The sequence below is a fragment of the Zootoca vivipara genome, chromosome 2 (genome assembly GCF_963506605.1).
Source record: "Zootoca vivipara chromosome 2, rZooViv1.1, whole genome shotgun sequence".
Taxonomy (NCBI): domain Eukaryota; kingdom Metazoa; phylum Chordata; class Lepidosauria; order Squamata; family Lacertidae; genus Zootoca; species Zootoca vivipara.
Genome location: NC_083277.1, coordinates 109941574 through 110055781, shown reverse-complemented (window position 1 = coordinate 110055781; position 114208 = coordinate 109941574). Strand labels below are relative to the sequence as shown.

General features: G+C 43.8%; 2 protein-coding genes across 7 annotated transcripts; both read right to left on the bottom strand.

Annotated features, from left to right (window-relative positions):
- Positions 1-1709: 1709 nt before the first annotated feature.
- Positions 1710-34425, bottom strand: CERS5 (ceramide synthase 5). The gene is made up of 10 exons (XM_035108087.2): positions 34208-34425; positions 22435-22540; positions 20821-20951; positions 19374-19431; positions 18926-18976; positions 16147-16239; positions 12977-13105; positions 12675-12781; positions 10818-10974; positions 1710-4006 (listed from the first exon to the last, which is right to left on the bottom strand). Exons 1-10 carry the CDS (start codon positions 34408-34410, stop codon positions 3854-3856), a joined length of 1188 nt encoding a protein of 395 aa, XP_034963978.2. The 5' UTR covers positions 34411-34425; the 3' UTR covers positions 1710-3853.
- A 6856-nt stretch (positions 34426-41281) lies between these two features.
- On the bottom strand, positions 41282-109909 carry LIMA1 (LIM domain and actin binding 1). Of its 6 annotated transcripts, none has more exons than XM_035103789.2 (11): positions 109770-109909; positions 92088-92224; positions 84580-84625; positions 76906-77358; positions 65195-65306; positions 62297-62451; positions 57879-57986; positions 52392-52440; positions 51171-51286; positions 45518-45651; positions 41282-43616 (listed from the first exon to the last, which is right to left on the bottom strand). In XM_035103789.2, the coding sequence occupies exons 2-11, from the start codon at positions 92204-92206 to the stop codon at positions 42614-42616; spliced, it is 2295 nt and encodes a 764-aa protein (XP_034959680.1). In that variant the 5' UTR covers positions 92207-92224; positions 109770-109909; the 3' UTR covers positions 41282-42613. The 6 variants fall into 6 exon arrangements, with proteins under 6 accessions (XP_034959680.1, XP_034959682.1, XP_034959683.1 ...); XM_035103791.2 differs by having other exon boundaries at positions 65195-65303; XM_035103792.2 differs by having other exon boundaries at positions 77245-77358.
- Positions 109910-114208: the final 4299 nt, after the last annotated feature.

Here is a 114208-nt window from a genome sequence, read left to right as displayed (position 1 = left end):
CTAAATAATAAACAAAAGCAAGAAAGAGTTCACAAAGAACAAATTAGGCAAGAAATAAAAATCTCATTACAGCAGGCTGGATTAGGATGGCTTCATTCCACCTGCTGTAAAGATTGTATCAAGGTAAGGTGAAATGTGTGTCAAACAGCATGGCTCCAGGGTAGCTTTAGTTTAGCAGACTATACTAATCACAAAGCATATATAGGGCCGGAGGCGGAGGGGGAGGAATAGTGTTCAGAACTGTCAAGGCCAGGGTGTTGGTTTTTTTGGTATGTCACATGTAGATTGTCTGCTAGATAGTGAAGTTATCTCATGCCTTGAGTAAGCTGTTAATGTCTTTCTACCAGTTACTGCTAATTCCACTTTGTGAAATAATGATTTAGGCCAAAATAGTTTAGAAATGCTCATTCATCCTTTGCTGTTACCCTTCCCACTAAAAAGTCATGGAAATGGCTAGAAGCGTCTCATTTAGGAAGTCAACATGATGACAGCAAAGGCTAACCTTTCACCAATAGGGTTTCTGTACCCTAAGAGTTTTGTACATGAAAAAAACAAACTTTCATTATTCCTAATCTCTTTTCCTTTTGTGTTGTATCCTTTAGATGGAATAGAAAGCCTGAGAATAGAAACTGATTTATCACTGATTGCAGTAAGCTGCTCTGGGAGCCTTCTTTTGGCTGAAAAGTGGAATATTCTGTATAAAAATACTTTCAATAAAATATAAAAATATTTTAAATAGCATATAAAAATACTTTCAATAAAATAGATGATACAGAGGAGGTAAGAATTAGGATGTGTGGCAGCCAAAAACTTATTGTAACAACTAGCTTGGCCCTAAAGGCTGTGAAACTTAATACAGTGGAACCTCGGTTTATGAACACTTCGGTTTATGAATTTTCGGTTTATGAACACCGTGGACCCATCTGGAACGGATTAATTCATTTTCCATTACTTTCAATGGGAAAGTTCGCTTCAGTTTATGAACGCTTCAGTTTATGAACAGACTTCCGGAACCAATTATACCCATGCTTTAGTTTATGAACGTTTCAGTTCTCCGCGGACCCGTCTGGAACGGATTAATCCACTTTCCATTACTTTCGATGGGAAAGTTCGCTTCAGTTTATGAACGCTTCAGTTTATGAACAGACTTCCGGAACCAATTATGTTCATAAACCGAGGTACCACTGTAACTGATTCAGAGGGTCATTGTATTACCGTAGTTTTTAAACCATGATATCTATTAACTACCGCTCTGTAAAACTCCCAGTTCCTATACACATGTTCAGTATGCATAAGCATTATGAAAGATAGCTCAAACCAGAAATAAAGGAAGCTTCCTACTTAAACTGGCAATAAACAAGGAACCAGGCAGAGGGCCTTCTTGGTAGTGGTGCCCTCCCTGTGGAACGCCGTCCCTTCAGATGTCAAGAAAATAAACAATTACCTGACTTTTAGAAGACACCTGAAGGCAGCCCTGTTTAGGGAAGCTTTTAATGTTTGATGTTTTATTGTGTTTTTACTTTTCTGCTGGGAGCCGTCCAGAGTGGCTTGGGAAACCCAGCCAGGTGGGTGGGATATATATAGAGAGAGAGGGTAATATTCTGTGTGGCGGTGATGGGGCAAAATGGGCTGTTCGCATTGGGTGGCAGGGAGGCTATGGAACTACAGGATCCTAAGTCCTCTCCTTATCCCATAAACTATGCCAGACCTGGTATCTACATAGTTTTAATATCCCCATTGAAGTCAATAGGAGGGAAATGGGAGGAAATCATGGCAAGAAAAAGTTGCATCTTTACTTCCTGCTTGTGACAACAGGTCACAAGAAGCGGCAACAGTACCACCTCTGATTTCCTCTGTCCTTCACCCATGATATGACTGTTACATACATACATAGATACATGAATGTCAGAGAGGTCAAACAGAAAAAAGCAACGTTCTTTAGACTATCTAGGGCAGCAGCTGTTTTCTTCTAAATTGGACTCTGACCCAGAATCATTTGGTGGCCCTGTAACAATACTATAAAATGATAATTAGCAGTTTTGGGCTCCATTTCTTGGTTGTAGAGCTTGTAAAAGATCATCACACCTTAACAGAGTTCAGAAAGAATCTAGCAGGCATAAAGGTGACTGCTAAACTGTAAGAAACATGGAATGTTACTCTAGGGCAGAGCTTTCCAAACTTTTCATGTTGGTGACACACTTTTTAGACATGCATCATTTCGTAACACAGTAATTCAGTTTTAATACCAAACCCAGGAGGAGAGCAGGGAGCATTCCCGTGGCACACCTACACAATACGGCCAACACACTAACGTGTCGTGACACACCGTTTGGAAAGCTCTACTCTAAGGCCAATTTGCACATACAAGTAGACCCCACATGCTGCGTGGAAGTACACCTGGCTGTTCCTAGATTGAAAAAAGGGCCATTTGGGAGAATCGGCAACTCTTTGGGTGCTGAACATCTTCCAGACCAGCATAAGGCCCTGGATGGGTTTAGCTCAGCTAACAGTACCCACAGAATTAATACTACTAATGTGCTACTTGCTTTGCAGCCTTCAAATTTCCAGCACCATCTCCTGCTTCTGTGTAATTTGGCAATGTTAGCACGTTAGCAGATTATCTAAAATCAGAATGCACACAACCTTCCTCAGTAAAGCAAAATTCACAGACCCAACTCTTCAAGCAAATTTCTTTTTATTCAGAGTAAACAATAGTATAAAATGATAATAACTCAGGGCATTTTCAAAGTCCTGCTCATGACAACACTTTGCTGCCTTTCATCTCCCCTGAAGTACCATTTAGTAAAAGGGAGGGAGGGACTCAAAGCCCTTGTGCGGCAACCTCTTTATCCCACTGACACCTCACCAAAAGATTCTGAAGCAGGTACGGGCGGCATGCTTGCTTCTCTTCTTAAAGTAGAACTGTCTATGGAAAAGTCGGCAACAGAACCAGATCATCCATGCCTATTATCCTGGTACACAAATTTATCCACCTCTTTCTTGTAATTCCTATGTGACTCAAAACCCATAGCATTTGTAGGAAAAACAGGTGATTTTAGGAAGTCAAAATGAAGACTTTGGAGACACTACTCCACTTGGCGGGGGGGGGGGGGGAAGCAATGAACACCAGCCTTGTCTTCCCACCCACCCAAACAAGCAGACATAAAACTTTATTAGCAAATGGAATTCCAACAACAAATAAGTTGGCCTGTCTCTACCACCACCACCACCAGGTTGCTATGCCTAGCTGTGGCACATCCCAGACTCCTCAGGACACAGCTTTAGTCCTTGCTGCTAGGAGCATGGAATATCAATTTAGACCAGGCCAGTGTATTAAAAAACAAACAAACCCCTGGAGTGCAATTAAAAAGTGAGAGGCAGAACCTGTTTGAGATCCGAACCTTCAGAGTTGTTGCAAGAATACTTTCTCTCAAAGCTTCAGTTGATCTTTAAAATAAAACAGCTTCCCCACCCACCTCTCTCTCTCTCTCTCTCTCTCTCTCTCTCTCTCTCTCTCTCTCTCTCTCTCTCTCTCTCTCTCTCTCTCTCTCTCTCACACACACACACACACACACACACACACACACACACACACACACTTCAGCAAACATAGGATACCATTAAATGCAAAATGGCTTAATTTCTTTAAAATGTGAAACTGGAAATAGCTTTTGCACTAGCAATCAACTAGATTCCTTTAGTACAAAACTGTGATGTGCCTGTTTCAGAACTGCTGGAGGATTTGGGGGGCAAAGCGCCGGCATGAGTAAAGATTTCTTGGGGATATGGAGTTAAGACATATCTAGTCATTTGAACACAAGTCTATGTTTTCTTGAGGTCTCCCTGCCGGTTCTTACTCCTCTTCTGCCCACTGCCCACTAGTTATGTGGCCGTTAATCCGACTGGTGTCATTGCTTGAAGAGCTAAGGACTCCTTTCCTGTTGCTTGAAGTCACATCTTCCTCTTCAGAGCTACTTTCGACATCACTGCGTTCATCTTTTGACACCTGACAGGAAGAAGCAGAGTAAGTTTACCACAAATATAAGGGCTAATTTGAAAATCAGTTAAGCACTCAGTGTAGCATTCACCACACTATACTTAGCTATTAGTTGTTTAGATGGTATAGTTTTCAAATTTAGTCATGAAGTTTGCGAAGAACAACCAAGAAAGAACAGAGTACCAAAAGCAAAGAAGCAGTTTTTCTACACAGCCACAAAAATAAGGAAATTTATGTGAAAGCTTCCTTTCACATAAGGACAGATTTCCACCAAGGGCAGAAATGCTATTTTGCAGGAGTTGTGGCTGCTACTTTTGGACCTCTAAATATTGCAGGGGAGGAAATGGAATATATTATTTCTAATGCATTTCCATTCTCCACAAAAAAATTTAAAAAATAAATGATTTGCTTCTTTGCCTTCCAATTTCTGAAAAGTGTTCAAGGGGCCAAGAATCTACATTTTAAAGCAAAAAAATTAGTAACTTAACACATTCAAATATAACTAACCAGGTGCCAGAATGAAAATATATCAAGGATATTATAAAATGTATGCGAAATATTTAAAGGAAACAGCAAAATGACATTAAAGAGGAAGCCAGATGGATCTTCCAGGGCAGGAAATTCGACTGCTTGGTCACTAAATATACCTGAGCTACAAGGGAACATCATAAAGCTGAGGGGAAGAGGTTCACCTTACAAAGAGAACGCATCTCAGCTCTTCAAGAAAAAGGCCACATAGCCTTACAAACATTACTCATTCTAACGGATAACAATTTAAACAGAGAATACCATTCTTTCAAGGATAGCCCAGGAACACAAGAGGAGTATCTCCTGAAATGTAAGTACTACAAGTACACTTTTCATATGACCAGAATTAACCCAAGTCTAATTTTGCCATCAGGCATATTAGTTGACCAGGTAAACATATATTAAAACAAAAACAACAGACAAGTGGTGAAGAGGTCAGGCTTTCCCTCAATGACAGGGATGGGGAATTCAGCCACGGGTCACATGGCAGTGGTAGGTGGGACCAGAAGCAAAAGCACAACAGATCCGACTCTTACCTTCTGCATCAGAAGCTACTTCCAGCCTCATTGTGGCTAGAGGTTTACACATATCAAGGCATGCCAGTAAGAGACATTATAATAGTTCAAGGGTACATTCCGGCCATGCGAAAGCACCTGAGGAAGGCAGGCACTGAGCAGGCCCAGTAGAGGGGGGGAGGGAGATGTGAGCCCCAGAGAGTCCTGAGGGGTGAAGAGAGAACTCTAGAGCTGCATTCAACCTGTGGGGCAGGCTGAATTGTGATTGTGGTCTACGTAAGTATATTCCTTATATATTCATAACTGAATATATATATACATAGTTATAATAGAGATAAGAACATATTTCAATAAGTGGTTCCTGGGTGACGTGATGCTATGCAAAACAGGTACAATAATATATCTTGAACCCACTCCTGCTATATTACACATGTAGACTTTATATAAACAAAGAATTATGTAACACTCAAAAGCTTGCATATACTTACACTAACAAAAATATGCCCTAGACAGCTTTTCACTGTTGGAACTTTCTTTCTTTCTTTCTTTTTATTATTAATTATTATTATTATCATTATTATTATTATTTCGGCCTTCATCGCAAGATCTCAAGGTGGTTCACAGAGTAAAACACAAGATAAAATCACAAGTGAATAATTAAAAGAGAAACAACAAAACGATAACTTCCCCTTCCCACAGACACATTTAAAAGGCTGCAGAATATTAATCGGCCAAAAGCCTGGTTGAAGAGAAATGTTTCGCCTTGTGCCTAAAAATATATATAAGTGCCAGGCGAACCTCCCTGGGGAGAGCATTCCACAAACGGAGCCACTATAAAAAAAGACCCGTTCTCGTGTTGCCACCCTCCAGACCTCACGTGGAAAAGGCACATGAAGAGGGGCCTCAGATGATGAACCCAGAAGTCTGGGGCGATTTCTATGGGGAGGTGTAGTCCTTGAGGCATAGTGGTGACAGCACATTGTGGCACTGTGCACTTCTTCCTCTAAAAGTAATCCCATGTCGCTGATTACAGTGGGAAGTAGCTTATTAGTGTCTGGTGGCATTGGGGGGCCCTCATATGGCTTTTTATTTTTAACCTTGTAAACACTGGCACAATAGTGCAGGTGAACATTCAGGGAGCTAAAGTGGGGGAGGGAAATACAGTACAGTACTACTTTACAGAGCTTCATTTATGGTAGAAAATGTGTGTCTGTGTGTGTGTTTGTCTCTCACGGCTACACTGTGACAAAGGACTGCCTTCTCTATTGCTTGCTAATGGCTGTGAAATGCAGGATTGTACATGAAAATGGCAGATAATTTTCTGCCCACTTCCGCCAACCAAAGGTTAAGATAAAGGTGAGGTGTAAAAGCTGGGGGGTGGGGAATGTTTTTAAAGTTTTAAGACACTCCCACTGAAAATATAATAGTGTGATGCTACAACACACCACAAGCACTAGCATATAGAGAGAAGGACCACCACCACCCGTAAAAGAACAGCTCTGAAAACACACAGAACCAACAGAAAGAAACTGCAGGAAGGGTACAGATTAACTAGTGCATCATGCGGCATGTGTTTTAGAACCCATGCGCAGCAGGAAAAAAATCCTCATGCAGACTGACACCCAGGCCCTATAAAGTCCACAGTCCATTTCGTATTTATTGTTTACATGACTTGCCACAAGGTGGCAATATATTACTACTGAACAGTAAAGGCACCAGGTGTTGCTGCAAACAAGGCTGAAATGCTCACATCATAGTTATATACAGATTTTTCTATCTCTGCTGTAGCAGCTGTCAAGCGTAGGTCCTCCACTTGTGAGCCTGCAATCAATAGCACTGATTTACATAACACTGAGGATTTTTACCTGTGCACCAGGTGTGCTCAAGCTATCCACACCCCTGATTAGTTAGGCATATGGACTTTGAACAGCCCTATGGAAAGGATGGCAGGGCACCTACCAATGACAAGTTAATGATTGACAGCGTCAACTGTAGGTGCCCACTTCTCAAGAGCTGCAAATATATATTGCCTGATATCTACCAAATGCTTTTAAAATCATAATATAAATGGGAGGCAAGAATAATTAACACAAATTGTGTTATATTTCATAGCCATTTGTGGCAATGGTTTTCCTCATGTGAAGATTAGGAATACTATGTGGCAGGCTTTTTTATCCCAGGTTCCAAGCTATATCCCCTTATAAATGGTGCTGATTTTAACTTTGAATACTGTAAATGACCCGGATCCATAAGGACTGACCATGTAGGTTTTCATGAAGTCTGGCTTCATGATGCTAAATTCCATCAGCATCCACAGTAGGGACAAGCAGATATTTTATTGGTGGTTGCTCAGGCCTTATGCAACACTTTTCCAACAGAAACCTACCTACCTATCTAATATTATTTCATTATTATTATTATTATTAATATTATTAATAATAATATATCACCCTATACCCAGAGGTCTCAGATCGGGTTGCGCTGTGAGTTAAACCACAGAGCCTAGGGCTTGCCGATCAGAAGGTCAGCATTTCGAATCGCCACGATGGGGTGAGCTCCTGTTGTTCAGTCCCAGCTCCTGCCCACCTAGCAGTTCAAAAGCACATCAAAGTGCAAGTAGATAAACAGGTACCGCTACAGCGGGAAGGTAAACGGTGTTCCTGTGTGCTGCTCTGGTTCGCCAAAAATGGCTTTGTCATGCTGGCCACATGACCTGGAAGCTGTATGCCGGCTCCCTTGGCCATTAACGCGAGATGAGCGCCACAACCCCAGAGTTGGTCACGACTGGACCTAATGGTCAGGGGGTCCCTTTACCTTTATACCCAGAGGTCTCAGGGCGGTTCAAGGAACAAAATCAAAATATAAAACCACAAAATATATAAAATCTACCAATGTCATTTTCATAACATTTCAGAGAGAAACAATCTCATTTTAGCAACTGATGAACTGAACTAAGTTTTCAAATTTTACATGCTGTTTTATTCAGCATTTTTTTAAAAAATGTGTTTTTAGAGCGAATTTTCATTACCTGATGCATTCTGACATTCTTAATTTTCTATTCTCTATTTTCAGTTCAAAAGAAAGGAAGATTTAAGTGAAAAAATACTACCAAGATGAACCACAGAGCTGAAGGTCCACAGATGAAGGTCGTATACAAAGATTATAGCCACCTAATTATAGCCACCTACGTCAATATCAGAGACCTGACTTTCTTGTGAGCTGTTTTCAGATTAACTAACAACTGTTTGAAAAAAACCTGCAAAGTACAGCTGATTTGAGGCTAAACAGTGTTCAGACTCGTTTTAGACACAGGTAGTCCCCCCTCTCACAGCCACAATAGCAGATTGCACTTACATACAAGAAGAGGAAGAGATCCAGCTTCAGTCTGGCACAGAGAAAGGAGTGAGAGAGAATGGAGAATACAGAGGAGAGTCCTTCCCTGACTAGGTCACCTGATCAGGAAAGAAAAGCAACGAGAGGAGAGATGCAGGTCTCCTGCAAGATACCCCAGCTTGAAAATCAGCTATAGCCACTCAGCAGATAAATGAACGAAACAAACATGGGTGAGATCCAGACTTCCCCTTCCGTTCATGGAAGGGACCGAGATCCAGCTGAAGAGCCTGTTTAAAGAAAAGTGGAATGGGCAAATTTTACTGATTCCCCAGCATTCTTCAGCACTACTTCCCAGGTTATTCTGGAAGGCTCCCCTCAACCCGGCTTATTTGCTCCCCAGCTCTACTCATGGCAAGTCTAGATTCAATCCACAAATATATATGTAATTAAGATACAAATACGTGTAAAGAAAAGAAGCAGTATCTAAGCTGCAAGGCAGAGAAGAAATTGGGGTTCTTTGAATACGCAGAAAGAAAAGTACTCAGGCATCATTAAAATGCTCTACTGGAAAGCAAATGCCCAGTACTATAGAACGGTTTATTTTTGTAAATATATAGTATTTAGCTAAGATTCTGAATCTGAATTGTTCTCTCTCTCTCTCTCTCTCTCTCTCTCTCTCTCTCTCTCTCTCTCTCAAATCTGCTTCCATGGCCACTTTCATAAGAACAAGTAGTCTTCACTTCTTTCCTACATAAAACTATAGCCTCTCCTTCTCCCACAAAGCCCTGCAGACACAATAGCAGGCTAAACACAAGCCCTACTTTGAGAGCCAGAGGTCTTAATAAACTTAGCTACCTGTCCTCCTTCATGCCAATGTCCTCCTCAGAAAGACGTGAAGGCAAGCTAAGTTCTGGCAATGTAGTGGCTTCCATTGCTTCTTAAAGAAGCAGCTTCTAAGAGTCAGTTCTAGCACCTATGCTCAGCAACACTGAAGGTAAGGGCCTGGAGCACTCACTAGTACAAAGCAAAGAGGAGTTCAGCAGCAAGGCCCTTTCGGCCTTTCATTATCACCTTTCCTTCTCCTGGGTGTATTTGACACACTGATCAGCTCCTAGAATTAAATATTTCCATTTTTGGTAACTAGAACAGTGAAGTGGAATCAATGGAGAAATGATCCAGAAGGTTACACTGGAGAGCAATATGCACAAAGGATAGGCAAACCTCCTGTATTATGATCAGTATGATCTGCATCGGTGCAACATCAATTCTCATTTCAGAATATTCCTTCTATGCTACTGCATTAAAAACAAAACAAAACAAAACAAAACAGAGCCCTCCAGCCTTTCAGTGCAGTGTTCCTATGTCCACTAACAAGGGTTGGTATATGATAATACAGAATCCAGCAACTCAATATCTGTTTTTACAATTTACATCTTTAAAAAGTGCTTAGGATTGAGAAGACAGATTTGAAAGTGTGTGGAAATCCTAGAAGAGGGAGCCAAGAATGTCAAGCATTATTCCAGTTTGTGCTTTGTACAGGCTCTGCCTAGCTTTGTGCCACTCCCTATGACTATTAAAACGTATTGTGCACACTTTGTGCATTATTGTTTATATGAACACATTTTACATGGTGATGTTTCAAGCTTTTCTTGGTGCCTACTTGTATTTTTTAGCAATTGTTTACCCCTAGCACTGTTACATAGGCCAGGTTTATCTGGCAGCAATAAAATGTTGGTACCAGAATTCAGAGTACAAAAGAACGTTAAGAGCAGCCTTGCCGGATCTGACCAAAGGTCCATCTAGTTATCATAGTGGCCAACCAGATGTGCTGGGGTGGCATTTCCTACTTCAGTCAAACATAAGCCTCTGATGTTGTCTGGTGGGGAGCATTTGATATGTAACATGAAGTACAGCTCATCAGGGAATTCTGAGCAAAATTGCGATTCGCTCTACAATTGCACATTTACAAGTGTGTAACATTCATCAATGTAAGAGAACTACTTGGGTGGTCTGGATAAATATGGGCAGTCTGGAGAAGGATCAAGAGCTATGGCCGGTGGGTTTGTGTGTGCGATTACTAATGGGAGGAAGTAAGAGTGGTGTGAAGAGAGACAAATCCTTTTCTCATTCTAGCAGCTACTTAACTCCATGCTCTATTTTCCTTCCCATTCAGCAAATCCTGATTTCTCTCAAAGCCTCAAGTTTGGAAGGCATGTAAATTACACAAAGGAGAAGTGCGAATTGATTTGATTTGCACAGCATACTCTGCGTATAAAGCCTGAATTTCACTTGTGTAGAACGAACATATAAGTTAAACTGAAATCGAAGTAAAAAGTTATTGTCTCAGGCAGCAGTCCTCCTACTTCTTTTCAAAGCCACAGGTTGTGAAATATGCAAAAAGGTAGCAAGTATCTGGGAGTTCCCAGTGCTTAAGGAATTTGTACCTTCCCTCGTGCCAGGGCCTTGTAGGCAATGCGAATGATGAAATACGACCAGATGACATTTAGAACTTGTAAAATTAGAAGAAGCCCATTAAATAGCCACCATGATGGATAAGGGCCAATTATTTCCTTGCTTTCAAACAAAGTTGTGTTCAGTAACCTGCAAGACAAAGAAGTAAGTTGTTACATTGGCACTTTGCTTATCTTTCACAACTCCCAGCTTCTAGATAGAAACCAAGCTGACTGGACTACAAAAACATCTGCTCCATTAAAAATTTCCTTTACAGAATGTTAATGCCTCCAATCTTAAGAGATCTCAGTATATGAGTGGGCATCTCAGAGGCACAAGTTTCTTCTCCATTCAGTTTTTGTTATTGCTTTGATTGAGTCAAGAGCTGAAATGCTTACCAATTTATCTATTTCCAGAAAAATTAAAAAAAACGGTCTGTTGGTTTTACATGTTTAATGGATTTAGGAAGCCTTACACTGACAGAAAATGTGTGATTTACCCCACTGCACCTTGCTACAGCAGGAAAATATCAGATATATTACGGACTTTAAAAAGGGAGAAAGCCAATGAAATCTGAGGCCTCTGGTTGCTTGAACTCAAAGAGAGCCTGAAACTCTCCTCCCGCAGGTCTTCATTAGTCAAACCTGCCTTCTGACTCTCAGAGGAGGGACCTTCCCACCTCTAAAGGGAAAAACAGTTTCTACATGAGCCACCACATGCTATTTGATAAGTGCAGTATGGCATTACATAGTATGCAACCATCGAGACAGCAAAGTCGCTTCCCGTTGCAATCTGAGATAAGCAGGCATACCCAGGAAACAGGGGGATTACAATAAGACCAATGGAAACAGCATTAAAGATTCACTGGCTCCCTACCACACGCCAAGGGCTTGCTGAGTGATGTAGCAACAATACGTACAGATTGCCACGACGTAATCACAAACAGTAGGGCCAGTAGTAAGAAGATTTGTTTACTTGCACAGACCTGTACCAGTGCAAGAAGACATTTCAAGTCATTTAATACTCTGAAATCTCTCCTTGGTTGAGGGAGTACTCTACTGTCATAGCTGAAAATGATAGCTAGGGTAGAAAGTTGACATGAGTAGATGCTCAGAGGGACATCTGCTGACCACACCTCAAATGCAGATGTGCTGGGCAGCCTAAGTCCTCTTCCCAAATCACTCAGCACAAAGGAGCAACCCTGGGTTGCAGGACTCCTCCTGGATTCTCATGCGTTGATAGTACCATAATTCCTGAAGAGCGCTTTCTACCTGTGTAGGCTCCCTGTGTAATCCAGAAATCTGGACAATCCAAGTTCTTAATCTTTCAAGGGCCTACACAGATATAACATTAAAGCAGGGCACCTTTTCTGAGTGGCTAGCAGGAACTGTTCAACAATCTCCACAGATTCAAACTGGGCCCTTCTGCAACAGGGGGAGAGGACCTCTGGCATTATGACTGCATAGAGACCGGGGACCACATTCCCTATCTTGCCTCTCAAGCGCTAGCTGCAAGGGCACTGTGCAACCTGAGGAGCTCGAAACCCAACTCAGGGCCCACCTTAAGTATTTTGCCATTGTAAATAAAATAGTAAAACAGCACAACCAAAACCTGGAGCTCCTGATGCCACTTCACGCATTCTGCCAGGCTCTTTTGTTTATGGAGCCCCCAAATCAATCAAGTCCTTCAGGGGATATGCTGCCTATCACACATCTGTGGAGGGGTCCTGTTACAGAGGTTACCTTTGTGCTACAGCTGTTTAATCATCTGTACCAGACTCTTGGCACAGTGAACTCCTAAAGTTATCCCTTGACTTGCTCTCCCCCACCTCAATCCCAATAAATACTTACCAGAAAGGATAAATCCCCAAACGAGTAACAATGAACACCACACAAAACAGTACAAAGGTGGCATCACAGACTCGCTGGTATTTGGCATAGTTGGTCAGTTTTGCTACCTGGGGGGGGAAAGGGAGAAGCTCTAAGAAAACTCCTCCAGACTTCAATGCAATAATCCCATCATTTAAGAAATGGTTTAAGAAATGGTTATTACTTTGTTCCGTTGTACGCAACAAAAAATAAAAAGCATCTAACACAAATAAGCCATTTGAATACAGTGGTAAAAACTCAATAGAATAGTGTGAGGTACTTACTTCTAGGATGCCATCTGATGCATCATGAATCAACAAAACCAAACTTCCTACCCGCACCATGTTGTTCATATAGGAGAAACTAAGGAGTATAATTGCTGACAAGTGATGAATAAACATGATCAGGAAATCCTGAAAAAAACAAGTACCAGCATGATATCACTACGGAGTGCAAGGAACACAACAATATACAGATTGGGAAATCTTTAGTTTAGCACCTACAAACTTCTTTCTGACACAAAGGTGAGCCGTTTTCAAGATCACAATTATTTATTATAGAATAGTGGTCTAGTAATCTGTACAGCCATCACTTCACCACAAATCAAACTGGTGTGTCGTGTTCTTGAAAGTGAGAAAGTTTCCTAATCCTCAACAGAAATGACAACATGGGATTTGCACCCTGGCCAACATCTTCATCATCTACTCTGGTTCCTGGTCTGTCACCTGCAGTTCAGACCCTGTGACCATGTACGTGAAGTTAAGATTATTATTCTTTTGCATCATTTTACACTTGTTTACAGTGGATTACACTTGCCATTTCACTGCCCATTTACTCAGTTTGGAGAGGCCAATTTGGAGCTCTTTGCAATCTCTTTTTGTTTTAACAACCTTGGACAATTTAGCATTATCAGCAAATTTGGCCATCTCACTGCTCACTCCTAAATCCAAATCATTTATTAGCAAGTCAAAAGACAAAGACCCCACTACTTCTCTCTATTTGGAGAACTGACTGTTTATTCCTACACTTTGCTTCCTGCGTCTTAACCAATTCTTGATCTGAAAGAGGATCTCTCTTATTCCTTGACTACTAAGCTTTCTCAGGAGTCTTTGGTGAGGTACTTAGTCAAAAGTAATTTGAAAGTCCAAGCCAACTGGATCACTGCTATCTAGTCGTACCTTGGATGTCTAACGGCTTAGTTGCCGAACGTTTTGGTTCCTGAACGATTGAAAACCGGAAGTGATTGTTCTGGTTTTCGAATGATTTTCAGAAGCCGAACGACCAGCGCAGCTTCCATGGCTTCCGATTTGAATGCAGGAAGCTCCTGCAGCCAATCAAAAGCCATGCCTTGGTTTTCGAACGTTTCCGGGAGTTGAACAGACTCCCGGAACGAATAAATTCGAGAACCTAGGTACGACTGTGTATGCTTATTGACATTCTCAAAGAATTTCAATAGGTTTGTGAGACAAGACTTTCCCTTGTTCTTCTATATAGTTGGTTATTTTATCTTTAACATTATTTTGCATCAGTTTTCCAGGGACAGACGTTAAGCTAACCAGCCTGTAATTTTCAGGATCCCTGCTGGAACCCTTAAAAAAAACACCACTGTGACACTTTGGCTACTTTCCAGTCCTCCGCTATGGAGGCTGATCTGAGGGACATTGCAGAACAGGGTTGTTTGCTATATAGGAGTGTCTCTCAATGTAGTCAGTTTGAATAAGATAAAATTAGGAGTTTTTTGTAATCTGAAATGTTATCAGTAAAGGTATTGCTTTGGGGGAAAATCACTGGTGCCAGAATAAGACAATAGACTTTAATTTTTCTTTCAGCAAGCTCCCATTCTGGGTGTAGAATCTGTACAGATTGGGTAGCCTATTCTAGGAACCAAGCCTCATGATAAGCAGCCAATGCTGGGCACTCCTTCTGAGAAAACAGAGTATGCATTTATTTATTTATTTATCTATTATACTGCCCGATGCCCAGAGGTTTCAGGGCAGTTCCCGGAATAAATGAGTACCTTGGGTCAGGGACTCAAGGTTTAATAAGCATATATAAGAACAACAATTGCATTCAACAATACTCAAACTGCCAGTTCCTTTGTTTTGCAATGATGGGGGTAGACAATCATGATCACTCCAGGACACATCAACAGCTTTACAAAAGAGTTCCCAGGTCTGTAACACAACTATTCAACTCCTGTTTGTGCCTTGGGCTCTCCTATATGTATACATTAATGCAACTGATTTTTATCTGTCATATTTATTCTTGATGTCTGTTTCTTACAGAAATGCAAAACAATGTCTGTGGCTTTGGGATTCCATACTTTTCTTTTATACTCTTGGATTCCAGTTTGCTCACTGTATTCAACAGAACCTTATTCAGGAAACACAAGACCACTTTTTGTAAATTGGATTTCTCATGGAATGATGTTTTCAACTAGCTGATCTATATCTTTTTTTAAAAAAAAAGCTTTTAAAATTAATTTTTTATTATTAGTTTTAATTTTCTCTCTCCGTAAGCTCCTTTGAACATATGCCTTAAGAATGCTACTGCTTTCAACAATCAAAGGAAAAATGATAAATTCCTTCCTTAATCAAATTGGGAAAGCATCTAAATCACAACTTACTGAGCATTTCTCTGTTGAACACTATCTAAGCCAGGCATCCCCAAACTCAGCCCTCCAGATGTTTTGGGACTACAATTCCCATCATCCCTGACCACTGGATCCTGTTAGCTAGGGATGATGGGAGTTGTAGTCCCAAAACATCTGGAGGGCCGAGTTTGGGGATACCTGATCTAAGCAGAGAAATCTTAGAGATACTGGCATGAAAACATTCAGGTTTAAGGAACCTAAAACACAACAAGGATTAATAGCATGCCTAGGTAAAGCAATACTGTGGAGCAGGGGGAAAGAGGAAAGGATACAAACCCATGAAACTAGTGACATTTATTTGCCTGGACAGTCCAATGCCACACGTCTAAATGCACATTTGTACCGGATTCACATTGGACCTGACTACAACACGGTGTAGAAAAGGGCAACCTCTAACAGCAGTGCCCTTAAGATGCAGGTCAGCACAGCCTCAATATACATTTTCTAGCTGAGAGCACCTGTCTGCTTTTGTTCTAAACCCATGCTTTCAGCATGGCCCCCAAAAAACCAAGCTAGGAAATGTAGAAAACCACACATAGGAGTCCTTAGTTTCCCCCCTCTCCTAGAAAAGGATAAAAGGCTCAACCAGTCTCACATGAGTCATCATAATACATTCACACAGACATATACACATACTTCACTCATCACAAGTTTGCATTTGATAGAAGTCTTCTAATCAAAGTAGTTTTTATTATAAGATACAAATCAGTCATTCTATTACTTGGTACTGAATGATTCTTCCCCTCATTCATAAAGGTTAATGGGATTGTTTAAGGCTCCTGGAAACAGCTAGTTAGTTACCTTTCGCTGGACATCTATAAACTGGGAAAACATAAGAGACCAGTAGAAGGCCAGTTCCACAATATAATAGTAGTAAAGGCTAGATGATAGGGGCTGAAAAACAGAAAGAAAGTCTTGTTTAGGAACAGCATGCAACATATGTATTAAGAGCTACTTAAAGCAGGAATGGTTAACCTGTGGCCATCCAAATGCTGCTGGATTCCAATGCCCATCAGCTCCCAAGGGTCAGGGAAGATGGGAGCTGTAATCCATCAACATCTGGTTCCCCACCCCAATTTAAATACTTAAAACCACTGATAGGGAACTGAATCCAGCCAGAGAGCCAGATCCTGATGTCCCCCAACCCCAAGGATGTAATTGACTTATAGCTGGGGTCACTCACCTATCAATCTCCAGGTGTCATCATGACCTCAGGTGAAGCATCCCTTTGCCTATGCAATTTTATTTCAAAAAGTGCAAGCGAATGGAATGTTTCTCTGCAGGGCTTGTAAACTGATAGGCATGCCTTGCTTTGGCAAGGGATTGGGTGCTCAACCCTGCCTGGGGGCTCCAAAGTGCAGCCCATCTCAGCAGGGTTTGCTATCGCTGTCCATCAACTGATTGAAGCTGACAACAAGGCTTGCTTGCCAAAAAGCAATTGGGAGCACACTTTTCGGTTCTCTATTGCTCCTTTGCAGGACAATCTGCGATCACTTTCTAGCCTAATTTGACCTGCAGGAGAATTAGAGGTTCTCTACTGCTCACTTAAACAGGTAAGTGTTTATGTCCTTCCATCCTGTAAAATGACCTAAGCATTCAATATTGTAATTACAAAGACACCTATCCTCCCTTCTCTCGGTTCTTCCCGCTTCCTCCCCCAGAGCTGCTATTATGTATGGCTTTTTAAGTGAGATCTGATGCAGATCTCCCAAAATCACACCCAACTGTACCCTTATATAAACAGCTGTCATTTGCACTTGAGGATAACATTAAGGTGGCAGCAAAAACTCCCACCACACTTGAAACCTGGTGGCCTGACTGCACCAAAATGTCCATCACCTTCTCCTGGGCATAGTTTTCAGTTTTCAGGGAAAGGGCAATATTTCTGATGCCCCACTCCCAAAATCTCAATGAGGGGTGACAAGCTAAGGACTGGGGGGAGACAAGTAGATTGGTAGAAATCTCTATTCCCCAGGCTGCAAAACTTGACAGCCTTTAGCTAACTTTTAAGAAGTGTGTCTTCCATTTAATAGGGGTCCATTTAATAGGGGACACAGATTACTTGCTGTGTGTGCTTTTGAAATACATGTTACTGTACTTAGAAACAGCAATTTTAAAAGAGGAGGATCAGAGAAGAATTCAGCATTACCATTCAAGTAAGGTAAAGGTAAAGGGGCCCCTGACCATCAGGTCCAGTCGTGCCCGACTCTGGGGTTGCGGCGCTCATCTCGCTCTATAGGCCGAGGGAGCCAGCGTTTGTCCGCAGACAGCTTCCGGGTCATGTGGCCAGCATGACAAAGCTGCTTCTGGCGAACCAGAGCAGCGCACGGAAACGCCCTTTACCTTCCCTATTTATCTACTTGCACTTTGACGTGCTTTCAAACTGCTAGGTGGGCAGGAGCTGGGACCGAGCAATGGGAGCTCACCCCGTTGCAGGGATTTGAACTGCCGACCTTCCGATCAGCAAGCCCTAGACTCTGTGGTTTAACCCACAGCGCCATCTGGGTCCCTACCATTCAAGTATCATGTAAAAAAAAACACCTAGAGAGCAATCAGCCTGTACTGTTTGGAGCCTCAAACCCATAAAAAAAGCACTTTTTTGATAGATCAGCAACAAGACAAAAACTTGAGTTCAGATGCAGTTGCAGTGTGTGTTTATTTAGTGACTGGACGGTTTTCAGCACACACAGTTTTTCTCACTAGTTTTAAATCTATCTACATAATGACTGCAGGACTAAAATGTCTACACCACACAGAGAACTGTCACTATATAATCTCTCCCTATTGCATCATTCCAGCTATTTTGTGTTCCCTCATCCCTTACGTTTAACACTAAAGCATCAAACACATTCTAAGTAAAGTACAGTATGCCCATTACCTCCTACACAGGCCAGATCATCAAAAGGCACACTAGTAGAATGTGTAGCAAAGCATAATATGCCCATTTGCTCTAAGATTTACCTTTTTCTTGAGATACAGTGGTGCCTCACTTAACGAATGCCCTGCTTAACGAAATTTCCACTTAACGAAAGGATTTTTCGAGCAGAGGTTGCCTCGCTAGACGAATTCATTTCATGAAAAATTCATCTAGCGAATCGCGGTTTCCCACAGGAATGCATTGAAATTCAATTAATGCGTTCCTATGGGCAAAAAAAATTTCAATGCATTCCTATGGGATTCGCTAGACGAATTTTTCGTTATAAGAAAAGACCCGTGGAACGAATTAAATTCGTCTAGCGAGGCACCACTGTATCTACAAATTCACTTTGAAAAACAACCAGGCACATGTCCTACAATCCATCACCTTTGATTTACCAGAGCTCCAAGTTAAGCTCTAACATGTGAAAATATATTTGCAAGGTCAGGATGCACCACTTATTTTGACAGACACAGCTGTTCCACAGGTTACTTCCCTCAAGGTTGACAGATAAGCTGTATCAAATGAGGGAGCTTTGTGTATATATCAGTACTTCCAGTGGCAAACTGGTTCAAGAAGAAAATGATTAGTCAAAAGCTGAAGGACTTAAGGAAATTATACCTAACACTGTTACAAGCTTCTATTAGTAAAGACAACACATACCTGAAAAGGGTAGTTGTACCAGCATTGTCGAGTATCCCAAAACCAGGGTGACTAGATTAAAATAATAATAATGAATGAATGAAAGATACTAGAAAACACTACAACTAGAAAGTGTTGATATGGGATCCCTTATATTGAGGGGGAGCGGTTTCCCCCTCAATACAAGCAACCACAGATTGTAAGATAGGGATCAACACCCTTTTCAAGAAACAACAAACAAAAGGCATCACAAATCATGGACTGGTATTTCTGGTTCTGGAGTCAAAAAGAGAAAGTTGCAGCATTCCTGAGATGAAGAGTGATATAAAGGCTACGTTTCCTGTTCTGCCAGGATAGAATTGAAGGAATAACTGACAACGCAAATAATAATGTCAAGGAAATCCCCAAGGACCAATTGAATCTCTCAATTTAATTCCACCGAATATATATTATTATGCAACATACTCACCAACCAAAGAATTCTGAGTCCATACGTAAATATAGAGAAATAAAATGTAAGCCTCCACCTGGAAGTGAAAAAGTAAGAATCAAATATCTGGCACAAATATCTTGATGTTGTAAAGCACCAACCAGGGAAAAATCCAAAATTAACTCAAAATAAAGGTTAATTAGAGCCCTCTGTGACTTCCTTCATTAAAATGAACATGTTTTAGAGACTTAACATAATGTAATTTAGATCTATAAAATATCCATAGGAGACTTTGATATACAGTGGTACCTCAGGTTGCGGACCCAATCCGTTCTGGGTGCCATTCGCACCCCGAAAAGTCCGCAACCCGAGCAGCGATAGAGCGCTTCTGCACACAGCGGAACCCGGAAGTAAACAAACTCGAGGTATGACTGCACACAACTATGCTAGCCCCACAATAAGAGGAAAAAGCATATGCATGGACACTAAGGTTGTCTGGTAAAACCTCAAAATGTGAGTTCCTGCATGTATCTTGATCTCACAAGAATTCTTCTATGTTGGGCATTCACTTCAGACAACTGCAGACACTTCAGACAAACTTCTTCTGAAGGAGGAGATGCTACAACAGGGACAGGATCGCATGAATCACAGCAATGCCCTACTCACGAGTAACATGGGAATGGGGCTTACGATTAAGCAGCTTCCAATTTAGAGTATAAACCAAAGACAGACAGATGTCAAATGAGACTCCCACTCACCTAAAGCAAATATCTTGGGGAAGAAGCCACTGAGGAAGAGAGGCAGAAGTCACAGAAGTAGCAGGCAGGAAGGCAAAGATGCTCAGATACTATAGTGATAGAGGTCATGCAGAAAAGGGTAAGAAAATAAATTTAAGTGGGAATGAAAAGAAATGAGAGCCCAGGAAAAATTCAAGTGCATGCAATGGAAAATAACTTCAAAGGATAAAATATAGCTTGCATAAAGATTAAAAGATTATAGCTATTTGCTGTACACTCCAAACTAAAGGTGAAAGAGCTATTTTACCACACTGAAACACAAATGGTGGTGAAACATCCAAATGTATCTCCTGGTACAAATAAAAAAATAAGTGTTGTATCCAGCTGAATCATTGTGCACATGGAACGACTTCCACAAGTGCAATGGAACTTCCCTTCTCTGTCCTTCCCCATGCACCCCCCCAAATCTGCTCTGGGGATTCCTTCTAGCCCTCTAGAGCAGATTTGAGGGTCATACTGGAGGCACACAAGGAGAAGAGGGAGCAGCTGCAACTGCACTTGTAGTTGTTGTTCCATGCAATGATTTAGTTGGATATAACCTTAAAAGAATTTTCAGTAATGCCTACTGGTGAATAGCCACCTGTTTTACAAAAATGCCTTTCTTCAAAATTTCAGAGACCACAAGATGTCAACTTTAAAACAAAACAAAACAATTGGACCTGTAAGAGGTGAACTACACACAAACCTACATGCTCTCACAGAATTTCACATGAGTGCTTGGTTTATCTTGGTTCCTTCGATGACGAAACCAGCGCTGGATTTTTCGGACATCCCAATCTAGTTGTTTTGACAAGCCCTCTAATCTTCTTGCATCTGGACACTAGAAGGTAATCAAACACATATTCCTTAGCTACCTTCCAAAACAGACTCTTCCCATTATCACCCAATTATTCTTCGACCTGCTGCATATTATACAAAATTGTACAATATTTTGCTAGAAAAAGTATCACTGGTTAAATAATCAGTTCAAGAAGCAAATTACTAGCAGAAATATACATAAAGATCCAATATGATAATATGAAATAAAAATGTGGATGCAAGATGCCATGAACAACAAATTCCGAAGAAATAACACATACCCGCACAAAACCAAAGTGTGTAAGCTTAACACACCCGTAAGGTATTACACTGCATTTTTACATTTTGGATTATTCTACTGACTGCTTGCAGTATTTTCCTTATCTTTTTCAAAAAGATGACAATACTACTGGAGATTTATTCCCTTCAGCCACAGGCATCTGTGCAGAAAGTTCCTAGTCATCACCTGGAATTCTGCCAGCAAAACATGATTTGATGTCAAGCTAGTTTCAACAAAACTAGTTTCCATTCAAGTGCTTTCAAAACTACGCCTATATTTGCCTTACATTAGTCCTTTTGCTAACAAAAGTAGCCAAGGTGAACAGAGCATGACGGGGATATTCTTACAATAGAGTATTTGATATAAATTAAAAGCAACAGTAGGGAGTTAAAAGCATTCAACAGAAATAAGAAGTCAGCCTCCAGGATCCATCCTGTGGAGAATAAAACAGAAATAAATCCATAGTTTCTTGGAAATATGCCTGTTTCAGCATAGGTAAGGTTTAGGGGTGTATGTGAATTATTGTCAAACCTTCATTCCTAGTTCTGATAAAGGTTAGTCTTCTGTTTAATGCTGTTGCAAATAGAGCTTTTCTCTAGGGGTACGCACCACCAGCACTCCCCCCCCCCCACGTTAAAAGTGTGACACTTTCTCTAACAACTTCATGGTAGGTATCAACACCCCTTTTTCTAAAAGGAAAAAGAAAACACTGGTTGCATCCATTATAGTCTACACATCAATGTTCTGAGAAACGCAGGCCATAGGAAAATAACTCAACAGATTAGCCTACCGTAGTAGTGGCAGTAAGAAAAGAAGTAATTTTCTTCAGAGAAAAACTGAGAAGTATGGAGGAAATGATACGATCCATTATCTTCAACAGTACCTTGCCTGGTTTCTGTCCAAACCTTATAGAATTATAGTCTGAGTACTATATGTATGCACTCAACACACACATTGGAAGTGGGGAGTAGACAGCAACACATACAAAACAATGTAAAGAAGACATGTAGCCAGATTTTCTGGTTATGTGTAGCTAGATGTTTACTATAGTAGTGAAAAGTTTATTTTCCCTGGAAAACAACAGAACTGGGGGGAAATGAGCATTTTATTTATTTAATAACATTTATATCCCCCATGCCTCCAAGGAGCTCAAGGTGGTATGTATGGTTCTTATCACCACTATTCATTCTATTGGATTCAAACAAAAATTTGAAGCATCACTCACCTTAGTGATAGATGTAAACACCTTTTCTAGAATTGCATTGGGTTGAGCTCTGCGAGGTTCACATTTTTGAATGTTAAGAAGTGCAGCACATGGTCTTGCAATAAATCTGGAAAATAAAAATCCCAAAGATGTAACAAATGAACACAGAGAAAAAAGTTTATCAAGCTGACCTGATCCAGCATCTTCTTACTTCTATATAGAATTTTCAATATGGTACAAGTCACAGACAAATTTGGGCCAGCTGGATACTACTCTGTCTGGCTGTCTTCCTCATTCATAGAAACACTCTCCGAACACAATATGTAATCACATCCTGAGCATCTCAATAAGCTCATTAAGATAGGTGAAGTTTTTAGAACACAAATTTCATACCCACTCCTTCCCTTGCATAGTACCTAATGTATGGGAGGGAAAAAGGAAAATACAGTAATCTTTTGAAAAGAATTCTACAGTCTACTACAGCAAGAACTCAAAGCACAAATCCACAGCGAGAGGTACTGGAGCCCATTTCCAAAGAGAGATGTTTAAGAAAGGAATGTGAGGGCCATTTCAAACATTACATTTCTGGCAGATTAACCTATGCTAGGGTGAGGGGCGGTACATTGATAATGGGTGATTTTAAGTTCCAGTTAAACAGATCAGAAACTGCTCAGGGATCAGCTCAAACAAATCTGACACAAGCAAGAGGCAAATGCTTATTGATGTAAATGTTCCATGCTTTCCCTGACATACTTAAATGCACTTATCATGGGTACTGGCACATTTGTGTAGCACTAGCATGCCAGCATGTACCTATAGGTAGGTTGTGGAACTCCTCCCCACAGAGATGCATCTGGCAACTTCACTATACAGTTTTTGGCAGAGAGAGAGAGAGAGGGAGAGAGAGAGAGAGAGAGAGAGAGAGAGAGAGAGAGAGAGAGAGAGAGAGAGAGAGAGAGCTCTTTACCTTAGGCTTTGAAACCTGGTAAATATATTTTCAAGACCCACCCTATATTTCTGATTGTACATTTTTAATACTTTACAGTCAAACCTCGGAAGTCGAATGTAATCTGTTCTGGAAGACAGTTCGACTTCCGAGGTGCAGCTTCCGATTGGTTCTTGCACTCATCAGAAGCCGCGTCGGACGTTCGTCTTCCAAGGAATGTTTGAAAATCGGAGGATTCCAAACGTTCAGCAACGGAGCAGTTCAAGAACCGAGGTTTGACTGTATTTAGCATTGTTGTAGCCCACTCTGGACAATGGGGGTGAAGGGCAGATAATAAACTAAATTAGAAGACAAAACAGCAGCAGCTACACTGAAGATGCAGCTACATCATACACTTGGTTAATTCATTTGAATGTGAAAAGCAGTGCATGAAGGTTTCCATGGCTTTTACTATAACTCATAAGAATATACAAAGAGCCTGCTGGACCATGCCAATGACCCATCTAGTCCTATTCACAAAGCTACAAGCAGAACATAAGTACAACAGCACTCTCCTCTCCTGTAGTTTCCAGCAAATGGTATTCAGAAGCATTACTGCCACCAACGGTGGAGGCAGAGCAGTCATCACATGTAGTAGCCTTTGATAGCTATCTCCATGAATTTGTCTAATTCTCTTTTCAAGTGAGTGTTCCGGTTTTCGAACGATTTTTGGAAGCCGAATGTCTGACACGGCTTCTGCAGCTTCTGATTGAGTGCAGGTAACGTCTTGGTTTCTGAATGGTTCTGGGGGGTCAAACGAACTCCCAGAATGCATTAAATTTGACAACCAAGGTACGACTGTACATCTGTTTTAGTCCTAAGTGCACTAGTTCTGTAGTTCATCTCTATGTCACCAAGTTTATCAAGTAGCCCAAACCAAGCACATTACAGTAGTTTGCCAAAATTAGACCATAATGTTCTACACAAAAACTAGAACATAGCCTCTTGAGATCCCACTACAGCATAAACAACAACATATTTCCTTCCTGTGGGGCTGTATGTTTGCAGGCACCTCAATTCAAAAGTGCAGGATTCCTCTTTTTATAATGGGTAATGGAAATGGGCAACAGAAGAGGGTGAGGAAATTCATTTAAGAAGTGCATTGATCACCAAAGATTTCATAGCTGCCATTTAGCAAACCGATCCAAGTACAGCAGATGAATCTGCACTCATCAGTCTATCCTAACAATGGAAGTCACCCAGCTGTGGGCATATTTTATTAGATGAAAAGTTTGTTAAACCCACATATCAATTACATATTGGTAACTACATTTTCAGCTGTTACCAGCTCAATTCATATTACACCGCACCAGGCATAGTGCCCGTGTCTCCAGTATGGAAGAGAGCAAAGGTCCCAATTCAGTTACAGTATTTGTCTTATATCAAAATGTAATAAAAACAGCAAGATGATGATGTGAATTAAAAAGCATACTCTGGCCTATCTCATTAAAGTCTACCCACTCCACCTAATAAAAAAAACAATGCAGTGGTTGCATATACAATCTTATCATTATATGTATTAGCAACTGCAACTTGTACTGAGTTCTATTGTGCAATCTATCTCACTGAAATAAATCTCTAAATGCTGCCATACACTTTCAGAAGTTTTTTTTTAAAAGTTCATATAACTTGCTATAAAGCATTAATGCATAACACTTTTCCCTCTTGCAATGAATTAACCACCTGAAACTTACCTTTCAGAGGTACAACCTTGCTAACCTGTTGCAACAAAATAACAAAGCAAGAAAATAGTTGTGTGGCACTTATAGGAGACAAATGTATTTACAGTATTATGGGCATTTCATGAGCCCAGGTTGCTAGCTGAAAAGTAACACTTCATGAATCTGATTAAGCGGATGCCAGTCCATGAAAGCTTAAGCCACCATAAACATGCAAGTCTTTAAGGTGCCACAAGGAACTACATGAAGGTGAATATACTGAATTCCATGGAAGCAAACGAACAGGCTGATTGGAGAGGAACAGAGTGCTCAACTGCTCCTCTACTCCCAGCAAAGAAACTGCCAAAGGACACAAGCCCTCTCCATCCCACCTCTGCTAACCCCCAGTAAGCTAGTATTTCTTTTTGCAGGCCAGTACCTTCCGCAAGCTTATTTACAAGGCTGCAGTTATGAAGACATTTGGAAAGTATAATGGATACTAAATGAAGTGTAATCTCAAACTCTGTTAAAACAAAGTACATTGCTTACCACTGTGTGCTTGGACCAAATTCAAGGTGCATTGGCATATAAGCTGCGTTTATCAAGGAGCTCCTGCTCTTCAAAGCTTAAGATCAGCCAGGATGTCCCTAGTCCATGTTTTCACTTGTGCAAGTCAGATTGTAAAACATTTGATTAAGCTGCCTTTAAATTAGTATTACATAACTAAGGCTGTGTAATACTGTACTATGTTACAGTTCAGTTCAAAAAGGAGATCGCTTGGGATTTCTACGTATGTCATAGCAAAGGACAGTGATGAATACAAGTGTTAATGACTTTCCAGGTTTAAACAACTATGCCTCCCGATATTCTGTTAGACCACTTCTCATCAGCTGCATCCAACAGTGGCCAGTAGTGAGGGATGATGGGCATTGTAGTCCAGAGGCAAGTGGAGGCCAGCAGGTTATCAACCCCTGATATAAAGAGTTGTCTATATCTTATATTTTCCACCGCACATAGACAGATTACCCATGTGGGTTAATAAAAGGCTTGGCTGGATGTCTAGATCCACAGCAAGGGGCTAAACATACTCTCCTGCAAGAGATAGCCCCCAGGAGAGTATTAAACTCATTTTTGTTATTAATTTTTAATATTAATAGGTAAAAATATTCCATGGGTTTAGTCTTACGTAGAAATCTTCTGGGGTTTAACCTTCCATTTTCCAGTGTACCAAGTAACAGCTAAGTAGGTTCTGGCTAGCAACCTGAAAGCTATTTCACAATTCATCTCTAGATACAAGAGATAAACATTTATGCCCTAAAGTACATTCCAAGAATCAACCATAATACCAGTATAAAAAGACACCTGAGGATTATAAACATGCATTTTGTTTCTGAAACAAACATATATTTTGTTTCTGAAATACAATTTGCTTTGTTTCCTTGGGTTCTGTTTCCTTATGCAACTACAAGTAGCATCCTTCAATGAGACAAAAGCAGAAACACCAATGTATATGCTTTTCAATGCACTTCAAGTTTTTCTTTGATCTACACTCTTTTGTTAAAATGCATCTTTTTGAAAAGTTCAGTGCACATAACTTTGAACCATCTCAGTTCTATCTTCAAGTCTGGAGTAACCTAGAACTCTTGGCTTCGCTGATGTTCAGTCCCAGCTGTAATCTTCCTAAATTCCAGTCTATGTGTAGGTTTTTAACAATGCAAACTTAAATCCAACAAGGTTGGATTGTATTGTATTGACCATTGGCAAGACACCTGTGCTGAGTTGAGGCTATGAGAAAATAGTACCATTTTAAAACAAAAAATAAAGCAGCCTCGCGGAAAAAAATCAACAAATAGCATACGTTTTCTATTCATGTGTCCATCAGAAGTATCTCTCTCTCTCTCTCTCTATATATATATATAAGGGCTCAAAAGGCATCAATCAATTTAGCTACACCACACTAAAGTCTGCATCTGAGGGAATAAAATTTGACTGAACTACACTAAAACAGTACACATCTTCACAGGGTCACATCGTCTCATCAAGTTTGCAAACACTGCAAGATAACAGCTGAGATCTGAAAAAAAATATTTTTATTAATCTTGAACCTTAAGAACATATAAAGAGTCTGTTGAATCAGGTCAATGGCCCATCTAAGTCCAGTCTCACAGTGGCCAACCAGATGCTTGTGGGAAACTCAAGCAGGACCAGAGCTCCATTGAACTACTTTTGAAACATCTCAATTTCAAAAGTGGTTTCCTGAAGGTTAGGCAAGAAGAATGAGAAAACTTCTTTGGATGCATACATTTTTTACCAAGTCAACTCACCCTAAGACCTTTTGCAACAGCCTCCCTGCCATAATGCAAACTACTGTATATATGCGAGTATAAGCCAATCCGAATATAAGCCGAGGCACCTAATTTAACCACAAAAAAACCTGGGGAAACTTATTGACTCGAGTATAAGCCTAGGGTAGGAAATGCTGACAGTGGCAAAGGAGGAGGAGGAGGAAGGAGCAGCCTGAAAGGGGCTTGTTTGGGGCTTCTGCTAGAGGAGTGGGCTAGTTGAACTATATGTTGTGTGAAGTACGGTACTTTTGTTTGTCAGTTCTGAACCTTCCAACATTCAACTTCATTGGATGTCCCTGAGCTTTGATTAGAAACTTTTATCTATCCACTTTTTCTTCGACGGTTTTAAGCAGTGGGTGATGGCCATGTACTAGGGATGCTGTACTAATAGTCTTCCTGCCCCAGCAGTAGTCTTCCTGAAGGAGGGTGGATTTTGAGGTGCCTTCCAACTCTTATGATTCTATGAACAGCAGCAGCTGATGGGCAGGGGCAGCGCTGTGCACCTGGCTTCCTGACAGCAGCAGCATTGCCATGTAATGGGTCATTGCAGGTGCAGGGCAGGGTGGTGCTGAGGTGTGGTCAGTGTAGGCCTCCCTAAAATTGTGTACCCACTTTATTTTGAATTTAATTTAGAGAGGGTAACACTGAATGGTGGGAATTAACTGAAGAAATTTGGAGCAGGGTTTGGCTGGGATATTAATTGCAGGGTAACTTAGAGAGGAACATTTTGGATGGTCCGGGAAGGGGTGCAAATGTATTGACGAACTTGCTTGGGATGGCAGGAAAATAATAATAATAATAATAAACCTCAGAAACAGCTGCCTGAAATCGCTGAAACAGTCAGAACTGATGATTACTGGGGACAAGATGATTGTGTCAGCTATACAAACCAATCAATCATGTCTGTTGTAATTCCAACATGCGACAAAGGAATGTTTACTGGGCAACCTTGCAGATGCTTAGTTTTAGGAACAGGACCAGCAGCCTGGATGGCACACATCGCTGTTGCAACCTATACAATGTTTGACATGACCTGCTCAATACTGTGCCACAATATTATAATATAGAGCCTAACAAAATGGAATGAAGGGGACCAAAGGGCACCATACTTGCCATGCAAATATCATTGGTAAAAACTGAGTGGTAAGATTTATTTAAGTATTCACGTGCCATTTCCCCCCTTTACAGTCTGCAAATCTGTTCATGGCAATGACCTTTGTAAATGCATCATCACACAATGATACAACCCTAAAATCCTATCAGCACAACCAGTAACACATTAAGTCCTTTCCATTAGTTTAAATGGGTTTTCTATAATGGATGCATTTTCAGGAGGACCAGCGTAAGTAATCCTAGCAAGTAGTTTCCATCACGAGGCTTTGGGGTTGAAGCAGGACGCACTGTTGTTGCACTGCCACACCCTCATTGTATGGAAGCCTAGACAAGAACAGCTTCCTCCCAGGAACACGTCTGTGCCAATGTGTGGGTGTTCAGACCCAGGGCGCCAGCGCTTTTTCAGCACCAGGGAGCAGAGCTAGCAATCTGCCCTCTGATGTGGAGTCCTTATCACACCCATAATATGCAAAGCGGGCTTAAAACAAAGCTGGCGTGCCAGACTCCTTCCCTGTAGTCATTCCTATAACCACAGCGGGGATGGAGCAAAGGTTTAGATCAGCACTGGCTGCTGAGTGCAAATGCTACTAACTGCGTTGGGGAAGAGGCGGCAGCGGTGGCAGCGCCCTGTCCTGCCATGATGGCAAGCCGGGACGGGGGGCGTCGACCGGGCTCTTCCCTGCACGCCCCGCACTGCCTCATAGCTGCCAAGTTATCCCTTATTTTAAGGGATTTCCCCTTATGCTGAATAGGCTTCCTCGCGAGAAAAGGGAAAACTTGGCAGCTATGCTGCCTGCCCCGGGGCCACATGGGCACGGATTTTCTCCCCATTCAGTGTGCAGCCGGGACCTTCCACCATCCTCAGGCTGTGGGAGCTGCGGCTGCATTCAAATTTTCCTTGCCTGGCCGCTGCCCCGCCTTGCGCTTGCGGCGGAGGGACGAGTGGCAAGAAAGGAGCCCTTTCTCGCCACTCGTCCCTCCGCCGACGCCTGTGCCGCTCGCAAGAGCAGCCATAGGAGCCACGGTTCAGAGAGGCGCAGTGCCTCTCCCAACCGCAGCTCCTGTGCCTGCCCTTGCAAGAGGCAGGCGGTGGTGGTTGGACCAGTGGCGAGAAAGGGCTCCTTTTTCGCCGCTCGTCCCTCCGCCGCTGGCTGCCTCACTCAAGTATAAGCAGAGGGGGGCATTTTCAGCACAAAACATGTGCTGAAAAAGTCGGCTTATACTCGAGTATATACGGTAATTTTGAAACTCTCCTCCATTTAAAGTTGCTTCCCACACAAAGGGTGAAAGGGAGTCAATGCCTCCACACTGACATTGATACTGATCCAGTTCAATGTCTTTCAGCAACAAGACGCTTATATAATGTTTATCAGTACCACTTAAGACAACTTGTTCTGGGACATCCTGTCCTATAGGGAAGGGCAGAAAATAAATCTAAAATCAAATACAATAAATTTATTCAGACAACTCCTCATCTGTGTGTGAGCACAAGGGGAGGTGGGGCAGGCTTACGTGCATCCCACTGACCCATGTGGCACCTGGGAACATAACTCCCATGTAAATTGGGAGTTGCTTGGCTCAGTTTTGTGTCATTTCACCACTTACATTAACAAGAAAGCCAACAAGAGAGAGCCACCAACACAGAATGCCTACACCTAGAATTCTTAATTAATCCTCATATGCCGTATGTGATTTTAACATCTATTTGCATTTTATGTTTATTGCTGTGGTGTGATTGAGAGTATGAAAAATAAAAAAAGGAATAAATATGACAGGATCTAAATATAAATATAAAAAGTAAACCCCTCCCCAATTAGGCTTAGGAAGGGAAGCTTAGGGAAGGCAGTCTGTCAGGCCTATCACAATTCCAAATGGCCTGACACATGGTCCAAATGGTCATGGACACATGAGAAACAACTACACTACCAGTAGTAAACCACATCACTTATTAAATCTGTTTGTGCATTTGAGGCCCTTTCTGAAGGTTTCAGTAAAAAAATGAGATGATCCTTTGTAGGTCAGAATACTAAGCAATTCTATGGAAGCTAAAGCTGATCTCCTGTCATTCTCTCAGAGTTTCACTTATCACCAGTCTGGAAAAACTAAGAGGAAACAGACGAACACATAGGAACAATAGACTGCACTCTCTCCTAGGGCCTAAAAAAGGAGAGATATGCATATGATAAACCAGTGTGCTGCTATGATGTGCCGAAAATGTGAATGCATTTCCTCTAAAGTGAGGCACCACAGACAGGAAGGGAAGAAAAAACAATGGTTTAAGAAATCTGTGGCTCACATTGTGAGTCATCAGTCCCAGACTCCCAGTGTTAAATTAAAGAACATAATTCATGGAGTGTTCCAGGACATGAGGATAAGAAAACAGGCGTAGTGAAATTTTAATGGATAAATCAGAAAATTATGTATGAACATGGGAGGAGTCAAAAGGCTTCTACATAGAAAAAGGCTGTATCGTGTTGCCCAAATTTCACAAGCGAGATGCTCCATAAGCTTAGATGTTCTGCCTGTCAGGGGAAGGGGGAGGAGGGGAGGGAAAGAAAAGGAGTGCATCAGGGGTGGTTGGTGATTTGCAAGACGCTAAGCCCCCTTTATTCTCCCAACAGAGCACCTAACTACATCAGCCCTAGAGCTGGTATAGTTAATTTATTCTCATTGACCACGAAGAAAGAAAAAGGAGAAGGGACAATAAAAAGATAGTAAAAAAAAAACACCCACTATCTCACGTGCCCTAGCTGCTGCAAGCCACCCAGAGCTTTGGAAGTGACAGCAGCAGCCCCCACTGCCAGGACTGTACTAGTCCTTTCAAAATGGGTTGTATGACCCAAACTGCTTTGTATGGCCAGCCGCAACATTCCTGAGCAGTTTTTTCTAATATTTTCAAAAAAATGTTCCTGGTATTCCACTTTTCAATTTATCTTCTGTACATAGATTTGAAGTCTACTGAGATTTTGATTCTAGAGTCAAAGTCATGAATACAGGTTTTTCTCTTGCTACAAAAATGCTATTTTATAGGGAAATCAAACAGAAAACAAACAGAAAGTCAGAGGAAAGATAAGTATGGATTACGTGAATGGAAGTCTAGCACACAGGTGGGTGGAGGGAGATGATGTTGAGTTGAAGCATGATTATAGTTTTTTTTATCATAATCTTACGAGAACGACTGAAAGTAAGTTGAAGATGTACGCGAGAGGAGGTATGTAAGGTGAGGTATGTCAGATGTATGTAATGTTGCATGTAAAATGAATGTAAAGTGCTTTTAACTTTGTTTCCCCCCCTCCAATAAATAAATAAATAAAACAGAAAACAAAGTCAAACGGGTACTATTTTTAATGCACTATTGAGTTTCATAGTTTTTTATAGCTTAATTGTTTATGTATAAACTACCTGGAAGCAAAGATCAAAACTCAACAGGCACGTTTTGCACCTGGCTGTCAGCTTCTCGGAATCAAGTGAAGATATATGGGCACCAGGATGACACCTGGCATCTCCACTATCTGGCTGGCTGTCACACAGCAGGTTTTTTTGCTGCCGTGCTATGGTGTGAGTCACCTGGCTTGTGCCACAGTGCTTCCTTCAGGAAAAGTGGAGTCTTCTGCTGCCGCGAGCCAGCTGACACACATAGTAGCACAGCAGCAGAAGACTCTCCCTTAAGTGCATGGTAAAATTTCATTTTGAAACTGGCATAGCTGAGACCTAACCCTAATGCTGAACTGAACCTAAACATTTACCGGTATTTGTTCTCTCATCCTGTTCAGTACTAATTCATATATTAACTTAAAATTATTTAATAACTGCCTCAGTTATTTTGAACTTATTCAGACACATATTGTGCAGATTGATGTCATCAACTATTATGCTTGCAGAGTAAGTCTGTTGGGAGTGAATGTAATGATGAATATTTAACCAAAGAATTTTTTTATTTTTAAAACATGGTGACAGATCCAAAGTACCATGCTTCTTCCTCCATGTCACTCTAACTGGTCCTAAAAGGATTCTCCCTGAACAGGATTTGTTGAAGCCTGACAACTTGCGGCTGGAAGAGGAAATTGTAGAAGCCCACATAATTGCTTAGGTGCATGCCTGGGGATCCTTGGATCTTGGCTGTTTTCAAACACTAATACCACATCCCGTAGAATTCTATCAGTTATATTTTATCTGCACAATCCAAATGAATTTCAGGAACCAAAATGCTTTTTCTGTGCAGCCTGAGAAGGAGCAGTGAATAATATTATAGTTAAATGTTGTAGCTTGTCTTCGCTTACCGCACCCAACTGTGCTGCTCAGTTGTAAATACAGTGGTACCTCGGGTTAAGAACTTAATTCGTTCTGGAGGTCCTTTCTTAACCTGAAGCTGTTCTTAACCTGAGGTACCACTTTCACTAATGGGGCCTCCCGCTGCCGCTACGCCGCCAGAACACAAATTCTGTTCTCATCCTGAAGCAAAGTTCTTAACCTGAGGTACTATTTCTGGGTTAGTGGAGTCTGTAACCTGAAGCATCTGTAACCCGAGGTACCACTGTACTCTTACATTCTGTGTCACCATTAAGAGAAAACGGGTAGGAATGGGCCAATATATGCGTGTGAACTGTCCCTGGATCAAGTGATTTTTCTTCTTTAAGGTCTCAAAGTTCATAACGCAGCTCAAGGTTGTCATCTGAACTAGCCAGATGTTTAACTGATAATCCATCACAGCCACTCCATGAAAAAGAAGACTTTAGAGCTGTCTTGCCCCAAAATGGCAACTAAGCATTCCGTTTTGGCAACTAATGCTGCCTAGAGTCATTTATGACAAAGGGCAGTTTGAAAATTTATTATAGGGTGGTGAATTGATCACAATTGTCTTGTCTTCTTTATAACAGCCTCTTGTATGAAGCACTTTTTTGGAAGATGCTTCTAGGGCACGCCCCAAAGTCACACTTTATCATAAATGAGAATTAAAAGGTGCACCCCACCATCAAGACCATTCCATTGTAACTATCCAACCTCCCAAAATTTCAACACCTCTTGCAATGGTTTAAGCCCGTGGTTCCCAACGTGGGGCACACGCCCCACAAGGGGGCCATTTGATTTTTAAGGGAGGCAATTCGAGAACGAGTTAGACCAATTAATGACCTTTAAGGCTTCCTCCACGTGAATAGGAGTTCACTTTTTGAACAATAAGAATTATGTCACGGGGAGGGGGGGCATCAGGATTTTAGAGATGCTTAGGTGGGGAACGGCCAAAAAAAGTTTGGGAACCACTGGTGTTTAATCCCTTTCCTTTTGAAGAGTACAAATTCCACAAACACCTTCCATATCTTCTCGAAATCATTTCTCCTGCGTATTCCCCATCTTTATAAAGCTAGCTACTGTACTGAGTTCCTCTGAAGGTTTCATTATCGTGATCAACTGGGGCGGGAGGGGACAAAATTAAACGGTGGCACGTGAAGGCGAGAGAAAGCGGATCTTCCCTCCTTTGACCCGCTCCCCAAACCCTCCTCGAGGCCAACTGAGGAAGCGGCAGCGAGGCCGACGCTATCTCTTCCCTCTCGGACCCACCCACCCATCCCATTCGCCTCGGCCCGTCAGGCAGGCGGTCGGTCGGGTGGACGGAAGTGTGCGCCGCTTTCCCCCCGCCGGGTCCCTCCGTCCCTGCCACCCCGTTCCCCGCTTAGCCGCCGCCGCCGCTCTCCCACCTCTCGAAGAGCTGCCTCAGAGCGAAGAGGCCCACCGCCACGGGGAAAGCGGCCAAAACGTGGCGGGGGCGCGGGTACACCGCCCCGGTGCCGGGGTCCTCGCGCTCCAGGTCGGCCCAGCTCACGTTGGCGGGGAACCAGAAGCGCTCGTTCCACAGACCGCTCCACAGCCACGCTGCCGCCGCCGCCGCTGCCGCCGCCATCTTCCCGCCGCCGCCGCCGCCCTCGCCGCCCGACCGGACTGACACTTCTTTCCCTCAGCAGCAGCCGCCAAGAAAAGAAGGGAGGGGGCGGTGCCGGCCGGAGTCCCCGCCCATCGAGCGGGAAGGGAACGCCCGTCCGTCAGGCCGCGCCACGCCCTACTTCGCCGCTGGAGGGAGCGTTGGGGAACTAGGCGCACGCGCTCTTCCGCAGGCTTCCATCACCACCCCATACACACTTTCTCTTTTCATTCCGTCTCCTCCCCGCCCGAAGGGAAATACAGTATTGTGGTGGCGCGCCCACGCGCGCCGGAAGGGGAAAGGAGATTTGCGCCAGTTATCCTGGGAAGAGGAATTCAACAGGGGCAGCAGCTGGCTGTTTAAAGCTGGCTATTTAGTCCCCTCCTCCTTTTTTATAAATAAAATAATAATAATAATATTCCCCTCAATTATGTGCTTTGTAAAAAAAAGGGGGGGGGAATGAGCACCAGGTTGCCGGAATTCAACAGGTGCAGCAGCTGTCTATTTAAAGCGGGATATTTAGCCCCTCCCCTTTTATAAAAAAATAAAAAATTCCATTTTATAAATAAAATAATTAAAAAATAAATTATGTGCTTACTTTAAAAAAGGCACAATGTTTTTCATCGCTCTAAAACGACGGTGCAGCTTTATGAGAGTGGGGTATAAATATTATTATTATTATTATTATTATTATGCAACCGATGGCAATGCAGTACTTTATCAACATATATATATTTAGATGGCCAGGAAGGAATTGTTGAAGTACAAAGCGCGGTCCTGTTAAAAATGTCAGTTGCTGCTATGCACTCGTGAATTTTATTTTGGAATAGGGCTGTCGTGATCTTTGTCATATTTTGCAGAGGAGCGAGGAGGAAATAATAATAATAAGGTGGGCTTCCCCCCCCCCTTTTCATTGCTGCGACAATCACGGTGAAGAAGCTTGTGCAGAAACATTGTTTATAACATCCCAGGACTGCTGGGCTGAAGGCATTTCCCATCTCAAGTCCTGTCTGCTGAATGATCTCAGACTTATACAGTTGGAAGGGACGGGGACCACGTGGATCATCTAGTCCAATCTCCAGCAATGCAGGAATATTTAGCCCAAGGTGGGGCTCAAACCCACATCCCCGAGTTTATATGACAATCTCTTGAGAGACACAGGAAGGAGGCAGGGGGAGAAAAGGACTTAACTTTTCTTTTTAAAGCGTAAGGGGAAATCATGCCATTGCAACAAATTTTGACATCAAGTCGGATTCCTCAACTGCTCTTGCCACGCATGTGGTGTAGGGGGGATTTTAACAGTGCAAAGTGCAGCCGGCAAGAAAGCGCTGCTTGGAGCTCAGGTTGTTGTAGTTTTTACATCCATTCTCGAGAGAACCATGCAAGGGCATGGCGGAGCTCTTCCAACATGTTACACAGGCACAAGAAGGTCCGGCCCAAAAACTGACTCAGTAGTTTAACTAGAATGACAGCTCCCCTGGCTTTCCTAAACCCAAAGTGCTGAGATCATTTAAGTAGACTAGGCCTTTAAAACAGGTCCAATATTGATCCTTGGGGGGGGGGAATTAACTAAATTAGCAGAAGAGAGGAGAGATCCAAGAACAACATGGACCAGAAGCCATGATATATAATAAAATTTTGTGTTGGGGTAAAGTTGAAGCCAGAAGCATGCTCAAAGAAGCTGGAGATAGAGTACCAGTAAGTAGAACAGGACATGCCCTGAGGGATTTCCCACAAGTTAACACGCAGGCAGTAAGAAAGAAAGAAAGCAATTCTCCGCCCCTCTTTCTCTCACACATAGTGTGACCAAGAATATCAAAGAATGCTTTGGAGGGGAAGAAACCGGCAATGTTGTTCTTTACAAATCAAAAGAAAATCAGAAATGGTAAAGCAAAATAGTTCAAAGAAAGAAAAAGAATCCCAAAGTGAGCTGAAAAGCAGAAAAAAACACCAGCAGATTAAGACTGCAAACCCACTTATCCTAAGAGTACCATTGAATTTAAAGGTATCTGTGTCTGAGTAGACATGTATATTGCACTAAGTCTGAGAAAAATACCAAACTTAGAAAGAGAGGAAAAAACAGGCAAAGGTGGAAGATCAAGAACACAAAAATCATCCAAAGAAGCATGAATAAGGTAAGATTTCCTAAGGATCAGGAAAACGTTGATCAGGAGACAGCTGAGATTAAAGGGTACACACACACACACACACACACCCTTCATTGAAGACATGCAGGAGAAAAATGTGGAGTTAAAAATGGAAGACAGCTAAGAGAAAGGGTTAGGGTTTAACTGAATACAAAACAAGTTAAAGAAATAAAGGGAAACAAATTGTTTTAAAAGGAGTAGACGGCTTCCAGGCACACAACAGTTCAAGGATTGGGAAAGCAAGCATTTTGCAACCTGACGCACCCAATTCCCACAAGCAAATCAATTTCCAAAGGAAGTACAACACGCCCTATTTTCCGACATAGACTTGGGACCCACCTTGCACCCCTGATAGTTAGCAGGCTTCTTTACTAACTGCAGCACAATTAATGGTTGTTCAACATGGAAGAACCTAACTGAAAAACACTGGAAAGCATGGGAGAATAATATCTGGGATGCAGCCATGTCTGAGCATCTCACCAGACACGCTAAATATTGTGATAGATCACAGTGTCTGAAATTGTCCAGCCCTACTCCATACTGCTCCTCCCTGTATGAGCCAGAGTGGAATGCAGTATGACAGTCATACCAGTTTCAGACAATTAATTGCAATATTGCCCAAAGCTACCTCTAGCTTTGTTAATGGCCAAAATCAAGACCTTGTTATACCAACCACTCCATCTTTTTAGTGGAGAGGTTATGTTAAGTAATAGGTTTGAACACTGAATGTGTAAACTTATGCCTAAAGTCAATGGATAGAACAAACAACACTGAATGTACTACTGGGTAAATATTTAATTGTTCTTATATCTGTATTTGTTTAAAATCCAAGAACTACTTGTTTAAAAAGAAGAAAGGGAGTAGGAAAGTATTAACTTTAAAGTGAAAAAGACCAGCAGGGCCTTATTTGAACTTGCAGCTTTCAACCTTTTTAGACCCAGGACCCAGCATTAATCTTGCATATGCATTTGGGGTCCCAGATCTTATTTTTTTTAAAAACAACATATTTGTATGGTGGTAGCACTTCAGTTGTGACCCACTTTAGATCAAGCGGTAACCTACCAGCTGAAAGCAAATGATTTTAACCACAATTGCTAAGCAGCACTCAAAACCCTGGAAAACAAGGGTTTCTGGTTACGTATCTGTGCAGAGTTGTCTGTGTGCTAGCTGAACTATTCAACTATTCAGCTGAACATATAGTTTTCAACCAGTGTGCTGTGGCACCCTGGGGTGCCTTGAATGATGGTCAGGGGTGTTGTGGGCAACACAGGCCTCCGTCCCTCTTTCCTTCCCTCCCTGCTCTGATGCCTTCTTGCGTCTCTGCCTCCCAAAGGTTTGCACAGCTGTTTGTTGCAGCAGCCCTGGCTACAAACAAACTAGGGAGTCCCCAGTTCAAATCTAAACTCAGCCATGAACTCAGCAAGTAGCCTTTGGCAAACTATTGGCTTCTTTCCCCAGAGTCTGCTACATAGCACTGCCTCCCTTTAGGGCTCATGGAAAGATTATGGAGTTACAGTGTGCAGACATCATGCTAAACCATGGTTTAGCGCAATGAGGATGTACCTAGCCGAACTCCAGGCTCATCCATTATGCCCTTATTTGGCCCAGCTGCAAGATTGGAAGGTTCCATTCAAGGTTAGCAGCAGTTTAGCATGTCATCCAAAACCAAAATTTTGTTAATTATGACTGGTGAAAATATGCCAGCTTCATAGCCCTCGAGAGGTCCAGGGGGTGGCAACACGAGAATGGGCCTTCTCTGCAGTGGCTCCCCGGCTCTGGAATGCTCTCCCCAGGGAAGTTCGCCAGGCGCCTTCATTATACATCTTTAGGCACCAGGCAAAAACGTTCATTTTTAACCAGGCCTTCGGTTTATCCGATTTATATCCTATGCACTTTTAAAATCCGTTTTTTTTGGGGGGGGGAGAGCTATTGGGTTGTTGTTTTTATTTTTATTACAGTAAGTATTTTGTGGTTTTTTATCTTGATTTTCTTCTGTGAACCGCTCTGAGACCCCCCCGGTATAGCCACGTATTCTACAAAAAACCCCACAAATTTCTCAAAAGCATGATAAAAATAAGCACATCCAACCTCCCACATTTCAACAGTATGGATGAACATGGCAAATGAAGTGAAATGCAACTACCATTTAAAATTCAACTCCATCTTTTAATCCAAATGCAGCAACCACAGATATTGTTCTGAATTGTGCTGGCAATTGTCAACCATATTGGACTAATTCAATTCCTTTTTTATGGACAGAACTACAACTAGGAAGCTAACTAGGTCAAATATCCTATGGGTCTGGCTTTTCAGCACAGAGACCAATAAATCTCTTAAACTATGGTTTGAAATGGGCTCGTTTCCACTAATATAGTCATAATGAACAGTTTTGCCTGAGATTGGAAGACACCGAAAGCTGTAGCTATTCCAGAATGGAAGCCAATTTTCCCAACTCCTCACAGTAGCGCAGGAAGAAAACAGGTGAGATGAATGTGAGTCCAGGAACAGCAAAATTCATTCTCCTAATGCTAAATCATGTGTTGCCAACATGGCATTTGCATGTGGCCGCAAAGGCTTACCTTGGTGCCCACAGAATCCCAATTCCACTCCTGAAATTAGGCTTTGAAGAAGCCTTTTTAAAAAGCCATTATGTTGTCCAGCAGAGTTCATCTAGTTCTCTTGTAAAACAGACCCATAACTAAACTATAACTTAGTTGTAACTTAATGTTACATCTAAGCATAGTGCCAGGTGTTTAAAAGTAGAATTTCCATGATTCAAGAGGTAATTCAGCAAGTGGAATCTTTTAAGAGGAAACAGAATCAGAGTTGGAAGGGACCTCTAGTCCAAACCTCAGGAATGCAGGAATCTCAAGTAAAGCATCCATGACAGATGGCCCTCAAACCTCTGCTTGAAAACCTCCAAGGAAGGAGAGTCCACAACCTCCCGAGGGAGACCGTTCCATTATCAAACAGCTCTTGCTGTCAGAAGGTTTTTCCTGATGTTTAGTCGGAATCTCCTTTCTTGTGTCTTGGTTTCAATCCTACCCTCCAGAGCAGGAGCGCACAAGCTGCTCCATCTTTCAGGTGACAGCCCTTAGATATTTGAATATGGTTATCATAGCTCCTATCAGTCTCCTCCTCTTTTCCAGGCTAAATAAGCTCCTTCAACTGTTCCTCTTATATAGGCATAGGCAAACCTGGCCCTTTAGTTTTGGGACTACAACTCCCACCATCCCTAGCTAACAGGACCAGTGATTAGGTATGATGGGAGTTGTAGTCCCAAAACATCTGGAGGGCCAAGTTTGCCTATGCTTGCTCTTATAGCTTGGTTTCCAGACCCTTCATCATCTTGGTTGCCCACCTCTGCGCACGTTCCAGCTTGTCAACATCCTTCTTAAGTTGTGGCATGAGCTAAGAGCCAGTTGGGGCATATAAAGAGCTTACTTTAGAAAAAAAATGTTTAACTTAGTTAGCATAATCAAATGGAAGAACTTGGAGGTGCTTGCATTTTGCACACAACAGAATTATTTCATGTGTGATTTTGTTTTGCTAAGGGAACCACTATGACACATAAAGTCCCTGTTTTTGCACTTATGTGGGTGTTAAAGGTATTAGCTTTGGTCATAGCACAGATGAGGTCAAGAATGGGTGTCCATGTGAGAAGCAGTACAATAAGTGTTGAATTGACCTGTTACTAGCACTGCAATTCCAAGATTTAATTCCAACCCATTCTTAGGGTTTTATAGAAGACTTTAGTAACTTGGGTTGGATTTAGAATATATAGAGAGAGAAGTCAGAAGAACTCCCATCATGCCTCAAAAGGCTAAATCTGTTTAATGCTGGAGCAGCACATCCCCCCCCCAATAACCAGCTGACCAAGCATACATTTAAGAGTGCTCTGTTTTACCAGTGCTTTATTCCCATTGTTTTGCCGTTTTCTACTGCCTACCATATACAGAGACAAAACTTGTTAACACGCAAATGAATTTAATCACTGGGTAACCCCCTGACCTCCTTATATATTAGCTCGAGAGCTGTTCAGATGGAGAGCTCAGAGCAAACAACATGGTGTGCCTACAAGCCTTGACATTTCTCTAGCAACTGGCATTTAAGTCACATTCCAGAATTAATTCCTTCTGTCGCCATCTGGCACAAGTGGCCGTTATCCCTGCTGTTAAACAAACCACATCTCCCCCAATTGATTACCAAATCAATTCCGACATTGCAAATTTAGCACCCAGATGATGTGCTCAGGTTCGGTGTGGTAGAAATAACCCTCCCTAACTCAGTTGAAGCCGTTGTGATTAGAATTTTACACCCCCAATGCACATTACCCCCCCCCAATGTTATTGACGTATGATTGCTATTAGATAAGGGATAATGTTCGTTTGTGAATATTTTACTGAAATGGGAAAAATATCTGTTAATTTTGAAACCCCATCTAGCAAAATAACTGGAACCAAACACACTAGATGAAAATAGTCGTGGATGTTTGCTCACATGTCTGTTTGTCTTCTGTTATACCTTTCGAACAGGTACATCTCATGTTCTACAAAACTCAGCAGCACACTGTACATCATGCCTCTCTTTACCATATTACAAGCAAGACAGTGCCACCTACTGGTTTTATGCTAGATACTAAAATCTCAGCAGTCTCTCTTGCCTTCCTGGCCATCTCATGGCAAAGAAAAGTCTGGATTAGAAACTTCCAACAATAAAAATGACCATAGCCTTTATTGAATAAAAATGTTTCATACTTAGCAAGATTGGTAAGAAAGCAGAATATTTTACAACTCTAAAATATAGTTAGAGCTAATCTCAGTGAATACATTACAAAAAAGATTAAAAACTATTTAGGTAAAGCCCTTTTAACCCCATCTCAAAATACTATGATTTATAAAATACCATGCAGTCAAGTCGAAAAGCACTAAAAGCACAATGCTAAGGAATCAGTCCCAAGAAATTCCCACTGTTTCATCTATTTTGTCATCGCAGAGATTTTTGCGTGCAGCATCTTTCATGTGGACTCTTACATCTGGCAGTTTGGGTACACATAGAATTGCTTAAAACGTACAGAGTTTTCAGAAAAAAAGGAGAAGCAAAGTTTCAAGTAGAAAACATTATTCGGAAAGACAAACATGGAATGAAAGTAGCGTTGCCCTGCAGACAGAAGCTTTGCCCTCTACAGAATCCTTCCCTTAGCATTGCTCCAGTAGATTAAAATGCTGTGCTTCTAAGCCCAGGTATGAGACAGATCCTCTTTTTCACTGGCCAGCCAGCTGATTCGAGATTCACCTGGACCCTAATGCACAACAAGTCATATACAAAAAGAGCCTAATGCAAAGACAGTTCTCTCCTGGTGGCTGCCAAGTAAACACAGCCTCCCCCTAAAACCACGCTGCTGACTTTTATTTCAGATACTGTCATTATCTAGAAGAGACAGTGTTTTCACTATTCAAAAATGTATCTATTGTGCCTTTACACATACATTATTAAAGTGCAGTCATTGCCATTTAAACGGTTCCCCCAAGTGCCCTTCGAAACTGGTCCCTAAGCACTGCAGTAACATTGTTAAGTGGTAATAGTCCTGTGTCTCAGACAGCCCCATTCTCCTTCAAGCTCACCTAAGGGGAATATAGTGACATCCTGCAAAAAAAAATGGCCGAAAACTACCAGAAGCAGAAGAGAATAAAGATGGCATTTAAGCTGACCAGGTTACAGAGCAGAATTCAGAAATGTACAGGGTTTTTCTTTTTTTCTTTTCTTTTTTTTTGCTCAATTGAGGCAGCAGCTTTTCCCACAACAATTTTATGCATACTATCCATTTTCACAAGTTTGGTTAAAAATTCTTGCAGGTTCCCAACAAGCTTTCCTATAAAATTCGAATCTGAGCAAGTCTTTATGGTTCCCTTATGCATCAACCTCTTTCACCGAGGGAAGCTGCTTTAGGAAGAAAACAAAAAAACCCAAAGGCTAAACACACCGATTTTAAGGCCCAGCACCCTGCAGTTAAGTTCTTTAGTGAAAGAGAGTCCAATTTATTCCTCGTCATCTTCCTCTTCGCCGTAGTATCTGTTCCGCTTAATCTGCTCTTCCACAGTCAATTCTTCAAGGTCTTCACCTTCAAAAAATCCAACGTCTTGGGATTTGCGATTTGGGCTAGCGGATAATTCTTTTACAGTGGTTGAATTCAAGACAGAATGCTTAGGGGCCGTATGGAATGGTGCTTCCTCCTTCTCCAGCGTGGCTGGCTCTCCTGCAGCATTTTCTTCTTCCTCATCCGTGTCGCCACTCCTCTGGCCGTTTTCAACCAAGATCTCTTCGCCACTCGCTTCTTCTCCTTTCCCCTCATCCAGCTCTTTATCCCCCTCACCCATGTGCGGATCAGCTGTGTTGCTCTTTCTCTCTGGCTTGCTTTCCACCGCCAATTCCGGTGCCGGTTCCTCCGGTCGCCTGACTGTGCTCCTTTCAGCCTTGGGAGGAGGCGCATTTTCAGTTCTGTTGCTCTTTACGGATATGGTTCTAAACGAGGCAGCGACTGTAAAGGGCCGGCTTCTTTCTTTCAGTGACGACGACCGCCGCAGCTTTTTAAGGTCTTGGTCCACATCTTCCTGATGATCTGGCTTAGCGATTTCGTCTTCCGGGGGCCACTTTGGCTTCAACACCTTGATGCCTTCTTCCAAAATGCTACCTTGGCTGCCTTGTTCGGGAGGCGGAGGCCAGGCAATCTTCAGCTTCTTGGTTTCCGCCGGCCTCTCTTCCTTCTCGAGCAAACCGGCAGCTTTCGCTTCCATGGTAGCTGCCAGAATCCCGACTTTTGCAATCGGAGCATCTTCCACGCCAGGGCTTTGGGGGCCTTCCTCAGCGTTTCCAACGCAGGCAGGTTTCTCCTGGGATTCTTCACTCTCCGTTTTGCTCGCCCACAGTTCCTTGTGTGGCTTATGCCCAAAGCCTTCGTCGTAGTTGCCTTTGGCCTTGAAGAGCTGGTTAAAATGAGGCTTGCAGTAAACGTTCCCATGCAGAGATGCGTATGTTCCAATGCTGTACAAGGGGGGGAAACGCACAATTATTACCACCTTCAGTAACTTGCAAGATGAGAAATAACAACCATCTCAGAATGTACTAATTCGGCAGGTACAGGTTGATGGGAACCACAGGTGGGAAGAGTACTCTCGCACTCGGGTCCTGCTTTCAGACCTCCCGTAGGCATCTGGAGTTGAAAGAACAGCATGCCAGACTAAAGGGGGATTTGGCCTGATCTGACAGGCTCTCCTTATGTTCTTATGTAAATGTACAAGATAGGGCCACTATACGGACTGGACTGGGGGGGTTGGGGTGAAGGTGACCCATTCCAGATTAGGTTGTAGTAACAACTCATATATGAGAATTGCTCTCATATATTTGTTCCATCCCAATCCCGTTAGTTGTCCTTGTTTGGAATAATGTCAGGCACCAGGGAATCTGATCCCTGCCCCCCATGGCAGGCTGCCAGGAATAGACCTCCCCTTCCTCTCCCATTATTTCCCAGCTCTGCCCTTCATCTACCTCTGGGCTGTGACCTCCCACAAAACACTGTTGTAAATCTATACTGTCTTCCTCTTCTCTGGAAGGTTCAGGCTGGGGAGGCGGGCTCCACCATTCCTCCTCTGCCCTCCAGTCCCCGACAAATAACTGCCAGAGATACGAAAAGCAGCCATTTACAACAACAACCACCACGACCTGTAAGCTATTAATGGGGCTGGAGTGAGGTCAGTTTCTACCTGGCATATATAGGCCTCATTCACACAACCACGGCTTGATGGGATCACGCAAACAGGCAGGCTCCTGGGGAGGAGATTGCGACGGAGGCAGAGGGGTTAGAGGCCGGCCCACAAGAGGGGGCCAGAGATTTGTGGGGTTTGGTGCCACCTGAGGCAGGAGCTAGGGCAGGGGGGAGGCGTAGGGTCCAAGCGGTCAAAGGTTTTGGGGGGGCGCAGGAAGTGGAGGAAGAGACTGTTCAGCAAGGGGCAGGTGGTCAAATGCTTGGCATCTCCTGCCCCGTTGTCTCCTAGGACCAAGAGGAGCTTGAAGAGGGAAGCCCAGCACCGACTCAGGACAAATCTCTGGTTGCGTGAGCACTCTCCATCAGACAAGGGTACATAAGTAGGGAAGGTACCATAACCCCACTGTTGCTTTAAGTGCTCCACTGGCCACAAACCTGGAAAAGTTAACACCAGCTACGCTGATGCCAGAAGCATCTGTGTGTGTGTGGGGGGGGTATATGGTGCACTTTAGGAGCTGCTGTAAGTGTGCTTTTGTCTCTGGTGCTGTTAAGTGTGCTTTCGTCCACCAGAGAAGAATGGCAGATCAAGCGGATGGATTATGCCAAAATGGCTAAAATGACCGGAAGAATCGGAAATCAGGAAAATTCATAACTGATCATATAACTGTAAGTAGGATTGGAACAACACTTGCAGTTTAATGGTGGGTTTTGGACACAATGGAGAGGCAAAAGATTTGGATTATCATAAAAGATGCAGGAGGAAATGATTAACAATAGGACCCACAAAGGGGAGAAGGGGGGAAGTCCGGGAGATTCTTTGGAATCTTGTTTTTATGTTGGATATGTGATTGCAAAATTTTAATCTGAAAAACCAAATACTGTAACTTTTTAAAAAAAGAAGTATGTGCGCTTTTGTCAATAAAGAATTAACTACCGGCCCTTAACCTTCCTCAGCTGGGTGTGCGCAGGAGACTCTCCCTGCTTTATCGTGTACTATGCAGAAGTACATCCTTGGGTTGTAGATTCCTTTGGAGTTCCGAAGAACCACCTGAAAACCATGCCCACCTTGCTTTTCTCAGCACCTAAACATTGCCCTTTCCTAACCCACACTAGAGAATTAACCTTACAGTAGCCTCTTTTAAATATAAAAAAAGAAGTGGGCTCTCCCTGAAGGACTTACGTGAGTTTGCTGTTGCAGTAAGAACAGCGGAAACAGCTGATATGGTATACTTGCTGGTTGGCAAGGAGGCGCTCCATTGGGTAGACGGTCTTCTTACACGCAACACAACTTTCCTTAGCTGGCAACTGGAACTTCTGGCAGGGAAAAAGTTGGCAAGTAGTACAGTATTCAATGCAAGACTCCCAACAACGCTCTGACAGTCAATCCTAGCAGAGCCTCCTTCTGAAGCAATGTTTCCCAAACTTGGGTCTCCAGCTGTTTTTGGACTACAACTCCTATCATCCCTAGCTAGCAAGATCAGTGGTCAGGGGTGATGGGAACTGTAGTCCAATAGCAGCTGGAGACCCAAGTTTGAGAAGCACTGTTCTCAAGAAAACAAGGGGGACATGTGGCCTTCCAGATGTTGTCGCGTTCCAACACTTCCATCAGCCCCAATAGGATGGCTCATGATTAGGAATGATGGGAGTTGTAGTGAAACATTGTTGTAGTGCAACATATTGAGAGCCATGCATCTCCCCGTCCCTTCTCCGAAGCCAATACGCCAGAGGTTGCCAGCACACCACCCAGGCTAATCCAGATCTTGTGCTGATACTTCTGGAGCCAGCCCAAAATTAAAACACAAAAATAGGTTTAGGAAACATGGAACTGGCTGTCTAAACAACCCCTCCAATCTAAAGCACCCATCTTCATTCGGTCTCTCTATAAGAGTTGGTGGGGGTTAGCAGATGCAGGAGGGAAGGCAAAGTCAAAGTTGGCAGCGGCACTCAAATCTAAAAGGAGAAAGGCAGATGTAGCAAGTTCACGCTGTATTCATCTGCTGATGTGGCAGATCACGATTCAAAACTGAAAAGACAAGGCATACCAGCGTACTGAGCACCGTCAAGTCTTACACCTCTCCATGTGTCTCAAAGTTGGCTGTTCCCCTTTCTAAACGGCCACAAAACTCTTATACGGGCTACATCCACATCCTGCATTCCAAACACTCATGCCACTTTCAACAGTACTGGCTCCACCCAAAGAATGCTGGGAACTGTAGTTTGTTAAAGAAGCCGAGAGTTGTCGGAAGATCCCTCCAAGAGCTCCAACTTCTCAGTTCTTTGGGGGATGCCGTGACTGTTAAAAGTGGTAGAAGAGTGCATTAAATGTACGGCATATGGGTGGGATCACATTTCCGTTCATTTCTCGGATTTAAAAGGGGAGCTGCTTTTCATTTTTTTTTAAAAAAAATGAAAAGCTGCCAAATGGCAATTGCAGGGAAACCAATCCATTTGCATCTTTCAACGCTGGCTTCTGCTTTTTCTGCTGTTCCCCCAGCCTGCCTTCTCCAGAGCTCACCCCCTGGGGAGGAAAAGTACGTTTGGACTGAATACAGGGAGGGTGCTAGATCTGCCTCCACCCACAAAAACACAAAATGCATACAATCTGAGAGACTGAAAGAGCAGAAGTAGCAGAGGAGATGGCTCTTAGCTCAGGTGGGCAGGCTGAAACATCCTTGATTACATGTTTTACCTTCCAAACAGGATCTAATATAGTTAAATGACCGGCATTTGGTTTTTTTAAAAAATCTACTTACGTTGAAAAAGTTGTGAAGCCTGGAACTTCAAGTGTTTTTTAAAAAGGTGGCAGGTGATGCAGGTAATCCCATATGAAACTTTTAAGCATGCATTGTGCCTGGCAAGTTGAATGTATTACCCAGGCAAATATATTGGGCAGCAGCTACAAACCTCACAGATTTATTGTGCTGCTTTATGGACAATACCTCCTAGGCCATGCTGCTGGTCTGATCAGCCAAGGGCTGATTTTCCAAACTTGCAAAGGCATACCTGTTTTTTCCTTTTAAAACAAAACAACCACCTTCTGTTGCATTGATAATCAGTAAAATCTCAACGTAACAGGGTAATTTAAGCAGCATGGAATATACATCCCTCTAATGAAAGAAAGAACTCAGGAAATGTTGCTTGGCTGTCAAAAACTAGTTTCCCCCAATCGCATCTGGGAACCAGACATTTGCAATGCACGGCATTAGCATTTGCTGCAGCAGCATAAATTCCCCGTCCAACTTACATGCAAAAACCATGGAGGAAGGTTTTGGGGTGTGTAGAGACAAGTTTCTTTCCAAGCACGCTACGATTAGCAACTACTGTGGAAGGGTGTGAAGTCCGGTTAATAAAAAGAGGAGAACAGGCAAGAAAGCTGAGAGTCGAGCTCACATTAAAAAGGGAGGCAGGAGTAGAGATTAGGAACCAGGAGCAGGAAACAGAAGCTGGAAAAGACAAATGGCTATTTACAAACACATCTCTGGGCTGGAATGAAAGCGCACTAAGAAGTTCCCTGGGACAAAAACACTCTCATATTTACACTACGAGAAACAAACTCAGCCAACAACTAAGTTGCAAAAGATCAAGGAGGAAAGGTCTTTTTTAAGCAATAAAAAGTATAAAGATGATAAACATTCAGTTCTGAATAATCATGAACCAAACACTGGAATTTTGTACACTTCATCTACAATATGGAAAGGGAAGCAGAAGGCCTTATAGACTGTTGTACAGTGAATTAACAAGTTGTACAGTAATAATAATAATAGTATTAATAATAATAATTTATTATTTATACCCCGCCCATCTGGCTGGGTTTCCCCAGCCACTCTGGGCGGCTTCCAACCGAATATTAAAAACAGTACAGCATCAAACATTAAAAACTTCCCTAAACAGGGCCGCCTTCAGTTGTCTTCTAAAAGTAAAATAGTTGCTTATTGCCTTGACATCTGCTGGGAGGGCGTTCCACAGGGCGGATGCCACTACCGAGAAGGCACTCTGTCTGGTTCCCTGTAACCTCACTTCTCGCAATGAGGGAACCTCCAGAAGGCCCTCGGTGCTGGATCTCAGTGTCCGGGCTGAATGAAGGAGGTGGAGACGCTCCTTCAGGTATACAGGACCGAGGCCGTTTAGGGATTTAAAGGTCAGTACCAACACTTTGAACTGTGCTCGGAAATGTACTGGGAATTAAGAGTTACCTACTCAAAAAGCAAACACACTTTTTTGTCCTCCTACCGCCTGGCACAGAATTCAATCAAGTATACTGTAATTAAAATCTGCGGGAAATATAGATCTGCACAAGATCAAGGTATTTTATCTATAGCATCATTTTACAGCTGCAAGTATGGGTAGCAATTTTGCAAAATGTGCACACGCAAAAGTATATAGACAATCCAAGTTTATTATCTCTTGATGGCTTTAGGGCTAAACTGCTGGAATATTGACTACAACCGTCTTAATTGCGCAAACATTAAAAAAAAACAGGTTACTAAAATGCACATATTTGAGTTTGATGAATTATTAATGTAAGGAAGTTTAACAAGAACTGAAATTTTATTAACCATCAATATTCAAAGGAAAAGTTTACTACCAAAGATATAATGCAATGTTGCTTAATTTTGATCCGCCCTGTTAGGAGTTGAGGCAGAGTTGGGAAAGTGAGCAAAACATCTAATTACAGTCAAACATCGGTTTGCGACTGCCTCCGTTTGCAACCGCTTTGGTTTCTGACCACCGTGGACCCAGAAGTGTTTACATCTGGGTTCCACGGCGCTCGGATGCGCAGAAGCGATCTGCGCAGCGCGTGCGCAGAAGCACTCTATCGGCGCTTCACACACGCGCAGAAGCATGCCTTCCGCAAGCAACCCATTCGGGGAGCGACCGGCTCCGTGGAACGGATTGCGGTCGCAAACCGAGGTACCACTGTATTAATAAAAGACTGGCGATATATTTGTAAGTACTGTATATTCCTGCATATAAGACTACTTTTTAACCCAGGAAAAGTCGGGGGGTCGTCTTATACGCCGGGTCGTATTTCTTAAACGGCGAGTATATCCCCAACTCTATATTTTTAACTGGAAAAGTTGGGGGTCGTCTTATACGCCCAGTCGTCTTATACGCCGGAATATACACAAATCTATAAAATTACAATTAAAGAAAAAATGTAAAGCTGCCTATCGGTGGTGCTTTTTACACCAGCGAGGATTAAGAAAATATCTGATTTCAGTACTATGGACAGCCAGAGATGTTGAGCAAAATCAGCTACTTTCATACATATCTGAATAAGTTATTTTTCAGAATATGTTATTTTTTTAAAGGGAAAGCTATTATTTATTGGATTTACATGCCAAGGCACCCAAAGTAGTTTACAGTTTTAAATAATAATACCCTTATTGTCAATGTACATCCTGTGTACAATGAAATTAACCGAGCTTCCCCCCTTCCCCCACAAACACTCAATCTCATTGTTCTCTGTGTGCTTGTCGCACAACACACCAACCCTGAAAGTCAGTTGCACTATATTATTTTCCGTTCAGCAGCCTAACAGCCCACGGACAGAAACTGTTTTTTAGCCTGTTGGTACGACTGATTATATTTCTATATCTCCTGCCCGAGGGTAGAAGATTAAAGAGGTGCTAGCCGGGGTGTTAATCGTCCCTGAGAATTTTTCTCGCTCTCCTAAGGCATCGATCCCTTGCAATGTCATCTAGCAGGCTAAGGGGACAGCCCATGATATCATGTGCTGTGTTCACCACCCTCTGTTCACAATCTGAACATATTTCCCAATAAATGCTTGGAAAGAACTAAGCCCTCTTCTCAAAGGTGGGCTCTGCTACCTGGTTATAAGAAATGTAACTGATAAAATATTACTTTGGCGGACAGAATTCTTGCTGCTTATAACTCAGCATCTATAAAGACACCTTTGTGCAACTGGCTCTATAAAATGTGAGTAATGCTTATGGGAGGAAAAAATTGACCATAGTGCAACAGGAAATCTAAATGCTACTGGCACCCTTTTATTACAAAATACAGACCTAACAATGGTACTGAATGTCATAATATGAGTTATTTTGTTCTCAATAAATTACAGTATTTCAATTAATTGCACGACTGAGCTATTGGAATAATTATGGTTTTTCAAGACTTTGGCGGGGGAACTTTTATTCCTATTTTGACAAGTTTCTTTTCATTTTTTCCAAGTATATGCATATAACATTTACTATTTATTTTTGTATCTACATATTTGTCTGTGTTTAATAAAAAATATATATTAAAGACCACATAAACTTGAAATACCGTACTTTTCCGTATATAAGACTAGGTTTGGGGTTTTTTTACTAAAAAAATAATGTTAAAAAGGAGGGGTTAGTCTTACACACGGGGGCAATCTCCCCCCATTTTCTTAATTTTGAGTCCCCCAAAATAGGAGGCGTCTTATACACGGGGGCGTGTTATACACAGGAAAATACGGCATGTCCCTTTTTTAATGGCTCCTATCAGAAGATCTTCAGCTTCTAAGTTTTGAAGGGCTCACAGAACCATTGCACAGAATGCTTTGTTTTCCTTCTCTGAAGTTCCTTGCATATTTCAAACTGAGGGTTGTATCCAGGGCTTCCCCCCACCCCCCAGCCAGAACTCGCTGGCACTCAATTCCGGCACCTCTCAGGTGGGCACCATTGCCATTCTAAAAGAACAAGGGAGGCGTTCCTGGGGAGTTCCAGCTCCTCTTTTTCTAGAAAAATAGCACTGGTAAGATCCAATGCTGCACATGCAGAGACCCACTCGCTTTTCTTCTGCGTTGACCACTGTTACAAAAAAATGCTATGCACTGTACCTACCTTCACGGTTTTTGGGGGAGAGGCGTCCGTCTGGCTAGATGCTCTAGAATCAGGACTTTGTTGTTTGGCATAGACAGACCTCGGGGCTTCCGTTTCTTTCTGGAACTTGAACCCAGCTAGAAGAAGGGAAGATAATCTTATTAGTACCCGCCACTTAAAACTCAAATGATTTTGTTTACATCCTGAATCAAGGACAGCACAACTAAATGCAGTGCAGGATGGGGAACTGATCTCACTTGGAACAAACGGAAAACCAGATGCAAGCAATTCAAAGACAGTCTCGGCTACTTCAGACGCTGAGTTTTCTTCACAAGTGGAAATCCCTTTGAGATAAATGCTGGAGCACAATGGGCTTCAAACATTTTGGCCCAAAGGGAATTATTTTCTTAACACGTAAAAGGAAGATGATACTTAGGTGAGGTGGGGCAGACTTAAATGGCTGCAGAGCTAAATAAGGGGGTCAGAGGTATAATCTAGGTCTGAAAACCTGCCCACTGCCTGGAATTTGTCATCCAAAAGTCCTGTGAGAGATCCATTCATAAGAATACACTTGGAACGAGTGTGGCTGGCTTGCATGTTTCTGACATACAATGCGGCCCAAACTGATTTTCAGGAAAATAGGAAACTTTGTATGGAAGAGGGTGCAGAGAGAGAGATGCAGAAGTAGAGGCAGTGGGAAAAAAAATATTAACAGCATTTTTTAAAAAAGAAAAGAAAAAAATTGTCACTTCAACCAATTCTACAAAATTCTATAAAAGAATTTTATTTCCTTTCTTAGCAGCAGAAATGGGAAACCACTGCATACCGGAAGAATACCTTGCCTCCTGTTTTCAGGGTGGCCAACTTGAATAAAATATATGGGGGGGGGAGAGAGAGAGGAAGCAAGCCCTGCCCTGCATAATCAATCACATGACATGATGCACAGACACTATTTGAAAGGCAATACTCATCAACCGGGGGGGGGGTGTCAGCCCCCTCAAATATTTTAGGAGGGGGGCAAAGACCCTGCAGCCCCCTAGGAGTTGGCTCCTATGCCTGCCATAACATCCAGATTGAGAAATATCCAGGAGGCAAAAATGACTGATTCATTGGAGGGCTGGTGCTGCCTCTGGAATCAATGGTTTCAGGAGACAAAGCAGCTATTTATCTACACCCAGACACCAGAAAGCCAAGTGAAATATGAGTCGATTTCTTATTGCAGGGGAGGGATTAAAAACTTACGAGTGCCATCTTCACAGAGACTGGAATTCAGACCATCTACTATGGAAATCTGTAGGAGGGGAAACATATAAATGATCAGTTCTTCTGTACATGAATATCCTCACTTGTCTGCTCTCAACACACCATTATTGTTTAATATATTAAAAAAGAGAGAGAAGAAACATATAGACAAGGCACAACTGAAACAGGCCAATAAGTTGTGTACAGCGCAAGGCAGACGGTGGTCAGATGCGAAGAACACAGAAACTTTGCCACATCCAACTCAAGAGATCTGTGTCGCCCAAAAGCCCTTAGATTCTACATTTCAGCTGCCTTAACATAGGGTGGAAAGGGAAATGATTCATCCACTCAAGCTCCTAACTTGCAGAGACCATAGTTTCACCTGTCCTAAGTGCCTTCTTATTGCCATTTCATCTTAATACTAACACTGCTGGGGCAGAGCCAAATCCAGATGGCTCAACAACAAATTCAGGACCATATCTATCCTTTGGAGCCAACCTCAACAGCGTAACAGGCATTTAAAGATGATAGCACTGATTTAAATGTCTGTGTTGCCTCCTTAGGTTTGAAGTCACTGTGTCAGCTGAAAGAAACCTCTGAAGCCACTGTACAACTCTGTTTCCCAAACTTGGGTCTCCAGATGTTTTTGGACTACAATTCCATGATCCCTAGCAACCAGGACCAGTGATCAGGGATGATGGAAACTGTAGTCCAAAAACAGCTGGAGGCCCAAGTTTGGGAAACACTGCTGTACATAAAGGGGCATAGGATGCATTTCTTTACTATAGCATCTCGGAGAAAGCTTAACTGCTTGAATGAACAAGGAACTCAAGGCCATGTACCAAATTTTATTTGTTTAGCAATTTCTTGGCTCTTTGAAAATTAAAGATGTCTGCTGTTTTTGTTTCTCACCGCTGTGGCGACATGTGTTTAAAAAGCCAGCTTTGTCCTATTTTCACCACCGGGTTGTCTTTGAAGGCCTAAAAAGTGGTTGGCCTTAAAACAGTCTAACAGCAGTTGTAGCCATTTCCGCCTTGGAAGACTACGCTACCGAGAGGGCAGGAGACATGTGAAATACACGGATTTATGGGCGACAAAGAGATCTTCCTTGGATAAGGTTGACGACTCTGCTGAGATTATCCAATCTACAGACCCAGAGATAAAAAAAATTGCCTCAACTATACTAAGGGTTTGAGGTCAAGATAGATAATTGGAAATGCCCTCAATCCATCAGAAGGCCCAATAGCATGCCTCTCCCAGTGGATTATCCACTGCAGACACAGCTGCTGCTAAGAGATGATTCTCAATGTACAAGGGCCTTCCCTACACACCTAAACCTGGAATTTGGGATGCGGGTGACGCTGTGGTCTAGCCTCTTGGGGCTTGCCGATTAGAAGGTCAGCGGTTCGAATCCCTGTGACGGGGTGAGCTCCCATTGCTCTGTCCCAGCTCCTGTCAACCTAGCAGTTCGAAAGCACGCCAGTGCAAGTAGATAAATAGGTACCACTGCAGCGGGAAGGTAAATGGCGTTTCCGTGCGCTCTGGTTTCCGTCACAGTGTTCCAGAAGCGGTTTAGCCATGATGACCACATGACCCGGAAAGCTGTCTGTGGACAAACCCCAGCTCCTTCGGCCTGAAAACTAGATGAGCGCTGCAACCCCAAGTTGCCTTTACCTTCCTGAATCTGGAATCTTAGGCATATAGCCACTGGTTTGAATACTGGCCTACCTCAAAGCATCCCATGATGCTTAGAAAGAGAGAGAGAGAGAGAGAGAGAGAGAGAGAGAGAGAGAGAGAGAGAGAGAGCAAACTGCTCACTTTTAACCTCTAGCCACGGTTACCATGCTACTAGTGCTCCAAAACCCAGAGGTGCAGATATTTCTGTATCTTTACTACACACCTATAGGCTACAGGATATTGCCTCTCCAAGCAATTAACACACAGAGTCACTGCAGAGTCTGAAGGGACCTTGACGGTCATCTAGACCAGCCCCCTGCATTGCAGGAATATTTCACCCAATGTGGGGATTGAAGCCACAACCCCGAGATTCAGAGTCTCACACTCTTCCAGTTGAGCTATCTCCCAGGTAGGTTCAGGGTCAGTCGCATTAATAAAACCCTACATTGCGGTCCCCGCTACACTGCTAGAATCTCTTGATTCCTAAATACTATTATTTTAGTTGCTACTGCTTTGAATCCTGCCCATATGTGAACATTTTCCAAGCCACCATCCCCTCAGCAACAGCTTCTGCTCCAGACATTTGCTTTTCTAGCGAGGGTTTCAGGGCAATTATAAGGAAGAAGGGGGCTAGAGTCATAACACAAGAGTGCCATTTCCCTCCTCTAGGATGTCTGCTCTATTAAATAAAATGCAGCTTAAGGCTGCTCGCTCTAAGGAACTAAATACACCATAATAAGCTTAACGGTGTAAATTAGCTAGATGCTACTGACAACTGGAAGCCCCATTCCAAGCAACAGAACTGTAAGAATTAGTTAGGAAGCACATAAGCTGGGATAAACACACTGCTCATTGGACTCATTTTGGGAACAGATCACTAAGCATTCGACAGTGTCAGGGAGCTCCCGGCAAAAGGGTGCTCGTGTCCCCCCCCCCCCAACCCTCACTGTTTTACCAGGAGAACCCCAAAAGCACTTCGTTCTGCATGCAAACTATGTGCAAATAAGCACATGGGTTAGGATTATGAAATGTTTCCACTCATTTCCCGTATACAGCTAGGACAGAGGGCCAACACGTTTTAAATGGGTGTTTAAAAAGACAAGTGCCAACACATTCTCACCCCCCCACCTCACCCCAGTCTATCCAGCATTCTTGCATGTGCTCATCATGCCCATCAAGCAAGTGCTTAGTCACCATACAGTAGGGCTGCCATATGCCTGGATTTTGCCAGACGTGACCGGGATTTCAAAGGCGGAATTGACGTCTGAGGGGAATTTCTGAAAGGCGGTGATTTGTCCTGGATCTTGGGCAAGTCAATCGAAAAATTGTAGGTTTTTTTTTAAAAAAAGAAAAGCTCAACAATTTTTTTGGGGGGGGTCTTCCTTTGGGGTGTCCTGGTTTCTGCTTTTCAAAATATGGCAACCCTACCATAGGGAGGAAATGATGCCTATAAACGTAAGAGTTATTCACTCTTTCAAATCCGCAGGAAGAGGCCTTTCATTCAGACCATCCATTTAGCTGCAGAAAAGGGAACAAAGAAAGGAATTACTATGGAGTTCAATATGTGTGTTTAAGTGAAGCTCACCTTTTATTGGGGAAGAGGTTACCCAGCGGAAGATTTAAAACAGTTGCCTGAGAGGATCCGCCCAGTGAGGATCAGGAAGCTGCCAATAGCTCTCCAAAAGTGAAGCTAATACACACACCGTCCTAAATTACTAGCATGTGAAACGGACTTGTACATACTCCCCAAACCTAATCATCAAAGATGCGCAAGAACTGGGCTTCAAGGTAATGTTTATTTTTGAAATGATAAAAGCAAGCAGGGGCAGAATTGTGGGACAGGGGAGAGATTTAATGCAGGGCTAGGGAGCTTCTCACATTTTCTGCAGGAAGTTCTGCTGTGAAAAGTGAAAACGAAGTTTAAATACCACAACTGACTGAACGGAAGAGGCACTGGTTCTGGGAACCCAACGAACATTAAGGTGAGGGTGAAAACTGTACATGGTCGAGGGTTCGAACCTCAAGCTGCGATCCTCTGTGCACAGTTACAGCACAATCCTAACAATGACTACTCAGAAGTAAACTCTACTGAATTCAATGGTGTTTACTCCCAGGTGCGTGGGGTACAGGGGTCAGCAAACTTTTTCAGTAGGGGGCCGGTCCACTGTCCCTCAGACCTTGTGGGGGGCCAGACTATATTTTGGGGGGAAAATATGAATGAATTCCTATGCCCCACAAATAACCCACCAGAGATGCATTTTACATAAAAGGACACATTCTACTCATGTAAAAACATGCTGATTCCCAGACCGTCCGCGGGCCAGATTTAGAAGGCGATTGGGCTGCATCCGGCCCCCAGGCCTTAGTTTGGGGACCCCTGGGTTAGGATGACATTAGTTTCAATGGGTTTTAGGCAGCCTAAAAGTACACAGGATTTCAATCACTGTGTTTTGCACATGCTGAATGACAGAAGTAAATGGTGCTTCACACCATTTCCAGCATCTGACTGCTCTAAAATCTCTAGTGTTTTGCATCTGTGCTTAGAATTTTCCAACTGAGGATATCCACTTCTGATGAAAAATCCACTTACAGGAGAGAGAGAGTCACCACTCCCAATTTAACAAAAGGTGGGTGGGAAGAGGAAGGAAAGACAGAGGTGTTGGTCTCAGTGACTTGCCCAAAGTTAGCAAAAGGAAACAGTCCGCCAGAAACATATCCTGCACAGAAAGCCCCCATGCAACAAGTGAATACTGTGCAAGATTTAGGTACCCAGCCACCCCGAAAAGTACCCAAGGCAAAACATACAGACAGGAATAAGATGTTAATATTCTGATATGGAAGGACGCTGTAGCTCACATTTTGTTTCTATGGAGCAGTAAATTCTTCGGTGACAAAGACAGGATGCTACTCAGGATTAACCTAGCAACCTTTGGGTTATATCCAATACTATCTGTGTGCAAGCAGAACTGACTTCCACTCATGCAACAGGACTTTGCTTTCTTATCCTCCCTCCCACCCCTCAAAATTTGCTCCAGACAATTAAGGACCTATAAAGCCTTAAACGGCTCAGGACCGCAATACCTTAAGGACTGCCTCTTTCCATATGAACCTACCCGGACCCTGAGATCATCTTCTGAGGCCCTCCTTCGAGAGGTGCGGTGGGTGGCAACACGAGAACGGGCCTTTTCTGAAGTAGATCCCCATCTGTGGAATGCTCTCCCCAGGGAAGTTCGGCTGGTGCCTTCATTATATACCTTCAAGCACCAGACAAAAATATTCCTTTTTGCCCAGGCCTTTGGTTGATCCGATGTACATCCTATGCCCTTTTAAAATGTGGTTTTTTGGGGGGCGGGGGTATTTGGTTGCTGTTTTGATTTTATTCTGTGAACCGCCCTGAGACCCCCCAGGTATTGAGCGTTATATAAATTCAATAAATAATAATTATAATAAGAAGGAACTCTTCCCAAGCAGATAGAGGGTAGTGCAGGGGTGAGTGGCAGAGAGGAAAGTGAAGTCCTGTTGCACTTATACAAGGCTGGAATGGAGTTTTTAGGTAGCCTGTGCCGAGGGAAGAAAAAGGGATATGAACCCTAGCATGCTTTACAGATAGATTTTAGGCTTAGATTCAATGCTGTTTTCCATGATGTTATAGTCAGAACCTCAGCACAGCCTGCAATCAATTTACATCAGCAGATACAACTCGAGTTTCCAGATGCTGCGGTTTTACAGTGTTCCGGGCGTGCCTCTCCAAGCAGCTCCACTCCCAAGCGAAGTTGTTCTGATCTTCATCCCGCATGATCCATCTCTTACCTTCTCCCCATCCTGCTGGGGAAACGTATCTTCTGAGGATGGTGGGAAGTTCTCCTTCTGTTCACAATTGTAGCTCTTATCTTCGCTTTCGCTGGCTTGAGTCTCACTCTACAGAATGACAAAGCACTTGAGCATTTGTATATTTTAAGTCCTTAAAGGGGGAGGGGGAGGAGCTCGCTTAAGTCTTTTGAGAAAGTCGGATATGTTATAGGACAATGGAAACGGAAGTATTTTTATACCACCCTTCAATCGTATCCCTAAAGTGGCTTTAAAAAAACAAAACAACGCTGGAGCCCTGAATGTCAAGATACAGCAGTTTCTATCAACACATTAGAGCGTTTTCCCAGAGAGGCCTTATTCCTTACTAGAAGAAGCCCTTAGGTGGCCAGAGCTGTTATTTATCCTACACAGCAACTGTTACTAATAGTCTTCACAAAATAAGACACTGAACTCTGACCCAAGCCAGCTGCCAGGCTTTACCACAAACTAGCAGAGAAGTCGCTAAATAAGCGTGCATCCCTTCAGATTCAAACAAAAGGATCCAAAAACCTTGGATCAAGCAAGGGGAAATGTTTAAGAAACATTGCCTTCCAGTCTCCTGAACACTGTTAATACAGGTTCCATACAAAGCATGCTTTTATTTCATTTTATAGCCTTGTTTTTTTTTAAAAAAAAATAGCTTACCATCCAATTTAACTAGCTATTGCATGTACAGTTGACTTACATCTTACATGGATATTACGTTCCAGGAATTATGCACAGTGCTATTTTTCTAGAAACTCGCCATGCCAGAACTCACCATGAACACCACCCTTGTTCTCTTATAATGGCAATGGCACCCAGCTGAGAGGTGCCGGAACTGAGTTCCTGTGAGTTCTGGCTGGGGGAAACCCCTGATTATGCATACGGGCAAAATCACACAGCCAAAACAACTGCAGAAATGCTCCTGCAAAAGCAGATCTACGTTTCTAAAGCTGGTGTTCCAAACATTCGTTGCCTTCCACGCATGGCGGAGAGCTTTTAAAGTAACAACCATTGGATACCAGCTGCAAATGCATTATTAGACAAGCTTGGCAGTTTCAAAATCTTTAGCTCTGTTTAGCATTTTTATTTTACTTTCATTTACTAAATTGGATCAGGGCATCAACAGATCTTTCCCATTCAAATCGAGTTGTGTTTTTTTCCCTGGTGCTAATTACCCTAGGCAACTTAGCCTGATTTTTCTTTTTTCTAGAAAACCCACCACATTGATGCTCAGAAGCAAATCTCAGCTCCATCACAATGGCAAATGGACCTGGAGTCCCATGGAGTAGTAGAAGATACAGCAGAAAGGCTGCTGGCAGGTAAAAGGTTAAGCACCCCACCACCACTATTCCAGTGGAGAAATAACACCACCCCCCAAAACACAAAAAACACACAAACACAGTTTTCCTTTACAAGGGGTCCCTGGGATCCTGCTATGCACATTTCTGTGTAATGAGGAGTTCAGCCCCAAGATGGCTTCTGATCTGGGATTCTCAGCCTCTTCTGCCATTATTATTAAAAATCTGGACATACTCATGTGCTTAAGAGGCTCTGTCTACTGACCAATTCACCCCCTAGAAGCCAACAGACTGCTGACACCTGTTATTTGAGAAAGCAAGGCAGGAAACTGAAGGCAAAGCAGAGGGAAGCCGTTAGTAGTTAAGCAGATTTGTTAATCAAGGTGCAATTACCCATGCCATTAATTTCCTTTCAATTACTGAACTAGAGCATCAGAAATACGGTGCTGCATATGGCAAGAAGAAAACCCATGTGTCAGAGAGGTGAACCTGCCCATTGCAAGGTACAGCAAACTCAAGAAGATTAAGAATTTCCAGAGAATTTCCTGTTGTTAGCGCAGGAGAGGCAGAAGGGAAGACCAGCTTCCCTAGTGCTTATGAAATCTAGATTGTGCTGTGTTTACCTGCTTACAATGCTCAAATTGTGTGCAGGGTCAAAACAGAGTACAACCAACAATAGAATTGATTATTAGAGGCTCTTGCATACACAATACCCATCCAAAGGAGTCTGCCTGCTGTATCTCTGTATGATTTATTGCTCCAGCTTTGCCTCCTTTCCCATTAGCCGCTGTTGGGGGGGGGGCTAGACAGGGGGCAAGGGGTGTGGACAATGACAGACCACTGCCACTACATAACTCCTGTGTTTAAAATCAGGTACCATATACACTGGCCAGATTCAAGGTTATGGTATTAATTTATAAAGCTCTTAAAAACTTGGGTCCAGTATAGCACTAGGACCATCCGATCCCTTATATCCCTGCATAATTGCAGAGGTCTTTGGGGGAGTCACTGTTCGTGGTCCCCCATATGGCTTAGACCAGTGTTTCTCAACCACTGTTCCGCGGCACACTAGTGTGCCGCGAGACGCTGGCTGGTGTGCCGCGACGTGCCGCGACGAGAAGGGTGATTTGCATTGTCACGTGCCTGGCGGCCGCCAATAACCAGCGCTGACCCACCGGAAAGGAAGCCGGCCGGGTCACGACGCGGGGCGAGCGCAGCTCTCAACAGCCACCACCACGGGAGGGTGGTTTTAGACAAACTTAAAGAAGCTGGCTGGATGAGCTCAACCTGAAACTTGCTGAGCAAAGGATTGTGCTGGCAGAGAAATCAGCGGCTTGTGAAGCCTCATTACAGGAGATTGCAACCAACACAGCAATTGGCAAGTGTTTCTTACAGTCATAATTATATAGTCAATATAGGGCGGCACAGAGTTAAATTTTTTAACTTTTTTAATGGTGGTGTGCCTCGTGATTTTTTTCATGGAACAAGTGTGCCTTGGCCCAAAAAAGGTTGAGAAACACTGGCTTAGACACATCCACCAAGAGCCATGTACTCAACATAGCTGCCAAGTTTTCCCTTTTCTCGTGAGGAAGCCTATTCAGCATAAGGGAATTTCCCTTTAAAAAAGGGAGAACTTGGCAGCTATGGTACTCAATATTATCAGCCCAATTCTACGAAACAACCTCATTGCCAAGATCAAACAGGCCCCTCTCTTTGTGCTGAACTTCAGCCACCTAGCAACGACCTTTTTTAAAAAAAGATAATTTCAGCAAAGCAAGCTTTTTTTTCTGATCTTGAAACTATGGTGTTAAGCAGCATAGCAATTGTTTTAAATATAAAAAAACATATGCTCTGTGTTGGAAGTCAATTGGACCCTTCCACCATCCCTGAAGCAGCAGGGTTCTTTGCCCCTGGCAAGAGGAGGTTGCCAGCTATGGGTGGAATCGAACACAGCGCTTAATGGAACGTTTCCACTTGCAAAACAAAACGTTCTCCCCCGTTCTGCATCCCTCCCTAAATCTGTACTAGGGGTTACCCCAACTCTCTGGAGCAGAACAACTGGGGAGGGTGCAGGGTACACACAGTGGGAGGGAGGAGGTCCTGTTGCACAGGCGGAAATCCATGCGCTGGCAGGACACAGTAGCTGAATATGGCCCCACATCTCTGCTCAGGTCACATCAGCAATCCGTGGAGAAGATGCAGAGGGTGCAGGCTCTTCTAAGCATGTCACTTTCCCCTTTTTACTCTTGCATACTTTTTTTTTAAAAAAAAGCCAAACCACCCAAGTTTTTTCAGCTCAAAGTGTGACACATGCTTCCCTTTTTAATCCAGACTAGGAAAAGCAGTGGCTAAGCTATCATGAGTCTGGGGGGGGGGATACTGGGTTGTGGACACAAAGCTACCACAAGTCACCAATTTTGAACAAAACAGTACCCCCACCCCCCGAAACGGGAAACCTGGGACTCCTGCTAATTTTTCCCTTGAAGGGCAATTTGCTCTACAGCCACTATTCCATCTCCTGTTCAAATATTTGTCTAGCCAAGTACAGATCAGCCACAGAAGCACAGCAAGAACAAATAACATTGTTATGGATGAACTGGAGCTTGGAGTCAGGGGTGGGTGTCGTGCAGGGAGAAGATGGATCCATTGATTACATAGAACACCATACAATGAACCAGGAAAAAAGGAGAGAGAGAGAGAAAGAGAGAAAGAAAAGATAGCAAGGCTTTGGGCAAGTCACACCACCATTTTGCACCTGGCTTCCCCCCATAGACATGCTCCCAGCAACATGGCAAGGCTGGTTTCCGATTGCATGCAGAGATCCTCAGAGGCAGAGCGCTAGGCACATGCAAACCAAGAGACAGTAGCATTTCCAAAAGCAAGAGGAAGAGGGGTGTCTGAAAACCCTTTCAGCAGCTTTAAAACAACCTATATGCACTTTATAAAATGCAACATACAAGTCACCAACGCCACACCTCAAGGATCCAAGTATTGCACCTTCTTCCAAACAAGACCAGCCTTTCCTGGAGTCACCCCCTCATGCTGTGGGCTCTGGTGAAGCAACAGCCGGCCAGTTATAGGAAAGAGAGGACCTACCACAAGACCACCAGAGCTGCCCTGCTTGGAGACAGCTGCCTGGTACTTAGCAAGCCTGTCCTTGATGGATGTTTCCGACAAGCGAGGCATTTCCTGATTCTTCCTGCTCTCTGCTTTCTCCAGGCTTGATGTCGGAGAGGTACTCAGCGGATGACCTAGAACACAAGAGCAGACAGTTGTCATTACCAGTAGGTAAGGTAAAAAAGTAAAGGACCCCTGGACGGTTAAGTCCAGTCAAAGGCGACTATGGGGTTGCGGCACTCATCTTGCTTTCAGGCCGAGGGAGCAGGCGTTTGTCCACAGACACAGCTTTTCCGGGTCATGTGGCCAGCATGACTAAACCGCTTCTGGCGCAACGGGACATTGTGACGGAAACCAGAGCGCACGGAAACGCCGTTTACCTTCCCGCCACAGTGGTACCTATTCATCTACTTGCACTGGTATACTTTCAAATTGCTAGGTTGGCAGGAGCTGGGACAGAGCAATGGGAGCTCAGCACCGTTGCTGGCTCAACGGAACACTGTGACAGAAGCCAGAACGCATGGAAACGCCGTTTACCTTCCCACCGCAGCGGTACCTATTTATCTACTCACACTGGTGTGCTTTCAAACTGCTAGGTTGGCAGGAGCTGGGACAGAGCAATGGGTGCTCACCCCGTCGTGGGAATTTGTACCGCCGACCTTCCAATCGGCAAGCCCAAGAGCAGGCATAGGCAAACTCGGCTCTCCAGATGTTTTGGGACTACAACTCCCATCATCCCTAGCTAACAGGACCAGTGGTCATGGATGATGGGAAGTGTAGTCTTAAAACATCTGGAGGGCCGAGTTTGGGCCCAAGAGGCTCAGTGGTTTAGAACACAGCGCCACCCGCATCACTTAATGCAGATTTGCCCAGGAATGAAATTGTATATTTTTGGGTGGGGGTGGGAGGGGGAAGCAGAAAAGAGAAAGGGGTGGTATTTGGAATGAGAAAGGCCATCAAGGAATTGATTTCCCATAACCAAGGCATGAGAACTGCATCTCAAGGGCTGGTCCGACACCTGCTTTAAAGGTTCCACAATCTCCTTTGCTAGCCAAGGGCCAAACTGGCACCGGGAGAGGAACAGATTATTGCCTAATCCCTTCAAGGCAGGAGGATGGGGATGCTTTTAAAAGTGCAGCACTGGCAGACAGAAGGGGGTGGATGAGAGGAAGCCTGAACCTTTTTGTTGCTCGTACATTTGAACTTAAAGGCAGATTCTCATCTCCAAACTGCTGGAGCTATGTTTGGTCACCAGAAGAAACACACCCCAAAACCATTGTTTCAGGGGCAACAAGCAGGCAATGGAAAGGATCATCTCTTTACCCCATAGTGTAGTTTAGCTTCCCCCTCACTTTAAAGGACATGGTACAACCCAGGTTGGGTTAGATAACTGTCCTGGCCTCCCACCTACTTGCACTGTTATGTACCTATCCTACAGCCATTGCAGAATCATCACTTGTCGCTTCTGCACTCACAACAGCTAAGGGTTTCTGCTCTCCCCACCCCAACCCCTTCTTCTGTGTCCACCAATTCATTTTGGGTAACAGGAGACATCAATAGGAGCCGCAGGCTACACACAAGTAAATACCACCAGAAGCCTTGTACGGTGAGCAGGTGCAATACAAGCAAATGCTCAGGAATGCAAGGCAAATAGCACTGGTTGCGGAGGGAAATCTGTCAGAAGAAGCAACTGTATTTCCCTCAGCTTACTAGGAAAGCAACTGCTAGCAGGATTATCACAGACTGGTAAAGCAAAGGACAAATAAATTATGGACTACGAGCCACAAAATCAGTCAGCAGACTCAGCTATGAACCAGGAAGTCTTCTCCCAATCCAAATATTGCCTCTGCCAAGGTAGTCTTTGCCTCAGTCTCTTTCCCAACCCCCTAACCCCCAATGTACAATTTGTGGAAATGATAATGCTGATTTACAATGCTTGATGATGGTGCCCTAGCATGGTTGGTGATGATGACAAAGATCATGGCATCAATCATAATAAGAAGGAAGAAGATGGACAATAATCCTCCAGCAGCTATCTGTGGTATGGATGCATATTGTTTCCCCACTGATGCTCTCTTATGCATGCGTGGAATAATGTCATCCAAGAGATGCCTCGCACAAATCTGTATCGTGTGGCTTCACGGTTTTCCTTATAACACATAAGAGCCATACTGGCCCCTTTTTATTTCATGTACACCCTCTTGCCCACCTCAGGGACCAAAAATAAAAACTGAAGATCTCAGCAGTGCATAGGATGCAGTTGCAATGGCAATGGCAATTTTAAAACACAGAGATATCAGTCGTGCACATTAAAATAAAGGGCATAGGTTTTCATTATATACCGGTAAGCATGTATCAGATCTTTATCTTTTATCTTTATCTTTCTTGTGTTTTTAATATTCTGTTGGGAGCTGCTCAGAGTGGCTGGGGAAACCCAGCCAGATGGCTGGGGGGTATAAATAATAAAATTATTATTATTATTATTATTATTATTATTATTATTATTATTATTTCTACTCTGCATAAAATGAGAGGCGCATCAATTAGTTTATCGTTTGTTCGCCCTTCACCAAGTGGTTCAAATAAAAGGTTACAAAACAAAGTACAGTCGGCAGAATACAATTTACATTTAAATAGCAAAACAGCCAACAACAGAATGACAACACGTACTGTAATGTGCAGCAGCAGAGGAGGGAAAACATCCAAACCATGGAGTATGGCAGCACTACTGATCAGCAGTGTTTTCCTCCGACATCCCAGGTTTTGGAGATGGGTCCCTCTTCCACTTAGCCAAAATGATGGCTTAACCTGTGTACCGTACCCTTGGGGGGAAGCCGCCATAACAGAAAGATCCATGCAACATTGAACGCTGCCCACCTGAGACGTTGTGGCTTCTTTCTCCGGAACTGAAGTCAAGGTCTTCCGAGGAAAAGCTGTTCTCCGAAATTCTCCTACCACCACCAGCCCTGCCTTGGTCACGAAAAACCTGCTTTAAAAACAAAAGGGAAAGGCACAAACCCATCTGTTTACTGGCTCGCTCCAAAAGGGACTGTCTGAGCATCGTGCTTTTGAGCACACAGGTTTCATCGCCGATAAAATTATATTCGTTAATATGAAGAATACACATCCTTTACGTAACAACAAAAATCAACTCTACATCTCCTCGGTTTCCCTGGCTGAAATGCTTGTCTGCCTCCTGCCTCCACTATAAGCCCTCTGGGTTTCCTTTTGCCACAACTTCAGTCCTTCCACAACTCTATCCAGAACTCTGTGGCAGAGTATTTGTTTACCCCTGTTGTTGCTTGTATCATGGATGTCCTGAAACCTCTACAGTAGCTTCCCTTCCAGGGCAAATACCTTGTCCTTACTTCTCAGCTCTCTCCTCTCCTCCGTCCAATTAACTCACGTTTCTACTCCTCATGCTTATTTTAGCTCCTGTGCCCAAAACCTTCCATCTCCCTGGAGATTTCCAGCTCACTTAAAACTACTCTGCTCTTTCCTCCTCGCTACTCTGTGTGTCTGGAACTCAGAGCAGCTATGAAATGCTGCCCTATTCTCCTCCTTCAGATGCGCTCCCCTGAACCATGAAGACTTTCGTATAACTCTCCATCACAGCTGGAACAAAGCATACATGCTTAACTACCTGTCTTTCTGCCTCATCATTCTTGCATCATCTCCCTTTCCCACCCTCCCTCAGCTGTCTCCCATCCATCAAACATTAAACTATAGGTAAAGGTAAAGGACCCCTGGATGGTGAAGTCCAGTCAGAGGGAACTATGGGGTTGCAGTGCTCATCTTCCTTTCAGGCCAAGGGAGCCAGCATTTGTCCACAGACAGCTTTTCTGGGTCATGTGGCCAGCATGACTAAACCGCTTCTGGCGCAACGGGACATAGTGACGGAAACCAGAGCGCACGGAAACGCCATTTACCTTCCCGCCACAGTGGTACCTATTTATCTACTTGCACTGGTATGCTTTCAAATTGCTATGTTGGCAGGAGCTGGGACAGAGCAATGGGAGCTCAGCACCGTTGCGCAGATTCGAACTGCTGACCTTTCCATCAGCAAGCCCAAGAGGTTCAGTGGTTTAAATCACAGCACCACCCGCATCTCTGCACCAAAGGTGCAGAGATCTCTTTTTTAATGGTTACCCATCATTCCATGCAGTGGCTTTCTTGAGCAGATTTTAGGGGGAACTGGGTTCCCCTTACCTTTTAAAAATTAAATAATATTTATTCTTTGTATGTGGGGGCTAGAACAGATATGCATCCAATGCCTGAGCCAAAAATCCACCTATATCTGTAATCAATAAAGTTGTGGCCACTTATAATCCAGATCATTGTCTGCTTGAGTTTATTAACCACATCTAACATTTAGCCACTGCCTTGGGCAGGGGCTGGGGGTAGCACTGCGACTAGGCTCACAATAAACGAACAAACAAACATCCCCCACCCCACCCCCAGAAAAAAAAAGCACTGATTCCATGCACACCGATACCACTGTACAAATCACAACCACTTTCTTCATAACCTAGGTAGGCCACAGTTTTACCTAGCTGGGGGTGCGGTGGGAATCTTAAACTAAGTTGATATTAATCTACAAAGCTGAATGTACAAGACAGACAAGCCCCACTGCCAGGGCTTGCTCAAACCTTCAATTTTGTTTTGTTTCTTAAAAAAAGAAGTTTATTACTTTAAACTCCACCTTTCTACAGGTTCCCAGGGAAGCTAACGAAAAGTTACAATGCCAATAAAAATGAAATCATGTAAGACTGGCCTGCATATAATTACTCAAAACTTATACTGCATATAATTACTCAAATACTGGCCTGCATATAATTACTCAAAACTGACAATTACATGGGTCTTAAGACAGAAAGAACCCAGGAAGAACTTGCTGGGTGGAGTTCATGGTACATTTGACTGGCATTCTGTTCTCACAGAGACCAACCAGTGCTATGACTCATTTACATACAGTATAAGCTAAACAAGTTATAGCTTAGGGCCCCACTAATCTTGGGGTCCTACATACAGCGACAGTGTTTTGTGTTGTGTAGGCTCCTATGATGTAAGCCATGGGCCCCACCTGCTAGCCTGCTCCCTAAAATATCACTGGTTTGCTCATTTCTATATGCCTACATTCTTCAAGTGCAAATGGCTTTAGATACATAAAGGTAAAGGTAAAGGGACCCCTGACCATTAGGTCCAGTCGTGACCGACTCTGGGGTTGCGCGCTCATCTCGCATTATTGGCCGAGGGAGCCGGCGTATAGCTTCCAGGTCATGTGGCCAGCATGACAAAGCCGCTTCTGGCAAACCAGAGCAGCACCTGGAAACGCCGTTTACCTTCCCGCTGTAGTGGTTCCTATTTATCTACTTGCATTTTGACATGCTTTCGAACTGCAGGAGGTGGGACCAAGCAACGGGAGCTCACCCCGTCACAGGGATTCGAACCGCCGACCTTCTGATCAGCAAGCCCTAGGCTCAGTGGTTTAACCACAGCGCCACCAAATTACCACATAGCATGTATTCAACACAAAAAAACAGTGACAATTTGTTGTTGACAAAGGACAGCTGGACATATAAAGGGCCCCATTACCTTCAGTAGCTTAGGGCCTCATCAAACCTAAATCTGGCCCTGGTTATGAGGGAGAAAAACCTTTCTCTACCAAACTTCTCCAGTGCCAGGCATAATTTGACCAACTTCTATCATGCCATCGTTATGATTATCAGCAGTTTTTATTTTCCTTTCCTAACAATCCCTGGCATGGAATTTGGCTTTTTCACCCATGCCACGCACTTCCTTGAGCTACCCACCACGACTCCCAACCTCTCATTCCTGGTCCATCACCGCCAGTTCAGACCAAAGATCTCAAGATTTTCTGTTGATGAAGAATTAGTGAAGCAACCTTCAGCAGGCTACTTATTCACATGGAACATAGGTTCTATGTTAAAAAGTCCACTCAAAAGTTATTTACAGTCTTCTATTTTGCATCAATGCGGAGTGGTGCATTTTAGCACCAGAACCTACAATGGGCTGCAACTCACAGTGCAAAGGAGCGTCTCCACCCCCATCGTTCTGCCCAGACACTGAGGTCCAGCTCCGAGGGCTTCTGGCAGCTCCCTCCCTGCGAGAAGTGAGGTTACAGGGAATCAGGCAGAGGGCCTTCTCGGTGGTGGCGCCTGCCCTGTGGAACGCCCTCCCATCAGATGTCAAGGAAATAAACAACTATCTGACTTTTAGAGGACATCTGAAGGCAGTCCTGTTTAGGGAAGTTTTTGATGTTTGATCATGTTTTTAATATTCTGTTAGGAGCCACCCAGATTGGCTGGGAAGACCCAGCCAGATGGGCAGGGTATAAATAATAAATCATTATAAATAATAATTATTATTATAAAGGGGCATAAATCAGGCATTCAAAAGAGGGGAAATAGAGCTGTTCCCTCATAGATTTCTATGTCCATGAACATTTCCCCTCAATGGAAAACCGGAGCACCTTACTTTATCTGACGCTACGCTCTCTTTTAGGGAATATGCATTATTGTTCGACAAAAGGTGTTCAACGGTTGTGTTGAGTAACAGGTTTGCCTACTGTTTCTTACTTGAAAGAAAACCCATTCCACGCTATGATGTTACAGGTGCCATTTACAAGCAAGTGGTATATAAATTCATTAAATTAAATAAACAAGCATTTTATAGTTCTACATACACTATCCCAATCACTCTCAGGTTCCGGCTAAGCGCCACCAACTCTGTAGTGCCTGTTTAACTGAGAAAGATTGAGTCCGAGAAGAAAGAGCACACTTCTGATTCCCCAGAACATGCCTCCTCTCCCGAAAATAAAAGATCCGTTGGCGCACTCTAGCAAAGGTAGATGGCATATTATGCAAGACGTACCCTGTTTCTCCTATTTTAAGACGTAGTCATAAAATAAGCCATAGCAGGATTTTTAAGCATTCAAGGAATATAAGCCATACCCCGAAAATAAGACATGGTAATATGCCAGGGTTTTGTACTCTTCCTCAACTGTAACGCAATGCATGCACACAATGGGTATACAGTGGTACCTTGGTTCCTGAATGGGTTCGTTGTCAAACAAATTGGCTCCCGAATGCTGCAAACCCGGAAGTAAGTGTTCCGGTTTGCGAATGTTTTTCAGAAGCCAAGTGTCTGACATGGCTTCTGTGCAGGAAGCTCCTGCAGCCAATCGGAAGCCGTGCCTTGGGTTTTCGAACGGTTTCAGGAGTTGGACTCCTGGAACGGATTAAGTTTGAGAACCTAGGAGAACCTAGGTACCACTGTGTATATGGACATAAGCTCCCCACTGCTGTTTTCTCCACATCTAATGAAAGAGACTCCTATTTATGGAATACCATTTCAGAGGAAGTCTTTAAGACAGGCATCCCCAAACTGCAGCCCTCCAGATGTTTTGGCCTACAACTCCCATGATCCCTAGCTAAAAGGACCAGTGGTCGGGGAAGATGGGAATTGTAGTCCAAAACATCTGGAGGGCCGAAGTTTGGGGGTGCCTGCTTTAAGAAGTGCCAGAGGACTCTGTCAAACTGCATATCCAGAAGAAGTAATTGCTTAGGTACCTTGGGCTAGGGCTAAGGCTAAGCAATATATCGATATATCATCAAAAACCAGTTTGAAGTCCACATAGTGATGTTGGTTTCATAGTTTTTGACCTATGCAAAAAATCACAATGTGGGGGAAACTGAAGCCAGCCAATGTCTCTGCATAACTCCATCCTTAATTCAGACATTGTGATATATTAGTATATTGTTATATTTAGCTGGTGATATATCACGGAATTGAAAACCAGCTCCATCTTTATTTCAGACATCATGATATATTGCGATATTTAGCTGGGTGATATCTCGCAATATTCAAAACCAGCTATCACGACCCAGCCCTAACTTGGGCTGCTTTCAAAACCAGCAAAAGCTTCAAGCTGAATAATCAGTGGGGGCAAAAAGTCAAATTTGGGAGCAATTTTGGGTTTTGGATTATTTCTTTAATAGGAATATTGGGCCCGGGGGGGGGGGTAGATTAAAGATGGTATTTCCTTTTACCAGTGGGTGGTAGCTCAAAGCTTGAGAAAATGCATTTTACAATTTAGCAGCATACATAAACATTAAACAATTTGCAGCTAGCTAGAAAGCAGATCAGCTCAAACGCTTGTTAAAAGTAGAGGCTTTCAAATGAAAGCGAGAGGTTGCTCAAGTTTATTTGAAGCAACTTAACCCGCGTCTTCTCTCCCCAACCCCCAGCTTGCCGTAAGCAGACAGGAATTCATTTTGGTGAGGATTTTCCCAAACACTTAACATGAATAGTTTGTGTCAACAGAACTTTAGGTCAGCGTTCAAGTTCCAGGAAGTCCCATCATGAGGAAGAAGCTGGAGTCATGATTTCAATGGAAGTGCCGTAATTAAAATACAAAAAAAATCAAAACGTAAATGCTTTGGGGCATGAGCAGCCTGTGAAAGCTGGCAAGAGAAATAATATATGCCTGCCACATATAATAAAGTTCACGACAACCTAGCAATTTCTACTTTCCATAGAATGGAAACTTCTTACCAGAAAGTTTAGAACAGAAAGAGGAAAAAACACGGCATTTAGTCCAGTGTGTGTCGATGAACCAGACTGAATTGTTATAGCAGCAAAATAATAATAATAATAATATTTTTGCAAATGTCCGTTTGCAAAGCAATTCTAACCTCTGTCTACTCAGAAGTAAGTCTCATTGGAGTAAGTGGGGCTTGCTCCCAGATAATCCGGGTTGGGGTCAAATCTTTAGTCACCAAAGCTAGAATAAGGTAAAAGACCCCTGGATGGTTAAGTCCAGTCAAAGGCGACTATGGGGTTGCGGCGCTCATCTCGCTTTTCAGGCCGAGGGAGTCAGCATTTGTCCACAGACAGCTTTCCGGGTCATGTGGCCAGCAGGACTAAACCGCTTCTAGCACAACTGGACACTGTGACGGAAACCAGAGCACACGGAAACGCCGTTTACCTTCCCGCCGCAGCGGTGCCAATTTATCTACTTGCACTGGTGTGCTTTCAAACTGCTAGGTTGGCAGGAGCTGGGACAGAGCAATGGGAGCTCACTCCGTTGTGGGGATTTGAACTGCCGACCTTCCGATCAGGAAGCCCAAGAGGCTCCGTGGTTTAGACCACAGCACCACCCGCTCCCTTCAAAAAGGAGACAAGGGAAGACAGCAGGACCTGGGGCTCTGACTAGAATGTTAAATCCAACTGAATGTTCTAGGGCCAAACTAGATACCTAACCGGGTTTCATCGACTGTATGCAACACCGCACAGGTAGAGTTCCCCTCTCACAACAGGGCTCCCCCTTCCTATCCTTTTGCTGCACATCCCCAAAATCTGCTCCTGGGACTCTTCCAATGTTCTGGAGCAGATTTTGAGAGCCTACTAGGGGCTGCAGGGGAGGGGAGGGGAGGAGATGTTCCATTGTACAAGCAGAAACTAGCAGACAGGAGTTTCTGATTTCTTTTGTTAGAAGAAGGCAAACTTAAGAAACCTGTCATGGGGGAACGCAAGAACAACTGGGGTGGGTGCTTAACTAGGGATGCAGGAGAAACCAGTTTTAAGTGGATTTATGCACATAATTTGGCAGTTCTGCCCCTATCAAACTTTGCTCCAATCAGATGACCTCGTGAAACGAGTGCCCATTTATGTCTGAGCCACTCAGGGTTGTGCGTTTTTCAAAGCCCAACAAATTATGCACACAATTGTGCCCAAACCTATATGCAAAAATGCACATATGCGTGTGCAGAATTTTAAAAGCTGCAAGTGCTATTGAAAGATCACCTGGTCTAAAGCCCCGTTGATGCAGGAAAGCCACCTTGGTTAGGAAAAGTTACGTACCGTATGTGGGTTTCTATCCTTCATTCAGCTACAAAAGTTACAGAAGCCTGGCCAGAAAGGGGGCATCCCTCCCTGAACCAGCCTATCATCTATCCCTGCATAGAGTCCAAGTTGTCACAGTTGCTCCCCCCCCCTTTATAAGACCTCCCAGGTTCAATAGACTTGAGAGTTTATTACACTAAAAGTTATTAAGAATGTAAGAGCTGGATCAGACCAAAGGCCCGTCTAAGTCCAACACCCTGCTCTTACAGCGGCCAGTCAGATAGTTTTGGGAAGCCCATAAGCAAGTAGTGCCTTGGTAGAACATGTTAGCAGAGCATGAGACTCTTAAACGTGGGTAGGCAACCCATGTTTGCAGCCCAATTGCCTTCTAAATCCGGCCCACAGACGGTCCGGGAATCAGCGTGTTTTTACATGAGTAGAATGTGTGCTTTTATTTTAAATGCATCTCTGGGTTGTTTGTGGGGCATAGGAATTTGTTCATATTTTTCCCCAAAATATAATCCGGCCCACCACAAGGTCTGAGGGACAGTGGACCGGCCCCCTGCTGAAAAGGTTTGCTGACCCCTGCTCTTAAATCTCAGGTTTGTGGGTTCGAGCCCTGTCTTGGGCAAAAGATTCCTGCATTGCCGGGGGTTGGAGCAGATGACCTTTGTGGTCCCCTTCCATCTCTACAATTCTGTGATTCAACAGCCCTCTTTTTAGATGAAGTGCAAAAGCCAAGGTCAATCAAGCTCAAGGCACAAGCAGTTTTAACGAGAGAGAGAGAGAGAGAGAGAGAGAGAGAGACTATTTCTCTGTTCCAAACAGACAAATCCCTTAAAAGTGTTTTCTTTGGTACTCTGCATTATAAGGAAGAACCAGATCAGTTCTTTAAAGGTACTGGTGAGTGTTTCATTTTACAAATCCTGATGGAAGGCAGGGATAATTAATCAAAGGGTGTGGCGCTTTCAGAGAGTCTCAATTTTTTAGGGCTCGGTTTCTAATTAAGAACCCTGAAGGACAGAATCATTGGCCAGTCTTCAGAGACTTGTGTCCTTCCAGGCCTAACGTTAGATTGGCAACTCAAGTTTCCCATCATCAAGTTAAAAAAAGTCTCTTGCAATACACTTGCACCAGCTCCAGGAAGTCTACTTGGGCACACCAGGAGTTGGAATTACAGTATGTCTTCTTCCAGAGCTCCCAGCATCTTGACAAAAATAAAGTCTACTTCTAATGAGGTGTCCACCTCTTTGCCTATCTCACACATGGTCAGAGAATCCCCATGAATTAGCAAGTTAGTAGCCTTTCTTTTGCAGAAAACCAGGGCTTTCTGCAAGTGACTGGAATCCAGGTATGGGCTTGGTCAGGATTTATGTTGGGGCACTATTTATTGGGGGGGGGCGCAGAACAGAGCTATCTGCAACGCACTTGGTCAGTTATTTTATTTATTTACTTGATGTGGGGGCAGCCTCCCCTCTGTCCCCCCTTGGCTATGCCCATGAACCCAGGTGGATTCAAACAAAAAAAGTTTGGTAATACTGTAATAAGGTAAAGGGACCCCTGACCATTAGGTCCAGTCGTGACCGACTCTGGGGTTGCGCGCTCATCTCGCATTATTGGCAGAGGGAGCCGGCATATAGCTTCCAGGTCATGTGGCCAGCATGACAAAGCCACTTCTGGCAAACCAGAGCAGCACATGGAAACGCTGTTTACCTTCCCGCTGTAGCGGTTCCTATTCATCTGCTTGCATTTTGACGTGCTTTCGAACTGCTAGGTTGGCAGGAGCTGGGACCAAGCAACGGGAGCTCACCCCGTCACAGGGATTCGAAAAGCTGACCTTCTGATCAGCAAGCCCTAGGCTCAGTGGTTTAACCACAGCGCCACCTGGGTCCCTTTTATTCTTTTTTCCCCATACAGAAAGTTACATTTGTTACTCAACGATTATATTCCAACTCAACAAAACTAGCGACTACCCACTGACCCAACAGCGATGCTTTTAACTGAGATTACACACAATTGCATTTTAAGGTTCTGTCTGATCTAATTTCATCCTCTCGAATGTGTTTCTTAATATTCAAACAATCAAGATTGCATTCCTGCCTGTGGTTAATTTAACCAACCGGAAATGTTGTAATGTGGGGCTTTGTTTTAGAGAAACTGATTTCATCTGAAAATGGGCAGTCTCCTACAAACCAGGATTTTTTAAAATTTTTTAAAAGAAGTTTAATAAGCCATTTTCCCTAACTTTCAGCTCCCAAGTGCTCCAAGTTACACAGAGTCCTTCGGTGATCTTCTAATTACTGTTCAAGATCTCCTGCACCTCATTCTATACTCTTTGACAGCTATCCAACCTCGGCTAACTGGCTAAACTCCCTGCAGTCAGTCAGTCCCTGGAAAGATAAATCATAGCTGGCAGCCCCTCCTGCAACTCTTGCTTCATCATCCCCAAGGATATGTCCACTCCATGACTCAAGCAAGCCAAAATGGATTTCGGCCAACTCCCAAAGCTCAAGGAATGAGGCACTCATTGCCTGGACTTGAACACCCTTCCCTTACCTTCTTCCCACAGTGATACTCTTTTATGGCACGCGGATGCGAACATCACATGCACACAAGTCTTAGCGCTTGAAAACCTTTCCTAAGCAAGCCTTGCTCACAGCAGAAGGCTCCATTGCCTTCTTAAATATTGGGCTTTTCTGCATTTTCGGTAGCCATCCTTGGAAGATCTTAAGGACGAAGAGGGAGGGAAGAAAGGGGTTTCAAATATTTGGGCTGCAACTCCTGAACGCCATGGGTGTAAGTATCCCTGAACAAAGTGCAGATTATTATGCTATCAGTTAACCAAAAAAAGTCTGTGTACCTCACAACCTAGTGGTTACAGCTGCTCCAAAGACATTTCCCACCCTAGTAGGGTCACATAGTGTTGCGTGACTATCCAAGCACAACATCTCACATGCAAATAATTTATAACAGTGTTGGCTAGCTGAACAAAAAAGCCCTTCCCTTTTCTTCCATTCGACAAACTGGGACGGTAATAAATGTGCACTCAAACTGGAGGATATAGCTCGCAATGTATGCACTCTGGAATTGCTGTGGCAGCCCAAATTATCTGGCTTGCTTCAAGAATATTCCTAGACAGCTAAGCTGCCGTGTTATGGGGGAAACTTGATTGCTCACCAGGAGCAGTAAAATGACCTCCCATTCAGTCGGTTTCTGTTTAGAGTTTTAGGAAACATAACATTAGAATATTTTGTACAATGTGAAGGTTCGTACATGCACCAGAATGGTACAAGCTGGTCTGGTTCACGTATTAAGCTAAACCATAGTTCAAGAACTATAGCTGAAAGTACACACTGCTTAGTGTTCCTTTCCCTGCTCCAATGCTGACTAAACAAGTTTCACTTGTCTTGTTGCCCAAACCCAGGCTCATGGTTTGCTTCCTCCAAAGGAACCGCAACAGCAAACCATGGTAAGCCAAGAAGAAACCCTGGCTACTGCTTGTGCTTTATTTGCAGGAAACAAACCACAAGCTCGGGTTCAGGCAGCATGCAAAGCCAAAACCTGGCTTCTTTCATTTGTGGAGAAGCAGGAACTGAGGAAAGAGCATTCGTATTAAACCCTAATTTTAAACAAACCATGGTTTAATGTGAACAGGCCTTAGACTAAGTAGTCCAATCTCTTAGAAACAGTTCCTTTTGTTATGCTCAGGGCAACACAGTTATCATTCTCCAGAGAGCTGGCGTCGGTTTCTGGGAAGAGATCTACAGAGTCACACCCTGCTATTTCTCCAGCGAACATCATTTTCAGAACTCATTGAACATCTCAGTCAGCAAATTAAAATCAGTTACAACTGAGATAAAGCAAACCATTCCTTCCCGAAACAATTTTAAATACTAATTTTATTAAATTTACATTGGCTGAAAACTATTTGGGCTTTCCTAAGCCTCCAGCTATTTAAAGGTCTCAGCCATACCTGCTTATATTCTAGCAAAGACTCCGCACACATGCAAAGGGACGAAAGTGAAGGAAACTATGAGAAAACTAGAAAAAGTCAACCATATGCAACTCATTTTCTAGTTACGCAATTTTCCTGGGGGGGGGGGGACGACACAGTCTGCAGTCCACATGCAGGATCAGATTTCATGACCAGTTGTAGGAAAATGCAAGGCCTGTGAAATTTGCAAGTCAAAACTAGCAAAAGCAGGCACTCCCGGCTTATGTTCACACATTTTTCCTGTGATATTGCCCACCCCCTTTTTAGCAGACAAGAAACATTTGCTGAGTGCACACATAGGAAAGGACAGAAATTTATCTCCCACAAGAAACAGACTCTCTTCAGTTTATCTGTCACAGCTGCAGAATGCAATGGCTTGCCACTGCAATCACACACAAACTTCTTTTTAAAAAAATTGTAAGACGTGCCCGTCACAGTTATCTTTGGGGCTTGGCTGGAGCCAGCACGCTTGTTAATTCAATTTCCTGTTCCAGCAGTGTGTGTGCATGTGTGGCATGTGGGAAAATTGCATTCTGCAGTGTGCATTCATCTCCCTTGGGCACCGAGTTATATTAGCGCTTCGCCAGCTTAGCCATGAGATGCGTTTTACCACAGGAAGAATAAGATCACCACTTGCACAGCGGGCAAGTCTTTTGAGAGCCACCCCCTTGTTTACCCCAGGGGGGGAAAAACAGCCAAGGGGAGCAGGAGCAATTCAATTCCTTACCTTTGTCTGGCTCGCATCCCCCCTCTCAAACATCATCTTTAGCCTGCTCAGAGGAACGCTACATTTCTCTATTTTCCCTGAAGAATCTGGGTTTTCATTGGCCTCGGGCTTTCCTACTTCTTGCCTGGATTCTCTAAGGCAATTTTCCATTTTCCCACTCTCGGGCGAATGGGCTTTCGCCTCCTCGCTGTCAACACTGGGATATCTGAACCGGCCAATCACTCCGGAAGAGGAACGGAGCCGCAAGCCGGGACCAATCCCCGGGCCTTTGTCAGTTTCAGCTAGGGAAGCAGCGCTGCCTTCAATTCCACCACCGGGGCTGACAGACTTCTGCCTAACCTCAGCACAGCTGCTTCGGAGAGCCTCCTTCCGAGCCTCCGGCGGGTTCTCCCACTTCTTCTTCAGGACGCTGAGAGTGCCCCTTTTGAAATGAGGGGGGAGGTTTTCCGTGTTCTGAGGAGAAGAAACGACAAGAAGAAGAAGAAGCAAGCAAGAAGTTAATTCCGGTTACTTAAAAGGCGCCAGGTTATTTTTAAAACAAACAAACAAACAAGGAACAAAACAAAACAAAAGCCACGAAGTGCTTCGGTGCTTTTCCGCTCCCTCCTCTCCCCAAAGAAAGGAAGTCGAAAGCACCGACCTTGAGCCCTCTCTGCTGTTTCAGACAGCTGTGAACAGTTGCAACTTGTGCCACATGGAGAAAGCTTGGATCCAGGGTGAGGAAGGGAGAGGGGGAGGAGGGAGAGGGAAAGAAAAAGGAGCTGAAGCAGGAAATGATAAAACAGGATGGCCTTATATGGAAGAAAGGCAGCCTGACTAATGGAAGAGTTAGGACCTAGCCCTTTTGTCTCAGGAAATTCTGCTCAGAGCAAACGTGGGAACAGAAATCCACCTACGGCTACCAGCAAGCAGAATCAAGGAAGGATGCCATTAGTATATGAGAAGGCTATTGCCAAATGCTGCAGAATTTCTCCATCTGTTCCAGGGGACCAATTAGCAGGCACTTTAAGAAACAGGAGGATTATGTCTGAAGCCTGGCCACCTTTACAAGCCTTTTCCTGTAGCACTTCAGCAAGTGTCTTCCTCACCACACCGGCAGGATTTTTATTTTTTTATATTTTATCAGATTCGGCCACACGCTTTCAGGGATTCTTGTCCGAACTTGTGTCCGCTGTACACTATGCATTTAAACTGAAAAGTGCCATGTACGAAACGCCCCAGCCAAGCCAAGCCTTTTTACTTATTTAGCGGCAGACAGCAGGCTAGCCCCCCTCCTCGCTTTTCCAAACAAGGGACTCGGACGCGATACCTGGCAACGCTGCATCTCCGCGGCGTGTTCCTTCCGTATCCTACCAAGTGCGGTCTGAGACTAACCGCAAAGTGGAGCAGGTCTGCAGAGCTTTAACGTATTAAGCAGGATTAGCGGCTATATTGGGATTTAAGTCTCTCACCCTATTACTCTTCTGGTCACATTTCGAACACCCCTCTGCAAATTAACAAGAATCCCCAACTAAGCCGCAAAAATATATTAGGCCCTTTGCTCGGTTTCAAGCTGGGCTCAAATTTGCAGAAGGCCAAATAGGTCAGCTAGGTGGGGGTGGGGAGGGGAGAGGAGAGGAAAAAGCTGCACAATATATAGCAAGGTGTTATTGAAGCTTTTGTTCGCAAAGCAGCCTCCTGCTGCAAAGGGACTCCTCCTCTCGGCTGCCAGGGCTTCCCGGTTGTTCTGATGCCTCAGCTCAGGGAATTCAAAGTGCTGGTTTTAACCTTTAAAGCCCTTAATGGCTTGAGGCCAGGTTACCTGGAGGAGCAAGTCTCTTGCCCCACATACACCTGTCTGAACTCTTGAGGTTATCTTCCAAGGCTCTCCCTCCAGGTGCCCCGCCAACCTGTCACCAATTGGGATGAGACAGCCAGCGACTAAAGGGGGAAACTTTTCAGTGGTGTTGCTCTAACATTTTATTTATATTACGGTATATTATTATTAGGGACCCAGGTGGCGCTGTGGTTAAACCACTGAGCCTAGGGCTTGCTGATCAGAAGGTTGGCGGTTCGAATCCCTGTGACGGGGTGAGCTCCCGTTGCTTGGTCCCAGCTCCTGCCAACCTAGCAGTTCGAAAGCACGTCAAAATGCAAGTAGATAAATAGGAACCGCTACAGCGGGAAGGTAAACGGCGTTTCCATGTGCTGCTCTGGTTTGCCAGAAGCGGCTTTGTCATGCTGGCCACATGACCTGGAAGCTATACGCCGGCTCCCTCGGCCAATAATGCGAGATGAGCGCGCAACCCCAGAGTCGGGCACGACTGGACCTAATGGTCAGGGGTCCCTTCACCTTTACCTATATTCCTGCATATAAGACTACTTTTTAACCCAGGAAAATCTTCTCAAAAGTCAGAGGTCATCTTATACGCCGGGTCGTATTTCTTATATGGCGAGTATATATCAAAGTCTATATTTTAACTGGAAAAGTTGGGGGTCGTCTTATACGCCCAGTCATCTTATACGCCAGAATATACGGTATATTATTATTATTATTATTATTATTTATTATTATTATTATTATTATTACTGCTATGATGATTACAGCCAGCGACTAAAGGGGGAAACTTTTCAGTGGTGTTGCTCTAACATTTTATTTATATTACAGTATATTCCTGCATATATACCCAGGTGGCGCTGTGATCTAAATCACTGAGCCTCTTGGGCTTGCCGACTGGAAGGTTGGTGGTTCGAATCCCCGCAATGGGTTGAGCTCCCATTGCTCCGTCCCAGCTCCTGCCAACCTAGCAGTTCGAAAGCATGCCAGTGCAAGTAGATAAACAGGTACCACTGCAGCGGGAAGGTAAACGGCGTTTCCATGCGCTCTGGTTTCCGTCATAGTGTCCTGTTGCACCAGTAGCAGTTTAGTCATGCTGGCCACATGACCTGGAAAACTGTCTGTAGACCAACAGCGGCTCCCTCGGCCTGAAAAGCTACATGAGCGCCACGACCCCATGGTCGCCTTTGACTGGACTTAACCGTCCAGGGGTCCTTTACAGGTTTTTACCTTTTTTACCACCCTTCATCATAAGATCTTGGGGCAGTTCACAGAATATAATTGTGGAATGCCTTCCATAAAGAGGCTTGCCAGGCATTGAAAAAGTGGTCTTTTTTGCACCAAGCGATGATGATTATAATTATTATTACCTGTACCCCACCCATCTGACTGGGTTACCCCAGCCACTCTGGGTGGCTTCCAATCACATTATAAAAATATAATAAAACATTAAAAACTTCCCTATACAGGTCTGCCTTCAGATGCCTTCTAAAGGTTCTTTAGTTATTTGTCTCCTTGGCATCTGATAGGAGGTGTTCCCACAGGGTATGGGAGCCATTCCAAGAAGACCCTGTTGCCTGCCCTTTTTATTCTCCTATACTTTTCAGAAGTTGTTTTGGCGTTTCTTGTAAACTACCGTTATCCTCCATTGCTGGCTTTATTCTTGTCTTGTATTGTAGAATCATAGAGTTGGAAGAGACCACAAGGGCCATCCAGTACAACCCCCTGCCAAGCAGGAAACACCATCAAAGCATTCCTGACAGATGGCTGTCAAGCCTCCGCTTAAAGACCTCCAAAGGAGGAGACTCCACCACACTACTTGGCAGCAAATTCCACTGTCAAACAGCTCTTACTGTCAGGAAGTTCTTCCTAATGTTTAGGTGGAATCGTGCTGTTTTTGTTCCACTTTAGATTTTATGCACTGCTCTTCTTTATGGTTTTAGCCTTGATTATTGTATACTGTCTCCAAAGAACCAGTTATTGATCAATATAGAACAGGTATAGGCAAACTCTCCCTCCAGATTTTTTCAAACTACAATTACCATCACCCTTACCACTGGTCTTGTTAGCTAGGGATGATTGGAGTTGCAGTCCCAAAACATCTGGAGGGCCAAGTTTGCCTATGCCTGGTATAGAAGTGTAGTAAATCATTTGTCCAGAGTTTTGATTGACTGCTGTTATTGATATCCCTTTTCTGTTGCCTGAAAGTTTTACCAGCCTGCATACTACAGTTTTTGTTGCCTCCTTAAATGCCCAGCAACTAGCCGACTGTCTGCTCTTAAATCCAATGACTCAGACATAAGACAAGGAATGCTTCCTAAAGAAGCCAAATTTGATAACGATCAAAAGCGGGACAGAATTTCCCAAGCCTGCCCAAACAAAACATTGTGTCCCCCAGAGGACAATTCAGTTCCAGTTCTCAAATATCCTTGGTTAAACTGGAAGGTTATCTTGAGCAAGCAGGACACTAGCAGAAGCACGAGGAAGAAAAAAAGTTACAAGAAGCTGTGCCTTAGCAACTACCTGAAATAACTCTTAAGGGAGAAGAACAAGCATTGTGATTGAAGGAACTGTATCAGATCACTATCAGAATCGTTATCCAGGAATAGGTTTCGCTTCAGGCCGCTTGCTATGTTCAGAAAGAGTCCCCTCTCACAAGTCACTTAGATGACCCAAACACCAGAGGTGTTATAAAGGCAGATCTAATTTAAAAAGAATCAAAAGAGAGGTGCTCCTAGAACAACGTCTTCTCCCAGAACTGGTTGCACTTCAAGTTTCCACCTGTTTCTATTGAATGCCTCAGCATAGTGTTGGGTCCAAAAGCTTCGTGTGTTTTCTTTGTACGCTGATGCAGTTTGGGGAGAACCGCACAGCATGGGCTGTGACAATGGAAGGACATTCCAAAAAGGTAGAACATCTGCTATGCATACAGATGCGATCCCTGGCATCACCAGAGATCAGAGAGACCCCTGTCTTGAAACCCCCGGGGCAGTGATGGCGAACCTATGACACGCGTGTCAGACGTGACACGCAGAGCCCTCACTGCTGGCACACGCCCCATCAGCCCATTCACGCTGTTGTTGTTGCCCCCCCCCATTTGTTCTCCCGCTCCCCCTGCAGCTTGTCTCCCCTAGAGCTCATCTCCACTACAGCTTGTCTCCGCTGTTAAAACCCAGGTAACTTTGTTGTTGTTGTTGCTGGTAGCCATAGATTGGTTTTTTAATCCTTTCTGTGCTGTTTTTCCTGGCGCTTTGGCAGACTATGATTGGGTGTAACAGCATTAGTTTTTTAACCCGTTCTGTGCTGGGTTTTTTGGCGCTTTGGCAGACTATGTCGGTGCTGCGTGTTAGTTCCAGCGAAGGTATAATTTGTCATTTATTTCTGTTCTCTTCCCCCCCCCAAAGTGCAGCAGCTTTGGGGCATCCCCCCCAAAAGAAGCAAAGCAACTTTTGCACACACACACACACACCCCAAAAAACCTCCAAAACTTTGGTCGGCAGCTCCCCTCAAAAAGCTCAACAAATCTGGGCACTTTGTGATAAATAAGGGGTTTTTTGTTTGGTTTGATTAAATAATTAGTTTTTGGTTTATTAAATACAGTTATATATTACAATTATACATTTTTGTTATTTAAACTATAAATATCACGAAATGATGGTTTCTGTCTCAAAGTGACACACCACCCGAGTTATGCTCGGTTTTTTGGTGAATTTTGACACACCAAGCTCAAAAGGTTGCCCATCACTGCCTGGGGAGACGTTGCCAATCACTAGGGGCATCTCTGAGCTGGATGTACTAATTATCTGAAGAGATACAAGGCTGCTTCCTGGTTCTTTAAGAATGGAACACTTTTCAAACACTCTTCTCATTCCTTGATGGGCAGCGGCGGAGCATGTTTTCAGGGCACCCACGGCACATGCGCCAGGCGATGCGCAGGGAGCAATCAGAGCCTGCCCCACACCAGCCCTTGGATCTGTACAGATCCCAGTCTCACAGAGCGCCTTGGGGGCATGAGAAGGAGGACACTGTTGCGTCCTTCCAGCCTCGCCCTCTAAGGGCTGGGATCGAAGGGCGCATGGCTGTTGTGTCATTCTCACACACCCCTACCAAGCATACTTCTAAACTGCAACTACAATTTAAAATTATAACCGTGCTAACTGCAGCATGCACCATCATTTTCATCTTGTCCTTTGTGGGCTTGTTAAAGGGATGTCTATGGCAGGGGTCAGCAACCTTTTTCAGCAGGGGGCCGGTCCACCGTCTCTCAGACCTTGTGGGGGGCCGGTCTATACAGTGGTACCTCTCCTTACGAATTTAATGCGTTCCAAATGCACATTTGTAGGTAGAAAAAATTGTAAGTCGAATCCCATAGGAATGCATTGGGAGAAAAAATCCTATCTAAAAATTCATAAGTAGAAAAAATCCTATCTAAACCGCATCCAAGATGGCAGACGGAGCTCCATTTGTAAGTAGAAACATTCGTAAGTAGAGTTATTCGTAAGTAGAGGTACCACTGTATTTGGGTGGGTGGGTGTGAACAAATTCCTATGCCCCACAAATAACCCAGAGATGCATTTTAAATAAAAGTACACAGTCTACTCATGTAAAAACACGCTGATTCACGGATCATCTGCGGGCTGGATTGAGAAGGCGATTGGGCGCCGCATTCGGCCCCCGGGCCTTAGGTTGCCTACCCCTGGGTCTATGATGATGGGAGTTTTACAACAATAGGAGGGGTTTTGTGGTTGCTGTGCGCTTCATACAAAACAAAAACACGACCACCACCTGTTGGACTCCCTGAACCGGTATTCCATTCAACAAGGATGACAAAGGCAAAAGCATAAATAATAGACTCCAATTGGCGAACTGGAGATTCAGGAGGGGGAGAAGAGAAGGGGTCAAATATATCCTAGCACAAAAGATGAAGAAGCAGCTCCGAGCCAGAAAAAAAAGCAACAGTAACTTAAAAACAGAAGCAAAATAAGAAAATTCCTTCAGTAGCACCTTAAAGACCAACTAAGTTTATATTTTGGTATGAGCTTTCGTGTGCATGCACACTTCTTCAGATATCTGAAGAAGTGTGCATGCACACGAAAGCTCATACCAAAATATAAACTTAGTTGGTCTTTAAGGTGCTACTGAAGGAATTTTCTTATTTTGCTTCGACTCAGACCAACACGGCTACCTACCTGTAATTAAAAACAGAAAGCCTCTTGGTGGCATGGATTTCGGGTGGTACAAAAAATTATTTTGGAAAGCAGAGGCATACAAACTTCAGTCCCTTATTCAAACAGCTTCTATATTTCTGTGCTGAATAAAAGAATCAGGAATTGGGAATCAAGTCAGCTCCGTTTCCTCCCGCAGGGTTTGCTTTAGGTAGCTGAACATCCAGCAGCGCAGGTAGGAATTCGGAACTAAATGAGAGCATCCATTTAAGCCTCAAAGCTAAGCAATGAGCGAAAAGGTTCAGAATCGTAACAGCTGCTTTTGCTTCAGAGCACAGAGAAGGCTATTCATGGAAGTTTTGAGGTTAGGACAAAGGACTTGGGAGCTAAGAGTGTTCTGGTTTTGAGAAGCTGATACAGAGAGAGTCAGTGCATGACCCCCAGGGAAAGTCACTTGACTTCCTTGTGCTTCGGTCAACCCCTGAAAGGACAAGAAAGTGGGTCAGAGGCTGAGCAAGGCCTGAAGCTGAGGAGCCAAACAAAAAGCAAGTTTCCTAGTCAACACCAGATGAAGAGACAAGACAACTCCCTTGAGGACACTCAAGAGCAGCCGCTACAGGAAATGGAGAAACTCCAATGCTGACATGGTTTCCACATGGCAATTCATTCCATAAATATCTTTTCAATACTTACATTCCTTTTTTTCTCCGCAGTTGCTTCCTCGGCTGCTTTCTGGTACCTTTGTGGGGAAAGGGGTAGAGAGAAGGGTTGGTGAAATAAATGGAGAGAAATAGCTTTATCCTCAGTCCTAAACTTGCCAAGTGAAGCACGCACAAAGTTTGTATGTGTAGGTCGGTCATTCGGGAATCTGCTAAATGTTGGATGACTGACGAGGCTGCTATGACAAAAAGAAGGAAGTTTGGGGAAGGAGAAAGAAGCCTCTACAAACCATATGATGTCATAAGCCCGTAACAAAATATTCAGCAGCCGCAATAAAAGTCTTAAGTGCCTCCATTAATTGTGGCATGATCTTTCATGTATGGCAAGCACCACCCTCTCGATTCATGGGTACAGATACAGTTACATGCATGCAAATGGGTAGAGAGGGAGAAAATGGCAAAATGACTGGAAACGAAACTTCACACATCTCAGTAGTCCACAAAAACCTATGCCCACATTACATCCATTCAGTCTTTAGGATCCCACAAGACACATCGCCATTTACACTGCAGCAGCAAATTGTTTTAAACTGTGCTTTAAAAGTTCTTTCAAAGCCAATTTTATGCCAGACTACCAATTTGGGGGAGATTAAGCCCCAGAGACCAAATAGCAAACATGCGCTGGATTATGGAGATAGCTAGAGAGTTCCAGAAAAACGTCTACTTCTGCTTCATTGACTATGCAAAAGCCTTTGACTGTGTCGACCACAGCAAACTATGGCAAGTTCTTAAAGAAATGGGAGTGCCTGATCACCTCATCTGTCTCCTGAGAAATCTCTATGTGGGACAAGAAGCTACAGTTAGAACTGGATATGGAACAACTGATTGGTTCAAAATTGGGAAAGGAGTACGACAAGGTTGTATATTGTCTCCCTGCTTATTTAACTTATATGCAGAATTCATCATGCGAAAGGCTGGACTAGATGAATCCCAAGCCGGAATTAAGATTGCTGGAAGAAATATCAACAACCTCAGATATGCAGATGACACAACCTTGATGGCAGAAAGCGAGGAGGAATTAAAGAACCTTTTAATGAGGGTGAAAGAGGAGAGCGCAAAATATGGTCTGAAGCTCAACATCAAAAAAACCAAGATCATGGCCACTGGTCCCATCACCTCCTGGCAAATAGAAGGGGAAGAAATGGAGGCAGTGAGAGATTTTACTTTCTTGGGCTCCTTGATCACTGCAGATGGTGACAGCAGTCACGAAATTAAAAGACGCCTGCTTCTTGGGAGAAAAGCAATGACAAACCTAGACAGCATCTTAAAAAGCAGAGACATCACCTTGCCGACAAAGGTCCGTATAGTTAAAGCTATGGTTTTCCCAGTAGTGATGTATGGAAGTGAGAGTTGGACCATAAAGAAGGCTGATCGCCGAAGAATTGATGCTTTTGAATTATGGTGCTGGAGGAGACTCTTGAGAGTCCCATGGACTGCAAGAAGATCAAACCTATCCATTCTTAAGGAAATCAGCCCTGAGTGCTCCCTGGAAGGACGGATCGTGAAGCTGAGGCTCCAATACTTTGGCCACCTCATGAGAAGAGAAGAATCCTTGGAAAAGACCCTGATGTTGGGAAAGATTGAGGGCACTAGGAGAAGGGGACGACAGAGGACAAGATGGTTGGATAGTGTTCTCGAAGCTACGAACATGAGTTTGACCAAACTGCGGGAGGCAGTGCAAGACAGGAGTGCCTGGCGTGCTATGGTCCATGGGGTCACGAAGAGTCGGACACGACTAAACGACTAAACAACAACAAAGCCCCCTGTGGCCTCCGACTGCAAATGGTTAAAAGCCCTTAACTCACAATGCAGTTTGAAGATGACTTGCTCTGCATTTAAATGCTCAACTGTCCCCAAATTAAAGCCAGTTGGAGGAGACACCAGAGTCAGCAGCTCTTGATAAGGCCTGGTTACCACACTCATGACTAATGTTCCCCCATAGCCTCTCCCCTGAATTTCATATGTACTCTTTCAGTAGCCTGCAGATATGTACTCAGTCCTTCTTGCAAGCCATTCCTCAACTGCGTATGTGACACAATGGACCCACCAGACAAGCATCCCTCAGATGATTTATTCTTATTCTTAACCTGGACCACCACCAATGTGGAACCCATCCACTTTCAAGGTCAGGGTTCCCCAGCATGTGGGTCAGGCACACACAAGTGTGCCCCTGCGCATGAGGATAGGGGAGTACAGATTCTGTGGCATTAGGAAAGGAAGATCACAGGACACCTCTGGTCCCCTCCTAAAGCCCAACAACAACAACAACAACAACAACAACAACAATTTATTATTTATACCCCACCTATCTGGCTGGGTTTCCCCAGCCACTCTGGGCGGCTTACAACAGAAAAATGAAATAAAATAATCTATTAAACATTAAAAGCCTCCCTAAACAGGGCTGCCTTCAGATGTCTTCTAAAAGTCTGGTAGATGTTTTTTCTTTGACATCTGATGGGAGGGCGTTCCACAGGGCGGGCGCCACCACCGAGAAGGCCCTCTGCCTGGTTCCCTGTAACTTGGCTTCTCGCAACAAGGTAACCGCCAGAAGGCCCTTGGTACTGGACCTCAGTGTCCGGGCAGAACGATGGGGGTGGAGACGCTCCTTCAGGTATACTGGACCGAGGCCATTTAGGGCTTTAAAGGTCAGCACCAACACTTTGAACTGTGCTCGGAAACGTACTGGGAGCCAATGTAGATCTTTCAAGACCGGTGTTATGTGGTCTCGGCGGCCGCTCCGAGTCACCAGTCTAGCTGCCGCATTCTGGATTAGTTGTAGTTTCCGGGTCACCTTCAAAGGTAGCCCCACGTAGAGCGCATTGCAGTAGTCCAAGCTGCAAGCGGGAGATAACCAGATAACTGGCGAGACAGTCTGCAGGCAGGTAGGGTCTCAGCCTGCGTACCAGATGGAGCTGATAGACAGCAGCCCTGGACACAGAATTGACCTGAGCCTCCATGGACAGCTGTGAGTCCAGAATGACTCCCAGGCTGCGCACCTGGTCCTTCAGGGGCACAGTTACCCCATTCACGACCAGAGAGTCCTCCACACCTGCCTGCCTCCTGTCCCCCACAAACAGTACTTCTATCTTGTCAGGATTCAACTAGGGAAGGTCAAAGGAATAAAACAGTATTTCTGAATCCATTTTTACCAAACCAGGTTAGGAATTTGAGGCAAAAGGAGCACAGCCCTCCTGGTTCACAAAAATTCAGCGTACCTCAGCAAGGTTCTTGGACGGGGGGGGGGAGCATTTCTTTGTTTTACTCACAGTATTTTTATACCATTCATTAGCAGTATGTTCTAGGGGTGGTGCACATTTAAACATGCCTGATGATCGTCTTCCAAAGCAACTACTCTATTCCGAACTTAAAAATGGAAAGCGTAATGCTAGTGGTCAACAAAAGAGGGAAACAATGGCCTACGAGCACTCCAGTGGGAGAACAGCCTTTACCAAAGGTGCCGTGGACTTTGAAGACGCTCGAACTCAGGACAAAAGGGAGAAACGTCACTGTGATCAACTTCTGCCTGGAAACCTATGTCGCCACTGTGGAAGGACGTGTGGATCCAGAATTGGCCTCCACAGTCACTTATGGACTCACTTTAAAAGTGTGTTCATGGAAGACAATCTTATTCGGCTACGAGTGATTAAGAAGAAGAAGAAGAAGAAGAAGAAGAAGAAGAAGAAGAAGAAGAAGAAGAAGAAGAAGAAATTTAACAAACCCACAATATGAACATTCCACCTACCCAGGGCTTTCTTTCAGCCGGAACTCGGTTTTGGCACCTCTCAGGTGTGCGCCATTGCCATTCTAAGAGAACGAGGGATGCGTTCCTGGAGAGTTCCGGCACCTCTTTTTCTAGAAAAATAGCACACCGACCTACGCTTGTTCTGACTGGAGCGGAATATAAGGCGCCTCAGGATCCTACGCCTCCCGCTTCAGCACCACAGCCACACAACCACATTTTCCCAGACACCCCCAGGACTTCCAAAGCCATCTTGGCAAATGGCCAAAATTGCATCTTTGGATGAAACTCCAAAGATGCAATTTTGGCCATTTGCCAAGATGGCTTTGGAAGGGGACTGGGCAAATTCATGGAGAACAGGTCTATCAATGGCTGTTAGCCATCATGGCGGCTATAGGGAATTTCCGTGTTAAGCAGCAGCACGCCATTGAATGCCAATGACTGGGGAGAAAGAGATGGGGAGCACAGTGGTACCTCGGGTTACAAATGCTTCAGGTTACAAACTTCACTAACCCAGAAATAGTACCTCTAGTTAAGAACTTTGCTTCGGGATGAGAACAGAAATCGTGTTCCAGCGGCCCGGCGGCAGCAGGAGGCCCCATTAGCTAAAGTGGTGCTTCAGGTTAAGAATAGTTTCAGGTTAAGAACGGACCTCCAGAACGAATTACTTAACCAGAGGTACCACTGTACTATTGTCATCATGTGGGCTTTCCAGAGGTATCTGGTTGACCACTGTAGGAAACAGAATGCTAGACTAGATCCATTTATATTTTCTTCCCCAATTTATATATTTTCCTTTCCTGTAAGGGGAATACATGGTAAGCAATGTTAGATATATAAGCTAGGTGTCAAATGGCTCCTTAAACCAGGGTCACTAAAATGGAATTTGGGGGGGCTGGATGACTCAAAAGTCATATTTTTAATTACGACTTTTTGGCTCCTGAAATCCACTCTGATTCTGCAGATAAAATATAATGGATGGAATTCTACAGGATGTGTTGCTAGTGCGTGAAAACAGTCAAGATCCAAGGATCCCCAGGCATGCACCTCCAAATGATGGAGATGGCAAGCGCCATCCTGGCGCCCGGGCATCTTCATTTGGTTGCCAATGGCCAACAGCCAGGTGCAAATTGTGCTTGGCAAATTTCAAATCCTGATGGTAACAGTCCCTGCAATTTATAACTCTGTGCAGTAGATTAGGATAGGAATTAGTGACTGGCTCAAGGTCAACTACAAGGTCAGCTTCTGGGCTGAGCGTCAATAGTTGGCAGCAAGGTTTCCTGGGTGCTGGTCTAACACTCTTAAGCACCTCACTTTGCTGGCTCCCTTATGCGGCAGGGGGCTCATTCCCTGCCACTTTATCAATTTGCTAGGCTGGAGAAACAGTACAAAACAAAGCAGAAAGCTCCTACTTTTGCATCTCTCCCTAATAGCTGCCAAGTCTCCCGCTGAAAAATGCGGGATCAGCAGCGGCGCAGCACCGGAAGTCACTTCTACGCATGTCTGGACATGCGTAGAAGCAACTTCCGGTGCCACGCTACCCATGTCTGGGCACCAGAAATCGGGCGGCGCCAGGACCCAAAATGGAGCCTCCCTGGCAGGTAGGAAATCTGGGGGATTTACGGGATTTTTTCCAATTCGGGCTACCAGCGGGAAACGGTTTGAAATACGGGGGTATCCCGCGAAAAACGGGAGACTTGACAGCTATGCTCTCCCTGCACCCTGTGCTCCAAAATGTTGAATTTTACATGGGACAAGTGGATAAATAAAAGCATCTTCACGCTGGCCCAGCCCAATTCTTCTTGCCACTGGGTGGCATCTGACCACAATAAATGTGCCAATGTGAAGCATAACTGGAAGCAAATAAATGCAGGGCGTTTTTAGTTCTGGAATCCTAGAAGCAAAACATGGATCTGCTGCACAGGGATTATGTAGCACTAGGATTCAGAGAAGCAGTGCTGGATCTGGGAATCAGGAACAATACTTCCAAAGAGGGAGATATAGACAGACAAACAGACAAACAGACAGACAGACAGACAGACAGACAGACGGATATTCCTTGTTTTAAACGTTCATTTTTGCAAGGGGCTTTGAGTTTCACTTTTGGGGAGGAGGGGACCAATAAATATAACTATATATATGAACAATCCATATATAGATACACAATCCATGCTGCTAGTTCTCCTGAAGACTCTGGATTGTTTGGGATTCTACTGCACTTTCTAAAAAGAGGCCAATAAAGTACTCATTGGAGGTGTTTTAATTAAAAAAAAGTACAGGATCAGGACATTATTAGTAAAAAAAAATCAGATGTCTGTAAACCTCCTGCTGCTGCATGCTTAACTGTTGGGGAGGGTCTATTTTTCAGTGGGTAAGAAAATTACGCACAAGCACTGGCAGAAGAAACATCACATTAGGCCTCTTAATAGGCCGCATTTCTTAAGCAACAAGGTGTTTTAAAATATTCAGAGTGGCTAGCCTCCCGTGCCCCACATTGAATGCTTCCACATGCAGCCAGTTCCAATTTCTGTCAGCGGAGAAGGCGTTGTCATGTTCATACCAGCTAGGATTGCTGAAAGCATGGGTTACAAAAGCCAACTCCTTTTGATTCTATTATTTCCTCCTTCAGAAACCTCAAACTGAGCTGCTATCTCTATCAGGAACCCAGTGGAAGCATTTCCTGAAAACACTTACAGTAAGGTAGATGATTTGGCAAGCTACACACCTTAGCTACCATGATGTTTGTTTTCCTAGCTCAACAAAAACATGGTGACATTCCCCAGTCCTCTGTTCAGTAATCTCTGCAAAGGAGAACAGCTCTGATACACAGGGGCTCAGTTCAGACATCACAGCAAACACTGGTTTAGTGTGACATCTGAATTGACAACCCATAATCACAAATGCACCTCCAGAGGCCATTAAAATAAGAAATGCAGGGAAGACAGAACAAAAAGCAAACAACTTGTTAAAGCATAACTCACCTGTACACCTGGGAAAGTCAAGCCCAGTACTGGGTATATCTGAAGGAGCGTCTCCACGCCCATCATTCAGCCCAGACACTGTGGCTTTGAGGGCCTTCTGGCGATTCCCTCACTGAGAGAAGTCAGGTTACAGGGAACAAGGCAGATGGCCTTCTTGGTAGTGGTGCCCACCCTGTGGAACACCCTCCCATCAGATGTCAAGGAAATAAACAACTATCTGACTTTCGGAAGACATCTGAAGGCAGTCCTGTTTAGGGAAGAGTTTTTAATGTTTGAAGTTTTATTCTGTTTTTAGTGTTTTGTTGGGAGCCACCCAGAGTGGCTGGGGAAACCCAGCCAGATGAGCGGGGTATAAATAATAAAGTTGTTGTTGTTGTTGTTGTTGTTGTTGTTGTTGTTGTTGTTGTTGTTGTTGTTGTTGTGTTTTAACTTACAGGAATACGAAACCGTGGTTTGGAGGGATGGGAATGTCCAGATTAAGTCATAGGGAAGACCTATGTCAAGAATAATGTTCAGTTTCTCTAGCACAGGAGTAGAATCATAGAATCTTAGGGTTGGAAGGGACCACGAGGGTCATCTAAGGACAACCCCCTGCAGTGCAGGAATATTTTGCCGAATTTGGGGCTCAAACCCCAGATTAGGAGTCTCGGGCTCTTCAAAATACATACAAAAAAACCCAAATATGGTCAGCTGCTAGTTGTTACCACTGTTCTCATAGAAAGAACAGTCAGTACTCTTGGACAGGACGGTCACAGAACTTACTTGGAGAACCTCTCCATGAGAGCCGATGACTTGTTCTTGTTGACAAAAGACAACTCCTTGGCAGTGATCCTCAGAGAATGAGAAGTCCATTGCCTTCTGTTAAAGGGAGATGGCTCCATCTTGAAATGCAGCAGTAACTAGAGAGCGAAGGGGGGAAAAAGATTTTACATCGAATACTTCTCTTGCTCCATGGCAGACTTCTACATTTCTCTTCATTCCACTGCCTGCTCTCAAGTTGTTGTTGTTGTTTTTTAAAAAAAGGATGAATTGGTTTCATGCTAGATTCCCCAAAATATGCCTGAAGAAATATTAAGTTGAATTACTAAAAAAGAAAAACATATCCACAGCAAGCAAGACACCCCCCATCTTATAGTTGCGTAATCTGCATTACAAGAAGAGGAGGTTGCAGTTGAGGAGCCTCAGCAAATGCAGTTCCCATGCAAACACGTCTCAATGAGTTATGGGTAAGTTCAACTGTAGTGGAAGCTCTATATTAGGCATCCCCAAACTGCAACCCTCCAGATGTTTTGGCCCACAACTCCCATGATCCCTAGTTAACAGGACCAGTGGTCAGGGATTATGGGAATTGTAGTCCAAAACATCTGGAGGGCCGAAGTTTGGGGATGCCTGCTCTATATTGTAATACTAGCTGATTATCTTGAAAAACAACAACAAAAAAGCCAAGCACAGCAGAAATAATGGGTGGTAGCCAACTAACTTATTCCACCTCTTCCTCCCCTCTCCTCCCCCAAGACTGTTTGCAGGGCTCCCCAAACAATTTGGAAGAGATTAGGGGAAGATGCAGAGAAGAGGGGGTTGTTCTATTGCACAAGCATAAATCCTTGCACTGACAAAATGAGTTAGTTGGCTGCTACCCCATGCATCCCTGCTCAAACTGTTTTAAATTACAATTTGATGTACCGTATTTTTCTGTTTATAAGACGCCCTCTATTTTGGGGGAGCCCAAATTAAGAAAACACCCCTCAGCACTACCTGTGTATAAGACGAGCCCCAATTTTAAACCTTTTTTTTAAAAAAAAACAACAACCTTGCCTTATACACGGAAAAATACGGTAAATCAAAGGCAATGCAATAAGCTTAGCTCCACTCATTTATGGGTTTAGTTACTGGACGCTGTACTATTGAAGCCTATGGGTGGCATTATGTTCATTGCAAAGGCTGCCAGAAATGAATGCTTTGAGGACTGGGGAAACCCAGCCAGATGGGCAGGTCTAAATAATAAAAATGTTGTTGTTGTTCTTGTTCTTGACATTAAAAGAAGAAATCTTGCTAATGCGCAAGCCCTACACTAACTATGGGACAACACTGGCTAAGAAGAACCAATCCAGGCATCCCCAAACTTTGGCCCTCCAGATGTTTTGGACTATAATTCCCATCTTCCCCGACCACTGGTCCTGTTAGCTAAGGATCATCGGAGTTGTAGGCCAAAACATCTGGAGGGCCACAGTTTGGGGATGTCTGAACTAATCAATGATATGGCAGGGAGCAAGAATTAATAACCTCTGAGGCATCTGAAAGGTAGACCAAAAAATAATAATAATAATAACCAATAGCATCCTTTCCCAAGGTGGTGAGTGAGCATTTCCCCCGAGTTACCACGAACTGCATGAAAGTGAGCAGCACTCTCATATCTTTCCTCTGGATTCCATCACCATAGTGTTATGAGTCTGGGGGTTCTAGACTCCCCTAAAATGCTGGATCCAGTAAAGAGCTAGAATTTAATCGAGCTTCCTGAACCTCTGGATCCAGCAATAGTTAAAATGTAAGTCAGGCCAGCTTCCCCAGGAGACAGCCTGGGAGATGGTGCTTATTATTTATTAAATTTGTATACCGCCATTCCTCCCAAGGTCCCTGTTCACAAAATGAAAACACCAAAATACGTAAGAGATGGGCCATTCATGGAGAACAAAAGGAGGGTCATTAACAAAGTGAGGATTATTACTATTTACTACTACTACCACTACATACGCATGAAGTGTTTCCCCCAGTATAACATCAGGGCTGGACATGGGGAGAGTAACAGCAATATCAGAAGGAAATGCAAATTAAAAAAAAAATCAGACAGTGGTAATTACAGAGTTAAAAGTTGTCTGGTAACACAAATTTCCCTGTCCTTGGTATGCCGATCAAGAGAGAAAATGTGCTAAAAAACCCTTTGTCTCTGGTTCAATCCACAAGCAATAACATTGAAGTTCCTGGTGAATTGTAAGCCAGGCTGCAGTCTCCCTTTGAAGTATAATTCGCTCCGGGGATGTTCCCCTACTAGCTTTTGAATAATGTCATTTCTGATGTCAGATTCGTGTCCATTTATTCTTTTGCAGAGGGATGGGCCTGTGTTGTCCTCCTATGAGGACTACAGAAGGGGCATTGCTGGCAGATGATGGCATATATCACACTGGATGAGTAAGGGATGAATGGACCCTTGATTTGTGGGTGACATTATTATGTCCTGCAACAGTGCTGCCAAAGGAGACACAGGGACAGAGCGGGCATCAGAGTCTGCCAAAACAAACAAACAACACGAAGCAGTCATTCAGGCAAGATGACGGGCAAGGGAGGGCTGATTTTCCCTCGGCTCACTCTGAGATTTTAAGAAGGGGAAGAGATCTACTGAGGGAGGTGAGGTGCCACTACATCAAAACACCTTAAATCCCATTTTGCAGGCAGGGAAGCTAACCAGGAGGAGACACTGCTCACGTAAACCCAGTTCCCAAAACCAGATGCAGAGGCCCAACAGTAGCAAGACCCTGTTCAAATTAAGTACGAGAACTGGTTCTTCTACTTTGCTAGCTTGGGAAAGTGACCTGACCACAGAAACCAATCTAGAGGAAGTTACATTCCCCTGGGTGGAGGTTGACCCGAGGGACAGACTCTTTCTATTCTCTGGAATAATAAGAGGAGCAGCAGCAGCAGAGAAAATGACAGGAAAAGGCAACAAGAAGCAGGGCTTGTTCCCATGCACATATACATTCATAAGTGGATGAGAAAGCATAGCTATAACATGAAGTACCAAGCAGAGTGAATTGTGGAGGGTGGGGCACACAGGAGGGACCCTTGGCCTCAGACACAGACAATTTTTAAGCATTTGGCAGGTTCCCCAACTTGCTCCTGTGTGCATCAGATCCAAAGCTGAAAACTGAAGCACACAAGGGATGTGATCTGCTCACAGACTGTATATGGACTCTCTGGGATGTTTCCTAATATCACAACTTCACTGCATATTTGTCAGTTTGCCTGCATCAGTGGCACCTTCCAACATGTCGAAGCAGGTAATGAACTATCACCATTCAACTATGGGACAAGAGGTTCCCCGTCCCTCATTTGCGCAATCCAAGCAAACATGTTTGGCCCTTAGACAAGCCAGTACCGTACAGACTAGGCTAGAACCCTTCCCTTGTTTGTAGCTACTTTCCCATGTGCCAATTCCAGCATGCTAAGCTCCCAACCCACGGCCCAGCCACAATGTCGTGTCTCCGCAGTTTGTGTGAACCTTGCCCTAAGCTGCCAAGACAGAAACAGCCATCATGCAAACCAGTACAGGGACATAAGTTCATGTCACTTGTCCCTGTTGGGGCGCAAAGGTTCAGCCTTAAGTATAATGCCACACAGCTGTTGCTCAAGTAAGTTGGTCTGAGTCAAAACAAAATTTAAAAATTCCTTCAGTAGCACCTTAAAGACCAACTAAGTTTTTATTTTGGTATGAGCTTTCGTGTGCATGCACACTTCTTCAGATACTATGAAAGCTCATACCAAAATAAAAACTTAGTTGGTCTTTAAGGTGCTACTGAAGGAATTTTTTAATAGAATTGTAGAGTTGGACAGGACCCTGAGGATTATGCATTCCAACCACCTTCAATACAGGAATATGCAGTCGTTCCATACAGGGATCGAACCTGCAACCTCGGCATTATCAGCACCAACCTCTAACCAACTGAGCTCTGCAGGCTGCTCTATACATTTTGGTCCTTATGGTATTTCATGTGCTTAAGAGGTCAGTAACATACTTTGTGTTCTTAGAGGTCAATAGCAAGAACACAACAGTCTGCATTAAGACAAATGCACCAAGTTCTTCCTTACGAGCCTCCAAACAAACAAAAAGCCTGTCTTTTGCCTGGTAAAGCAACCAGTTCAAGGGGTTGCCAGAGGGAGCACAAAAAGCAATGTGGTAAGAATGATTTAGCTCCACTTGGAAAATAAGACTGAGAAGCACAGAACATCAACCACTGCCAGGGGCATTAAACACCACAGGTGTTGTATGAGCTCACGCATACGAAAGCTGCCAACCATTTAAACATGGATTAAGTTTAAATAAGTTTGCATTCCACCAAAACTTTGCTATGGACCCCTTTCTGAGATACTGCAGCATAAGGATTTAATATTAAAAGATGAGCTTTCTTACCAACACTACTTGGTGTATTGCAGACACACGCCAGCAACAAAATAGCCTCAAACAATGAGTAAGTGTGCCACACAATATCAACCCTGAAGATTAATCCTGCAGATTAAACTGACTACATATATTACTCTCCTCCCTCCTGCTCTTTTTTTTGCATTAGATTAATGTTTTATGCCACTGTATCTCACTACACTGGAGACTTTTGATAGGCACAGCCCCACAATTTCAAATTACACATTCACTCGGTAATAAGATTATGTTTGCTTACAAACCAATTTATATGCTCTTCTTTACCGCTTTAAAAAAAAAAAGGGTGAAGCTTCTCCAACTGCAAAATGCTATCTCAGATGGCTGCGAAAGCTCCGTTTTAAGTGCCCATATGAACTTTCAGGTCTACGGGTTTTAGCACTATTGATTTCTGCAGAATGCATTGGTTCCCTTTAACTGTTCCAGACTCTGCTGTGTCAAACGTCAATAAAGGCTTTCTGCATGGACTGAACTGCACATTGTGGAAGACCCCATACAGGGCATTGGCCTCACTCTTAGGCCTCCCCGTTGCCCAACAAACTGAGCATGCTCTGGAATATTTGTCTCCCTCCGCCTGCAGTTTCAGGGCAGGACCGGCTCTCGCACCCAGAGCTTGCTTGCCAGTACTGAGCTTCTCACAGAGGGATGGCTGATAAGCTTCCAAGGAAGTCCAGGGTTCCCTCCAAACAAAATTAGCAGAGGCCATCCAGGTTGATGGCTTTCACTCCCCGGCTTTTTCTCATCCCGGCATGCCCAGCGCTGGCTCAGGGCAGCTAAGTGGCTTTTGGGTTTTTTTTCTGGTTAATGTTTACACATGAGCACTCATCTGCAAAGCAAACATTGCCTAGGTAGGTCCTCTTGCCGCTCCCCATGAAACAGAAGCTTTGGAGAGCGACAAATGTGGACTTTAGGATCCCAAAGCAGCCCTGCATGGTTTATGGAGTACAGAAGCTGATCCATAGCTGGGAAACCAGTCAGCTTTGCTTAAGTCAGGAGTTCTGAAATTCAATAAAAGCAGCGGGGAAGGGGGGGGGAGATACAGAAAGCTTTAACACAGCGACTGCTAGGTGCCCCAGCCTCCTCAGCAACTACATACAGTACAAGTCAGAAGCAGAGAACAGCACGTTCTGAAGCAACAACAGAAAACTTGCAGGCTTTTGCTAAAGCTTTCAACAAGCTTCAGCTGGGACGTTCACTCTGCCCTACAAATTATTGCTAAGAAAAACAGGGTAAGAAAGGTGAAACTCTGAAAGCAATTTGAAGAGCTCAGTAGCTTTATGGCTTTTTTCTCCTCGGCCTAGAGTCCACTTGCCCTCTAAACAAGTGCTTAGCCTTAGAAAGAAAGGTATTTGCTACTCAACTCACCTTAACGACGAAACTGCCTCCACAACAACTGAGTAAGAAGCTTACGGAACTGCAAAAGCACCAGAGAATGTTTTGCCTTTTTGTGCATCTGTAGAAACATGCAAGGGCACTGGCACACGCTTGTACTTTTGCCAAGAGTACAAATATTTTCAGCTACATCTGGGAGCTAGGCATTTCATAAGAGTTTTGTTTTTCAATTATTAGTGGGAATTAAGGGGAAAGTTTAAGATAAATAGCTTATTTTGCGAACATTATGCTCTGGAAAACTCAAGGATCAAGACAATACATCAGGCTGGTCTTAATCAAAGTATCTCTCAATTTCAGGGACTGGTTAAAGCCCAATATTGTGGTGCTACCAATACAAGAAAAGCGTTGCCCCTTTCCAAAGCATGAGGCTGCTGTGGAGTTCGCACAAATTTTGTAACAGATTTGCATCAGAGCAGCAATGATTCAGTAGACACAGTTCCTGCATTAATCCCAGAGAATGCAATATCAAATGTCCTGGACCCTGCAGACAGGGAGGCATGCATGCATTTTATCATCATACCAGCAGCGTGGTTCATGGTGTAGTGTCATGAGACAGGGCCTTCTCAGCTATGGCATGTCACATGTGGAAGAGGCAAGATGGCACCTAGGGCGGCAAAATCCCACCGCCAAGTCAAAACTCACTTTTTCTCCAGGGCCTTTGGAAGGACTTAACTGGCGGCTCACGGGCTCGAACTTTTCATTCTGCACTGCTGCGTTTTACCAAAGAGAGTTTTGATTTGTTGTATAATAAAATTGTTTTATAATAACATGAAGCACCTGCAGTCACTTTATAGGATACGTTGGTCTAGACATCTCATAAATAATATAATAAATATTTGTGCTATGCCTGTAAACCATGTCAGAAGCCATGATTATCGTTAACATTGGCAGGTTTTTATAATCGAGACAGCGAAGGCTGTAGATTGTTTCAGAAGTGATGGCATTAGCAGTCTGTTCATTTTCCCTATGAATTTCAGTCTGCATTCTCTTTACTCACATGGACATCACTGAGTAAACACATTACGGACATATCTAAGGTTTCTCATCCCTAGAAACTTTTGGGTGATTACCAAGCGCATTGTTAATCTTTAAAGGAGATAAAAGTTTCTTAGCAAACACGAGATGATCACGTCACCCCCACTTCAAAGTTATTCATTCCGGGATAAGGGAGGAATTTTCACTGAGTGTGCATCAAGGCTACTCCAGAATGAGTGGACATTAAATGGCTGTCCACTTCCTTCTGTTGCCCCTCACCTCCTCTTCCAAGTTTCTTGAAGTGCTGCAGTATTGATGTTAAAACAGCGCAGCTCTCTTGCAATGATGGCAGTTCTGCGTTCGGGACGCTCATTATCTGTCTTATCCAACAAAGTCTGTATATTCCATGTTACAAAGTTCAATTGTCTTTTACGACCGCTGGGTGATGACCCCACTGGGCGCAGTAATCCAGTCAGGGAAATTGGGAGGCAGACTATGTTTAGGGCACCCTTTCTAGCCCCTGCCCCTTTTGGGGGTGAGCAGAGTGGATCCTAAATAGGGCTGCTCAGTCATGGATACAGCTGCCGAGCTGCTCAACTGCCTCATTCCTCGAGTCAGAGCAACTGAATCTGTATCCACCACCCATGTGCCGGTTCATGACTAGGGACTTCCAGATTTCATAGTCCTGCCCCCACTACAATTTGCCAGTCGCCATGGGACTTTGGGGGTTTAGGTTTGGGATGGGTTTTTGGAAGACGCCTGTGCATGAATTTATGTGTGTAGATCAGTGCACGCTGACCAACGCACAGTCTTCACAGTAAGGCTCTATTCCGATGGCATGAGTATCACAACAACTGGTAGATTCTTATCTGCTGCAGCCTTCATCCGCCTACACCAGTGGTTCCCAACAGGGGGTCCGCGGACCCCCAGGGGTCCGTGAGCTATGCCAGAGGAGTTCCGCAAGATGCTATTAGAATAAAAAATATATTAAATATATTTCGTATGATAACAGATTTTTTGTTTTGGCCACTTCCTGCATGAGCAGAGTCTAGCGCAAAACTAGAATTAGATAGAGGCAGTAGTTCTGCTGTATGCCGTTAGGTGGCGCTTTACAAACACTACTGTTTTGCAAAGAGGCACCGCGTGCATTCTACTAACGCTCACCTCCCCAAGATGCTTTGCGCGCGTCGGCTTCATTTGTGCGCTACTGCGCAGGTACCCTGTCTTCTCCATTCCCCTCCCTCCTCCCTGGCGCGCGCTGCCTCTTTGCAAAACAGTAGTGTTTGGAAACAAAGCGTTGTTTTTCGCGGAAGCTACAGTTCGCATAGTTAAAAATGGACCGTTGGTTAAAAAGTGGTTCGTTAAAACAACAAAGGCCTACAGATGAAGAAGAACTGTAAAAAACGTATAAATATAAAATATAAAAAGACTCTTGATTTGGCTCTCACTTTTTAATTTTAGGATTAGGAATTAATGGGGGTCCTTGTCACAATAGCGGCTCGATGAGGGGTCCTCGAGAAAATTTTGTTGGGAACCCCTGGCCTACACAGCCGTTGTAACCTACCGCTTGTAATCATCCGCCTGTTCTGCCGTTGAAGACTTCTTGGATCATTCTTGGTCTAGCTCCTCCCCTTTGACCTTACCACCTTGGGTGACCCTGCTGGGAGTTCGAGATTCCCAATGGCTTTGCTCACAAGGGTCATAGGAATGTGCGAGCCCACTCACCACAACAAGGTGAGTCACTTACAGACTCACTGTTAAAACTGTGTTCAGGGAAGACAATCTTACTTGGCTACAATTGACCACCCAAAGAAGAAGCGGACGCCGTCCACTTCCAGCCACAACTGCAGCATCACACGCAAACTCAGTATCTATAGCAGCCTGATCAAGGCTCAAAGCTAATACCGGGTAATAATTAATAATAATAATAATTTATTAATTATACCCTTCCCACTTGGCTGGGTTTCCCCAGCCACTCTAGGCTAGGAAGGAGAACAATACATTTTCCAACTGCATTTCTTTATCGGAGCCTTTTCTGCCAACTGTATCCGCACATCAATCCACTATGGTTTATTGGCGGTTATTTCTGTGGAACAGTGTATATACAATGTGTTATGGCTGGGATCAGCAAACTTTTTCAGCAGGGGGCCAGTCCACTGTCCCTCAGACCTTGTGGGGGGGGGGACTATATTTTGGGGGGAAATGAACAAATTCCTATGCCCCACAAATAACCCAGAGATGCATTTTAAATAAAAGCACACATTCTACTCATGTAAAAACATGCTGATTCCCGGACCGTCCACAGGCCGGATTTAGAAGGCGATTGGGCCGGATCCGGCCCCCGGACCTTAGTTTGCCTACCCATGTGTTACGGTGTACAGATTATCTCAGGGCCTCTTCTCCCTTCCAGCCACGCTACAACTAATCCGAGTTATGTAGGGTGGCAAACATGAAAACTCGTTTTAAAAAGAGGTTGTTCGTTAAATAAATTTCACTGTTCACTCACAGAGTTAAGGAAATGGGCAGGAAACTTTATGCAGTGATAAATGTAGCTTTAGTTAGCACTGTTCTTTAACCTTTGATCAGTCATAATTATGCAATGTGGCAGATAAGAACTCCCTACCTTCAGATGCCACTCCTTAACCAACAGCTACATATATGGGGGAACGAATTAATACTTCTAATCAGATAACTAATGGAAGCAGTTGTTGCTCTGCTGGGATTTATTTAAACCAGGGTTTTAGTTTTAGCAGCAACAAAATGGAACACACACACACCAAGACCATAATGGCTTGATAACAATTGCAGACCCCCCCCCCCTCAAAGTGTCCCTATTTTCCAGGGACGTCCCTGATTTAGAGAAGCCACCCCGGTTTCTGATTTGATCCCGGAGTGTCCTGCTTTCCCTTAGGATGTCTCGATTTTCATTGGATAACTGTTGGGGGGTATGGAGTTATCTGACCCCTGAGCCATCTGAAGGCGATCCTGTAGAGGGAAGCTTTTAAAAAAAATGTTTAATGTTTTATTATGTTTTTATATACAGTGGTACCTTGGCAGTCGAACGCCTTAGTTGTCAAACAAATCGGCTCCCCAATGTCGCAAACCCGGAAGTGAGTGTTCTGGTTCACGGACGTTTTTCAGAAGCTGAACGTCCGACGTGGCTTCCGTAGCTTCTGATTGAGTGCAGGAAGCTCCTGCAGCCAATCAGAAGCAGCGTCTTTGTTTTCAAACTGTTCTAGGAGTCGAACGGACTCCGGGAACGGATTAAATTCAAGAATCAAGGTACTGCTGTATGTGGGAAGCTGCCCAGAGAGGCTGGGGCAACCCAGTCTGGTGGGTGGTGTATAAATAGTAAAATTATCATTGTGGAATGGGATGTCCCTATTTTCATCAGAGAAACGTTGGAAGAAATGTGATTCATCCTCAGTCTCTTGAGTTCTTTCCCCCACATCATTTCTTGCCTCCTGCAGAACTATTTTCAGTAATAATTTACTACTCTTTTCCATACATTGATTCGTTTAAACTTGCCTGTGCAGCAGAAAATACAGGACTGATTAGAATTTAATAATAAGAAACCATTTTTTCCCAAATATGTTAGCCCCTGGAATCTACTCTAGAAGATGCCTTGAATCAAACAAGGCTGTTAAGTTGATAGCTGTAGAACTTTTGAACTGGCAGATAAGCATCGAATGCTGCTCCCCATATTACACCCTGCTCTTGCTCCTATAAAAGTAAACTCCCTTTCTAAACCTCTGTCACATCCCCAACTTTATTATAGATGTGTTGCTGCCCTGGGCTCCTTCAGAAGGAAGGGCAGGATATAAACTGAATATATACATACATAAATTACTAGTTATTGAAAAGACGGAAGGAAAACCAACACCCGGATTGGCACTTGTGAAACAAATTTTAACCTAATAAAGTTGGCATGGGACAGTTCTGGGTTTATAATCTTTAAATTAAAAAAAAAAACAACCCGACAATAACCCCTGGCATAGCAGACTTTGGCCATGTCGTTCTCTTCTCTATGGAGACCCGACAGTCTCCTCCTTCACACCCAGTTCCTAATGGTTGTGCAGCAGTTTAAACTCCTATTTTAAAGCTTTCTGCAGCAACCGCTAACCCAGGCAGAATGCTTGAAAGAAAAACTGAAGTTAACCCAGAGACAGTTGTAGCCATTTGCTAATAAGATCCCGCTGATAAGAGATCGCTACTGAATCGGGAAGCTCCGTTTTCAAACACAAGGGGTCATTTAACGCCCCGTAGAAAGGGTCTCTTGTTTCCAGGGGTAACGTTTATGGCAGAAGAGATGGACATCTGCAATAGTACAATTACCTGCTTTTGCCATCAAAATGCTCAGACTCTTTGCTGGCTTTGTGCCACGGTACACACGAGCTCCCTCATTAAGCTTCTCTGCCATAATAGTTCAGCTTAACACTTCCTTTAGAAGCTGCCTTCGCCGGCACAATTTCTAGAATGATGACTTACAGGGAACGTAGCTAACCACTGCATTTGGAAAGAGGTCTGCCATTCTAAATCGACAAGGGGTAAAGCACTGCAGGGGGCTTTGGGTTTGTTTGTGGCAGACCCAGATTTGGATCTCTGCTCCACAAAGGAACTTGGGGAAGGGTCTACTCAGTGCACAAGGTGCAAACCAAACGTACACACCTTAGCAGGCAGAGCCATAACATGCTAGCTCTGCAACACGTTCCTTTACAGCAGGGTCCCCAAATTAAGGCCCGGGGGCCGGATGTGGCCCAATCGCCTTCTAAATCTGGCACGCGGACAGTCCAGGAATCAGCGTGTTTTTACATGAGTAGAATGTGTCCTTTTATTTAAAATGCATCTCTGGGTTATTTGTGGGGCCTGCCTGGTGTTTTTACGTGAGTAGAATGTGTCCTTTTATTTAAAATGCATCTCTGCGTTATTTGTGGGGCATAGGAATTCATTCATATTTTTTTTCAAAATGTAGTCTGGCCCACCACATGGTCTGAGGGACAGTGGACCGGGCCCCTGCTGAAAAAGTTTGCTGACCCCTGCTTAGAGTGACTTTAGTGGTCATGCAATTGTTGTATACATTCATGTGGCACGCGCACAGAAAAATTCACCATTTCTAAAGACACCACTGCGTGACCTTGAGTAAGCCACAAGTTCTCAGTGTAGCCTAAACTATCTCAGAAGCCATTTCTAGCAAAAAATATTATGATATACGTACAACATTCCCCGCATCCTTGTCCCTATTCCTTCTCCCAGCCTTGCCAGTTTCAGATTTCATAATATCGACATCTTCAAAAGTTCAAGGCAGCTGGCGCTGTGGGTTAAACCACTGAGCCTAGGGCTTGCTGATCAGAAGGTCAGCGGTTCAAATCCCTGTGACGGGGTGAGCTCCCGTTGCTCGGTCCCAGCTCCTGCCAACCTAGCAGTTCGAAAGCACATCAAAATGCAAGTAGATAAATAGGAACCGCTACAGCGGGAAGGTAAACGGCGTTTCCGTGTGCTGCTCTGGTTCGCTAGAAGTGGCTTTGTCATGCTGGCCACATGACCTGGAAGCTATACGCCGGCTCCCTCGGCCAATATTGCGAGATGAGCGCGCAACCCCAGAGTCGGTCATGACTGGACCTAATGGTCAGGGGTCCCTTTACCTTTAGCTTTTAATACTTCTACCTAATAGGGGATGCAGGTGGCGCTGTAGTCTAAACCACAGACCCTAGGGCTTGCTAATTGGAAGGTTGGCAGTTCAAATCCCTGCGTCAGGGTAAGCCCCGTTGCTCGGCCCCAGCTCCTGCCCACCTAGCAGTTCAAAAGCACGTCAAGTGCTAGTAGATAAATAGGTACCGCTCCAGCGGGAAGGTAAACGGCTGGCCACATGACCTGGAAGCTGTCTGCGGACAAACACCGGCTTCCTCGGCCTATAGAGCGAGATGAGCGTCGCAACCCCAGAGTCGTCCATGACTGGACCTAATGGTCAGGGGTACCTTTACCTTTACCTTTTACCTAATAGGCTATCATCACACTACAATATTAGAGGGCAGGAGAGAAGGGAAAAGAAATAAGATGGTAGTTAGCAGCAGCATTACATTAAGGCAGGCTTCCTCAGCCTCGGCCCTCCAGATGTTTTTGGCCTACAACTCCCACGATCCCTAGCTAGCAGGACCAGTGGTCAGGGATGATGGGAATTGTAGTCTCCAAACATCTGGAAGGCCGAGGTTGAGGAAGCCTGCATTAAGGGCTTATCCACGCGGGAGCTTATTCTGAGTTAATTCTGCACTGGCAACTGTATGCATTCTTATTTAATCTGCATAGCTGCCTTCAAACAATCCCAATTCCAGTGTTTTTCCTCTGTAAACTTGGGTTTACCCGATAGGTGAATAATCTCCACTCAGGGTAGAGGACAATTTTTTCGATGTTTTAGGTGGGTGGATCAATTGTCACTTTCTGCGACAGTATTCTCATTTTCATGTCCTCCTAACTATTCTGGTGTCCTCGTGAATAGAGGATTCCGCCCCACCCCCCTTTCGATTCCTCAGATTTGCACACAACCAGAACACTGCACAAGCAAATTTAATTTCACCTGACTGTGGGCTCTTGCACACTTATTGAGTAAGGAACTAAAACAACAAGGTCCAATATCAGTTCTTAACTGGGATAACAGAAGCAGTGAATTAAAAAGGCAGGGACAGACACAAAAGGGTATGCCTACTGGTATGAACAGGAAAGACCAAAATTGCTTCCCTTTAAAAAAAAATCAAATACATGTCAGTATGAATAGGGGGAAAGCAGGTTAACAGCTAAATAATGCTCAAATGTGGACAAGTCCCAAGTCTAGGGTTGCCACCCATCCCTAGAAAAATATGGTTGTCCTTTGGGGGGGGGGAGTGTCCCTGGTCCTGTTTGGACTTCAAATGGCCTTTTTTCACGTATTCAAGCTCATCCTCCTCCTCATCCTGAAAACTGCATGGCCAGAGGGTGGATCCAGTGGCAGGAGGACAGTAAGAGCCTGAGCGGTAATTTGTGTAGGCAGAGCATGGGTCCATGAGGAGGAGAGCCATTATCATGGGATGTGGGGTGGGCAGATCTGGGTGGGGGAGCTGAAGAGCGAGAAGGGGGAGAGTGCATGGGCCTAATTCTATCCGGTTTGGTGGAGTTTGCACAGGCAACAAGGAGGAAGGGTGGATGATAAAAGAGCAAGATCAGAAGAAAAAGAAAGCTACTCACTAAGCGCAGAGTAGCAGCTAAAACATGAGGGCACTTGTTCCAAAATCTCCTTCGTTACAAAAGTGGTGAGTCAGCTCGAATTATTGCTCTCCGATTGTATTTATGATATCTATTTCTGCACCAGGTAAAGTATTTTTTTTTATTTCCCCCATCCCATCCCCTGGACCTGTCCTGTATTTTGCCTGACCAAAGGCGGCAACCTTACCCAAATCCAAGATGGTAACCATGTCAGTAGCTATGATGACGTCACCCACAGTGAAACCCATAATTAATCCCTATCCAATACTCCAGGCCAGGTTCAATATTGAAATGCTATGACAGGGCATGTACACAATGCCTGATAACAGAGGAAAGCCATTCATTCTGCTAAAAATTGGGAAGGAGATGACGGATGCCCCAATTCTGCATCTGTGCTCCAAATATTTATCACCGCACAGAAAGGAAGAAAAACACTACAGGTTCCACATTCCTTTCCCTCTCCACCCCACTCAAGAGCAAAGGTTTGTTAATATAATGAGTTGCAAAGCTTCCTTTCTCTGCCCACTACACTTTAAACAAGGGGAGAAATGCAAGCGTTGTACCTTGCCCCCGAGTGATTCGTGTGAGGTCTGTTCAGTACGAGAGCCAAACAGTTGCAAATATAGGTTGTCCCTGCGCAGTCTGACCCTCCACAGAAGGAATCCATTAACTGATCTAATAAACACCACACACTTTTAACAGAATCGAAGTGGAAAGTGAGAGATTTATGCAATAGAGCAGAAATCAGGAAATCAGCCCTGAGTGCTCACTGGAAGGACAGATCCTAAAGCTGAGGCTCCAATACTTTGGCCACCTCATGAGAAGAGAAGACTCCCTGGAAAAGACCCTGATGTTGGGAAAGATTGAGGGCACAAGGAGAAGGGGACGACAGAAGATGAGATGGTTGGACAGTGTTCTCGAAGCTACGAACATGAGTCTGACCAAACTGCGGGAGGTAGTGGAAGACAGGAGTGCCTGGCATGCTCTGGTCCACGGGGTCTCAAAGAGTCGGACACGACTAATCAACAACAACAACAACAACAATGCAATAGAGCAACTGTTTAACTTCAGATACAGATTCCTAAATAATTGTCTACTGAACAGAGCCACTCTAGATATTCTCTCTCTTGCAGGTTAGAGTCAAGAATATCCAGGTTGGATACTAAAGAAAATTTTCACTCTGGGCATTAGTAACCATTTCCTCATTTGCACTATGAACCCAGGAGAGATTCCCAATGCTCAGGTAGAAAGGTGAGTCAAGGCCATGAGCTGGCAGGAGGAGACTTTTTGGACAAACTTTGACAAATCTTTCCAGGCACACCCAGAGCTTAAACAAACCACCACACAGGTGCTTTGGGCATATTTATAAGCATGTGATTAGGTTGTATTTCTTCCATCCTTTGTCCCAGGGCCCCTTGGTTAAAAGAGCCCAATTTAAGCTGGGAATACACAGTGATCTGCAATCACTTCCACAGTCTTCATTAGGAAGGTGTGGTGTGATCCTTCTGCAGGAAAACAGACATGAGGACAAATCCCAGGTAATAACTAGTTACCAAAGAAACCACAGTACTTTGCCAACTTCCCTTTTTGTAACTTCTACACAGATGAGTACTACACTGAGCCAGCAAATTCATAGCCATTACCTGATTATGCTCACCCAAAAAAGCAAGCATTGCACCATTGAATGTGCAGAATGAGAACACCATGTCAACAAGCACACAGCCCTGAGCTAGACCTAGAGAGAGAAAAATACCTGTGAAATATTCACGGTCAGGCTCATTTTAAGTACCTGTATGCTCTACAGAAGTGCTTAGCTGCTTTCTATAATCAACAAGCAGCCTGCAAAATCCAATATGCTCACCTCCCCCATCTCAACAAGCTAAAAGGTCCAAAAAGCTCAAGAACACAGTGGTCACAACATAGTAGACCTAAGCCAGGGACAGGGCACCTGTAGAATCCAGATGTTATTAGACTACAACTCCCATCATCCTTCATCATTGGCCATACTAGATGAGGCTAATGGGAGATGGCAGCACACCTGGAAGGCCACAGTCCCTATTCCTAGCCTCAGCAAAGGCAGCAGGTACAGTGAAAAAAATGTTTTCGATAAATACAAGGAACAGTAGATCTCCAGGACCAGGTCTGTTCTCCGGAGAATAGCAGCAGTTCTCACTAGCAAGAGCGCAGACGCAAGAGAAAACTATGAAGGGAGCCGTTAATCTTGCAAAATATTTGATGAATATACAGGTCGACTATTTCCTCCTCCTCACATCCCAAAAAGATCCAGCAAGGATCCCATATAGGATAAACCACATTGCACTTCCAGACCAGTTTACTGAACCACCAAGTACTGGGGACTGTGCAATCGATAAGACACTGGATAGTTTCACCCTCAAGTGACCCGTTGAGGAAAATGCAGCACAGGAACTTTGGAGATCAGGAATCATAGCACCTCTGGGCCCAGCAGAAGTGCACAGTTCCTACTGGTGGAACAGAAGATTAAAATGCACCTGCCTGCAAATTAGGGTTGCCAGCCCCTGCAGTTTAGTGAAATTACAATCCACCCAAACACTGTTTGTTCGCAGCATCTGAGGAGCCACAGTCAGTAGCCTATCCTATACCTGGTCTATCCATGAGTTACATATACCAGAGTATTTTAACCCCTTTTTACCGTTTTAAGCTTTATAACCAAAGTACCCAAATCCTCCTTTTATTGTGGTGTTGTCATCAACTCCCCGCATAGGAGCCAACTCCATGGGGCTGAGATCCCTTCGAGATCCCCTGGCACCCTCCTCTCACATTTCAAAGAGGGCAGAGGTCCTCCTCTGCCATGGCACAACGCCCTCCCATCAGGTGTCAAGGAGATAAAAGAACTACACCATTTTCATGAGACATCTGAAGGCAGCCCTGTATGGAGAAGTTTTTAACGCCTGGTGTTCTATTGTGTGTGTTTTTATATATATATTCAGCTGGAAGCTGCCCAGAGTGTAAAGGAAACCCAGCCAGATGGGCAGGGTATAAATAATAGAATTATTATTATCATTATTAAGGGTTATCCCCCTGGGGAAAGGCAGGGAGGGGGTTGTGCTGGGTATAAATAGAATTATCATCATCATTATTAAGGGTTATCCCCCCTGGGGAAAGGCGGGGAGGGAGGTTGTGCTGGGTATAAATAATAGATTATTGTTGTTATTGTTATTGTTATTAAGGGTCGTTCCCCTGGGGAAAGGCAGGGAGGGGGTTGTGCTGGGTATAAATAATAGAAATATTTTTATTATTAAGGGTCATCCCACTGGGGAAAGGCGGGGAGGGGGCCGTGCTGGGTATAAATAATAGATTGTTGTTATTATTATTATTATTATTATTATTACTACTACTACTATGAAGGGTCGTCCCCCCGGGAATGGGGCAATGGTGAAGGTTTTCCCGTTGCACCTGCCGACTCCGCCGACTCGGGAATCTGGAAACGCTGCCTCGGGAATCGGGGGGTCACCCGCCGCAGAAAAGCGAGCCCACCCCCACGGGGAGAAAAAGTAAGCGCCGCTTCCCAAGGCACCGCTAGACCGGTGCAACCCAGCGACTAAGCGCCCGGGCCAAGGAGATCGGCGGGATGCCCTCGGCTCCCCTTCGCTACCTACCTCGCTCGACCTTCCGACGGCCGCTCCCCGCCAGCCGGACCTTCCTTCCTTCCTTTCTCTGCCGCGACGCGCACCTGTTGCTTTCGCTATAGCAGCAGCAGCAGCAGCGGCGCACCTTGGACGCCGGACTGGAAAGAAGAGCACGGCGGTGGCCACGCCCCCTTCTGGAATCCGAGCCGCCTGCGCCCGCCCCCTCAGCCACGCCCCCTCGCCTCCCGACCCAGGCCGCTTTTGCGCATGCTCCGCCCCAATGCGGCGCGCTCTCGCTCTGTCCCGTTTTTTGTTTTTTTCTCCTGGTTGCCACGAGCGCTAAAGGAAAGTTAGAGGGGCGCGCATGGGCGTTTCATTCCGTAAGCGAAAGTAGCGAATCAAATGCTCCTTTTACACCCTTAAGATATCAATGATTTCCCTTCTTCTTTTTCCATGGTTCATTTTGCATATCATAAATCCCTGCATATTTTACAAAAACCATACCGATCGGTTTTCCATTATTGCATCCATCAAAACTTAATTTACACTGTTGAATTTATCAACGCTGCCAGCGTTTTCAGCTGTCCCACAGTTTGCATAGCTGCCAAGTTTCCCCTTTTCTCGCGAGGAAGCCTATTCAGCATAAGGGAATTTCCCTTAAAAGAAGGGATAACTTGGCAGCTATGCACAGTTTGGTCAAACTCACGTTAGTAGCTTCAAGAACACTGTCCAACCATCTCGTCCTCTGTCCTCCCTTTCTCCTTGTGCCCTCAATGTTTCCCAGCATCAGGGTCTTTTTCAGGGAGTCTTCTCATGAGGTGGCCAAAGTATTGGAGCCTAAGATTTCACCATCCTAAGGGGCTCCAATACTTTGGCCACCTCAGTGTACTGGAAGAAGCAAAGATCACCAGTGTTGAAGCAATGATTCTTCAACATCAACTTCGTTGGACTGGTCATGTTGTGCGTATGCCTGATGATCGTCTTCCAAAGCAACTACTCTACTTCGAACTTAAAAATGGAAAGCAAAATGCTGGTGGTCAACAAAAGAGGTTTAAAGACTGTCTCAAGGCAAATCTTTAAAAAATGTAGTATAAACACTGACAACTGGGAAACACTGGCCTGCACTTGCCACGCTTGGCAAATCCACACCATTATCAACTCCCACCCGGAAACCAATGACCCCACTGTGGAAGGAAGTGTGGATCCAGAATTGGCCTCCACAGTCACTTACGGACTCATTGTTAAAACCATGTTTATGGAAGACAATCTTACTCGGCTACGAGTGATTGCCAGAGAAGAAGAAGAAGATTGGAGCCTAAGCTTCAGGATCTGTCCTTCCAGTGAGGACTCAGGTCTGATTTCTTTCAGAATGAATAGGTTTGATCTTCTTGCAGTCCATGGGACTCTCAAGAGTCTCCTCCAGCACCATACATATATTCTGTTTTACAATTTCAAATACTGGTACTCACTTTACATCCTTAAAACATCAATGACTTCCCTTCTTCTCTTTCCATGGTTCATTTTACATGGCATATACAAAAACTATACCAATTGGTTTTCCATTATTTTTTACACTGTGAAATTTATCTTAACACTGCCAGCCTTTTCAGCTGTGCACAATTATTTCCTGTACATATATTCAAAAAAAGTTCTCCAATCTTCTTTAAACGTATGTTCTTCTTGCTCTCTTATTCTATATGTTACGTCTGCAATTTGTACATATTCTGTCAACTTAAGTTGCCCTTCTTCTTTGGTTGGTTTCTTCTTTGGGGGGCTAACAAAACATGGGATGCAATTGTTGCATACATAAATAACCTTTTTTGACACCTGAGGATTTCAGGCTGAATTATCCCCAACAGAAATGACTCTGTTTTTTGGGGGGAAGTACTTTTAAAACTTTTTATTCTTAGGCTGGGGGTGGGGGAGTAGCTAGCTGGGCCAATATGCAAACTTACTCCCAATAAAGTAGGCTTAGTACAATAAGTCTTCTTACCAAGCAAGGTTTAGAATAAATAAGCATCGCTCATCCTGGCTCCTGGAACCTGATCACTTGCTTAAAACAGCACTTAAGACTGCTATCTTTTATCCTTTTTTAAAAAAACAATAGTAATTTATTGATGCTTATTCGTAAATGCGCAAAAATACATACCCATTACAAAGTATCTCTTGATAATATGCTAAGACAGCTACATAGTCTAAAAAAAAGTCAGAAAGAAGAAAAAAACAAGGAACGGTGAGACCTAAAAAAAGAGAGTGTTGAGAGAAAAGGGGAAAAAAGGAAAAACTACAGAAAGAGAGAAAAGACAAAAAGGACTTCCAGCGCTCTGTCCTGCAGCTGCATATAATATTCATTCCTTAAAATCCAACCATTCTATCTTCTAGAAGCCAGAATTTTTTCAGTCTTCAAATCCTGATATTACAAGATCATTTTCTCTTTCATGCAAAAAGTCCATTAGAAATGTAGCTGAATTTTTGAGTGCTGTCCATGCAGAAAGGCTGGGCCATTACAAAGAGAGTTAGTGCTCCTTAATTGGTAGGTGGTGTGGCAGTGTTTGGTGTAGTATTTATATATATCTATACTCTTCCTGGAGTTAAGGAACTGACTGGGATAAGCCTTGCTCAACTGAGTCTGTATTTTATATAATCTGTATATAAATTTTATGTGATAATGTGTGGTTTGATATGCCTAATAAAGGATATTTGAACAATGTCCAATTCTTAACAAACGTCAGTAATGATTTCTCTCTAATTAAGCATGTTAACTTTGCCGTCTTGTCCAGATCCAATAATTTTAGCAACCATTCTTCTATGGTAGGGCTGTATGTTTTCATCTTTGTGCATATAACAATCTCACCGCTGTAGTAATATATTGGAGTAATCCTTCGTAGTCCTTTTCTAATTGTGTGTCCTAAAAGAAAAAATTCTGGCGTCAATTAAATATTAACCTTTAATAACTGCTGTATCCATGTATGTATTTGTATCCAATTTTTTTCAGCCTTTTTACATGCCTGACTGCAATCCTTTATCCTTAGCCCCACTTAACTCAGCGGGGTTTGCTTCTGAATGGACATCTATACCGCTAGGATTGTGTTGTGAATATACAATACTGCATGCACTTACCTAGGAGTATCCCCTTGAGCTCAATAGGACTTCCTTCTGAGTAGATCTCCATTGAATTATGCTGTATAACACTAGGAATAACACTTCAGCAGTACAATATACCTGTCTCTTACTCATTTGTAAGTCCTCTTGAGGACTTCCTGATAAGGTGCTTCTGGAATGCAAAGAGCTGCCCCCCCCCCTGCAGCTTAAAGAAAATCACAACATTTTAGAGGAAAACATATTTGAGATGTCTTTTCCATTTGTTTTGAGCTTTTCGGTGCATGGCTGTGTCCTTCATGAGGTTTGCAAAAGCTGAAATCTCGAGAAGTAAATGTCATTTGCCTTTTAATGATTAAAAAATGCAGTAACAATCACAGTGCAATCTGGAGATTTTACAAATTCCCTAAAGGCTGGCAACATATTTTAAATCGGGGTGGAGAATCTCCAGCCCTTAGAAGCAAACATGTATATGGTAGGATTGCTAGATTGGTTATCCAAAATTGCTAACTCTCATGCTTGACTGTAATTATTTCAGTCAAGTGCAAAGAGCAAGAAAATGATACGGAAAGATTCAGAACCCCAGATTTGAATCCATGGCTGAGGTAAAAAAATAAAATGCTACTGTTTATGCGACGATACCTGATTTTAACAGACACTATCGTAAACTAATTGCTCTTATGGAGCAAGACTTCCAATTACCACTGCCTTTTATTTATTGGGTGACATGTGGAAAGTATATCTGCAACTGTATCTGAGAGGGAAGCCACATTTTTAAATATATAAAAGAGAAACTTAAAGAAAGCATAGTAATATTGGTATCTGGGAAAAGACAACTTTCTAGCAGTAGAACCAGAAGTTCTACATTCCTCATAGCTTGCTAACAATACATAGTATCTGAGCTGTTGACCACTTTCATTGGTGTTATGGCAAGAAACATATTCTGCTTCATCCATCTGGAATTAGCTGCATCCTTGATTGCTCTGCACCTGTTTTCCCTTACAGTAACATGTCTGTTCGCTCATTTTTCCTGGCACTTTCATACACTAGTAAAGAAGGGTCATACCTCAGTGGAAGAGCACATTATTTGCATGCAAGACATCCCAAATTCAGTCCTTGGCATCCCTCCAGGTAAAGTTGGAAAGGACTTATTTCTGACAGCCACTGCTTATAAGTGTGGGAGACATTTAGCCTTCTAGATGTTGCTGAACTACGACTCCCATCAGCCTCAGCAAGCATGGCCAATAGCCAGGAATGATGGAAATTGTAGTTCAGTAACATCTGGAGGGCCACAAGTTTACAACTCCTGGGGTAGACACTTCTAAGCTAGATGGGTCAGTGGTCTGACTCAGTATAAGGCATGTTGCTCT

What these genes read in the sequence shown, in the direction of transcription:
- CERS5 (XM_035108087.2), bottom strand. Translation starts at nt 34,410, where the DNA reads ATGGCGGCGGCAGCGGCGGCGGCGGCAGCGTGGCTGTGGAGCGGTCTG. An exon ending in CTGAGGCAGCTCTTCGAGAG is followed by an intron (nt 22,541 to 34,207) that starts GTGGGAGAGCGG and finishes TTTATTTTCCAG; the next exon opens with ATTTATTGCAAGACCATGTG. An exon ending in TTGGGGATTTATCCTTTCTG is followed by an intron (nt 10,975 to 12,674) that starts GTAAGTATTTAT and finishes TTTGTCTTGCAG; the next exon opens with GTTACTGAACACAACTTTGT.
- LIMA1 (XM_035103789.2), bottom strand. Translation starts at nt 92,206, where the DNA reads ATGGAGCCATCTCCCTTTAACAGAAGGCAATGGACTTCTCATTCTCTG. An exon ending in CTCATGGAGAGGTTCTCCAA is followed by an intron (nt 84,626 to 92,087) that starts GTAAGTTCTGTG and finishes TTCCCCACAAAG; the next exon opens with GTACCAGAAAGCAGCCGAGG. An exon ending in GGGATGCGAGCCAGACAAAG is followed by an intron (nt 65,307 to 76,905) that starts GTAAGGAATTGA and finishes TTGTTTTTAAAG; the next exon opens with CAGGTTTTTCGTGACCAAGG.